At 38.8% G+C, this 144,179-nt stretch overlaps 1 protein-coding gene, 1 long non-coding RNA gene and 1 other non-coding gene across 6 annotated transcripts in view; all 3 read right to left on the reverse strand.

Annotated features, from left to right (window-relative positions):
• Positions 1-1,540, reverse strand: part of LOC142450806 (uncharacterized) — a 1,663-nt gene extending 123 nt beyond the window's left edge. Inside the window, exons 1-3 of one of the 3 annotated variants that reach the window (XR_012784962.1) lie at positions 1,278-1,540; positions 844-950; positions 1-584 (exon numbers count right to left, since the gene is read on the reverse strand). The exon at positions 1-584 is cut by the window's left edge and continues 123 nt beyond it. This is a non-coding gene — a long non-coding RNA (uncharacterized LOC142450806). The other 2 variants (XR_012784960.1, XR_012784961.1) reach the window with 2 other exon arrangements.
• A 4,950-nt stretch (positions 1,541-6,490) lies between these two features.
• On the reverse strand, positions 6,491-102,460 carry ZDHHC17 (zDHHC palmitoyltransferase 17). Of its 2 annotated transcripts, none has more exons than XM_075551252.1 (17): positions 102,283-102,460; positions 69,263-69,366; positions 61,571-61,693; positions 51,742-51,819; positions 50,920-51,064; positions 39,120-39,184; positions 38,350-38,512; positions 30,580-30,705; positions 25,667-25,809; positions 24,254-24,356; positions 18,927-19,049; positions 18,119-18,181; positions 14,212-14,305; positions 13,290-13,373; positions 11,394-11,551; positions 9,946-10,040; positions 6,491-9,426 (listed from the first exon to the last, which is right to left on the reverse strand). In XM_075551252.1, the coding sequence occupies exons 1-17, from the start codon at positions 102,373-102,375 to the stop codon at positions 9,288-9,290; spliced, it is 1,899 nt and encodes a 632-aa protein (XP_075407367.1). In that variant the 5' UTR covers positions 102,376-102,460; the 3' UTR covers positions 6,491-9,287. The 2 variants fall into 2 exon arrangements, with proteins under 2 accessions (XP_075407367.1, XP_075407366.1); XM_075551251.1 differs by having other exon boundaries at positions 69,263-69,369; positions 102,283-102,459.
• Positions 102,461-126,761: 24,301 nt separating this feature from the next.
• On the reverse strand, positions 126,762-126,900 carry LOC142452160 (small nucleolar RNA SNORA8). The gene has a single exon (XR_012785197.1). It is a non-coding gene; the product is annotated as a small nucleolar RNA SNORA8 (small nucleolar RNA).
• Positions 126,901-144,179: the final 17,279 nt, after the last annotated feature.

Genomic DNA, 144,179 nt, shown 5'->3' on the forward strand with positions numbered 1-144,179 from the left:
TTGTTAAGCATGATACCAGACTGCTGAGCAGTCAGTCTCTTGTGCCCCCATTTTTCTTCTCAAAGGAATTCCAAAATTTCTCCATGGGTGCTGCGAGTAAATGACAGTAGAGTGGGCCCTGAGGGTGGAAGGCGGGCAGACTCCTGGTACATCTTTTTCAGGCCTGGAAAGACTCAACAAGCAGTACCATCAGCCCCGTTAGAGCTAAAACAAGCCTGGAAGTCCTGCATACATTCGGGTGGTGGGGGTCAGAGGGTCGTCTAGCAGTAATCCTAGGAGGCAACTGAGGAAATGCAAGCCCAGAGAGGCCTGTGCTTTATCCCAGGGCTCATGGTGGCCAATGAGTCTAGGTGTTAGTCCAGACTCTGCCCAGTATTGTGGTCTCCGCCTCCAAGGAGAACTCAGCTAGGGCACAAGGGCACACTCACCTCTGAGGAGATTCTGTGTCAGAGGCTGATAACCAGCACTTCAGTCACGTTATTGTTTTTGTATTTATTATGGTTACAGCTATTTCTTAGTAAATCCAACCTCTGAGAATCATCAATTGCGGTGTATCATTGAGTCCATTTCGATTAGAAGTGACCCTAAAGGACAGAGAACAACATCATAGAGTTCACTAGGCTGTAATGCTTTCATGGTCAGTGTTATCATTATTATTTTATAGTTCCAGGTCTGTGTGCTGACCCTTATGAGTATTTTCCAATAAGGTCTGATGAGGTGCCAAGACCTGTCCCCTAAAGCAGACGTCTATTTTCAGGATTCCTCAGGAAATTGGTTACTTTGCTCCTGTTTCGCTCCCTTCCCATTTCACCCAGTTGTGCGTGGGACAAACCAGGGACTTACCGCACAGCGTCTCTGGTGCTGCCCCCATTGACTGAGGGAATGTTAATTCTCGTGGTAGGGCGGCCCTACGGGCCTCAGCATTGGCTGTTCTGAGCAGGGATGTCTTCCTGGGGAAGAGGGTTTGGTGGGTCCCTTCTCTTTCTCAGTTCGCACCTGTGTGGTCTTTATATCTACATTACATTCTTCTGGGGAGGGGGTCAACAAAGCTCAGTAATTCATTATTTTTAAAATTAAAAAGCCCTTTTTAATTCGACTTCAGAGGAGGCCTGGGGTGTACAGGAGGGATCCCTCCCCTTGCTCCAGGCTCCTGGGCGCATGGCCAGGCCGGTTGTGGCAGGGTGCTCAGGCCTAGCAGGGTCCCCGGAGGCTGAGGGACCGCTCCAGAAGGAGCTAGAGGACTCCCTTCCCTTTGGGAGAAAGTGCTCTGCACCCACCTTCCACCCAAGGAGGCCAGCTCCCCATAAAGGCTGCCATATGCTGCTGGCCAGAGGTGACCACGCCTGTTTGAGTGAGGAGGGCAGTCCCAACATGCCCCCACCCACCCACCCCCCGCCGTTCAGCTTCCGGGCCAGGGCGCTGGGGAGCGAGCGGAGAAGGCCGCGCTGGGGGCTGAGGAAGGAGGGGTGGCTAAAGGCGTCTCCGCCTCAACCCACGTGCGTGGTGTGGCGAAGTCCCTAAGCGGGACGGGTCGCGCCAGCCATGCACTTCCGCTCCCGACAGCGCGCGGCCGCTCCGGCCGGGGTCTCTTCCGGCCCCCGGGGGCCTGGCCTCAGCTTCCGGTGCCCGCCCGCCGGGCCGGGGACGGAGGCCGAGCGGGCTCAAAGCGCCCCTCGGCGCCCACGGGCTGGAAGCGGGCGTCCTCCTTGGTCGGGACACTAGGGGGCGCCGGCGACCCGCTTGCCGAGCCAGGGCGGCCGCGCCGCACTTCCGTCCCGGGACAGAGGGCGCCGCTGCGGCCTGGGCAGGGAGCCGGTCATCGGCCAGCCCCGGGCCCCGGTGGGAGGCGGCCCCCGCGGTGGTGGCTGTGGAGCGGGCGGCGGGATCAGGAGTGTACTTTTCCATTCCAGCGTTTCCTCTCATCAAGTGCAGGCCCCACGACATGCCGTCACGTATCCTACTCCCTCCCTGTGCTTCCTGTTTCCATCCCCCTCCTCTCCTAACACTTCCGAACTTGGCCTTGTGTAGACGCTGCTGTGATCCCCAAGAGTTGATTATTTTACGGAGGGCTCCTTTCCTGGGATCATCCGGGCCTGGTTATTGCAAGGCTGAAAATAGAGCCACAGGGGCGAGAGTTTGTAGACGTGGGAGGCCCATAGTCGTGGGGTTCCGCCAATCTGTGACCAGTAAACTTAGTCTCTTCAATTTTTGGTTCGTTTCATATTTCTGAATGACTATTCAGGAGCTTCTAATGTGATCCCTTTCAGAGCAGTTGGCAATGGTATCTAGCTCTGGTCTCCGAGTCATGTTTTCAGGTCCACTAGTACATTGGGCTTATTGTTTCCGTGCCTGTCAAGTTCCTTCACTCTTACTTCCTCCTGATAGGGAGATAGGTACCTTATATTTAGGAGTATTTTTTCGTATGTTTGATGGCTGTCTGAATGTCTTCTCAGGTTCTCTGCCCATTTACAGTTGAATTATTTTGTTTCTCATTGAAGTGTTGTTTTTCTATAGAGATTTGCCCCTTTTCTGATGTTTTTGCCAATTTTCTTTCTCCATCGGTGGATTTTTTGTTTTTTGGTGAAATACTTTAATGCACACGTGCCCAATTTTTAGATCCCATCTGTCTTGTTTGTTTTCAGTTATGCTGCCATAAATTAGGGATCCTCTTTCCACTGATGACCTGTGTGTTTCTAGGTTTTACATTTAAGTCTTTGATTTAACTTGAGTTCATTTTTGTATCTTATGTGAGAACACGGGTAGTTTTATTTTTCTGCAAATGAAGAGGCAGTTTTGCCAACACCTTTTGTTAAACAGATGTTTAACATTTGTTATCCCTTCTCCATGTGCTTTAGTTTTTGTCAAGGATAGCTGTCCGTAGATGGGTAGTTGCTTCTGAGTTGGTAATTTTGCTCCATTAGTTGATGTGCTTGTTGCTGGACCAGTAGCAGGCCGTTTCTACTACCAGGGCTGTCAGTGTTGAGATCTGGAAATAGGACCTTCTATTCTTTTGTTCAGTCATGATGTTTCCCTGGGATCTCATTTTCTGGCCTCTTTAGAGGAGCAGATTGTCAGGTCTTCTTCTCCCAGAGCCGCTGTGGTCTAGCTGCTAACTTTAGGGTGAACAGCTCCGTAAGAACTACCAATAATAAGCGCTATAAATTACTAGCTGTACACATGACTAGTTATTTATAAATATAAAAAGGTATATACGTGCACTGATGGTATACTACACTCTTAAAAGAACCACTTCCCCTACACAGGTACAGATAAGAGCTGGGAACACAGGAAATCTAGTTCAGATAAACCCCTCAGGACCAATCATGAGAGTAGTGATACCAGGAGGGGAAGGGGAAGTTGAGGGGAGAAAGGGGGAACTGATCACAATGACCTACGTATCATGTCCATCCTCCCAGGGGGACGGACAACAGAAAAGTGGGTGAAGGGAGACATCGGACAGTGTAGGACATGAGAAAAAAAAAAAAGGTAAAGTATCAAGGGCTCATGGGGGGAGAGGGAAAAAATGAGGAACTGATACCAAGTGCTCAAGTAGAAAATGATGACAACAAATGTACAAATGTGCTTGACACAATGGATGGATGTATAGATTGGAATAAGAGCTGTATGAGTCCCCAGTAAAATGATTTTTACAAAACAAACCACTTCCCCTGAGCTGTTCATAGGCAGGGTGCTCTGAGCAGTGCCAAGAAACAGAATGGGAAGAAATCTCCACATCTAGAGACACATCACAATGAAGGCAGGCTTCTGCTCTCAGGTCATGTCATGTTTGAATCCAATCTCACAAGCAACGATGAGTCTGCCTAGAATCCATGAATCCCATATGAGCTCCCTGTATGTACAGCTAAGAACCACTTTGACATAGGAGACCTCACCTCCGCTGGGGTCAGTTTCTCAAGATGTGGGGAGTGGGGGTTGCTACTATAAACTGTGCTATAGTCAGCCCCTATCAAGTGATAAGTGAGTGAACTTTAAGTCCCGATGGGGGGTGGAGGACATGTATGCCTGAGAGGAGGTTATTACATTTCTGTTGGTTGGTAAGTAGGGATGAACAACCTCCCAGTTGGTAAAAACGCTTAACAATCCTATCTAGAGCCCAAGGGGAATGTGGTAGGTAACTTCCTGTCAATTCTTAAGATATAAAAGTGAAGGGGTGAAGTTTAGCCTGTCAATGAGATCCCATCTTTATGACCTAGAGGTGCTACTGAGATAAATGGCTCTGGAGGCAGGCCACCCACTCTCTGCCTTCAACTTCCTGTTGGTGAGCCACGCAGCTGAGATCTGCGAGTCTTGTAATGTTTCCACTGCCATTGGACTCATGACCCTGTTCATGTACCCACTGGCCCGTGATCTTCCTGTATTCTGCATCATTGCATGTAGTTGCATGAATCTGAAGAAGGATTTATGGACTAGTGTCGGACATACAGACTTGATCTGGACAGGGCTGGGACGTTTTCCTGATATCAAGCTCTCTCACACGAGTCACTGACTTTCTCTAATCAACCCAACCTAACAACGGGAGCCTATGCCAGGCCTGTGGTCCTAATTGGACATTTTTACCCAGTTCCTATTCACCCTTTGAGACCCAGTTCATGTGTTATAGACTACTGGGACTTAAGACACTGTTCTTTTAAGATTCCCATCTCATAGGCCACACCAGGACTTGATGTGGAAACTGTACTATATGAACTGGGATTGACCTCACACTCACCTGTGGTCTTTGGACTTAAGATGGAGACACTAGTGTGAGACCAGCAGATGGCTGCTATCCCAAGGGCATAGAACTGGTGGTCATTGGACTTTGATTTGGTATCTCTTGCTTTGAGGGTACCCAAAGAATGGTGGCGTAGGACCACAATATACCATTGTAATGCCCTCGTTTCATTATGACATTAATCTGGTAGGGAAAGTTCTGCTGATACGAATGTTATTAGAAGTTTGCCCTATTACCCTCCCCCTCATTGTTTGTGAAACTAGTGTCCAGACACTTGAGTTTAATCTATACAAGTCAATAGTTCATGTATTGTGGTTCACAGCTAGCCTATCATTTCCTTTTCCCAACATGGTTTTAAAACGATAACAATGGCTAAACTAATGACACCACCAACAGAATTACCTTATGCTTCATGGGGATGATTGATGATGTTCTCTAACATAAAGCGCTAATGACTCTAAGGTGAATCAGAGATGATATAAATAACCCTAAGATCTATCAATTTGGGGCTCAAACTTGATTCTAGCCCCAATCTAGGCACAATTAGCCCCACTTGCTGCTTGCCCTCATGAAGAGATCACTGAAGATATGGTGCTGTAGTGAAGAGAAGCAAAGAAGCTAGAAGGTGCCCAGTTATTAGAAAGAATGGCATCTGGGGTTCTTTATGGATTCTTTTCAAAATAGCAGCCATCTAAGTGAGGTGTCAACTAAATCCACATGGAAGCAACACACCAGTCTGTGTGATATAAGGATTGTAAATAATAAAATCCAAATCTTTAAAAGTGAATGGTATCAGAGCTTAACTTTTGAACACCTGGTTATCATTAAGATACGGATGACAGTGGACACCCAAAATCCACTTGCAGAGTGCACATATGGATCAGACCTGCAGTGGGTCACCTCTGAGGACAGCCAAAGGACATGAATTGCTACCATGCAGTGCTTTGGAAAGTGGATGATTGCAGATGCAGCTAGTTTAAAATTTAACACCTTATTATTTGATCTCCTTTTGACCCATTTTAAATTTGGCCTAGTTTTTAATTTTTTTGGCTTTCTTTTCTTCTAAGGGTTTTCTCTGTTTTACTTTATTGCTGTGGTTTTCTCTGTTTTTATGTATATAAAATTCAGGATAGGTAAATCTATAGAGTTAGTAACTGGATTAATGGTTTCAGGGGAGGTTGGGGGAAACGAGGAGCTAATAACAATGATTATAAGAAAGAAGAAAAGTTTCTAAAAGCTTCTAAAGGTGATTGTGGCAATGATTGTACAACTCTTAACATGCTTTAGTATTGAATTGTATGATGTGAATTATATGCCAGTGACTGTCTTTATAAAAATTTTAAGAACTGTCTAATAACATTGGGCTAACTTTAACCACGTGAGCACCAGGGAAAGAAAGATTCCTTTATTTTTGCTTTTCCAAGCAAATGAGATCAATACTTGATAGACTTAATGTGTCTCTTCACTGGCTTTCAACATACTCAGATTTAACACTGAGCTTCAGTACATGAGAATTCTGAATCATTTTACACAAATAAAAATTCTTTCATCTTTTAAAAACTGTAACCCCGATCTCCCCCATCATTTATTTTTGCCAACTTAACTAAGAATCTCACGTCACCTTACTCATATTAGGTCAGGCAATACATACATAATCTGAGCTCACAGGCTCCACTACCACAACTGTTCAGTCAAGTTTTCTTAAGTGAAATCACAACACAAGCACATACTTAAGAGTCAATATTTATTCTGATTAATATTTTACAAAATTTTCACAGAATTAATTTATGTAAGGAGAACTAATTTATTAAACACTTTACAGGTTATTCTTTCCACAGAGTAACACAGTAAGTAGTAAAATAATACTTGGCACAGTTATAAAGAAAATATTATTTAAAAGCCATAGTTTAAGATGTAATAATGCTGTTTTACATTTGTTAATATTTTAAATAAGTTCCTGGGGACATGAAAAAATTATGAAGAATAAAAATTCCAAGGAAGAAATTCATGTCTGGGCTGAGACTAAATTAAACTGCTACTTGCTAAATGATCAAATTAAGCTGATGTGAACCGTTCCCCGTGTGTCAACCTTACACACAACGTTAGCAGTGGATTACATTGGTTCCACACACAGGGCCTACGAAGTAATTTAATAGACGGTACACTGCTGCATGGCTGGCTCTGTATCACCTGCCTATTTCTGAGTTACAGATTTCATTTGTACTATGAGATGGTTAGTACGAAAGCATTCACATTGGTAGTATGTCCCATATAATTTTACATCTAAGAGAGCTGTCTTTTTCTCTATTTAACTACAGACATGTCATGTGCACTAAAAAGAATATTGTACCACAAAGAAAGAAAATGGCAACAACACTCTTATCCAAACTTGGAGAAAACTACCACAGTCTTCAGCTATTCATAAAAATGTAGTCGATAAAAATCACAACTGAGTTTTCATGGGAAGTGGCTCAAAATACAAAAATTAAAACAAAATTCTAGTATTGTATAAATAACTTTGAATTCAAAAAATATCTAAAAATTCCCCCAATTAGTAGTCAAAACTAGCAGAGACATTTGTAAAATTAACCAATTTCTTACATTCTATGACAAAAATGGCACAGTGCTATTGCCACCCACACCCTCTCTTTCCTTTTCAAAAATAAAGTACATATGCCAATTTTTCTAATATTAAAACACTCACATACACTAAGGGTAGTCGTTTTTGATGTGTGACTTGAGGTCAAAGGAACAACTATATATATATACATATATAAAAAAATGTACTCGGAAATACTGAACATCAACTATATACATTTTCACTGCTCCTCTTACTAAGGCAAGGGGCGGGTTATACCACGAGATTGCTTTAATACCTGTAATCTGCGTTTTACAGGAAATACTAATTTTACCAAGCATCAGACATGCAGTGAACTTGCAGGGTACAATGCCTATTAACAGCAGTATTAGACAGCACTAGAAGCTCACTAGCTATCTCCCTTTTCTTTTTGGTTGGATAAAATGAAATGACCAGCTTTAAATACACTAACACATATAGACACAAAGAGAAAACTATTTGATAAATTATTTATATACAGATACACATTCTTTACATTGGTCTAGGATCTGTTGTCAGTCTGACCACCCACCCCACCCACCCATCCACCCTCCCTCCCACCTTCCCCGTTCCCTCTCACAAGTTTCCCACAGGTTTCTCGAACCACAGTTTGCTACAGCACGTAAGAGGACTAAACCAAGTCTTACCCTGTAAACAGTATTTACGAAGCAAGTGTCTAGTAGTTCACCTTGAGAGTATGGAAAGGCTGTAACACAAATTGATCAGTGCATCATGTTTATAGTAAAAAATCTTTCTGAACTTTTTACACAGCTTTAATGAATTTAAAAACATTCAATATTGGGAAACTTGAAATAATCTTTGGGATTAAATTTTATGTTCTGATAGGTCATTTTTGAAAAACCACAATATACCATTAGTTTTTCTTTAATTCACATGTGCTATGTACAGAGATCATGCTCCATCTTTAGATAAATGCCATTATTTTTCCTAGTTTATTTTGCATCTTGGAATTTTAAGAAATATCCACTTATATCTAGAACTTAGAGTTTTGCATTAACTTATTTGTTCTGCCTTTCCTGTAAATATCACCTCAACTCTTAAAAATTATGCTGTTTGCACAGTAAATTAAATTCTAATTTATACTCACTGGATAGTGTCTACTAGTATACATCCTATGAAATTTATCATGCACTTAGTAGGGCTTTTAAGTTTGAACAAAATTATGTGACTTATGGTGCTCATGCAAGTGCTTTATTATCAGACCAGAAGACCCCAGAGCAAAGTTACTACAAATTATTTTACTGAACTAGAAACATCAGCCAGGCAACAGCTGATAGAAAATATTTTAGCACATTTTTTAAAAAACATTATTTTCTTGTGCCTTTGAAGAAACATTGCAGTAGATCCCTAATATGACCACATGATTTTTATCACATTACTTAGGTGTACATTCTAAAATGTACACAATATGAATCGGAATCAACTTGAGACGACTCTTCTGGAATGAGATGCAATTACTATCAGTTGTTAGGTGCTATTGAGTTGGTTTTGACTCTGTAGATTGCATCATAAACAGTAGCTTGCATCATAAACTGTAACCATATACTATAAATTTACTTTGAACTAGAATCAAGCATTTCTAATCAGTACATCATATCTGTCAACAGAATAAGTCCACGCTCTTTTCATGGAAAGTATTATGAGAACAAAACCCAAAAGTTGAGTAGGTTGGAAATTTCCACATGAAGAACTATTAAAATCCTACGGTATTTCTTCTTTCCAGTGGTGGCAGCGTGTTCTGTCCACGTTTACTTCTGTTAATAAAAATGTTGTCAAAAATGAAACTGTAAAATTAATTGTTAGCCCTACACACAGCATGCTATTGTTCCAAGGATGTGGATTCGAGAGTGAGAGAGACACGGACAGACACAGTTTTCAGGCACCACTCAGCTATCTTCTTCATTAGAAAAGATGGTGCTACACAAGCTGGTACCCAGATCCTGATATTTGGTCATATTCTATTGTATACTGCCTGGTCCAGTCCACAATAACAGGACGAAAGAGGCCACAGCATCGAAATTCAAAGAAGTCTATGACGTTTCTTATACATCCATGGCTAAAAAACAAATAGAACCCAAAGTAAGTAAACAGAGTCAATTAGAACAATGATTTAATATAACATTCAATATAATTTTGATGTTATTTTTCCTAACTGTAAAAACCCAACTTACATGTCAAATTGTACTTCCTATCTTTTGATCTATCCACCTATGACTTCTTTGTTGCACCCCAGTTTTGCCAACAATGATTTTATTCTATTTTGTTAACTTAATGGGTAATAAAATTCAATTTTAAAGTTATTCACATATGGATTCTTTCATTCCAGTGTCACATGCATTTTAAATAAATTTTAACAATTATTTTATAGATAGATGGATCTTTTGGAAAAAGGAAAATTAATTCCAAAACTGAGAAAATGAAAGAAAAAATAATTATAAGTAATATGGATTTGGGAGTAGACATAAGAACATTGAAATTAAAAATAACAGACAAAGGGATAAAGAGCAGCACCCCAGAAGTATTAGGATTTCAATAACATGATACATTTGGAAATGCAGTAAGCATGTGTACATACTTGAATGGGCTTTCAATAGATGTTGTTGTGACTTTAAAATGCTTGTATCTTCTGGCATTCATCCTTTCATTTGTAGTAATTCCTAAACATGATATCTAACAGGTAAAAGCAAGCAAGCCATTATTCCCTCTGAATGTATCATATTTTAAAAGCTTATTTTCAGGACTAGGATGGAGAGAAAATTATGAGGTCTGAATTTTGGTTTTCCAAGAGAAGATCGTTAAGTTCGTTTGCATGAGGTCATTTTCACTGTGTAGTCAGCTAAATGGGAAATATATTTAAAAACAGGTTGCTTGGCATTGTGCCCATGGACAGATTCTATTATGCACAAAGAAGTTCACCATTACCCTCCTTAAAAAGGAACTTTTTTAAAACCATATTTTAAAATAGTAAACAAATAATTATTTTAGATCATAAAAATTATACCATGAGCATAAAAGCAAAACGAATAGCATTATCAATCTAGCTTCTTATTTTATCTAATTGGATGTATTTGAACCCGGGACAACAGGAATATAAAGCGCTGTCTGAATGTCAAAAGTTCTTAATGTGAAACTAAGATACAACTATTGGTCTCTAGTTATCTGAATTAAAGGTGAATGAAAGAAACTAAAGTCTTAAAGAAGAATTTAATTTACACGAACCATACCTCTTCTAACATGAAACCAAAAGAACTAGATGGTGCCTGACTATCAATACAAACCATTCTAACCAGTGACACAGAGAAGGTCCTGGATAGAATGGGAGAAAAATTTAGAACAAAGTTCAATTTCCAAAAACCAGCAAGACCTATTGAGACCAAAAGAGAAACCCCTAAGATACCCTTTGAACTTGGCACTGAGCCTAACAAGATTGGCTTATAAAATAATATATCCAGGAGTAATGTGCTCCCTTCCACAATTAACTATGAAACTAAAGGATCAACATTTACCCAAAGCAAAGACGAAATAATAAAGCAGGAGAAGGGAAGCTGGATCAATGGGAACAACAAGCAGAATGGAAATGAGAATGCCGATACACTGTAAAAATTGTCCAATATCACAGTATAAAGCTAGATAAGTGAGAACCAAATCTGCTGTGTTCAATTTTATTTAAAATGTAATAGAAATATTTTACAACATTCTTACTATGAGAAAAAGAAGAGGAGGCTACAGATGTAAACTCAGGGCCATCAAGTAAATTTTGACTCACAGCTACCCTACAAGATAGGGGAGACCTCGCCCTGCGGGTTCTGAGACTTTGTGGTATCTCTTTATGGGAATAGAAAGCATCGAGTGGTTTAGAACTGCTGGCCTTTTGGTTAGCAGTCCAACAAGTAACCCACTAAGCCAACAAGAGAAGATAAATCCAAAGATAAAATCAATCACTGAAAGCTGGAATGTTTCAAAAGAGTATGAACTATTATGAACATTTTCAGTTAGCAAGCTGACAAGCACACTTATACATACCTGGTACATCTGACACATGAGAAGTACAGCCACCCACATGAAATGAAAAACACTGTTCAGAAACATCCAAAACATCCAAGGTGAACATGTGGCAATTTGAGTAATATATGTCCAAAATCCATCCTTGGTGTACGTGGTCTCACAGTGGAGTCCCCAGTCTAAACCAGAGCAAAAGTATTCATATGTACTCAATCATTCAAACACCCAATGTATGCATATGTTCTAGGCAATGCTTAGAAAACATGATCAGAGAGTCTAGATTCACTTCATAATTTTCAATAGCAAATGTTTCCTATACTTTTTATAACAATTATATGCTAATAAAATAATTTAATGGAAAAGCAATAACCAATCTTTAAAAATTTACTTTATGTTAGGAATAGTTTCTTGTTTAAATTGGCATTGCATACATATCATACTCAAAAGAACATTTCTTTATACAAAAATAAGAGGATATACCAAGGGCTGCAAAAAGTTTGTAGAAAACCACAATAAAAAGATAATGAAAATTTTCCTTGGCCTTTTTGAAGCTCCCTCATACATAAATGAGATTTTTCTCTGGAAGAGGCTAGAACACATAACCGGGCCACTGTGGTGCGGTGAACTTCTCCCAGCGTAGTCTCCTACTCTTTGAGAGCCGCTGCCATAAAGAGGAGCGGTTGCTGGCAGGGCTGTGTTTGAAAAAGGTCTCTGACTAGAGCCAGTCATCTCTATTTGTCAAAGTGGAGCAGCAGCATCCACTACATGCTTTGTGACAAGAATGTACTTGAAGGATAGTGCGTTTACATCAAGGGATGACCAAATCACCCTTTCCCAAAAGTAGGATATGAGACCAAGTGGAAAACAGCACTCCCAAACCTCTGTTAGATATGTTGATGCCTACACTAATTTCTTCTGCTTCACTAGTGAACAGATGGACAAATTCCTTGATAGTGATCTAAAGATCAGATCATTCTTTTTCAATCTCTGCTCCATGTACCACAGAGCCAGAAAGTAACAGGCTGAGATGTTTACTTCTAATGCCTATGAAATGGCTAAAGAGAATACATCAATCTGATAGAGCCTAACACAGTCAACCAAGGAAATTTTGTTGAAATCTCCTATTTGTTCTTAAAAAATGAAGCAAATTTAATACACTATTCCATAAAATCTCTATTTGAAGAGGTAGCAGCAGTTCCAAGACATTATTCCCAATTACCTATGAGGACAGAAATATGAGGAAAGCATCCCTCTGCCCAGGTTTCTTTTCAAACCAAGATCTAATGCATAATTATGTTGTGGCACCAAATCCTAAAGCACAGTAACTAGCACCTTCATTTAAACTTTTGCCAAAATGTGTTCTCAGCCCAAGAAAAAAAATACCATTTCTACTAAGGTATTAAACCTATATGGCTAAGTGAGTGAAAACTTACTCCGAAAAGGGTACTATCTATTACCTATCAATATTCTTAATAAGCAGTAATACCTTACTTTTCTGGATAACACAAGCCTTGTATAAGTTTAACTTCAAGTATATTTCCCCAAATGTTTAAACAAAGGAACTAGCACAAATACTGTTAAGAACTACTAGAGAAAAGCAAGCACATGATGTGAAAAATGTTGGTGTATTTCTCCCAGAAGCTTTTCAAAGCCTATTAAACCAACACATTTTTCAGTAGACAAGAATTCAAAACAGGGAAGTTGGTCAATAATTCTGTTTTCATATGCTACATGCTGAACATAATTTGATAATACTGAAATAGTTCTGTAGCTATTTTTCTCCTTTATGCTTCATTGTAGTAAGGTGCCCCACACCGTGATTTTTAGTTGAAAACTTTTGTTATTATAATCTGCTAATATGGTATCTGATTACGCAACATTTATGTTTTAATAAGGCAAAAAACTAATTGTACTCACAAGAAATGCAACCATAAATCATCCAGCAGATCATAAAAAGCAAGAAGAATAGGTAGCCCATAAAGTATCTATGGTTGCCTGCACCTGAAGAACAACACAGAGCAATTTTGTTCAGCTAAGAAAAAACAACTGGAAATACACCTTTTGGGGGTATGCCATGAAAGGTGTGATATAACTTTGACAATAATCACATATATTAACTATTTTAAAGAATGTTTTTCAATAAAATAAATGTTTTAATAAAAGTCTTAAAATAAGAATGCGTATAAAGACACATAAAGATGTGATGATTGCAATGATATTCATTCTGACCCAAATAAATCACAACGCCAAGGCTTCAATCTTACTCTTTGCTTCCTGAGATTTACTATGACCTGGTGTTGTCTTTACTTTTGTGAATGTTGTAATACGGGTTTTCAAAGGCTTCTCCCCAGCAGGGTCACAGCATCCCTGTAGTGCTTCCTTCCTGTAACCTCATAAGATATCAATCAGGGTCCTCTCTCAGACCACTTAGTCCATCTCATCAGACTATGTAGTCAACACTAAGGGATGCTGAGTTCTGATTTTGCATTCTGTTCTGCCACTGTACATGAAATTACTTCAAATATCTATACTACTTTATTTCCTTTAATTTAATTAAAGTAGAAAGGTCCTTGTTAACTAATGGGTAAAGTATGAAAGACCAGAAAAGGAAAGATAAATGTTATCAATCTTTTCCATACTTTGACTTTATAACCCCTTCCAACCCAACTAAGATAACTAGTTGGAAACCAGAAAATAAATGACGGTGAAGGGAATGCAGGGTGCCATAAAGCGCAGAAATGAACTTTTCTAATGTCTAATATTGCACTTCATTAGTTATCTAAAATAATTTAAGTACTTTAAATGAACAATATAATTAGAAAGTACTAACATAACTTACCTACACAGTTACCCACCCATGGGCAATGATGATCAAATTTTGCGATGCAGCGGTTGCACACACCACAATGTTTGGACCTCACTGGTTTCCGTATCTGTTAACAGGCATGTTAAAAGGACTATAAAAGGCCATAACCAAGAGAAAAACCGAACATTTACTTTCTCAAAACACAATTATGCAAAAGCAACTAGATTTCTTAGACTAGGAGTGCACCATAATTTCCAAACAAATAAAACCAAACTCTTGCTTTTTGAAATTTTAACTGGTAACAATAAACAGGATAAAGGTACTCCAGTATATAAACTCCCAAGATTGCAATAGAATGATGAATTTATAAAGTAACACAAATATTAAAAACAAAATTACTATTGCTAAGAATGTTTCTCTCCATTCCTTAAATTTCTGAAAAGTAAAAAAAAATTAAGGGTAACTGTGTAGGCAAGTTATATCACACACAAAATATCACAATCCAGGCTCCTAAACGCAGACCAAGTGTGATTAATGGTCATGATACTAATCACTCACTAATGAAATAAAATGGTTCCTTAGTGAAAGGAAGGCCAGACAGGTTTTGAATTAATAATGTTTAAAATATGCCTGTTGCCCAAATTACCAAATAACAGAATGTTGTCATTCGGTGAGCTATCAAGTTGGTTCTGACTCAGTCACCCCATGTGCCACAGAATGAACACCGCCCAGTGTGACAAACTGACAGACATTGAAAATACAGCATACACAAGACATCCGTTTCTCCTAAGCGCCTCTTGAGAACTCAGAATAAGCTATAGCATTTCCCTTGCTGAAATGTATGACCCTGGCTAAGAAAATGCACAGGAAGTTTAAATAACCACTATTTCTTACAGAGACCATAAAACCTAGTATTGAGCTCTTGACAGGCAAGAAAAATGTGTGTTTATCCTGTTTCAGTATTTAAGCCTTCTGAAAGGCTTTTTATTTGGCATTACTCTAAAACAGCCAAGTGAAGTTAACGCACTGGTGATCTTCACAAGTCTGGTAGTCTCAATGCTGGCTTTATAATCAGTTACTAACCCATCCCAGGAACAGTATCTGTAATATCACTCACTGGTGTTTCAACTAGTTTGCATAAGGTTATACACTATCTCCAGGTACCAAGGAAAAGGTATACAAGGACTGTGTAATTCTTTTATCTAGTAAAATAAGGCCAAAACACTTTTTGGTGTGTGAAATGTTAGCCTTGTTTTTGGGTATATTTCACCCATGGATTCCAAAAACGGCACCAGTTTCCCATCAGCTATAGTCTTTGTGATAGATGCCCAAACGTCCTCAAACTGCGGCCCGCGAGGACATTTACCCAGTCCGCCGGGTGTTTTTGCCCCATTTTGTTTTTTTACTTCAAAATAAGATATGTGCAGTGTGCATAGGAGTTTGTTCATAGTTTTTTTTAAAACTACAGTTCGGGCCTCCAACAGGTCTGAGGGACAGTGAACTGGCTCCCTGTTTAAAAAGCTTGAGGACCCCTGTACAAGACACCCTTCACTCTGCTTCCCCATTAAAAAAAAAAAAATCAACAAACAAAACCCCAAGGTATTTCAATGTAGCATTTAAATTATCTTTTAAGCATGTAGGAAACATTAAAAATTAAGGGAAAAGTGTACTATGTGAAAAATCTACATATTTCATACCAAAAGCACAGATTGCTGATAATGCACTTTCCAGTCATTCGACATATAAGAAACCAGAGCAGATATGTTCTAGCAAATGCAATTTCCTGAATCCGTGCCTCAAATAAGCCCAGGAAAAGGCCTAAAGATCAAGGCACGAAGACAAAAGCTTTTTTGTTGGACTGTGTAATCCATGGATAAAAGGAAAGGGTTATTAGCCACAGCTATCAAACGAAATCAAAGGAGGAGAAATCAGTAAGGGCATAAATCTATCTATCCTGACCTGAAATCCTCAGCTACGTAGCCCCTTTGGACAACATTAGTCAATTAAGTCTGAATTAAAGACTGCAAACAGGGCTCCTGAACTTAACAGTCTTGCTGATTCACTTAGAATAAGTCATTTTTATGAAACTGTTATGCACATGTGTTCTCAGGGTATGGAGCATTCTCATATAATGAATACCTCAGCCAATTTTAATAAGTGTATTATAAAACACTGTCTTTATTTTATAGCATAGGCTCCCAAGCTTATTTGGCCTACAACCCCCTTTTCAGGGAAAAAAAAGAAAGAAAAAAATTAGTGCCCCACAAAATTATTATATTTTATTTTATAACACATAATCCAGGAAAATGTATAGGTTTCTGCTTTTGCAACACCCCACTCCCCCTATTGTTCCAGTGGCTCCAGCAGGGTGGTATCACCTGCTTTGGGAAACTGCTTTGCAGCATGATATTATATACCTAGAAGCCTAGTGGCACTAAGGGTTCAGTATTAAACTGCTAAAACAAGGTCAAGAATTCTGACTGACAGTTGAAACCTACTCTGCAGGAGAAGAATGAGGCTGTTTCCATAGTCTCAAAAACCCTACACAGATACACTATGAGTCATAACCAACTCGGTTAATGGCAGTGGGTTTGGCTTTGGTGATTTTATTAACTATCTGCAATATTATTTAGAGGTGCATGATTGAATATAATAAAATTGAATATCATTTTTATGATATTGATAAAAATAGTCTTGCTCTTGCCGCTGGATATTTATTTACAATGAAACTACTGTCTGTATTAAGCAACTACATAACTTGTATGTCATATCGTAAGTACTTCATCAGTGAACATCTGACTATGCAAAAGAGAATATTTCTACAGAAACAGTTGTTTATAAAAACATTCTAGGCACTAAGACAGGAATACCAATCATGTGAATGATTCTTAAGCCTAGAGGAGGCCTGAAAACAAAGGAGAATGTAGCCATCATTCTAAAGCTATTATGAAAGTAGTGAAGTATATTTTGTATACTCTTTGATTGAACAATCATAATTATAAGAATATTAAGTCAAGCAATTTACATCGTATGTATAATGGAGGCTTTAAAAAGTTCATTGAACAATTGAATTAAAGTATGATGGAGTTTTTCCACAAACTTTTTGAAGTCCTCTTATAAAACTAGTGCTAAATTTCAAAACTCATTGTATAACCCTATCAACCATTAATCAATTAGTAATCTAATGTTGATTTTAATGAAATGCAATGTGTAACATAAAGGTATAAATATGCTCTATATTTTAGGTACTATTTGGGTTATTTCCTTTCATTCTGAAAAACGCTGTGGAACAGTTTGACAGTCTACATAATTTTAGGCATATGCGTTATAAGAATTAAGCTGAAAATAATTAACATATAAAACAGTTTTTGATTCTATATAAAATTCAAGTGTCTAGTTAATAAACAATGTCAAAATAACACCTAATTCCATAAACATATTTAACTGCATATACACTTGCATATAGGCATTCACATTAAGCCTGTTTGGAGGATATGTTGTCTTAAAGGCTATGTAATGAATTTTTTCATTTTGACCTTTGAAATACAAGTCCACTTTCTTAAAATGTATTTAGGAAAACAATGTATTAGGAAATTATAGTGAAACTCTGATTTTTAGGTGTTTTACTACTTAGCTTTTAGTTTACTGAGTTACATTTTAAGAGAGAAAAAGAGACTAAAACGTAGTTTGAATGACTGATGCCTCTAAATAAAAGTATGATCAGCTTCTACAAATAAGGGGAATAAGCACATAAGAAATGAGTCACCTTTTCACCATCTTTATTTCTATGGCTTAAAAGCCACTTTGGGGGAGCGGGGGGTGGGGGATAGGAAGGGAAGTGAAAATGTGCTTGCCTAAAGAAATTACTTCCTTGTTTCCCATCCCCCACACCTTCTAAGCTATGCCAATGGGAAGAGGAGGAAAGAATAAAGAATACTACCAAGCAGGTACTGCAGAAAATACTGAGGTCCAGACTTCCTGTCTCTGCAAGTTCAACTATCGTCTGTGAATTTAAAAAATAGCAATATTTTATTCAACATGGAAATCTTCCCCAGTAGACAAAGTTCCCCAACCAGTGAGTCATCAATATTAATCAATAAACAAGATGCTCATCTTTACTTTACCACGATTTTTCAGTTCAAGTAAAATACTTTATTCACTTACTTGTGTTATTTCATTGCAATAAATCAACTGTATTTCTTGGACATACAAAAAGGCAAGCCCAAAGTTAACCTGTACAGGTGTTGATGATATGAACATAATTCTAAATCCAATTAGAGCATAATCTTCGAACTGGGTTATGACTAAGAAAATCTGGCAAACTAATTAACAATAACATCTCAAAATATTGTAATTTAAGAGTAGCAATCTCTATGGAGCCCGGACAAAGGGAACAGACTACGAATGTGCCAGTCTTTTACTCTGCTGTGGATAGGAATAATTGATAAGCCTTGTTTTCAGAGTCAGAATAGAGCAGGCAATTTAGCTCTAGCTGAATTCTCTACTTACATGACGGCATTTAGATTACAAGCTCCATTTCCCTAAGTATCTGGGCTGTAGAACAAGGGGGCACTGGATGCCCAGAAAAGTCTTAGTCACTGCAATGACACATCTGTACCGTCAAGCCATTCATTGTCTGCAGGCCGACAGAGTCATTCCAAAAGACGCTTTTTCCTCTTTTCACTCTAATTAATCTGCTATTTAAACACATATGGTAAATCTGTCAGAGAAACACTGTATCTTGATACCTTTTTCTTTTGCTCTTCTGTGGCTTTAATAATTCCTGGATCTGATTTCCAAGACTTTCCAAAATTGTAGAAAAGTGCAACACTATTGACAAGGAATGGAAGATGGATAAATAAAAAGTTGAGATGTACATAGAGTTAAGGAATTTAAAGAAGCAATGGTAAATTAAAATTACATATAAAAATGTGTAATACATAAAATTATACCATGAAAGCTAATGCCCTACCAATCAACAAGCTGAGTTTTTTTTGCATCAAAATGGCTATATTTCCCATTACATTTATAATTAAATATAAAACATCAAAATGTGACTTCTTCATAAACTATACATCATGTAGGCTTTAACACTTTTTAAAGTCAGTGCAACACATGAAAAATTCAGTAAATACATATTTTCAAATGATCAGTTTTAACTGCATTAAAAATAGACTTTTCATGTTTCAAGTCAATAATACACTATCTATATGCATTACAAAGGTGTGTCTCAAATATCTAATTTCTCTTAACTCTAGGGAATTCAAAAAGGAAATATTTGCCTCCCCTCTAATTTAAAACTTTATATATGTACTGTGTACATTTGCCTAGCCAGAGATCTGAGTAAATGGTTATCATACCTTAATAAAGTTTAATTATCAATTAGGGTAGATGGTAGAATTCAGTGAACACACATTTTAAAGTTTGCCTTTTATGATGAGACTCAAGTTGATCTTAATTGTGGAAGACACACATGTATGGATGTGATGGAAACAGTTTGTTGTTGTTGCATGTTGCAGTACTGATTCTGACTCGGGGACCCTTTGTTCAAGCAGAACTGCCCTACAGGGTTTTCTAGGCTGTAAGACGACTAGATAATCTCTCCTAGAGATTCAGTCTCAAAACTCACAGAGGGAGGTAGTTGGACTCTGTCCTAGAGGGTACCTACAAGTTCAAATCCAAGCAGTAGCATTGAATGGTGAACTCAAGATTCAATATTATGCTGAAAGTCTTAGTTGGCGCTATCAGGCAAGAAAGGTAAATGAAACACATCCAATTGACAAAGTTAAACTAGATTTGCATAAACTATGATCCTATACGTAGAAATTTCTAAAGACTAAGGCAAGAAAATTGTTGGAAGGAGCAAAGTTTGAGCAGAGTTGAAGAGTAGCATACAAACATCAGTCAGATTCTTCTACAGTAACTGAGAGCTCTCTAAAGGAAATCAGAAAAGCAACACCATTTACAACAGCCACCCAAAAGTTGCAAGGGTTAGGAATAAACATAACCACAGAAACAGGAACTGTGCAAAGAAAACTACAAAACACTACCACAGGAGACCTACGTAAGTGGAAGAATATACCATGTTTACAGGCAGGAAGACTTAATATTATTGCAAAATCGTCATCCTGGCCACAGCAAGTCACAAGCATAACTCTGATCCAGATGATAGAAAAATAAATCACCAACCTTATATGGAAAGGAGAGAGAACCCAGATAAGCAAAATACTACTAAAGAAGAACAAAACAAGAGGCCCTCTTCAACGACAGACCTCAAAACCTACCACACAGCCATGGTATTTTAAAAAGCCTACCACAGGCACAATGACAGATGCACAGACCAACCGAATAGAACTGAACCAAGAGGTGAATCCACCGACTACAGATAACTACATTCATTATCAAAAAATACATTTTAATATCTGTTTTGAAGTACAACGCTGTCTGTGATGGATAATATCTGTCTGCATACACAGAAATATAATTAATACAAGTATTATATAATTTTTTTTGCACCAACCACTAAAGCCAGTGATGTAGAAATTGAAGAATTCTATCAACATCTTCCGTGGGAAATTGATCAAACATAAAATCAAGATGCAATGATCATTATCAGTGATTAGAAGATGAAAGTTGGAAAAGCTGAGGAAGGAATTATAGTTGGAAAATATGGTCTTGGTGGTAGAAATGAAGCTGGAGATTGAATGGCAGAATTTTGCAAGACCAATGACTTCATTGCAAATAACATTCATCAACCATACAAAGGATATACAGGATCTTCTCCAGAAAGAATACACATAATTAAAATTGAATTATATCTATGGGAAGAGACAATGGAGAAGCTCAGTATCTGCAACTAAAACTAGGCCAGGGGCTGATTGTGGAACAGACCAACTACTCCTATGTAAGTCCAGGTTGAAGCTGAAGAAAGGTTAAAGAAGTCCACAACAGCCATCAGCCAACAGCCAACCTTGTGCCTATCCCACCTGGATTTCGAAACCCACTCAAGGACAGATTTGATGCACTGAACACAAATGACAGAAGACTTGATGAGTTGTGAGAGGACATAAACAACATCATTCAAGAAGAAAAAGGTCATTAAAAGAAGAAGGAAGAAAGAAAAGTTCAGTGAGGATGTTAGAAGACAATCTAAAACAAGTTCTTAATCGTAGAGTAACAAAGGCAAAGGGAAGAAATAACGAAGTCAAATAGCTGAATAAAAAATTTCAAAGGGCAGCCCAAGACAAAGTATTACAAGGAAAAGTGCAAAGAACGATAGAAACCAAAATGAAAAAACACACTCAGCATATCTTAAACTGAAAGAACTCAAGAAAAAAAAGTGAGGCCTTGACTTTCAATACACAAAGATTCTAAGGGGAAAATATTGAATGATGCAGGAAGCATTGACCCTCACTGACCCAAGACCCTGCGGGGGACAGCACCGGAGACACAGTGTGGGAATTGCGCCCGTACTGATCCCGCCACACCAAGGCAAAGCACTGGGGGAGTGCAGTGGAACAGCAAGGGAATGGAGCGGCAAGGTCCCCAGGGAATGCTGAAAGTGGACTTTGGGGCCAGGGCGTGGTGCCCCAAATGACTGGACTGGAAAATACTCCTAAAGGCCAACAAACGATCCTTGAACTAACTACAAGCTTTTCTTTCTTGTTTTGTTTTGTTCTTTGTCAGTGGTTTGTTGTTGTTGTTTTGCTGTATATTATTGCTTGTTTTTGCTCTGTCTAGTTTTGTGCATGTTATTATCTCCGCAAGTCTGTCTAAATAAGATAGGATTTGATGAACAATCTGGAGGAGAAATCAACGAAAATGACAGTTCCGGGGGGACATGGGATATGGGGAGGTGAGGGGAAAAGGAAGTGGTGTTAACAAACCCAGGGACAGGGAACAACAAGTGACCCAAATTGGTGGTGGGGAGGGTGTGGGAGGCCTGGTAGGTCATGATCAAAGGTAATGTAATCAAAAGGAATCTCTGAAACCCAAGTGGGGGCTGAGCATGATAGTGGGACAGGAAGAAAGTCAAGGGAAATACAGGAAAGAGCTGGGAGGCAAAGGGCATTTAGAGGTCTAGATAAAGACATGTACATATGCAAATATATTTATATATGAGGATGGGGAAATAGTTCTATGTGCCTATATTTATAGGTTTAGTATTAAGGTAGCAGAAGGACATTGGGCCTCCACTCAAGTACTCCCTCAATGCAAGAATACTTTCTTCTATTAAACTGGCATACTATGATGTTCATCTTCCCGACACAACTGATGAAGACAAAGCGGGTGAATAAGCAAATGCAGTGAAGAAAGCTGATGGTGCCCGGCTATCATAAGATATAGCATCTGAGGTCTTAAAAGCTTGAGGGTAAACAAGCAGCCATCTAGCTCAGAAGCAACAAAGCCCACATGGAAGAAGCACACCAGCCTTTGCGATCATGAGGTGTTGAAGGGATCAGGCATCAGGCATCATCAGAACAAAAAAATCTTACCACAGTGAATGATGGGGGAGTGCAGAGTGGAGACCCAAAGCCCATTTGTAGGCCACTGGAGATCCCCTTGCAGAGGGATCTCAGGGAGGAGACAAGCCAGACAGGATGAGATGTAGCAACGATGAAAAATACAATTTTCCTCTAGTTCCTAAGTGCTTCCTGTCCCCCCTCACCCCCCACCGCCCCAGTATCATGATCCCAATTCTACCTTGCAAGTCTGGCTAGACCAGAGGATGGACACTGGTACAGATAGGAACTGGAAACACAGGGAATCCAAGGTGGATGATCCCTTCAGGACCAGTGGTGTGAGTGGCAATACTGGGAAGGTAGAGGGAGAGTGGGTTCGAAAGGGGGAATCAATTACAAGGATCTACATGTGACCTCCTCCCTGAGGGATGGACAACAGGAAAGTGGGTGAAGGAAGAAGTTGGATAGGGCAAGATATGACAAAATAATAATTTATAAATTGTCAAGGGCTCATGAGGGAGGGGGGAATGGGGAAGGAGGGGAAAAATGAGGACCCGATGCCAGGGGCTTAAGTGGAGAGCAAATGTTTTGAGAATGATGAGGGCAATAAATGTACAGATGTGCTTTACACAATTGATGTATGTATGGATTGTGATAAGAGTTGTATGAGCCCCTAATAAAACGATTTAAAAAAAAGAGGATGCAAAAAAAACACATAAAAATAAGATGGGAAGAATACAGTCACTGTACAAAGAAACCTGGTCAACATTCAACTGCTGCAAGAGGTAGTGTGTAAGTATGTAAGAGTCTGGTTTGAAGCCAGTTGTTAATTGTGATTGTTTATAACATTTACAAGCCACCAAACCTGCATACTACCTAAAATGTCCTGTGTATTTTTTGTTTTGTAAAAAGAACAGATGTTGACAGAACACGTGCATTCATTATAGTAAATTAAAATCATCTTACACAATTAATTTCTAAAATTTTTAAGCATTATCACAATTTAAAACTGGCAATATTTCTGTGATTCACACACAAACACACAATTCAAATTATAATCTTAAGAAATATGTAACACTGAAATAATTTACTGAATTTAGCAAAGACTTTTTTTAAAGATACAATGTTACATGCTTTCCATGAACCAAGATGTAATAAGATATCATAAACTGTTACAACTATCACAGGAAAACATAAACTGTGATAATAAAATGGGTGTTACTAAACTAAAACATGAACATCACAATTTAATAAAGAGGTGTAGATTAAGGAAGCCAGCAATTATGTGTTTCAACCCAGGTTTTATAGAGAATAGTTGTGTGACCTGGAGCAAGTATAAGGGTTTAATCTCTCTGTGTCTAAATTTTTCACATATTAAATGGATCTAGGATATAGCTTAAATGTGCAAAGAAAATGTACTTTAAATGGTATTCCCATAAGCATTATTGTTATTAAAGCAGTTTTCCAAGCAACGCAGTAGTATTAAAATTTAAAAACCATATTAGGATTAGTTCACATTTAGAAATAGTTTTACTATAACAAATCAAAATTAGTTCAATCCTAAGAAATAACAAATAAAATTGCTCTTGATATGACCTTTCTAATCAAAGGATATCATTCCAAAACCAGAAAAACCACGTCACATACATCCAGAATTTGGTTGCCAAATATATTCCAAGGGGCAATGCACTATGCATTGAATGATCAAAAAAGGATCTGTAAAACAAAATGTTGTGGTTTGAATTCTCCATTTCATTGGGAAAAAATTATTCACTTAAATTAAAATTAAATGCGTTCTACATGTGCATTCATTGGCTTAAACAGAATCTAGGATGTTTACCTATCGACACTATTTTCATGGTAATAACAAGTAAATTCATTGCTAAGTGACTCAAGAAGACTCTGAAACTCTTTCCAGTTCACTAAAAATTTTAATTATATTCCAAACACTTAGGAATTTCCAAGTACTATTCTCTGAAAATCAAGAATTTACTTTAAACAGTAACTTTACTGCTCATATTATTCACCAAACAGGTACCAAAAATTTGACACATCAAAAGCAACAAATTGTAAAAAACAATCACTGAGTTTCTCTATATTTCATCATTATTAATTTTTCAATACACACTCCCACTATAGTCTTAGGCACATGTTTTCAAATGGAATAAACTAACTTAGTGGAACTGAAAGTCTGTATTTAAAGACCTTAAAATTCACACAAAATACATATTAATAAATTCTATTAACATAAGCAGGATCAACCATGAAAGCTACCCAGGTAATGCCTGCTGATAGCTGAGCTGTAAGGCAGGCTAAATTGGGATTGATTGAACACACCAGACATTTACTAGTCCTCACCCCTTCCAGAAGTACTTTCAGACTTGGTTTTTGAAACTCAAAATCTAATAAAGTGTTAAAGGAATAAAAATTGTGTGGAGAGTTCTGATCTTAGGAAACTAAGTGTGCTGAACAGAGAGGGTTTACGGAAAAAGGCTGAAGGGGAAGAAGGCAAATGGGCATGACAACAATGTTTACAGGAGAAAGAGGGAGAAGAAAATGGAAAAACTGAGCTTACTTCATAATTATGCTTATATGCTGGCCTGTCACTTAAAATCAAAGTTCTTTCTTGCTCTATTGCTTCTGAACAAAGAAAATATCATACACAACAGTTAAGAAAAGGGGAATTCAAGTATTGTATTATAATTACTATGCCTACCAATAAGCTACATATAGAATTCATTAAATCCAAGTTAATGTCTATTAAAACATTTTGAATCTTTCTAAAATGTATTTTATCCTTAAAAACAATGTTAGACATGGACACTATCTTTAAAGAATCACATAAATGATGTTAGGGACTATTAAAGACTTCACATATTAACTAACCAAAAGCTTTAAAAGTAAGAGCAATCATGGCGCATAAAGGCAGTGATCTAAACATAAGAAAAATTAGTTTTCATCTTATCGGGGTAAAATGATGTTCTTTTATATACAGTTAAAAATGTAGGTAGGAACAGCACACTTACTTTGAAAGAGATTGTACTGTAGCCCAAACACCACCATACATTAGCCCTTTAATGAGCCAAGAATCAATATTTAGGTCTGCTATAAACCCAACCAGCCAAATAACTAGGAAAGGAGTTCCTAGCATAACCTTCTGACGAAATTCCTGTAGAGAAACAAAAGATTAATCAGAAAGCCTGCATGTTTAAAGTAACTGTAATGTGAACCACTGCTGCCTTTGTGAAAACATACAAGAGGGTAAAATCCATTCATTCCAATATGCCAACTATGCGCCAGGAACTGTTCGAGGGGCTGGTCCATGCCTTCCAGAGACAGACAATAAACAACTGTGAAAAACGAAAATAGACATTAATGTCTAGGTTTTATATTAACTTTAACATACGGCCTGGCTCGAAAAGATCAAAATACCACACCACTTCTGATTACTAGAAAGGTTAACCCAGAGAATGAGTAATGGTATTTAGAGTATACTTTATAAGTTGCATATAAATAGTAAATAAATATTCATCTTAAAATGAGATAGGGAACAAAATCCATCCGCAGGGTGCCAGAGTATACAGAATAGAGACCTGAACTTTGAACAACTATTAAAGCAGGGTGCTTAATACTCTACGGAGTAGCTCATTTCATTCCTATACTCATCTAGTTGATAAAAAGTTCTATCTTCAGAGTAACAGAAAAGAATCCTCTTGCTTCTTCCATACAACAGCCCTTCACAAACTTGTGCCGTAAGTGATCCAATATTCCAACAAAGCTCAGAGTGGAAATATTACTTTCTCCATTGATCTATTTATCTTCCTGGAAATTAAGATTATATATTTTTAGCACCTCCTTTATATTGTTGGCTTCTAGTGAAATAATGGATCCTGTCTCTCCCAATTTAAGTACTGTGAATCATTTTCTGAAATAACTTTAATTTAGACTAATAAATATGTCCACTTCAGAGCTTAATTTTATCCTGCAGTAAAACAGCAGCACCAGGATTTGCGCAAGGTTTATTAACACCCCGTGAAATGCAGATGGCACAACCTTGCCTGCTGAAAGTGAGGACATCTTTAAGCACTTGCTGATCAAGATCAAGGATTACAGCATTCAGTATGCATTACAACTCAGTGTAAAGACTCAAATCCTCACAACTAGACCAATAATAGGGTGACATCGTGATAAATGGAGAAAAGGTTGAAGTTGTCAAAAGACGTTTTTGTCTTGTTTGGGTCCACAATCAATGCTCACAGAAGCAGCAGTCAGATCAAAAGAAGCAGTGCATTGAGCAAATCTGCTACACAGACCTCTTTAGAATATTTGAAAAACAAGGATGTTACTTTGAGGACTAAGGTCTTCAACCCTGACTTCCTATGTATCTCTGGGTAGGTTGAACCAACTACCTTTCAGCAACTAGAGTCAAGCATTTACACAATATATTTGTCATTAGTCTATGCCATTTTTACGTAGCTTCTTTGTCTTTCACACTGAGTATTCCATTATATGGGTGTAGCAACTTGTTTATCCATTCCCTAGATGTGAGATCAAGGTTCTTTCTAGTTTAGGATAGTTATGAATAAAGTCGTTATAGACACATCTATAAGATTTTATGTGAACAGAAGTTCATTGTACTTAGTGGATGTATCTAAGAGTGCGATTTCTGGGTCAAATTAATTAAAAAAAAACCTGGTGAATCCATTACTAGATTCTGCCATTCAGTAATCGATTTCCTAATTATACTTTTTGCTTTGAATTATGTGCAGATTCACATATAGTTGTAAGAAGTAATACTGCGAGATCCTGAGTAGGTGTGTGTGCTTTATCCACGTTCCTCCAAGGGTAACACCTTGTAAAAGAGTAGTACCACACCAATCCAGGATACCGACATCAATACAAGCAAGGTTCAGAACATTTCCATCCTTACTGTATGTTAACCTTACAGTCCACTTCCTGCCTGCCCCCACCCCTTCCTTCACCACTAAGGACAACTACTGGTATGTTTTCTCCATTTCTTTAATTTTGTCATTTCGAAGAAAATTTGTAACTGAAGTCATATAGTATGTAACCTTAAGGGATTTTTTTCACTCAACATAGTGATAACAGAAAACTTTATAAAGTAACTGCTGTACTGTAGCATTAATTTTAGAAACCAAAAAACGAAACTCACTGCCATCAAGTGGATGTGGACCCACAGCGGCTCGACAGGCCAGAACTGCCCCTGTGCGTTTCCATGACTGGGACCTTTAATGCTAGTCGAAAGCCCCTTCTTTCTCCAGACTGGCCATGTTTCCGACTTCTCATCTTGTAGACTGCAGCCCAACGCATAACCACTACACCACCACATACACACAAAACTGGCAGTCAAGGTGTAATTCCAATCAGCTGTGATTATTAAATGTTAGTAGATACCTTGTCAGTTATTAGATGTATAAAGGAATGGTCCAGTCATTGGCTTTTTCCTTTTATCATGGAAATTTCCTGAAGAATCTACACTGCTCTTTCAGGGAAATGTTTTAGTTCTCAATCATACTACTGGTGTCAAGCCAACTATGTCAATGGTCGCATAGTTTAAAACTGAAAGTATATATAAAATCTACACCACCAGGACTCGGCCAAAACTCATAGGATTGTGTACTACAAAGTGTAAGTCCTAATAAAAACTAGGAACTACTGTGAATAGTTAATAATATATCAATATTAATCAAGTATAATAGAGTACCACACAAAAATAGAATATTAATAATACATGAAACACTGCAGGGGAATGAGAATATATAGGAATCCACATTTTGCACAATTTTTCTATAAATAACTATTCTACAAAAAACATCTATTTGAAAGTTATATTTAAAGTATCTATTAGAGTGAAGATTTTTCACAATTTATTAACAAATTTATTAACAAATGCTTGTTACAGGAAAAACTACATTTTTATTTATTACTTAAACATGTTCAGCTGAATGAAGTAAAATTTCATTTGTAACCTATGAAACTATAATTTCATATATCCCTTTTTTTAAAACCTGAGAAACTGTTGTCTGCATTAATTTTATTATATGCTAAATATAACTTTAAATTATTATAAGGGAACTACAGAGTTCTTGGGAAAATTCCATTATTTATTAATTCAAAACTCTTTGAAGCCACCTCATATCTAATATGTAGATTATAGCCATTTATGGGCATGAAAAATCTGGCAATGGATACAGAAAACAATAAAAAATTTTACTTGGTGTCTTGGTTTTTAAGCCCATTCCTAGAGTTATTTGGGGAGCTGATGCAGAACACTGCATTTGATAGAGTGAATCGCCCTAGTTTCTTAGATATGGACAATTTATATTACATGTCTCAGAGGTGAGGTTGATGACAAGCTTTTTTATAAGAAAAATTCTAAATTTTAAGGGTTTCTGTGCACAGGTAGAAAATTTGTAACATTTTATAACAATCCTAGAACATTTTCATTTTAGGAAAGGAGTTTCAACTCTGATAGACCCATTTTTGGCATCAGCACATTTGAATCTCTATTGATTCTATCAAACTCACTACCATACCAGTCAGCCAATAACAGAACAGAGTGGAACTTCTGTAGGTTTCTGCGGTTATAAATCTTTATACGAGCAGAAAGTCTCATTTTTCTGTTGCTGAGCAGCTGGTAGGCTCGAATAGAGGACCTTGTGGTTAGCAGTCAAGCATATAATTTCCTATGCCATAAGGGCTCCTTTATTGTACAGAAACTCTTATTTCTGACCCCTTTTTTAAGATGTCAAATTGGATATGCCTGCTATTCAGTTCCTATTAAGAATTAAATGATTCTTGGGGGAAATTCTAAATTCATGTAATATGTACTGTTCAAATATATCTTCGGATCAAAGACACCATGTAAAGTATAACTTGACCTAAAAATTTAGTGCAATATAAACTACTTGAAATAAAGCCAGCATGTACTTCCTCTATCTCGGGTCAGCTAATACTACATTAAACTATACTAATTGTTTATGGGCAAAGAAGAATGAAAAGTGGTATACAGAGTGGTATATATTCTATATCTCAAAATCTGGAGTTAATGGGGGAAAACTGGGGCCATTTTTGGAATTACCGGTAAAATGTATCTAGGCAACAAACGTCTGAGGCACTAAAATGTGTCCTGGACAGCGATACTGATGATGGTTGTAAAACATGACAAATTTAATTGGCGTCACTCAATTATAAACACAAAAAAAATGCTAACTTGGCAAATGCTGTGGTGTATATAGTGCATGCAATTTTTATAGTTAATTTTTTAATGGTTATACTGCCAGTCTCTGGATCATAAAGATGATCTGCTCGTAATTGCATCTTTAAGAATTTTCCAGGGCTTTGGACCAGTTCTTCCTGGTTTAGTCAAGGTGAAGGAAGTGGTACTGAAACCAGGCACATATTTTTAAAGTTACGTTAAGTTAGAAATACTTTTAATGAGAAAAATTATGGATAGAAGCCTTGATTAAAACTTAATCACTCTCTTACAAAAGGGCAGTGTATGTGTTGCACAACAACCAGATCTCTGACCCATGGATTCTAAGACTAAACAGACTGAAGCAGAGCTGTCTTACTTAGATAATCGCCTCTCTCCACTCACAGATGGTGGCCAATCACACAATTTTGAATATATGTTGCTCTCCTACTGGTCCTGCTAAAAATCCAATCTCACACATCAGGCTCCTGAAAGTGTTCACTATGCTTCTTCCTACTATCCTGTTCCAGGGCTTCAAGCCCTCATTTTCCCCAGCTGGGAATCCTGGTGAATCTGCTAAATTATAAAACCTGAGTCAGTCCTTGTTCTGCTTTGTTGGCTGTAACAAAACCAGTTTAAAAGAGAAGTAGGAGCTGTCATTAAGCTGGACATTGGCAACTCAGGAACTGCTTGCATATTGAAAATCTTGAGTTATGGATTTACCTTATCAGCTTTTAGCTTTCTAAGGAAAGATGGATTGTCATATCCTTTTGCTTGCCTTGCCTCTTGTAAATGGTTCATCATCCATATATTTTTTCTCTGCTTTGCTAAATCAAGTGCTGATTCACCCTGAGAATATAAGTAGTAGAAACTCACACTTAACACAAAAGAAAATGCAGAATATTGTACTTAAAAAAGCACTTCTACAAAATAAAATTAAGACCGCAGAATTAGTTTACTGATATTACTCTTTTGACATTGAACAGGGATCAGCTCCTCTAATATAAATTACATACTACTTATAATTTTCCATTCAAAAAATCAAAATATACTTTACTCCTATTGTATATATTCTACTTTTGTTTAAAATTTTGAATCATACTAGATAGCAAATCAAAAAGTAGGTATTTTAGTACTTGCTGGATCAGAGGCTATCACTAAAGTTATCTTCAGGTATACTCTGTACAGATTTAAGAAATAGTAATTGCTATAAAACACTGTGCTATAATACTAAACTGCTAGAAATGTTTGATTTCAGTGAGGACAAGAGTCTTAAGAAGAAAAGAAGAAGACAGAGCCATAAGAGACTAGAGCAGACAAAGAAAAGTCAACCTCTATTTCTACCACTTCCAGACTGGCACTCTTGACCTATATCATATTTATTCACCCTTTCAGCAATTTCCACAGAAATAGAAGAAGTAATAGAAAATAGTGAAGCTCAAGTTATGAAACTCTCTTTAGGCCTGAGGAAAAAATGACAAGGACGTCAAATCAGTGAACAGCACTAAAATAGATGAAAAGAAGTGACAAATAAAATAATTACCTACAAGTCTAGATTTTTATTTCTTTTTGCCTTTACTGATTTAAGATCGTCTTTCCTTTTGCAAATTGGCCAGACACCTACATTTCTATCGGTGTTCTCCACAATTTATATACTTCTTTAAATTTAAAAAAAAGCGTAATTTATTGTTTGCCAAAATTTCAGGAATGTAAATACATTATTAAAATTATTTTAAATAGAAAATATAGAAATTTTAGTTTCCAAGATTTCGTTAAAAACGAGTAATGAGCCTTCGGTGACTTACTTAGGAGGGATGATTCTTTATTAAAGATAAAGTACATTTTATATTAAAATAAAGTTTAAAAGTAAAAACAGATAAATAAAAACATACCATTACCAACAGCAACAGCTATAACAAAACAAAAAGCCCAAGAAATCCTTTTATTAAAATATCAATGATATTTAATAGGGAATATGTTAATTTAGCAGAGTCTGCCAAAAACAGGGATGTGCACTATAACATAGCACCTTTCCTATCAAAAATTCCAGACCTAAGTCATCAGAACGAGCTAATTAATCCAAACTATAAAAATTACCTGAATAAAAGCAATCCCTTTTGGTAATAGCTCCCCGAGAATATCCTGAAGTTGCCTCGGTCCAGCTGAGCATCCCTTCCACTAGAGGGCCATGTGACACCTAAGGATAGCCTAGATAAAAAGATTGAGGGAGCTTTAAGAAATCTTTCAACTACTTTTCTAGTCATCTGACTATTTTTGTATAGTTCTTCCATTCATCTGGCAAAATAAACAAACAATCAATTTGAAGAAATAGACTAAAACCAGAGTTTCAAGTCAAGCCCGTATTTGGTCATGCTCCATGTGTCAGCCTAAACAACAAGAATGACAACAGGAATCAACATGGAGCATTTCTTGACTATGTAACTGGTAATAAAATATATTCCCTAAGAGTTTTGGCAGATAAACACTGTGACAGTGGTAATAAATTTAACTGAAGTTTTGCCGAAGTGAAGCTGAATCTCACTACCCCAACTGAGGAAAAGTCTTCGTGGAAGAGCATCTAGGTCAGGCACTTAAAAGAGGTAACAAAAACTATGTCCTGAAATCAGTTTCGTAACTTCATATCAAGAAACCATATCCATCTACTTAGATATGTTAATAAAAGAACTCAGTCATGTTTTATTCTGCACAAGTTAAATTTATTCATTGATAATATTACAAAGAAAAGGCCATAAATATACTACAGGTAGCACTTTTAGAAATTATTTGTGCTCTTAAAACTCAATCATTTAAAAAAGGGAAAAAAACTCAATCACCATGAATTTTTAAAAATAGGTTTTTATTCAATTTCTTACTACTCCAAATCACTATTTTTTTCTGCCCCTATTGCTTACTTAAAAAAAAGGAAAGATATTTTAATTTACTATGTACACTTATTAGATAGGACAGGGACTTCAATTCATTTGAGACATAGCTGATAAGTCACTAATCTCCCATAGAAAATTGTCAAAATATGCAAATTGTAAGAAAACAAAACAATGTCACAGGTTTATGGACCCACCCCACAATCAATACATATCCACCAGAAGGCTCCACTTTAAAAACTTCTAAGTTCTGCTAACATATGACCGTTCTAATCAGACACATACAGGGTGCCATGAGTTAGTCACAGAGACAACTGCTTTGAATGCTTCCAAAGATCAAGAGCTAACTTCAAGCTACCTATTATTGAATATCAACTGTCTTTAAGAGCTCCCAATAAAATGATTACCAAAAAAAGTTCTACCTTACACTGATCAAAAGAATCATTTGTATTTACAAAATAAAAGTATCACTCTTCATTTGAATAACTAATTTACAAGGGCGAATCCCTACTTAATATGAAAAGATAGACTTCCAGGAAACAAGTTTAATCTGATGCAGAAAATGGCTATTTTAGGAAAATAGGAAACCAGTCCTGGAGATCACAGCTTTAAAAACCCCAGGGAGTTCTATTTTATCGATGGAGGGTTGCTATGAATTAGAATCAACTTTAGGGTAACTAACAAAAACAATTTAGTGGCCAAACCAATGAACCCAATGGGTTGTCACAAATTAGAATCTCGTTTTTGTGATTTATCTTTCCCAAGATTTAATTTTTTTTTTAAAAATTGGAGAACTGTACAGGTATATTGAGCTTTATTGATCAAAATTTCTGGACAAAGAATCTAGTTTGGTTTTTTCCCCCCATGAATTTTTCCGTTTGAAAATTTTCAGTTAATTTGTTTACTTAACTATTGATAGGCCACATGAATAAAAAGCACCAATTCAGATTAAATATGATCAAAACAAAGCCATTCCTGTCATCTCCCCCCCACCCCACTCTGTGGTAGTTATAAAATTGTCTATTTGAGAGGATTCAGAGTGAAGGGGTAGAGTTTAGCCTGTCAATCAGGTGATAGCCAATGAGGTCTCTGTGTGGGCATGACCTTCTCCTGAGAATTCTGGGAACTCCTGTATTCCTCCTTGGAAGTGGGAGACACTCTCTGTCTGCTTGGACTCCCTGTGAGAAATCCCTGAGAAGTCATAGAGACCTACTCTGATGCAGTTAAAGGCTCAGAGCTGAAGCAGCTATGTGGAGACCCCTACCAGTGTTGAGATGCTTACACCACTGGAACCACAAGACCTCCCACCCACTGGCCTGTGATCTTTCTGCATTCAGTGTCAAATTTCATGTGTTTCTTAAGTCTGAAGAGAACTTTATAGATTGGTATCGGACATATGGGCTAATATTGGACTTAAGGACTTGATCTGGACTGAGCTGGGTTGTTTTCTCAATGTTCAATTGCTCTTGTATATAAAGCTCTTTCTCATACATGAGTTTCTATGGATTTATTTTTCTAATTTACCCAGGCTAAAAACCCCACGCCCCCACACCAAAGTCTTTCTTCTTCTGTATTCACAATCTCTTGTATGGTTATCACAAGCTAGACAGTTACTCAAACAAAAACCGTAAGTCCCTTCCCTCCCATATCTAACCTAACTATTCCTTTCTACTCTAAGATGCCACCTCCAGATCTGTTTATTTCTGTCCATATTTATTCATAATATTTTAGCAAAAATCATCAAGAACTTGCCTGATTTTTTGCAACAGCTTAATGATCTGTTTCCTTATATTTTTTCATTGTAGTTTCCATACAGAAAACAAAGTAATATTTCAAAAATATGTAAAACAGAAAGCAGATCAGAGGCAGCTTATATAAATGTTTCCATCTACTTCCCACAAATAAGAGAACAATCAAAGTTCCTTATCATGGTCTTACAGGATCTGGCACCTGACTCTCTTAGTGACTCAGTATCTTTGCTTACCGAACTCCAGGGACCTTATTTCTGTGCCTGAAGCCCGACAAACTTATTCATGCCTAGGGTTTTGTATTTATACCCCATAGAAAAACTTCTCTCACATATCTTTATATGCAAAAGCCCTGGTAGCATAGTGGTTATACATTGGGCTGCGAGCCACATGGTCAGCAGTTTGAAACCACCAGCAGCTCCATGGGAGAAAGACTGGGCTTTCTACTCCCATAAACAATTACAGTCTCGGAAACCCACAGAAGATTGCTAAGAGTCAGCTCTGATTGGACAGCAGTGAGAGAGAGAGAGATCTTTGTATAAATGATTTCTATTAGACAAGTTTTGAAGCAAATGCCATGCCCTTAGAGAGGCATTCCCCAAATCACTCTCACCTGGCCCTCGTCATTCTATCATATTTCTGTATGAATTTCTGGTTTGGTTTTCATTTACTTATACGTCTGCTTTCTCAATAGAATATAAATTCTAAGAGAATACAAAATTTTTCTGTCTTGAGTACTGCTAACTCCTTTGCCCTGAATAAACTTTTTTTAAATGAATGAATGATTTCCATTAGGTTACTAAATTTAAGGATGGGGGGGGGGTGCAGGTTGTTTCCAAAGAGTTCATGGAAAATTTCTATTATTTTTCAATCATTCCATTTTTGTCCAAACTTTGTGACGCCCCCTTATATTAGGAATACCAGATTCCAGGGGAAAATACACTTGACACTTATTTCACTCTTTAATCTCTTTTAAAGGTACTTTAAAACAAACAAACCAACAATAAAGGATTTCATTTTCAGGAATGGACAGAAAGGGTAGCTCTGGTGGCAGTGACAGCTGGTAACTGAAAAGTTGGAGGTTTGCAGCCACCAGCCACACCTAGGGAGGAATATACGACAGCTTGCTTCCATAAACAGCCTCGGAAACCCCATGAGTACATGAAAAGATAATCTATCTCCATCCCCAAACAAGTTGCCTACAAAGCGGACACTTCCTTAGACTTCATTTTCTTTCAATTTAATGTTAAACTATCATTCCAGAATCTACTAGGGAGTTAAATTTAAAATAACTTGTCATTTGCCAATCATGAGCATGTATGTAAATCTGAGGAAGTAGACAGATAAAATGATAAAATAAAAAAGAATGTAACTAGGAAAAACCAACCTAAATTTAAATAAAAGTTGTACTGGCATGATAATAAGCTTGGTTTTTAGACATTCTATAGATTCTGGCGCGTCTACAGAAGATGAACTACAATCTAGACTATAGTTGTTTGATACCAGAACTGAAAACCAAAAAACAAGATTCAAAATCATTTCAAACATCTCTTTTCTAACCTTTATTTTTCTGTTGAAATATCTTATAATTTCTTCTATTAAAACTAATGAGATGTTCATGAAATGGTTAGTGGGATTAAGTTTGTAAACCTTAATTTACAAACCACACACCAAATCCTCAAAAGCACAACTAAAGAGAAGGTATCTAAGGCTTTTATAAACATAAGTATAAAAAGATGTTTGAAAAGTTCTAAAAATACACACCTAGTTTCCCAATTCCAGAAGTAGGTAGTCACTTTGTCCTAATTCTCTGAAACATGTTGCCCTCTCAACATATCTGGTAGAAAAATCTACTGACGCTCAATATTTGCAAGAGTGAAATCAACTCTATTTTTTTCATTGATATAACTCTAACGAGGAAATTTATTCCTGGTGCAATGATTACTTCAGGATTGGCTCTCGAGAAGCAAAAACATATAGAAAATAACACTCCAAAGCAGTTTAGGTAAGCATGAGGCAATCTCACTAACTTTTTCTTAAGAGATTATTGTACAGTTTTAGCAAAATTGTTCCTTTCTTACCACACCCTTTAGGCTCTTAAGATTAGCCGAATTTACTAATTCAAGCATTATGAAAATTTTGAAAGTCTTCTTTAAAACCTTTGTTAAAGCAAAATCTGCCATCCACAATTTCCCCAAGTGGCACACACAGGTATAGAAACTAGTTCCGCTGAAGTTCAAACTATAAAACTTTTCATTCTCTCCATAAATATTTATATAGTCAGGCACGATGGTATGCTCTATTTCTCTGTTTACTGGAAAATATTCTGATCACTTTGAGTAGGGACAAGAAAACTTAAAATTTAAAATATAAAAAACACTAAGATTTTATCAAATTCCTAAAGTCTCTAATATGAGCTATTGCATTTATAATTATTCAATCCTACAGATTATAATCTTAAATAAATTACCCTCTGTGTAACTAGCCTAACTTATCATAATGTAGTAGTTTAACTTTCTCTTCTTAAAATATCCAAATAGAAAAAAGAGTGCACATTGAAAAATAAGAGATGCCCTGATCCAGCAGGCGATAACGTACTTTTTGATTAGCCATTTCAGATTAGTATATGACTTGAACATCCTTCATATTTATTTAGCACATATACCTTAGATCTTTAATAAACATGACTTAGAAATGTGTTATATGGATTATAGCCAAGATTAAAGAATACTTTCCAATGGGTAAAAAGTTATGTTATAAATGCAACTTATTAAAAGATGTTTACAAGTCTGTCATTGCCCAAAGATTTTTTTATAAACTGCATCTGTATCCTGAAGCTTTAAAAATGGGAACAGTTAACCAAAATCTGAAACTAATCTTACAGGTACAGTTGACCTTCCATAGGTTCTGCATCGACAGATTCAATCAAGTGTGAATGGAAATAATTTTGGAGTGGAGGTGTGGGGAGGGAGCAGGCTCCTTAAAAGCCCTAAACGATCAAAGCAATCCCTCAAAAACTAAGAAGAAATACAGAATACTATTAAACGAGCATTTACATTTCACTAGGTACAATAAGAAATCTAGAGATGATTTAAAGTATATAGGAAGCTGTATATAAGTTATACGTAAAACCTATGACATTCTACATAAAGGACTTGAGCATCCACAATTCCGGTATCCACGGGGGTTCCTGGAACCAACTTGGACAACTGTACTCATGTCTATGCAAATTCCTAAATGTGCAGAATGTAAATACTAGTAATGCTTTTTTTAACAGAAAATTTGATATACTTTTCCTGGATTAGTCCAGTATTTAGGGGAGAGGAGTTCTTCTATAAAATCATAGGTGTTTGTCAAATTTAAAGATCTTAAAAAAAAAAAGATCTTGGCCTTTAAAAATATAGACAATAAATGGAAGGATGTATGGATTGTGATAAGAATTGTACAAGTCCTCAATAAAATTATTTTAAAAAATAAGAAACTCAAAAATATATATATATAGACAATAAAATGACCAAGTCAAAGAAGTACTAAAATGTATTATGCAAAATGTGTCTTAACTACAAGTTCGACTTTCAATTCTCTATAAAAATTTTTTGAATAAATCAGAAAACTATTCCCAACATCTACAAAAATACAGTTTATACAATTTAACTTACAAAAACCAGTAAGAATTCACTAAAATCTGAAAAATGCTCTCTGCTGCAAGATAAAGACAAATCTAGTCTTTCAAAATAAATTTTTGCACGAGCACAAATAGCTGACACATAAGAAGTTTTAGCCAACTCTGAAAATTTATGATATATGTTTTACTGAAGAATTCACTTCCTACATTTTCCAAAATCAAAGTGGGATATTTTTACCTTGACATTCTGGGCATCCACATTAGCTCCAGCTTCCAAAAGAAGACTAATGACTGTGGTATTCCCTGCTAGCACTGCCCAGTGCAGAGCAGTGTTTTTGTGATACTTGTCACCAAGGTTAACTGAAACATTGAATGTTAAAAGCAATCTAGTTGGATCCACACTGAAAAGGAAAAAAACAACAACAACAACAACAACCCTAATTTCAATTATGGAAATCATTACAGATACTAAACCAATGTGGCTACTCTCACATTCCATCTTGGAATACTTCTAACCTACTCGACAACATTAAACTCAATAATGAGATAATAACCTAAGATGAAATATTAAGAATGTGCAACATCATTCATATGAACATAAGTTCTCCAAGGGAGACACTTGGCATTGACAGGCTATTTTCATTGAGAGATCAATGTAATGTATCCCTATTTATATTTAAATCTAGCATGTTGGAAGCAATTTACTAACTAAATATATTAAACTTTCCAATATGCAAAACATATAAAAATTAATTTTATCTTTTAAAATTAAGATAACCTTGCCTTCCATTCTTATAAATTATTGAAAGAGGAATAGATTAAAGACAAGGTGAAATTATTACCAAGGCACAGACACTAGAACGGTCACATGGAATTTATGTTACATACTAAATATGCATAACAAAATTTATAAATATTAATATAACACTAATTACTTTTATTCAGCACTTACTTTGCATTTAAAGGTGAAAATTATCTGGAAAAAAGTAGTCTTCAATGGTTACATACCTATGTGTTCTATAAGCTGCCCACATCAAAGGTGTCATTCCATTCTGATCCATCATGTCTACATCCTAGTAAAATACAAAGATGTCAGATAGTAAAAATGTCTAAGGTTCTAACAAATATATTTCAAAATATAAATCTAATTTACATATCATAGGAGAGCCACTATATCATTACTCAATTTACATGTCAATCAATGGAATTTTATTATTACACATTTTCTTCTTTATATTGAACTATTTTATCACTAATTACTTTAATTGATTTTCATATATTATTTGGTTTCCTTTTAATAAAGTTTTGAACATAAGATCTTGACCTATTTTAGTCTTTATTTTTGGTGTGGTTCGGGTGAAAGTTTCTAGAACATTCACATTTGATTTAGTGGCATAGATTGCAATACCCCAAATGTAACTGTAGTCATCTCACTTCTCCCCTTTGTTTCCTTTTCCAGCATCTTAGGAACTCTGTCCTTGGGCAAATGCTGCTCTTTTGATCTCATAGGGTTGGTTGTTCTATGGAGCGTGTACCTCTCTGGTGCTACGGTTCACCGTACAGATCTACAGTTTGGTTGAAAATTGAGCCATGAGGGGAAGTTCAGTTCCAGGTTTGAAGAATGTCTATGGGTCACTCTCAGGGGTTCCAACTAGTAAAAATGGTCTTTTCCTATGATTTTCAGGCGTATTCTACATTTTCCTCCAATTCTCCCCAACGACCTTCCACAATAAGCCCTTTCAAAGCAGTCAGCAGTGGTAGCTGGGGACCAGCGATTACTTTTTTGGGGGTTGTGGAGACTGAGGTTTTACATGACCATCCAGTCCTTTGGACTAATTGCTGCCATGTCTCTGGTTTCTTCACTAGTCTTTGCTCCAAATGAGGAAACCATTAAGTGCACCTTTGATGGCTCTCAATCAACTTTTAAGACCTAATTATGACAGTAGGATATAATACCATGTTAGGGACTGTATTATGCCAATTGACCTTGATCTCCCTACAAACTATGGTCCTGAGCTGCCAGGTCCAGTGAATCGTTCCCTCAAGGTATATGGTTATGACTAAGAAGTTTTCATAACTTTGTCCCCTATAGGGTCCACATTCATGGATACATTTACAGCACATATAAATATACATATAGAAATATCTTGACTAAGCTATATATCAATGATTGCATCATTCACCTTCCCACATTTGCTCAGCTTACACATGTATGTACCTACTCAAAGATTATTGTTATTGCAAGATTGTGTATGTTACAGTATTCACCTCTGTTGCCTTGATCATTTTTTGCTTTCTCCTTATTGTATATTGTCTTTCCCTTCACTCAACTACAAAGGAGGGGTTAAATGATTAAAATAACGAAATAATTATCTATACTAATTCATGTTAGAAAATAACAAAACCTTGTTTATTTCTAGATATTTCAAAATAAAACAAAGAGGGCTGTATTTTAGTTAACAAAAAGGTAATTTTTATACATGCCTAAGAGTTGATTTGTTCTGTAAACTTGTAGGTGAAAGAAGCAGTTCTGTCTTATTCATCAACCTTTGTCCATGCTCAGATCCAACTAGCTTTACCTGTTAACAAACCCATGATTTTGACTTTTGTGTCTCTAAATAAATGCTTTGTAGTGCTCCTTCATAGTTTTTCAGCATTTTATATTTATATTATCAATATGTATGAATACTATTCCATGCTAAACCATCTAGTAAATCATGATTACTTTTCTTCTATCCTACCTTTTTCTTTTGAGAAATTTTCTCTTTAGCTTAGTGTTTTTAATCTAATTAGAATTAGACTACCACCTAGTCCACTCAAAACTCTTCCCTAATTATCTGTCTGTTCAAGGCATTCTGATGTATCAGGGATTCTATCAATTTTATTTCCTGAAAATTACCTCTCCTAACTCAACCCCAAAATGACTGGTTGAACTCTGTGCCTCGTCTCATTAAATAAAACAGGAGCTCCTCGAAGAGAGATATTAGTTCAGCTTTATATTCTTAGTGCCCAGTTAAATAAATAAATAAAAATATTTACTAGATGAAATGGCTCTTTATAAAGTAAAAGGCATATGCTTTGGACTAAGACCAACATGGTTTTGAATGGGCAGTTTCACTATACAACAGCAATGTGACCCTGAGAAACATTCCTTTACTGCGGCTTTGTTCCCTATCTAAAAATGTGAATGCTAATAATGGAAGACACCCTGCGATAATAAAACGGAACCTCCTCCACAGCATGGAACACCAGATACGCAGCGAATATTTCTTTTTTCTTTCCTTCCCAACTCTTGCTCCTGAAATCTTTCATAAAAGCAGTTTTGCTTGCACCTCATTTTTTGTGATGGCTGATTTAAGATAACAGCATGCAGCTGTGAAATTTTGTTTCCTGCTCAGAAAAAATGCCTCAGAAACTGCTGTGATGTTGAACACTGCTTATAAAGACAGCACTATGGGGAAAAACTCAAGTGTATGAGTGGTTTTTGCATTTCAAAAAAGGTGAAATGTCGATTGATGACAAACTTCATTCTGGATGTCTGTTAACTTCCTGAATGGGCAATGTCAACAAAATTTGCGCACTATGCTCGAAGACTAATGAAGTACCACTGACGATATGGGGAATTTACCAGGACTATCTGGGAGCTCGGTTCAGTAACTGAAGACTTGGGAATGAGAAAGATTACTGTCAAATTTGTGCCTCAGGTTCTCACTGACCAGGAAAAAAGAGCTTCAAATGGAAACAGCTCCAAAGGAACTCAGACGTTTTCCCCAAGGTCATTACTGGTGAGGAGACAAGGTGCTATTCTTATGACCTCGAAAACAAACATCAGTCAAGCCAGTGGAAGACGCCATCATCACCACACCCAAAAAAACTCATCAAGTGAATTCAAAGATCAAAACGAATGTCCATTTGCTTTTTTAATGCGAGAGGGGATAGTGCATTTGGAGTTGGTTCCATCAGGTCAGACTGTTAATCCAGCTTTCTATTTAGAACTTCTGAAAAGACTAACAGTGTGCAACAAAAAAGGTCTGATTTACGGCAGACAGGTGGGGGGACTGGTTCTGCCATCACCACAATGCACCTGCTCACACAGCCATCTCAGTGCACCAGTTTTGGGCAAAAAACATGTCTCTGTGGCCCACACACTTTACCTTGCTCCATGTGACTTATTTTTGTTTCTGAGAATGAAGAGGTACATAAAAAGACAACAATTTGACCACATAGAAGAGGTGAAGAAAAAAAAATGAGGGAGGTTCTGTCAGCCATCCAAACAGATGAGTTCACAAAATGTTTCCAAGAATGGTATCGCAAATTGGACAAATGTCTTCAGTGTAATGGAGACTACTTTGAAGCTGATAGGTTTGTTTTGTAAAAAAATTTAAATATATAGTTTTGAAAGATAATTCCATCATTTTGGGGGGTACCCCCCACATACCAATCAGTGCAAAGACAGAGTTATAGTAAACATACTGCATGCGCTGAATTCTGCGTGATACACCATTTTTGATGGGTCTATGTCCAAATATGAAAATTAACTAAATATACTAAAATGAAAAAAAAGCTGAGAATCACATTAGAGGATGAAAACAAATATGCTTAAATATTAGTTTTTCATAATGTCTCCTAAGTTGTAATAGAATGCTATGCCCTATTTTTAAAAATTCATTTGGGAGCTAATTTAACCTTACTCAATATTTCTAATATAGGTTGACATTTTGATAAATAATTATGTAACTTAAAAGAAATTATCTTTGAAGGAATCAAGGCTTTAATTTTAATGAAAGATCTAATTGTACTTCCTTCATTGTCCTCATCTCAAGAAAACTCAAAACTAAATTTGATATGTAAAGTAAGCATGTAAATACTTGTTTCTTCTTTCTTTAGTTTTGAGTTCTTTCGTATCTTTTAAAAAGTAATCTTTAAACCTAATAAATAAAATGTAACCTTATATCATAGAGTACTAATAGAAAAATAAAATTCTTTCTTTCTTTGGGTATTGATTTCAAACCTCGTACTTCTTTTCCAAGTTCTGCCTGGAGGTAAAGGTATTCTCTATTATAAAAAATTAATATGCTCAGATCAAAATTTCGAGAAGTACATGAGCCACAGGGCTCTATGATTTAGTATTTTCCCTTTTTTTCTCCTGAAAAACTATCCAAAAGAATTGGTGGTGAACAGTGAATATACTTAACAGTATAACTAAAACAACTGTAGATAATGGAGTAACACAATTGAGTGGGAATGTTACATAATCTAACCAATATCAATCTCACTGCGGTGACTCAATTCTAACAGAAGAACTCAGTAAAACAGAGGGCTGCCCTCAGGGAGTTGCAGATCCAGATGGTTACATCTGTCTTCCACAGGAAAGCTGCTAAATTCAAGCCATCAACCTTTTCAGTAATAATCTGGTGCCTAACTATTGTGTTGCCAGGGATGCTTCTGTTGTATTCCTAACAATGTAACATGTGTAAGACAAACAATAATTGTAAAGAAATAGGAGAAGAAAGTTGGAAAGAAGATACATTGAGTGCCTCATCTCTAATGATTACTAGTCAAAAGATATTATTGAAAGCTGAACAATCAGGTAACAGAAATGCAGTCCTATTTATCAGAACCAAAATAACACTAAGAAAAACAGTATCATTGATTTAAGTCAGATAATGAAAGATTGGAAAGAGAAAAAGAAAAAAACACTAATATTAATAACTGCCTATAATTGGGAATAGGAATTATTACAATTTGAAGAGACCTGACTAAAATAAAAGAAAAAATGTTGTATGACTATCTGATCAAAGAAAATTGCAGAGAGAAAAGTCGTGAGCAAAAAGGCTCAGACAATAGCATGTCTAACTCATTGAAGAAACTGCAAGCAGATCACTAGACTGATTAATGAGCTTATGAGGTATGTGGAGACTAGAACACAGCCAGATAAACACTCTGAACTCTATTCAAAGTATCTTATGATTAATGAAGAACTATCTTTATAACATGTTAATGTACATTAGAAAAATCGAGAAAAGTATACATTAAAAAGATGTTATTTTGGGAGTGGGGGAAGAAGTGAGATTTCTTTTTCTATGTGTTATCTTTCGGATAAGTTTGTACACTTTATAATAAGCAGGTGGTGGCACAGTGGCTACGCATGGGGCTCCTAACTTCAAGGTCAGAAGTATGAAACCACCAGGCAGCTGCTCCAGAGGAGAATGGAAAACTTTACTGTGTCCAGACACTTGCCCCCATGCATGTTTTGTATAAAAGGTATTGAGACAGGTAGAAACCTCTTCTCTTTGAGAACTGTATAGCTTAGGTACTACCTGAAAAGTTTACAGAGATCATCTGAACTCCATGACCAGTCCAATAACAACTAAACATTAAAAATCAGAATTACATGGTTTTCTCAGATGAGAGAGAAAAAAGTGACTGTGTACAAGAGGACTTCAAAAAGTTGGTGGAAAATTCCATTATTTTTAACTTTATTTTTCTATGAACTATTTGAAATCGTTATAAAAGTTTATCTGTGATATAGAGGCCTCTAGGGACACTGTTATGTGCTAGAGCACCATCTACTACTTTAATTTGATGTCACAAAAGAATAGCAATTTAAAAAAAGTTCAGCCATTCAAGTCACGCAAGTTTTACACATTTCTTACAATAAGTTAATTTTATCTATGTAAGCTGAGGTCAAGTGAAATTGCCTGGTACATAGTCTCCATAGTCTGCATGCACACATGTGGTAAAGGACTCTAACTTAAGGACTGGTTATTTCTGCTATTCCTCTGGATATAAGGAAGCCATCTCAGAAGCAAGAACAGAGAATTGCAGGATCATCATCAATAAGTCGAGCATGGGCGAGACCCCTGCCTAAAGTTACTGACGCAGCAGAGGCAGCAGAGGCTGTGGCACACTAACATCTAGCGAAAAGGAAGAAGAGCAGTACTGAGCCATGAGGCAGAGCAGAGGCATAACGCTGAGATCACCAGGCAGAGTGATGTGCTTCCCAGCCCATGTCAACTTCCCTATGAACCCCATAATTGTGAGCATTTTCTGTGTAGCTGTAGAGGAGTACAGACTCCAGCAGAGAAAGAGAAGCTGTGGTAAGAACAGTTGATGTCAGAATAGGATTAAAGAAGGATGGAGGGTGGAGGCATGTCTGACTTATACTTTGTGGTGATCATCCTTGAGCTTGGAGTTAAATTCTTCTCATTTGTATGTTGTTAGGTGCCATCGAGTTGGTTCCTACCTATAGTGACTCTATGCACAACAGAATGCAACACTGCATGATCCTGTACCATCCTCACAATCGTTCCTATCCCTGAGCCCATTGCTGCAGCCACTGTCAACCCACCTCCTTGAAGGCCTTCCTCTTTTTTCTGCCTTGTCACTTTACCAGGCATGATGTAACTGTCCAGGGACTGGTCTTTCCTGACAGTATATCCAAAATACCTAGGACGAAGTTTTGCCATCTTTGCCTCTAAGCAGCTGTCTGGCCGTATTTCTCCCAAGACCGATTTGTTTGTCCTTTTGGCAGTCCACGGCGCTTTCAATAGTCTTCACCAGCACAATTCAAATGCATTGATCTTCTTTGGTCTTCTTTATCTAATGTCCACCTCTCAAATGCATATGAGGTAACTGAAAATACCACATTTGGGTCAGGTGCACCTTATTTCTCTAAGTAACATTCTTGCATTTCAGCACTTTAAAAATGTCCTATGCAAAATAGGTGTATAAGCAAATGTGGTGAAGAAAGCTGATGGTGCCCAGCTATCAAAAGATATAGCATCTGGGGTCTTAAGGCTTGAAGATAAACAACTGCCCATCTAGCTGAGAAGCAACAAAGCCTACATGGAAGAAGCATACCAGCCTGTGTGACCATGAGCTACAGGTGGGATCAGATATCAGGCATCTAAGACCCAGAATAAAACCATACCCAAGGTGAATTGGGGGCAGGGGGCTGGAGTGGAGACCCAATGCCCATCTGTAGACAATTGAACATCCCTTCTCAGAGGATTCACAGGGAAGATATAAGCCACTCAGGGGGCAAGATAGCACCAATGAAACACACAACTTTGCTCTAGTTCTTTGGTGCTTCCTTCACCCCACTATCATGACCTCAATTCTACTATACAAATCAGATTAGACCAGAGCACGCACACTGCTACAGAAAAGAGCCTGCAACACAGGGAATCCTGGATAGATAAACTTCTCAGGGCCAACAATGAGAATAGAGAAACCAGGATGATTAGGGGAGGGTGGAGGGAGAAAGGGGGAACCAATAACAAGGATCAACCTAGAACCCCTTCAAGGGGGCTGCATAACAGAAAAGTGGGTGAGAGGCGATGGAGGACGATGTAAGATATGGAAAAAATAATCTATAACTTATCAAGGGTTCATGAGGGAGAATGGTAGGGGAGGGAGGATGAAGACATGGGGAACAGATATCAGAGGCTCAAGTGGGAAGAGAATGTTTTGAAAATGGTGATGGCGGCATATGTGCACACTGGAGGAATGCATGGATTGTGGTAAGAGATGTAAGGACCTCCAATAAAAGTATTTAAAATAAATAAATATGTCCTACGCAGCAGATTCAGCCAATGCAATGCGTCTTTTGAACTCCCAAGTGCTACTTCCATGAACATTGAATGTGGAGTCAAGCAAGACAAAATCCTTCACAACTTCAGCTTTTCTCCCACTTACCATGCTATTACCATAATAAACGGTATTATACTATTACTATTACCATTATCATGATATTACCTATGGGCCCAGTGATGAGGATTTTGGTCTTCTTTACATCAGTTATAATCCTTACTAAAGGCTAAATTCCTTGTCTTCAACATCAAGTGCTGTAAGTCCTCCTCATTGTAAGCATGCAAGAATGTATCTACTACATTATCACAGGTTGTTAATAAGCTTTCTTCCAATCCTGATACCACATTCTTCAAACTTCTTTGATTATTTGCTCTGTATACACATTGAAGAAGTATGGTCAAAGGATAAAAACTGATGCACATCTTCCCTGATTTTTAAACCATGCAGTATTTTCTTGTTCTGTTTATCTAAGTGCCTCTTGGTTCATATATAAGTTCTGCATAAGCATAATGAAGCATTATGTCATTCCCATTCTTCTCACGGTTATCCATAGTGTGTTATGATCCACATAGTCGATTGTCTTTGCAGAGTCAATGAAACACATGTAAACATCTTTCTGGTATTCTCTGCTTTAAGCCCAAATCCATGTGACATCAGCAATGATATCCCCTGGCCTGAACCTCTGGTAGCTTCATATCAATGTAGTGGGCCAACTATTGTTGAATGATCTTCAGCAAAATTTTACTTGAATGTGATGTCAATGATATTGATCTATAATTTGAGCATCATATTAGGTCACCTTTTTTTGGAATAGGTACAAATCTGGATCTTTCCAATCATTCATCAGCCTGTTGAAACACTTCAATTAGTATTGCATCAATTCCTGATAACTTTGTGTGGACAGAAGAAGTCAGACCTGGCCTCCATGCCAATTCCTCAGGAGCTCATTTCAGTCTACCTCTCACTTACTTGACAAGGATCCCTGGTGGCATAGTGGTTATGTGTCAGGCAGCTAACAGCAAGGTCAGCAATTTGAAACCAGCCGCCACTGCAAAGGAGAAGGACGGGCTTCCTACTACCATAAAAACCGTCTCGGAAATGGACAATGACAGTTCTACCCTAACCTGTGAGATTGCTATGAGTCGGCTCTGACTTGAAGGCAGTGTGTGGGAATCAAAGATTTCGCCCAGATTGTCTCCCCCAAAGATATCCCAAAATTAGGTGCTTGCTACACAAGGCAGTTTAACTATACACTTGGAAGGCAACAGAAGTAGGTCAGGGGTTATTATCCCTAAGGGTTGTCAGCCATTCAGAGCAAGCAGTCACCACTCTTTATCCCACAAGTAGGGCCCACTCCCCTCTGATAAAGATAGTAGTAAATTGTTTCCCTGAGGAGAGGCCAGGGAGGTCTAGGCCACCCAAGAGTAGGAAGCATCCAGCTGATCAAGGTGTTTACTAATGGGTGACTATTTAGTCCCCTGTGCCTCTGTGTCTCTGCAGACAAAAGCATTGCAAAATGACTGTTGTGACTTTGCTGCTAAAAGCATTGAGGGATAACTCAGTTATTTAAGATCTCTTTGAGGCTCTCTTGAATCTTGCATATCCGTGTGATTGTCTTTGAACCTAGTGCTTTTATTATTCTAAGGTTAAGAAAATGTGACTAGTTGAGTAACATTTGCATAGATAAGAGTTTAGGAATGTTTAAGTTCTTTGATGTTTGTTTTGTAACCAATCCCCTTGTGTAAGAAGAGTATAAAAACCAAGCTTCAAATATACTAGAGACTTCAGTCCATCAGATTGGAGTCCTCCCAATCCCATGCTTTGTACACAGCTCTTTCTTTTCCTTTCATCCGCAAGCCTCAGTTTGAACCCAGCTTAATGCGGGATAGCTGGTCTAATCCCCCGCACCCAAGGGTGACCAAGGTTAGGCCACCTTCATGAATCTAGAGTCCGCCCATCTTGTCACATGTATACCTCTAGTTCCACCCCTTCCTATCAGGTGCACACCTCTAGCTCATTCCCTTCCTGTCACACTTATGCCTATTGTATATCCCCTTCCTATGATGTGTACTTCTATTGTACTGCCCTTCCTGTGACCTGTGGGTATCTGTAATCACGCCCCCTCCTTAGGCTGATATAAGCCTTGGTTAGCAATAATCGGAGGTCTCCACCCCACCTCACCTCCTGCCCTCTCAGCCCACACTGTGCATGTACCGGGCTGGTAAGATCATGGACGTCCAGGAGGTGAGCAAGAGACCATGAAAATGTGTCTGACTCCATTATTTCACTCTCCCTTCTATCTCTCATGCTCTCTATGACTTTACTATAATCTTTATATACATTAACCATACAATTACACGTATCAAACCCGTGATTAGTTGTGGGGGGCTGGCCCTTCCCCCACAGCAGTGAATTGAGTTTTGGGTCTCATTTGACAGATTCCTTCTCTTAAACTTCATATACTGAACAAAAAAAAACAACATTACAAAAGTACACCTTTAGCAGGAAGGACCTTAGGAAACTAAGGGAGGGGAGAGATCCTATTAAACTGAAGATAATGGTGGGAAGGGAGAGGATGAAATCTAAAACAATTTTATAAAAAACCTAATTAAGTCCCTAGCAAATTTGATCAAGTAAAAAGAAAGAAAAACACAAATTATAAATATCAGGAATAAAAGACACAATATCCACTGAGCTCTTAGGGACACAAAAGGATACTAAAGAAATATACATATTTTAAAGTTATACCAATAAATTTCACAATCTAGACTAAGCAAATATCTTGAAACAATACAAATGAACAGAACTGACACAGAGGAAATAGAAAATGTTCCCACAGCTTTGGAGACATCTAGGTTTATTTGCACAACAGTCCACTATGACAATATTCTACATCCTACTTTGAGTAGTAGGAACTGGGATTCTAAAAGCTTGTGCGCAGCGATCTAAGATGCAATTACTGGGCTCATCCTGTCCAGGGCAAAGAGGAGCTAAAAGAGTCAGAGATACAACTGGACAATTAGTCCAGAGGACTAATGGGCCATATGAACCAGTCTTCACTACCCTGCTTCCAAAAGAACAATATGGTACTTGGTTGATTGTGATCACAATAGAAGGTTCTGGACAGAGTGGGAAGAAAAAATGCAGAACAAAATTCAAAATCATCCAAAATAGACCCGATTACTGGTCTGATAGAGATTAGTGGAACCCTGAGACTGTGCCCTTTGACACCCTGACCAATCCGCAGGTATCAACTTTCAGCCAAACACAGACAGGCCTACAGAGTGGATATAACTTCAGTGCAGTAAATCATATAAAACCATAGGAGTAGCAATTACTTTTAAAGGGGTGGGGGAGAGAAAGGAGAAGGAAAGAAGCGACAGATTGGGAGTCAAGAAACCCAGGGATAACATGGAAAGAGGGAACTAAAACCAGTATCACAAAACCCTGGACAGAAACCTAACTTCAAAGACTCTTGGCTGATGATGATATATACTGTTCTTGTCATCCCAGTCCTGTTTGTTCTGTGTGTAACAAATACTGCTGACCATGTCATTAAAACAATGTCCGTTCTGTGTTCTGCTCCAAATGGTCCTCAGTTCACTGCAGCCAGAAAATAAATGTTTTAAATATAGTAGGCTATATGGCCTACAACTAACAATTCTGAAGCATAAAAATAGCAACAGATACTATATAAACCAATTGGTATGGCTGTGTTACAATACAATTTTATTTTAAAACACAAAGCTGGAGTTGGCCTTTGGGTCAGTTTGCTGATTCTAGTCTAGATGAAACCATAAAGGAAAGGGTGATTTTTTTAAACAGTCTCCAAAGATAGCCCTAATGAACTATGTGCTTCTTCGTATTCACAGTCTTGTGATGTCCCTTCCCACACTGAATATGACTTGGCCCTGTTACCTTCTTTAGTTGATAAAATTGGACAAGGTAGAACTGTCCCTGTGAGTTTCCTAGACTATACCTCTTTACAGGAGTAGAATGCCTCATCTTTCTCCCCGCAGCCACTCACGGTTTTGAGCTGTCTACCACATAACCACTATGCCACCAGGGCTCATTTTTTAAATTTTCATGGCATTAAAAAGTACCATTTAAATATCTCTAGATTACTCCTCGTGTATTGATTGTTACCAATGAATTCAGAATTTAAACCATGAAAATTATTTAACTGAAATCCACGCTAATTGTGATATTTTACCTGTCCTTTTGCTATGAGGTAAGCAACAATAGAGGTATGTCCAAACTGAGCAGCCAGATGAATACAGCTACATCCTTCTCCATCAATTAATGAAGGGTCGGCACCATATTTCATTAGTTGCACAACCATGGATAGGTGACCTTGTCTAAAACACAGAAGAAGGAACACTTAGATAATATAAAGTTATTTCAAATAGGAAAATCTAGAAATAAAATTAGGATAATGACAGAAAAAATTACAAACATTTTTAAAAGGACCATGTCAAGACATATTTAGGACTTACTGGCTCTCAAAATGTCTTAACCAGGATAACATATTTGAGGGGTAATTTATAGAAATATCCTAACTTCTTTAAATGTAACAATAAAAATTATTAATAATAATTTAATATGACAATAGCTCATGAATGGGGTGGGGTTAGCTTTTAATTATAAATATATCTAATGCTGTACTACATTTACAAATTCCTATTGAACTCATTCTTTTATCTAACTGGATCAATATCTGCACGATATTGATAAAGACACTTTGAAAAATAAATTGTGCTTTCAGCACAGGTAACACTGGATTACAGTATATACTCCTGTATAAGCTGAGATTTTAGCACATTTTTAATGCAGTTTTTGTGGTAAAATTAGGAGACTTGGCTGATATTCTGGCAGCTTATAAGCGAGTATATATGGTAATACGTTAGCATATTAATGACATTAATTAACATCATAAATTCTCCTACTCATTTTATCAAATTATTAAGGTAGGGTAGTTGTTCGCTGCAGACTAAAATGAAACCAGAGGGAAAAAGTTCCATAAGTAAATGTAAACCTTGTGGCCCAGTGCAATGGAGTTGAATTTAGGTCGCCTCCAAGTTGATCCACTATAGCACCTTTCGAAATATAGTATCTATAAGACAAAATTTAAAGCAATTTAGATAAAATCTGTTTTCTAGAAATTATATGTAAAATAAAAAGAAAATACTTCCCATTTTAGATAATATTCTAGATAGTGCTTTTGAAGACAGAATAATCTTTAATGGTATATTTCACATAATATTTTGCTAAATACATTTTCATGTGTTCTAAAAGTAAAATGAAAATAATATTTAATTACAAATAAAATAACAATGCTAAATAGTAATCACACCTTTTTACTTTTTTCAAAAGGTAGAAAAAAGCAAAGATATGGATCAGACTGTAGCAGCATACAGAATTTTAGAATAAGCCATACACTAGAATTGTTTGGGTAGCATAGTCTTTTAAGCTTTACTTTACTCACAGTATTACACAGACTACATCACACAGAATATATGAAAAATGTTATACACTATAATGAGCAAACAAAATTTCTAATAGTTTGTAATTTGTCAGAGGTATGTTGCTTAAAAAAATCTCTCTCAGAAATGCTTACTGAATAATGTAATGTAAAAACATCTTACTATCCTCTGAAATTGAAAGCATGACCAATACAATGAGTATTGAATATAAATATAAATTGAGGGAGAGGAGGAAAGTGATCATTAAACAGAGTGCATTGGTGAGTGCAGAATCGAGAGTCAGACTTATGCCTGATTTTTATGCAATTGTGGACCGAGGGAGTTCGCCAAAGGTGTTATTTCCTGTATAGTTCCACCAATGAATCTTGGATTCCCACTGTATTCCATAGACTTTCAGATTCTCGGGGATGATGTCAAGATATCCAGGAAGAAATAGGATGTTTGGGAACTGATTATGGAAGGAATGGTACAATTTTGCTTGATGAGACTGAATGATGCAATGATGTGATATTTGGGTTAATTCTCAATAAATCGAAAGACCAAAACAAAAATAGAACCAGAAATGATTTGGGGGCTCACACTAAATTCTAGTTCCACCTTAAGAACAATTAGTTTTTACATCACAGCCCTGTTCAATACTCTCCTCCAGGGAGGGAGCACAGAGGAGACCGGTGCTATAACAAATTGTGGTGAAGAAATTAGTTGTGCCCGGCTTTCAGATAAAATAGCAAATGGTGTCTTAAAGGCTTGTCTCAGAACAAGCAGCCATGTAAGTGAGATGTCATCTAAATCCACGTGGAAGAAGCACACCATCATCAGTTACTGACAGATTGTGAAGCACATAATCCAAAATAGAAGGGAGGGGTTAGTATCAGAGCCTAAAGCCTGAGAATGCCTTTACTCTTAATGTGATAACTTTATTTAATATACTCATGGTGCTTGATTAAAAACTGGTTTACCTCATAAAAATATTTGTTGAAATGGTGCTTTTAAAGCATTATCTGACACAGGTCACAACTTTACACTATCATAACAAACAGTTCAAGTATCCTAACAAAGTATGCCTAAAATATTAAAGTATTATAAAAACAACATCAAGCTATTGCTGAATTACGTAAGGTACCTAGCAGACATTATGTAACGGTAGAAACTATTTAGAGCGGTTAGGCTGGCCCTGAAAAGAATAGCTCAGCCAAACTATTGTTGAATGATCTTCAGCAAAATTTTACTTGAATGTGATGTCAATGATATTGTTCTATAATTTGAGCATATTAGGTCACCTTTTTTTGGAATAGGTACAAATCTGGATCTTTCCAATCATTCATCGATCAAAAAGGAAAAAATAGGGGGCAAATTTTAAATTCTCAAGGAATTCAGACTTTCTAAAGCCATTGAGGCTGGATGACTCCCAAAACCACTGCTCTTAAAACTTTAATCTTTAAACCTTAAACTAAAACTATCCCCTGAAGTCATCTTTAAACCAAACAAGAGTTTTTCATTGAGTATTATGCTTTCAAAAAATGATGTTATTGTTAGGTGCCATCAAGTGGATCACAATTCACAGCAACAGAATGTTGCTATGTACAAAAGAATGAAATACTGCCCAGTCTTGCTCCGTGCTCACAATTGCTCTTAAGTCTGAGCTCACTGCCTGAGGCACTATGTCAATTTATCTTGCAGGGGACTGTCCTCATCCTTGCTGCCCTTCTTCTAATTTACCAAGCATGAAGTTCAAATTCCCTAGGGACCAGTCTCTCCTGACATCTTCATAGTACAAGACATGAAGTCTAAGGAGCATTCTGGTTGTATTTCATCCAAGACAGATTTGTTTGCTCTTTTGACAGTCTATGGGTAGCACTTTCAAAGAATTATATGTGATCCCATTGACAAGAGTTCAAAGTTAGATGAGAAGCACAGGGGACGGTGAGCTTGTATTAATGGTGGTAAAATAATTTGGAAAAGGATAGCAAGAATGGCTATACAACCTGAAAACATAACCTAAGTCACTGACTGTACCTGGAATAACTGATGATTTGGTTTGCTTTGTTGTGTACATTTTCACCTAATCAATAAATTAGACCAATTCACTACTTTTTAAAAATAGAGTTAGAATCAGGTTTAAAAGTTATGTTCTCAGCAAAATTAAATACAGAGAACTTGATTCTATATATTGGTGTCTTCATTTTTTGTTCAAGTTCATATATTAGATTTCTTAGTAACTTTTCCTTTGAAACTTGGCTATCAATTTAGTGATACTAACTTAGTAATGGTTACTTTTCTTTTTTAATTATATAAGTAATAATGGCATATTTACAACTAAATAAAAATAAGATATAAATTATAGCTACATTTTCGACTGGAAAGAAAAATAATTAAAATTGGTTCTAATTTAAATTGTTCATTTTCTGTATGTGTGTATGCATGGCAATATAATAAAATGACCAAAGAAAAATTTTAAAAGTGTAACAATTCACTGACATTCACATGCTGAACAAGAACTCCAGGCCCCTTTCCTTGTTCAATTCCATGAGCAGCCAGATATTTTTACAGAGTCGGCAGATCCTTCCCTAAGACACACTTAAGAATCCTAAGGAAAACCTCTCCAAACTGATATTTGAGGATTTCCTGTTATGGAACTTTACAAGACCCAGGGTCTCAAATTAGCCTGATCATATCTCTCTCCTAAATATGAGTGGTCAAACACAAGCAGATCATTGAGGAAAGCTTCAAATATGCAAGACGGAGAGCAACAAGAACAGAAGTAGCACAAAACACATAAAATAATATGTAGATAAGAAAACTTTAAAAACACAACATACAATTTATATACCTCAAGAGCTAGGAGAAGATAATACATACATTCATGTTACAAGAAAAGAATGATATTTTTTAAAAAGGTCAAAAAGAAAGCTTGGAAATTAAAAATGCTGCAACTTTCGCACCATTTGTATTTTGTACCCTTTGTAGGACATCATTTTTATACTATGAAAGAATCATAGGAAAAATAAGGTATTTCATATATTTTGTACTCTTTGCTAAATGATTATAATTCCAGAAATGTTATGGTACATCATACTTTCATTTGGAACACTTTACAACTTTATTCCCAAATAAAGTAATGATACTTATGAAAAACTAAAATTTTAAAAAGCCATAGGTAAAATCATAAATTCAATAGAAGGATTAAGAGATAAATTAAGAAAATCCTCTCCAAAGTAGAATAAAATTTAGCTTCCTAAAAAGCTATGGTAAGAAAATAAGATAATCAACCTAGTGGATTCCATTATCTGACAAATCGCTGAGAGAATCGCAGGGAGGCCATGCTGTAGGCACCGCACAAGAAAAGTCCCATGATCTAAAGATAAAACCTTCCACATTAAAAGTGGTCATTCAGAGCCAATATAATGAATTTTAAAATAAAATAAAAACAAATGCTACTCAAAGCCAGAAATAAAAAAATCTGTAAAGCTCTCAAGAATGGGGAATAAACCATGTACTTAGTGGTCTCTCGGGAAATCATAATCTCCATGTTCTTTGATAAAGCTTGACATGAAATCAGAGAGAACACGTATCATTAGGAGTTCTCAAAAAAGGGATCCTGAGATAAAAGACTTTTAAAGACAAGATGTTCTCCTAATCATTTTTATTTTACTGTGATTTTTGTGTTTTTGAATCTATTCTGATGGAGAGCTACCATAAGGGACTGAGTAGAATTATCTAATAGGCTTTCCTAGGTTGTAATCTTTACAGGGAGTAGATAGATCACTAGGTCTGTTCTCCTGCAGAACAGCTGTTGGATTTGAACCATCAAGCTTTGGGTTAGCAGTCAAGCTCTTAACAATTGCACCATCAGGAATCCCTTTTATTTCATTTCCATATACTACGGATATGAACTTAATCCAGGCTAGAGTCATGGGCTTTTCATCTAGGAAATACATTATATGTTATCTTGGCGAATGTAGTAGCCTAGATGCTCTGCTTGTAGTGAGTCATTTAATACATCTGTTTGTTTGTTCTTTAATACATCTTGGTGCATTTCCTATGAAACATATCTGTTAGAAGAGGTAGTTTCCCAGGAGGCTCTTACGCTCCCCTATATTTTGTGGGATGTGCAACAGCACAATGCTCTGACCACTCTTTACAAAGAACTTTGTCCGAGCTGTGTTTGCCTTAAAAGATGATAAAATGTTTCCCTTTGGGCAAGGAGCAAACATACTTATGACTATAAAACAGTGAATTCTCCAAGTTCAAAGTTTTTCAGTTATAAGGAAACCCAGTATATGTGCATCATCCATCTGGATTATATCAAGTCACTCCCATGGGAGGCAAGAGGAAAAACTTATGCAAATACAATATTCATATAGTAAATAAATAAGGTCCCCTTTCTCGGATACAAGTCTTGTGTGCTTTGCCAGTGTCCATAACATAGTGACAGGTTAAAGCTTTTAAGAAGGTAAAATCCTAGACCCCAAAATAGCTATGCTATCTTCAAGCCTTGAGTAGTAGTTGTGTTATTGAGAATTGTATTTGCATTTGTTTGCTTCAGGAAAATAATTTGTTATATTATATTTATTGTAGAAAATAAAATTTGCTATCCAAAGATATAACATGATTTTATTACTTATGACTTTATCATTTCACTAGACTATAAATCTGAGAAACAGAGATGAGAAATAAAGATTAAAAATATTGATGTTTTCTATGTTTAATGTAGAAAGTCCCAATACTTTTTATCTATAGTTCTCATTTTATACTTTGTTTAAAAAATACAAAATAACAAATGTTAATTTTTCATCAATAGAAATGGGATTGAACATTTTAACTCTAACACTTGAAGCCAACAAACAAAAAATATTCGAAATTCTGTATATTCGGCCAAACAACTAATAAGGTTTGAGGGCAAAAGAAATACGAGGAGCTACTCCTAAAACAGACTAGATTTTTTTCAAAGCTATGTATTTAAATATTCTTACAAAACAAACATATCAGTTTCAAAGTAGTCTCCATTACACTGAAGACATTTGTCAAAGTAGCAATTCCATTCTTGGAAACATTTTGCAAACTAATGTTTGGATGGCTGACAGTACCATCCTCGTTATTTTTCTTCACCTCTTCTACATCATCAAATAATTGTCCTTTCATGTCCCTCTTCATGTGAAAAAATAAAAAGAAGTCGCAAGGAGCGAAATCAGGTGAGTAAGGCACATGGGCAAGAGTTTTTTTGCCAAAAACGAGTACACGGAGATGGCTGTGTGAGCAGGTGCATTGTTGTGGTGGCAAAACCAGACCCACATCTGCCACAAATCCAGCCATTTTTGCTGCACACTGTTATGCAATCTTTTCAGAACCTCTAAATAGAAAGCTTGAGTAACAGTCTGACCTGTTGGAACCAACTCCAAATGCACTGTCCCCCTCACTTCAAAAACACAAATGAACATCTTAACGAGCTTTTTGGGGGGATGATGGCGTCTTCCACCGGCTGGATTGATGTTTGTTTTCGGGGTCGTAAGTATAGCACCAAGTCTTCAATGACCTTGCAAAAAGGGCCTGGGTAGCTTCGGAGGAGCTATTCTTTCAGAGCCTGGCCTCTTTCCACTTGAAGGTCTATTTCCGAGTCCGTAAGAACAACCGAGGCACACATTTTGCAGAAATCCTTCTCATACCCAAGTCTTTAGTTAAGATTTGCTGAACCAACCTCCAAGACAGTCCAGATAACTTACCCATTTCTTTAACTGTCTGTTGTTAGTCTTCAAGCACTTACATGAATTTTGACAACATTTTTCCCATTCAGAAGATTGACAGACATCCACAACAAGGTTTGTCATCAATCAACATTTCACCTTTTTTGAAATAAGATAGCCACTCATAAACTTGAATTGTTCCCATAGCACTGTCTTTGTAAGCTGTGTTCAACATCACAACAGTTTATGCGACATTTTTCCTGAGCAGAAAACAAAATTCCATAGCCGCATGCTGTTCTCTTAAACTGGCCGTCAAATAAAACGATGTTTGAGCAAAAATTCACTGTGACCAGAGAGAACATTCTCAGGAGATGCCACTGGGTGGCCCCAGAGTGAGTTGCTTGATGCCTGCATAGTGGGAAAAATACATACTACGAAAGCTCAACCCAGCGAAGTCTTTTTAATGTTTTTGGAGGGGCTCTTCACATGTTCAAACCTACAAAATTTCCAAACATTCCTTCAAAGTCACTCTTTCTCAGAAAGCTCTCATAAAATGTGCTCTACCAAAATCAGGAAGCAAATCAAAGAAGAAGAAAAGCTAAGACCCAGCAAGCAAGGACCAACAATGAGAGTTTTCCCAGATGCTGGCAAAGGAAAATCTGAAAACAAAGGTTTTAATAGACCTAAAGAACAAATAGCGGGGTAGAAAAAAAAAAAGAGCAAATAGCAGAAAGTTAAGAAACCAGGAATGATTCCATCCACTCAACTGAAAAGGGAATTAAAGAATTATCTTGTACAATTTACACAAGGGTATTATTAGTTTCCTAGGGTTGCCATAACAAAATATTGTGTGTGACTAGCTGATAAGAAAGGAAATCTACTTTCTCACAATTTTGAACGCAGTAGTCCAAATTCACACTCATCATCTCTTCAAAGACGGGACAGACAGAGCCTAAGTTTCATGTTCTCTAACTTCTGATAGTCCAGCCATTCTTTGGCGTATCGCTGCAGCATCACATAGCCACCTTTCCTCCCTGCCTTCTGGTATCTACTCTATTCTAATACAGTCACTCCGATTGAATTAGAACCTACTATCATCCACAATGACCTTATATTAACTGGTAATATATTCAAAGATCCTATTTTCAAGTAAAGTCACCTTTATAAGCACTAATGAGTCAGTAGGACGACAACACAAATTTTAAGGTACATAAGGAGGAGAAGGATTTACAGTTATGTCTAAGCGTCGGAGAAGAATTTGTGATAATACATAAAAAGCTAAATAATTTTAACAAATGAAGCAACTGCTACATCAGAAAATAATTCAAAAGGCTGAACAGATAATCATAGAACACTTTTGAGGTGGTTTGTGGTTTTTTTGTATTTTGGGGTGCCATCAGGTTTACAACTCACAGTGACCCTATTTACGCCCAGCAGTATAAAACACTGCCAGTCCTGAGTTGTTGTTTTCGCCGTCATCGAGTAGCTTCTGACGCATCGCCTGACGCACCACAGAAACAAACAATGCCAGGTCCTGTGCTAGCCTCACAGTCTTTGTTCTCTTTGAGCCTAATGTTGTAGCCATGTGTCTGCCTAGCTTTTTGGTAAGAATGCCCTTATTTTTTTTTATGCCCCTCTACTTTAACAAGTATGATTGTCCTTCTTCAGGAGCTGGTCCCTCCTGAAAACATGTCCAAAGTACATGCAGCAAAATCTGGTCATCTATGTTAGGCAAGGTTGTTTAGAGCAGTGGTTCTCAACCTCCCTAATGCCGCAACCCTTTAATACAGTTCCTCATGTTGTGGTGATCCCCCCCCCCCAACCATAAAACTATTTTCCTTGCTACTTCATAACTATAATTTTGCTACTGTTGTGAATTGGGCGACCCCTGTGAAAGGGTCATTCGATTCCCAAAGGGGTCGTGACTCACAGGTTGAGAACTGCTAGTCTAGAGACAAACTCAGTAATACTTATATAGGTATAAGTAAGAGCTTTATATCAAGAAGGCATCCTAGCCCATACCACAATCCAAGTCCATAAGTCCCAGTTCAGACTCACATATAGAAAGCCAGTGATGAAGAATGGTAAATCAGGACGCAGAAGGATCAGACTGGTGGGTGGGGTTCAATGGAAGGAAATGCAGCAGGGTGTCAACATCTCCCAGTTAGGAAGGTTAAGCCGGCAGAGAGTCAGGCAGTTCAAAGAGTCCCTCACTCTCATATGAAAGGCCACAGATGATAGACAGGTTTATTCCACCCTGAGCCAAGAGTGTCTAGTTGACCAAAAATTATCCAACTACCACACCATCTTTGCCTCTCGGGAGCATTCTGGCTGTACTTTTTCCAAGACAAGTTTGTTTGTCCTGCTGCAGTCCACAACACTTTCCATATTCTTCACCAGCACCATAATTCAAATTCATCGTTTCTTCTTTGGCTTCCTTACTCCTGTCCGACTTTCACATGGATATGAAGCAATGAAAAGATCATAAGTCAGGTGTGGTTTACTTGTTTGTTTGTTTGTTTGTTTCTCCCTTTATTTTGAGGCAGGTGTACTTTAATCCTTAAAGTACTATCACTGGCTTTTTTACTTTCAAAAGAGGTCTAATGAAGCCAATTTCCCCCATGTGACGTGCCCTTTGTTCTCTTGACTGCTGCTTCCATGAGCGCGGATTGTGGATCTGAGCAAGATCTCCGTGAAAACTTTAATCCTTTCTCCATTTAATTATGAACTTACTTGTTGATCCAGTTATGAGAATTCTGGTGTTCTTCATATTGAGTTGTAATCCATACCAGAGTCTACAATCCTTAATCCTCATCAGCAAATGTGACTCCTGGTTAATCTTTCTTTAGTGCTCTATGGGCAAGTCCTCTTTCATGGTATTATCATCCCGTTTGCCTGTACTCTGTATGGCGCACTGAACTGCACATCTGCCAGGAGTCTATGAGATTATATCCAAAGTGTTTACTAAGAAAGACTCCCGGTCATCCTGACCTTGCTTAGCTATTTCTTACTAATACTAACAAGCAGACAATTAATGATGGGTAACAATTTTACCCTTAGTAGATACATATTCATCCTAAGTTAAATAAGATTATTACCTGTTCTCTTTACTAGGTCCCTGAGTGACACAAATGGTTTTCCCATTTATGTCAACGCTCATTATGTTGGCAGTTCAAATCTACAAAGCACTGCTGTAGAAAGCCTGGCATCCTGTCAGTAATGACAGCCAAGAAAACCTTAGGAACAGTTCTTCACTGAAGCACATGGTGTCCCCTACGTCACTATCAACCCAATAACAGCAAGTTTGGGGGTATCTTGGGCTTTATTATTTTTTTAACCCCTCTTTCCTTCTGTTACTTTTCTCCACAGAATCTATGTTTAGCAAGCAAACTTCATATCAAACTTCTTGAGTTGGTAGTCTAGCTTTAATTCTAGCTATTTACAGATTATAAAATGGCAATAATTATATTTCACATAAATTCTCCCATGAATGAAGAGTAATTTAAATATACATGGAAAAGCATTTAGTACCATACCTAGTACATAAGAGGCATTGAGTATTTATTAAAAACAATTCTTCCCAAGGAAAGATACAAAATCTACATTTTAAAAGCATCAACCTTTAGAAATTAGTATACTTTTCTAATACTTTTGTAATAAAAATTATCAGTAAGTACTTAAAAATACAGAAAACACATACTTGACTAAGTCGATTCTGTTATTAATGGCAGCCCAATGGAGGAGTGTAACATTTTCTTTGTCTGGTTGCCGAACATCATAACCTGCTTCCACCAATTCTCGGCAGCGTTCATATATTCCATATCTTGAAAAGAATAGGGAAAAAATGACATTCTTACTACTACTTAACGAAAAAGTATAAAAATTAAAGTCAACATTTTCAGAAGAAATAATATTTCACTTTGATGCCTGGAAATTAAAATTGATTTCTCAAAATAAAATGTTATTTGTAAAATTGCAACATAGCAACCAGTTTTACTATTTTAAGGTTACAAAATAGCTTATTTATAAGAATGTAATACTATAATAGGTGAAAAAGAAAAGAATATGAGAAACAAAACCTATCAGATGCTTGTTTTATTTGTTTATAGTGCCATAAACCTCACTCCATAAACCACTTGAAGCAATTTACCAAAAAAACCAACAAACAATTCAGTTATAAAATGTTCAATACATTAAAAACATAAACAAGGAACAGAGTTAAAAAGACGCATACACACATCACAAATAATTCAACTGAAAATTTAGACATTCCTGAAGGCTACAATAAAAAGGTGTGTGGAGGTCAAAAGCAGGATAGAGGAAGACTCTTATAAACTATTAGAAGGTAGTAAGAGAGTATCTGCAGTGGTAGTTCTAGGGCAAATTTTCAAGTGTGAAAAAAAGGATTTATGGAGAGTGCGATTCCCTTTTTCACTGACCACCTGTACTTTTAAAAAGCACCATGTCTTTCTCCAAGGAGGGACTAATCTCTCCAGCTAATCTGTCCCAAAATAGGTGACATGAAGTCTTGTTATCCTTCCTTAAGGAGCATTCTGGTTGTACTTATTAGACAGATTTGTTCATTCATTTGGCAGTCGATGTTATATCCAATATTATTCACCAACACCACAATTCACCGGTACCAATTCTTTCTATCCACTGTACAGCTTTCACATACATCTGAGGCAATGGAAAATACCATGGTTTAGGTAAAGTATACTTAATCCTCAACGTGCTAACTTTCCTTTTTGACAATTTAAAGCAGTGTTTTACAGCAGATTTCCCCAATAAATATGCCATTTGATTTCTTGGCTACTGCTACTACAGGCATTGATTGTGGATTCAAGTAAAATGAAATTAAATCCTTGACTTCAATATTTTTTCCATTTATCATGTTGTTGCCTTAGTGGTGGTTATGAAAAGTTTTTTAAGTTGCACTGTAGTTCATACAGAAGGCAGGAGTCTTTTATTTTCATTAGTATGTGCTTCGAGTCTTCCTCACTTTCAACAAGTTCTATCATCTGCATCTCTCAGACTGCTAGTGTGGCTTCTTCCAGTCGGATGCCATGTTCTTCAGATAGTCTAGCATCTCAGATTACTTGTTCAGCATAAGGATCAAGTAATTACAGTGAAAAGATACAACACTAAAACTAACTGTTCCTAATTTTAAGCCAGGCAGCATATCCCTTTCTATTCAGACATTTACCTCTTGGTCTACATGCAGGTTGCACATGAGCATAATGAAGTATTTTGTAACGCCTATTCTTCGTAATGTTATTGATAGTTTGTTATAATCTGAGTCAAATTCCTTTGCATCTCCTTCCAAGAAAACAGAGGCAAGCATCTTTCCAGTATTCTCTGCAGCGAAGATCTAACCCTCTTAACAATGATATTCCTTATTCCATGTTCTCTTCGGACTACAATTTGGACTTGATAGTTCCCTGTCCACATACTGCTATAATTCATCTATTAATTTGTTACATTGTAGTAGGATGTGTGTGGCTTTGATGCTGGAAGCTACTGCCTCTGTATTTCAAATAATAGCAAAGTAATCCACGATGAATAAGTTTTGAAGCGATTCCAAGCCAAGACAGAGTAGGAAGCAAGACTAGGAACCTGCTTCTAAAAATACAGTAAAAATACTGGCCACTTAAAACTTTGTGTATGAGTGTAACATTATCTGGCACATTGCTAGGAAATGAACCCATCAGTTTGGAAAGCACATAAAATAATGATGAGAAGATGCTTCCTTGAATTAAGAGTTGATCTTAATGAGATAAATGGGGTAAAACTTTCAAGCTTCATTTGTTGATGTGCCAAGACTCATTTGTTGATGTGCCAAGACTCAAAATGAGGGGGAAAATACACAAGAATAATCAAAACATGGAATTTACAAAGTATGAATCTAAGAAAAATGGAAGTCAGCAAAAGTGAAATAGATAGGTGTCCCAGGCACAAGGTAGCTAAAATGAACGGGTATTGGCCATTCTGAATCAAACATTCATATGAACGACTAAGCAGAGAATGAAAAGGAGCAGTGTCTCATTCACTGTTAAAATCAACATTTCGAATCACTTAGAAATACACACCCACAACCCAAACACCACGGCCAGTGGGTCAATTCTGATACAGAGCCGAGAAACAGAACTTGATCAGAGAACACTGCCACACCTCTCTCCTGCGGAGCAGTTGGTGACTCAACCTGCTGCCTTTGTAGCTGGCAGCCAAGTGCTTTAACCACCGCACCACCAGGGCTCCTCTAAAATCAACATTTCAAGGTCTATTCTAAAGTACAAAGATCAGTTAATAAGACATTACTCAAAGTTATGCACCAATCACTAATGCCAGGGACAAAGAACTTGATTTTTTTTTTTTTTACCAACTTCTGCACTCTGAAATTGATGAAACACACAATCAAGATTCACTGACAATTACTAGTGACTGGATATCAAAGGTGAAAACAAAAAGGAAGGATCAGTAATTAGTAAATATGGTCTTGATGAAAGAATCAATGTTGGAGATCCCAAGATAGAATTTTTCAGGGCAACAATTTTATTTATTGCAAATACTTTTTTCACAAACATAAATAATGCTTACATATATGGATCTCTTATCAAATCAACTATATCTGTATAGGCTGAGAGGCTGGAGAAACAGAGAATATCATCTGCTTAAGAAAAAGAGCATCTGCTGATTGCTGGACAGACCAATAATTGCTGACATGCAAGTTCAAGCTGGAGTTGAAAAACTAAATTCATGAGAACTATAGTACTTACTATCTTGAATATATTCTACTTGAATTTAGAAGCCATCTTGAGAATACATAAAATGTATTGAACACTAATGTCCGATGACCATATGAGCTGTAGGGTGACATTAAAGATTATCATACATGAAGAAAATAAAAGGTCATTAAAAAGACAGGGAACAAAGCAAAGCACTAAATGGATGTCATGAGAGATTCTAAACGTTGTTCTTGAGCAGAAAAGCAGCTAAAGCAACTGGATGAAATGAGGTAAAAGAGCTGAACAAAAATGTTAAAGGTGCTCTCCCTCTTGACGAGATCACTGAAAAGATGGGTGCAATAGTAAAGTGTGGTGAAGAAACTTGGTGCCCAGCTATCCTAAAGAATAGCATTCAGAGTCTTAAAGGCTTGTTTTCAAATAAGCAGTCAACTAAGTAAGGTGTGAACTAAGTATATATGATAGAAGCATACCAGCCTAGGTGATTTCAAGGAGTGGAAATAATATAATGCTAATGTGAAGAAGGGAATGGTATCAGGGTTTGAACTGTGAACACCTGCATTGCAGAAGTCTATGGATGAGAGTGGAAACCCAAAATCTATATTTTGTTTTCTTTTCAATTGAGGTTTTACATATGTTTTATTTTATTTTTTTATGTTGTCCTGTATATGAAATCCATGACAGGTAAATCTATAGAGCTAATAACTGGATTCGTGGTTCCTTGGGGGTATAGCATGGAGGCTGGGGAAGAGGGTGTGGAGACGGGGATTAAGTATGTGAAATTCCTTGCCTAATTAGAAGATAAGACCAGAAAGTCATCACTGGAATTCAGTAAATATAACTACATACATTACACTTCTTCCTTTTGAGAATTATTTTTATAATGTATCTTTTTATCAGCAAATAAAATCATTAAAATAATCAAATAAATTAAGATTTTATATCAATGTATCATACTCAAACAAGATTTAAAATAAAGCATATTTAATTACACTACTTTAATTGTTAATAATAATAAAACCAACCAAACTCACTGCCATCGAGTTGGTTCCGACTCACAATGACCCTATAGGATAAGACAGAACTTCCCCTGTGGGTTTCTAACACTACAACTCTTTTTGGGAGATGAAAACTCTATCCTTCTTCCATGGGGTAGATGGTAGTTTCAAAATGCCAGACAAGAAAAAAGCTTTCCCCTGAGCCAGTCAGCGTGCAGTGTAGCAACAATGAAACATACAACTTAACTCTAACTCTTAAATGCTTCCTCCCACCACTATCATGATCCCAATTCTACCTTACAAATATGGTTAGACCAGAGGATGTACACTGGTATAGATAGGAATTGGAAACACAGAGAATCCAGGACAGATGGTCCCTTCAGGACCAGTGGTGAGAGTGGTGATACTGGGAAGGTAGAGGGAAGCTGGGGTAGAAAGGGGGAACCGATTACAGGGATCTACATATAACCTCCTCCCTGGGGGGCAGACAACAGAAAAGTGGGTGAAGGGGACAGTGTAAGACATGACAAAATAATAATTTATACGTTATTAAGGATTCATGAGGGAGGGGGTAACCGAACGGGAAGGGGGAAAATGAGCTGATACAAAGGGCTTAAGTGAAGAGCAAGTAATTTGAGGATGAGGGCAACAAATGTACAAATGTGCTTGACACAATTGAGGTATGTATGGATAGTGATAAGAGTTGTATGCGCCCTCAATAAAATGATTTAAGAAAAAAAAAGGATATGCACTTGGTTTAAAAAAAAAAGCAAAAGCTTTCCCCAAGAGCTAGCACTGTAAATTTACATTTCTAACCTCTTGTTGTTGGTATTACTGTTAGGTGCCATCATGTCAGCACCAACCCATAGCAACCCTATGAACAGCAAAATGAAATGAAATATCACAACAGTCCTGTGCCATCTTCACAACCATTTCTATGCCTGAGCCCAGTGATGCAGCCACTGTGTCAATCCATCTTGTTGAGGGCCTTCCTCTTTTTCACTGCCCTTCCACTTTACCAAACATGATGTCCTTCTCCGGGGACTCGTCTCTCCTGACAATGTGTCCAGAGTATGTAAGACGAAGTACTGGCATCATTGCCTCTAAGGAATACTCTGGCCTCCCTTCTTCCAAGATACATTAATTTGTCCTTTTGGCAGTCCATGGTACTTTCAATATTCTTCTCCAGCACCACAGCTCAAATGCATCGATTCTTCTACGGTCTTCCTTATCAAATGTCCAACTTTCACAGCATATGATGCAATGGAGAAAACTATGGCTTGGGTCAGGTGCACCTTAATCTTGAAAGCCACATCCTTGCTTAGTAATACTCTAAAGAAGTTGTATGCAGCATCTTTACCTAATACATCTTTTGATCTCTTGACTGATGCTTCCATGAGCATTGATTGTGGATCCAAGTAAGACAAAATCCTTGACAACTTCAACCTTTTCTCCATTTATCATGATGTTACCTATTGGTTCAGTTTTAAGAATTTTGATCTTCCTTACAATGAGTTATAATCCATATTGAAGGCTACAATCCTTGATCTTCATCATCAAGTGCTTCATTGTCAAGGGTGCATCATCTGCATATCGTACATTGTTAATAAGCCTTCCTGCAATCCTAATGCCACATTCTTCATATAATCCAGCTTCTCTGATCTCTAGTGTCCTAAACTATAAGTTTTCTACTTGATAAGATGGAACTGTGTTTTGTTCCGTTATACGTAAGTCTGCTATGAGTTGGACCTGACCTGACAGCACCGCACAAGTGGCATGTCTGTTATAGCAGCACTGGATAAATTAAAGATCAGAGATTCCTTTGAAAATGTAATGAAGGTCTTAACTTGCTTCCTGGAAAAAGAAAATCTTCCTACACACAAGAATTCATATAATTCCAAGGCATTCAATGAAATTCTGAACATTTTCCTAAAGATGCTATGTAATTTCTTCTGTTCTCAAGCATGAAAATGATTGTGAGGATGGTGAAAGGCTGGGCAGTGTTTCCTTCTGTTACAGATATGGTCACTGGCCTGAACAACAAGCAAGGTTTAATTAGACCCATCTTATTCTGAAATATGGTTTACATTGGGTAGTGTTATGGATTCCAGAATTCTAGTCTCCATAATGAATATTAAAATGACTAAAGCATGCTGTTGTTAGTGTTATTAGTTGTCATGCTCACAGTGGTTTCTAAGTTGATGAGAAACACATCACCAGGCCTGTCTTCTGAAAAGCATCTTAAATTCTTTATATTAAAAATTATTTATAGTTCCACAAGACAAAAAACACTGTTTATACTAATTGCAGTATTCCTGCATGCTTTCTTCTTGAAGTAGATAGAAGAACCAAAAAAGATTCTAAGTAATGGCATTGTGAGCGTTAACCATGGGTGATGCAATTGCTACTGGAGTTTAGGCTCTTGTCTTCCCAAAATATTTCCTTTGAGAGGCACAGAATAGATTTCCCCCAAGAGAATTTTACTGAAAGATTCCTAGGAGGGTGAAAAGACTCTCAAGCATTCCCACACAAGAAATTCTAGGGAATTCCTCAGGTGATTGGGGAACTTCCCTCAAGGACAACAAGGGGTTTTGGAAAATGTAGCCTCAATATATTTCAAAGACTCTGAATGCTTTGCCCAAATGTCCACCTTTGTTCCCAGGATCTGTCTCATGATGAAAAGACAATCCTTAAAGCTGAAAGAACCTATGAACCAAATACATTATTTTCTTTCTTTCTAGTTGCAAATATTACAAATTCCAAATAATTTGTATTCTAATAGCCTAAAAATTACCCAGTCCCTTGACCTACTGCAAAAACTGTTAAAATCTGGCATTTTGAAGATTATATTACATAACAGTTCTGGGATATCTCAGTATGGGGTGGGGGAAGGGGATTTAGGACATTAACTATACTATATTAGAATCTGCAATATTGGGTGTGTTAAGCTATCTGTGTATGAGAAATAATTCTATATCAAGAAATAATTCTATATCAACATGGCATTACAGCCCAGTCCAACTCAAGCCTATAGACTGGATGCTGGTTCATAAATCCCTCTTCAGATTCGCATAGCTGCATGCTGGTGATGCAGAATGGTGAACTGTGAAGTAGAAAGATCACAGGCTGGTGGGTGCACAGTTGTCTGGTTCCAAAGACAGTAGAAACACAGCATGGCACTGGCAGGTCTCTTCAGATTGAGTGGCCCACATGGAGGCAGACAGAGTCCCAGTAAGGAGGAAGGGAAAGTGGCAGAGAGAAGCAGTTCCCAGTGTCCCTCACTCTCATACCAAAAGCCATACCCCCCAAGGGGATGTCATCAAGTTATCACTTGATTGACAGGTTTGACTCCACCCCTAGCCAGGAGTGTCTACATGAAAAAAATCATCCAGCTTCCACACTGGGTGTACATATATTTTCAAGTGATTGAATATTCTTTAGGGCAAATTAACGAATTTCTAAAAATATGAGCAAGTACAAAATGCAAATTGAAAGAGATGTTAATTTGTAAAAAAGGAACTAATTTATTTAAGTGATATATTTACTTTTTTCCATTAAGACATATTTATTCAGGAGGAAAAAATATGTTCATATTTCACTTGGCATAGACAGAGATCTCTAAGGAGAAAACAACCATAACAAAAACCTTACTGTGTAGCCTTGACTATGTCCCATGTGCTGTAATCATCAATGTGAGTTTTTCGTCCAAGAGGTTCACCATATCCATGGTTATAATGGCTTTGGGGTTTGATTTCCTGCTAAAGAGAAAATCCCAGATAAGAAGGAGAAAAGAGGCGCATAAATATTTAAATATTTTATAACAGGGTATTAGGTAAAATCGGAAGAATGTCCATTACTGAAATAAGACTTACCCTATTTTCAAGTTTGTAGTCTTTTAGAGAAAAGAATGTTCAAATAACTCTACCCTGTATACAGACTATCCAAATAGAAAAGACTAGAAACAAGTGAAAAACTAGTAAATGGAATTCGTGTTTACCCCCATAAAATTCTCTTATCTTTTCATTAAATAAAGGCTCACTCTGATTAGACCTTTCTTTGTATGGTTTTTGCATAGCCCCTAGTTCTACCACTCTTTCAAAACCTTCATCACATGCACTGACTTTCCAGTTCCAACTGATGTCAAGCCAATCCCAAATCATGGTGACACTATCTATGTGTCAGTGTAGAACATTCAGTGAGTGGTTTTGTAAAAGTAGATTGACACGTCTTTCTTTAAAGGTACTTCCTTCTTGGCAGACTCAAACCTCCAACCTTTTGGTTAGCAGTCAAGTGTCTTAATCATTTGTATAACACATACTCCTTACATCACCCCAACTCACTGCTACTGTGTTGATTGATAGTGACCCTAGAGGACACAGTTGAACTAGCCTTGTGGGTGTCTGAGACGGTAAACCTTTTTTAAAAAATCATTTTATTGGGAGCTCTTACAGATATTAACAATCTATAATTCAAATAGATCAACAATAATTGTACAAATCCTGCCACCATCACTTTCAAAACATTTTCTTTCTTCTTGAACTCTTTGATATCAGCTTCTCTTTATCCCTTCCCTCCCCTACCTAACCCCCCAGGAACCTTTTACACACACACACACACACACACACACACACACACACACACACACACATTTATTTATTTGGTCATATTGTGCCCCATCCAACATATCCATTCAACTACAATTCTGTTATTCGTTCCCCTCAAGTAGGGTTATAGGCATCATTGCTATCGGTCTCTTACCCCCCCCCCACCCTTTCACCCACCTCTCTTCCCTTACTCTCCGGGAATAACTACTATTTCTGAAGGGTTTATCAATCTTGGATTTCATGCATTGAATGGTCTTAATTATATAAATGAACATATGCAGGTCTAACAAAATGAATGAGGTAAAACTAAAAACATACTAATAAGGGGAGGTAATATTAAAGAACTAGAGGATGGGGGGGATAAAAAAAGAGCTGATACCAAGGATTCAATGGAAAGTAAACATACAGAAAAGAATGAAGGCAACATACGTACAAACATGCCTGATTCAACTGATGTATGGATTGAGATAAGAGTTGTATGAGCCCCCAATAAAACTATCTTTTAAAAAATAGAAAAAGATTTCATTTACTAGGAAAATGTATGATTGCTACATTCATGTTGAGGACCCATTTAATGTTAATCAGGAGTTTTCAGTGATATCATCTATTCAAATGTGTGATTTTTCCCCCTATGGAGTTTAAGTTCAATTAAATTCTAATAAAAAGTTTGTGTTTACTGTTAAAAAAGAAAAAGAGAACTAGAAGATAGGTATGTGTTTCATCAGTGCTGTTCTGCACCCAGAATATACCATCCCTTCCATGTGGCCCTTCTCTGAGGGACTATATAATTAAATTACAGGTGGGTTTTGGGTCTCCACTTTGTCTCTGCGCTTCACGACAATTTGATTGTTTGTTTCTGAACCTCTGAAATCTATTCCTATTGACACCTCATGATCACACAGGCTGGTGTGCTTCTTCCATGTGGGCTTTGTTGCTTCCCTGCTAGAGGACAGCTTGTTAAAAACTTCAGGCTTTTAAGACCCCAGACACTATATCATTTAACACACAGGCGCCATCAGCTTTCTTCACATTTGCTTATGTACCCCTTCTGTCTTCGGCAACTGTGTCAGGGTTATCACACATTGCCACATTATTAAAACAAGCCGTTTTGAATGGAGCTAAGATTTAAGTAGAGGTCCAAAGAGACTGTAAATCTTCAAGGTAGTAAAGCCTCATCTTTTTCCCAAGGAGCAGCTGGTAGTTTTGAAATGCTGACCTTACACTTAGTAGTTCAATGCATCATAGTTCCCAAATAAACAGTACAATTCTTATTATAAACTGAATTGTGACTCAAAAAATATGTACTGAAGTCCTAACCTCCATAAAATTTGGGAATATAATCCTATTTGGAAATAGAGTTTTTATTTTTCTTAGGTTAATTAAAGTATGGTGCGTCTTAAATCAAACCACTTCTGCATAAAAAGATGAATCGACAGATACATAGCATATGAAGGTAAACAATACGGCAGCCACATCTACAAGCTTGGAACCCTCATGATTGCTGGCAGCTGCTAATAGAAGCAGAGCTAGGCAAAGAAGGGCCTCCCTAACCTGAACTGGAATTTCTAATGTCCTAAAGTTTAAGAAGCTAAATTATTGTTCTTTGTTCTTTCAAGTTGCCCATTTGTGGTATTTTTGTGTCAGCAGCACCAATAGGAATCCTAAAAGAAACCATGAGTATCATTCTTTTTAAAATTGTATTCTCTTATTCTTAAATTCCTTCATATGGAGAGCTTTGAAGCAAGAGGTTAATAAGAGACAGCGAGGCAGCTCTGCTAAATGTTGTTGCTGTTAGCTGCAGTTAAGTCAGCCCAATTCAAGGTATCCTCAGAGACAGACAAAAACAAAACACATCATCCCAATGGTTGGCTACAGATTAGTCCATGGTTAATACACAAGGTTTCACTGGCTATTTTTGGAAGTAGATCACCAGTGTGATCTATGACACCATCTTTCTTTTCCTTGAAGGTATGGTGTACCATAGTATTTTCAATTGCCTCATCTGCAAGTGAAGGTTGGATATAAAATAAGGAAGACCAAAGAAGCATCCATGACCGTGGATTGCAGGGCTGACAAACACTGAGAGTACCATGGCCTGCGAGAAGGACAAACTGCTCTGTCTTGGAATGAGGATGGCCAGAATGCTTGGAACACTGAGAGTACCATGGCCTGCGAGAAGGACAAACTGCTCTGTCTTGGAAGAAGGATGGCCAGAATGCTCCCTAGAGGTAAGGATGGCAAGACTTCATCTTACATATACTTTGGACATGTTGTCAGGTAAGATCAGTCTTAGAGAAGGATAAGAAGCTTGTGAAAGTAGAGGGACAGCAAAAAAGGAAGGTCCTCAACAAGATGGAATGACACAGTGTCTTCAACAATGGGCTCAAGCACAGGAACAATTGTGAAGATGGTGCTGGACTGGGCAGTGTTTGTTCTGTTGTGTGTAGGACTGCCATGAGTTGGAAGCGATTCAATGGCACCTAACAGTAATACAGTAATAAACAGCAAGGTCCAAATTTGGAAACCTCCAGCTGCTTCTTGGGAGAAAACTGGAGCTTTGTATTCCCATAAAGAGTTCAGAATCTCTACGGTTGGAGTCGGTTGGAGTCGGCACTGACTCCATGGGAGGGAGTGAAACGAGAAACTATTCCTAAGTGTTTAAGAATCGACTGAGATACCACAGAGCCACATGAAGAGCATGCCCAAGAGCTCCTGGCAGAACATACCAAGACCAGATATGGCTGGCTTCTTGGACCATGGAGGTAAAAGTCAGGGATCATGTGGCTGAGAGCTGAGGACAGGAGAGAGACATGGCTCTATTAGCTGAGGTGTTACTATGGACCAACAATGATATCCCTACTGTTCGCTGATCCTGACTAAGATTAACGTATTAACTTTTCAAATAAATCCCTTTAATTGTGAGTACTGTCTGTGGGTTCTATGTGGTTACTGCAATGAATTCGTGAACCAGCATTAAAAAGAGTGCCGTGGGAAGAACAGTTGGTGTCAGAATAGGTAAAAAAAAGTATGGAACGTAGAGGAATGCTTGACCCTTGCCTTGTGGACACAGAGAAGACAGAGGAGATCAGCTTCTCTAATATAACATTGCACTGAGACACAACCTTTCCTTTTACGTGAAACAGAAAAACCAAGCTATGTTCAACTCGATTCTCCCATGCAAATTATTATGTTATTATTGCTATACATGCAAACATGAGTAAAAATATAAAAGAAAAGGTTACTTGGAGAAATAACAAGATTATTTGGAGAAAATAAAATTGTTAAAAAGTATATGCTCTTTTGTCTTTGATCACAACACCTAGCACTCATGTTTAATAATAGGGTTAAAAGGTATTTTGTTTCCCAAATTATATTGGAAATCCCAAATGATTTAAGCCAAAAGGTTTAGAAGACTCTATCAATCTAAATGTTTCAACAACTTGGAATTAAATGTTTCAGAAATGTAAATTCTGCGTAGCCATGTGCAGTGTAGTGAATTACTTAATATGGCTCTCCTAGTCTCAGCCTTCGTAACTTCTACCAAATGACTTTTTCTTGATAGGTCTGTGTAGGAGAAGGTGGGAAAAGACACTGAAAGGTGCTCTATGTGATTCAGTTTTAATTGTTAACAAGACTAATTGTGATTGCCATCCTGCTGGGTACAAAATAAGCTCTCTGAAACAGGAAGAGGGCCTCTCTACCGGAGAGGGAGAGGGAGAGGGAGAGGGAGAGGGAGAGGGAGAGGGAGAGGGAGAGGGAGAGGGAGAGGGAGAGGGAGAGGGAGAGGGAGAGGGAGAGGGAGAGGGAGAAACACACACACTCTCTCTCTCTCTCTCTCTCTCTCTCTCTCTCTCTCTCTCTCTCTCTCTCTCTCTGGAGTGGAGCATGTCCATTTGATCTAGAGATTCCTACACATTGAATTTCCTTGATGCTGGAGATAGCTGTGATACCAGGGGAGTAATAAGCAGCAGAGGTGCAGCTGAATCAAAATTAAAACCCAGAAAATGAGACAGAGCAGTAGACTTAGTCCACAGAGCAAGTTAAGCTGAGTGCCTTTCGCAGGAAGCTGGTTAGAGAGTGAGGTGCCTCCAGGCGCTAGGTCTGCTGATCCACAAAGCCAGAGCTGGAGCACTGACAGTGGAGTGGTATATACTTTGTGCATTTACTGGCTGCCCTAAAAAGCTTCACAACATTGTAAAAGCAGGGCAGAGGTCAGTGGGCCTGTAGCTGAGAGGCCAAAGACCAGAGAGAGGCTGCCTACAGGGCAAAGCTGAGAAGAGGCTGTCTTAACAGAATAAGCATATCCAGAGCATTTGTAAATACTTGGTTAAGTAAAGAGGTAGTGAAAAAGATAAAGTTCTTCAATGAGATGGAGTTACACAGTGGCTGCAAAAATGGGCTTCAGCACAAGAACAATTGTGAGGAGGCACAGGACCAGGCAGTTTCGTTCTGTTGTATACAGGGTTGCTATGGGCCAGAAGCTATTCAAGAGCACCCAGCTAGCTAGAGCATTTACAACCTGTAACTTCTGGAATAAGACCCACAACACAGACAATGAGTATTGTCTGTGAGCTTTATGTGGCCAGTACAGTGAAACCCAGTTTAAAAAGTGGAACTGTGGGAGGAGCCGTTGGTGTCAGAATTGTGGTGGGAAGGATGGATGGGGGGGGTGGGGCATGTCCAACCCCAGTCTCATAGAAATGGGCACAACTCGGGGGGCGTTTCCTCTCCTCATGTAGCAAAAAGAAGTCAGGCATAGCATCCACGTTATTTTTTACATCCAACCATTTCACAGAACTAAGGCACATGCTTAATTCCTTTTAAAAACACTACAGTTAAGAGTAACATACCACAGACATAACTATAAATTCACAATTAGTCTAAAAACAAGTCTTACATATATCAGTTTTACACCGAGATTCCTAAGATATTGCAGGCAGTTATAAAAATTATTTTTAAGTGTTCTCAACTCCACTAAAACAGAACTGGTTAAATTTGAGTATGACAAGGTATAGTATTTTGATAATTGCAATATTTTAAAGAATCAATTAAGGAAACTACTCATGGTTTGTTTGTTTTTTTCTTTTCTATACTCCAGACTCACTGGAGTATGGTGAAGAAAGGCAGTTCACAAACCAGGAAAAGGTCCTCTTTCTAAATTTAATTTTTCTTAAACCAAACTCACTGTCATGGAGTCAATACCGACTCATAGCACAGAGTAGATCTGCCCCTGTGAGTTCACAGGACTGTACGTCTTTACAGGAGTTGAAAGCCCCAACCTTTCGTCCCAAGAGTGGCTGGTGGTTTCGAACCACTGACTGTCTTGTGGTCAGGAGTCCAGCACATAACCACTGTGCCACAGGGCTCCAACCTTCCTTAATAAAGATCGACTAAAGCTTTCAACTCTGACTAGGGCTATAAACTTGTGAACCAAGTTGACACATAGAACAGAATAATATGTGCAACAAAGCATGAATTTACAGTCTGTTTTATGTAGGGTATTTACTGTACATACCCATGTATAAGTCGGCCCAAATATCAGCCGAGGCACCTAATTTTACCACAGAAATTACATTTAAAGTATGCTGAAAAAACTTGGCTTATTCACGAGTGTGTATGGTATTTACTGAGTAATGGGATGTTAGACCCAGAGAAGGAAAGTTTAAGGAAGTTTCTCAAGGATCAAAATTTTTAAGTATGTTTCCAAACAAAATTCCAAGATGAGCATAACATCAGTGTATCACAAAGCCATAAGGGCTCCAGGGGGAATCATAATAAAACAAGTATTTGAATTCAAGGAGCAGTTCAGCTGTTCCATGAAGAAAATGGAAGTGGACGGTAGTGGGGAAGAGAGGCTACAAAATGATTGTGGTAGTAGCTTCAGGAATGTTTCCTGAGCAGTTCTGTGGCATTTGCTGTTGATTTCTTTTGTCTCTACCAAAGGACCTCACCTTGATAGAGAAAGAAGAATGACTATGTTTTAAATTAAACTGGATTTGAAAAACAACCTTCTAAGTTAGGACCTGTGAAAAGACAAGACAGGTACAAAAAGTAATAATATAAGTATAAAAACTTCTCCTTTAAAATGTGCTAAGACAAACCATTACTCTTCAACTAAGAACAAGGATGTAACTTTCAAATGCAAATAAATATATTTATAAATATGTATATATATTTAAAGTGACTTTAATTTCATTTTTGTTCAAAGAACTCACTCATTATACATAACAATTAAATTATATTCTAATTTCTCCAAAGTCCATTGTCACTGATGTAGCTAAATGGGAATCTTATAGATGTTACTGGAAATTAGACATTTCTCTGACTAAATTAAACCTCACTGAATATCAGTTTCTAGTCTGTCTGACCTAAATGCAACGTGGAGTTCTGGTAGTGTAGAGGGTTACGTGCTGCACTACAAACCGCAAGATCAGCAGTTCAACTCCTCCAGTATCTCCATAGAAGAAAACTAAAGCTTTCTGCTCCTGTAAAGATGTACAGCCTCAGGAACCCACCGGGGTAGTCCTACTCTGTCCTATAGGGTCTTCATGAATTGAACAGACTCACTGGGAGTTAGTCATACGTTTGGTGGGTCAAATCAAACAGCTACTCCTTGGAAGAAAGATGAAGTTTTCTGGAGCCATACATTAGATCAGTGGTTCTCAACCTTCCTGATGCCGCGACCCTTAAATACAGTTCCTGATGTTGTGGTGACCCTAACCATAAAATTATTTTCATTGCTACTTCATAACTGTAATTTTGCTACTGTTATGAATCAGGTGACCCCTGTGAAAGGGTCGTTTGACCCCCAAAGGGGTCGCCACCCACAGGTTGAGAACCGCTGCATTAGGTTTATAGTCTCGGAAACCTAAAGGGCAGTTCTATTCTATCAGATAGGAACTGGCTTTCTGGCACTGGGATAGGATTGTTGATTGGGCATACTGGTGACCATGAAGATGGCACACAAGCCAGCAACATTGCACTCTGCTCTGCCTGGGGCAGTCATGAATGGGAGGCAGATAACAGCAAAATCAACCCAATGACAATAAGCTTAGTATAGAGAATTTGGCCACTAGGAAAATTTTTTATTATACCTAACCGACAGTCATGGAGAAACATGAGATTTTCCACTCCCATAAAAAGTTACAATAATAAAAAAAGTTACAATCACTGAAGCCCATAGGTGCAATTCTACCCTGACTTATAGGGTCACTATGAATTGAAATAGACTTTACTTTATGGCAGTGAATTTGAGCTAGAACTGACAGATAAAAGTTTTTATAGTCCTGGCCTCTGGAAGTTATTGAAGAGAATTAGAGGAGAGAAAATACCTCCAAAAGCAAATAGGTTGCTGAGAAAGAAGACAGAAACGAGAAGAGCTGGGATATGGTCAGCTGCTATTCAACTGAAGCTAACAGAAATCGCATGACAGGAAGTGTTGACGTGCATGTCAAGATGATAAACACTTCCAGAACAGTGAGTATCTCTTATTAATTCTACTAAAGTTACATGATGAAATCAGAGCACTATAAAGGGTTGCTGACCAGATGGAAAAGACATGTCTCCATGATCACAAGTCCTAGCTACTATCTTGAAACCAAATGTGGGACCTTCTGAAAAAAATAAAGAAAAGAAAAAGAGTACACCATATGGAGCTATTTAGGGACAAACTCGCTTCAAGTCAAGGTATGGCACAAGCCATACAAATCTACTAAAATTTTGGCAAGGAACTTGTAATAATGAACTTAACTTGAAGAATACCACAAGGATTTTTAAAACTGGTTTTATATAATTTTTTTAAATATGGCCTAAGAAGAAAACATGTATAAAAAGCAAACAATGGCAAGGAAAACAATGAAATTATGTACCAATTTTCTTTGAAATTGTAATTAATCAATAGTGACAGCAGATGGCACTACATTCAACACAGAATCATTTACTAACCCATTGGATGCTCTGCCTTTATGGGAAGGTTAGAAAAAAATTATTGGTTGATTAGGGAAGAATAGAAAGATTTCAATTGTTTTCCCCCCAGTAAGCATCAAATACCTTAAAGAACACGTGTTTTGCTGTGGTATCAATTGCTTGTTTAAATCAAAAGAATCCAAGTTGACACTAGGGTTTTCGTATGCTGCAGAAAACTATCATTAATAACACTATGTTTCCAATACGAAATTTGGCATAATGACACCAAAGGAAAAACTTTAAGAGTATAAATATGTTCATCAATGTTTCTCTATTGTATCTCCCATTGTAAGTCCACAGTTAACTTTTGAAATTTTACAGTATAATTAAATTGACCTCTGAATCTCTTTTTATCTTCTGATTATAATATCCACATCAGATTCCTGGTCAGCAGTTCTAAAATATCAGCTTTCTACTCCCATAAAGAGTTAGTCTCAGAAACCCATGAGAAGTTCTATCCTGTCCTATAGGGTGGCTACATGTCAGAATCAACTCAGTGGCAATTAGGTTTTGTTTTTTAATTTTTAATAACACCCCATAGCTAACGACTCCAGTTTCTGGCATAGAACTTGAGATAATATTAGTTCCCTTAAATAAAAGAAAAGAATAAAATAGATGTATGGGCTTTTTCCCCTAACAACTAAAAAGTTAATAACTACCGGTACCTAGTAATGGTTCTTGATACAATATCTAAATAAACCAAAACCAAACTCACTGACATTGAGTCAATTCTGATCATAGCAACCATAGCTTCTGAGATTAACTCTTCATGGGAGTAAAAAGTCTCATCTTTTTCCCACAATATCCACATAGTCTTGCAAAAACATCACATTTCCGATACCACCACCACCACCCACTGTCATAGAGTTGATTACAACTCATAGGGACTCAGCAGGACAGAGGACAGCTGCTCCATAGGGTTCTGAGGCTATAAATCCTTATGGACGCAAGCTGCCTTACTTTTCTCTCTTGGAGCAGAGCTGACCTTGCTCTGTTAGCAGCCCAATGCTAAACCACCAAACTCAAACTGATTGCCATTTAGTCCATTCCAATGCACAGCGACCCTATAGGACAGAACTTCCTCTGTGCATTTCTGAGACTGTAACTCTTTTTGGAGTAGGAGCCCTGGTGGCGTAGTGGTTACGTGTTGGGCTGTAACTACACATGGACAGCAGTTCAAAACCACCAACTGTTCCAAAGGAGATGGGTGGAGCTTTCTGTAGGATAGAGTGGATCTGCTCCATAAGGTTTCAAAGGCTACAATTCTTTATGGAAGCACAATGTCATGTCTTTCTCCCATAGTGTGGCTTGAACTACCATTGCACCACCAGGAATCTCAACCATCACAGTACATATAAAAATCAAAAAGAAAGCCAAAGGATGAATGTATATTGCCATAAAGAGTATATTCTGTTAAATATATTGAAAATGTAAAGAACTCTAAAAACGGAACAAATCAACTCAACAGCAGTGGTTTTTTTTTTAAGGTTGACAATCATTAGTACTATTAATCAAGTATTTGTAGTTCTCGTCCAAGGCACAGTCTTCGGTATAATTTATCTATAATTCCTAGATTTGTAAAAGAAAATTTAAGTTTTCTGGGATTGTATTTCCTTGAAATAAGGTATATTCATCCAAGTAATTAAACTTTCTTTTTAACCCATGCAATATGAATTAAAAAGACATACCCCATTTTCAGGTAACAAGATTTAGGCATCAGGATACAATTTCCCCCTCTCTTTCCCACTGCCTTAGCCCTGGCAAAAGTCCATAAGATAGTGCTACTCACTCAGACTGAGTCTCAGAGTAGCCACTGTGTAACACACGGGATGCACCACATGAACCAGTCACGTGGCAGCCACGACGATTTTAAAGCTGCTGTTGTAGCAAATCCTAGCCCATCCTTACTAACATAATTCAGAGTTGCTTATTTTGGGAAGAAAAAATTAAAGCCAATTCTATACATCAATTCCAGAAAACAGAGGCATAAGAACACATCCCAGGGGTGGGAGGAGAGAGAGGGAAAAAATGAGAAGCTGATACCAGGGGCTCAAGTAGAAAGCAAATGTTTTGAGAATGATAAGGGAAACATGTACGAAAGTGTTTGACACAATGGATGTATGTGTGGATTTAATTATTAAAAAAACAAAGAACACATCCCAATTCTTTTTATGAAGTTACATTTTCCTGATACCAAAGCCATACAAAGATAGTATAAAAAAATAAAGTCACATAATTTCCCTCATATATCCCAAAACCCAAGCAAACCCACTGCCTTCAAATCAATTCCAACTCACAGCAGCCCATGTTTCCCAGACTGTAAATCTTGATGTGAGAAGCTAGCTTCATTCTTCTCCAGAGAAGCTGGTGAGTTTATGCTACCTGGTTAGCAGTCCAGCTCTTCCCCACCACCACCACCAGTGTTCCTTGTCTCATGAATAGCAACAAGCTTACAAAATATCAGCTAACATAAAAAGAATGATACAACATGACCAAGTGAGATTTTACCCCAGGTATGCATGCTGGTTCAGTATTTCACTATCAATAATATAATTTACTATTAAACTAAAAAATTCACTGCAACTGAGTTGATTCCTACTCATCGTGACCCTTTAGGGCAGGGTAGAATTGTGGGTTTCCAAGACGGTGAAGAATAGCGGACGGTTGCAACTGCGAGGTTAGCGGCCCAATGCTAATCACTACGCTACTGGGGGCCCTTGTAACTCACCATAAAACAAGCTAAAGAAGAAAGTTACACACGACTACCATCAACTTTTTATGAAAAAGGATTTCAGAAAATTCAACTATTCATTGATAACTCAAAAAACAAAACGAGAACATAGGGATAATACTGATTCAATGTGATAAAGAGCATCTACAAAAGCTTACAACATTACCCCGGGAGTTCTCCTGGTACAGTGGTTAAGCACTTGCCTGTTAACTGAAGGGTCCCAGTTTGAAAGATGTAACAGTCTGTTTCCTTAAGATTTACATCTGTGGAAGCTTTATAGGAAGTTCTACTGTGTTGTACGTGGTGCTGAGTCTGAATCATTTGAAAGCAATGAGCTTTTAGCAATAGTACACTAACTATGAAAGACTGAATGGTTCCCCTCATATAAAAAGGATGCCTTCTCTCATTGTGCATATTCTACATAGTTCTGGCAGATCTAGCAAATGCAGTAAGATAAGAAACAAATTAAATAATATTGATTACAAAGGATAATATGAAAGTCTCTACTTGCAGAAAGTAAGATTATTTACAAAGAAAATATCAGAAAATCTGCACTCTCCCCCAAAAATCTAAAGTTCAACAAGGTCATAGACTAACATAGAAACATTAAAACAAACTATTGTGCTTCTACATACTAGTAATGAATTCGTAGATAACAGTCAAAAATACAATATCACAATTGCTGACACACACCACAAAAATCTTTTTTAAGTTAACCAAATATATACAGTATTTTTATACTGAAAACTACAAAATGCTGAAAGAAATCAATGAAGCTCTATATAAATGGACAAACAATATTTGTAGATTTAAAGACTAATCACTGTAAAGACTCAATTCTCCAGTCTGCTATAGAAAATAAAATCCCTCAAAATCCCAGTAAAACTTTTCTTTAGAGTCAGAAAGATTATTCTAAACATGTACGGAAAAACAAAAGAACTAGAATAGCTAAAGCAACTTTGAAAAGACAAAATGCGGAAAGCAAGTCTTCAACTACAAGACCGATGATGCAGCCGTAGCAATGAAGACTGTGCTTTCAGCATAGGTTTAGGCACGCACATCTATGGAAGGGTAGTGAGAATCCAGAAACAGAACGACACAAGTATGTCCAACTGGTTTTCTTAACACAGTGTAAAGCAGTAACTAGCAGTACTGGTGGAGTAGTAGTTAAGTGCTTGACTGCTAAATGCAAGATCAACAGTTCAAAACCACCAGCCAGCTCCACAAGAAAAAGATGGGCTTTCTATCCCATAAATTGTGACAGTCTCAGAAACTCACAGGAAAAGTTCTATTTTGCTCTATAGGGTAGCTACGATTTAGAATTTACTCTATGTCAGTGAGTTTAGCTTTTTGGTAAAAGCAGTAACTTGTATAATAGAAAAGAAAATAATAAATTAAACAGCAAAATTAAAAGCTGCTACCCTGACAAAGACCCTATGATAAAAATGAAAGAAGAACTATATAGAGTGGAAGAAAATATTTGCAACCCACATATCCAACTATGGAAGTTAAGACTTTATGTCAACTTAATGGTACCTGAATGGGGGGGGGGGGAGTTTTCCAACCTGTCAATCAAATCAGGTGGTGGTTGTTGACATCTCCTTGGAGGTGTGACCTTTTGAGTAAGAGCCAGCAAAGATCATGCCTCTTTTGCCTCCTTCACCTTCCTTACTGGGACTTTATGCCTACCTCCAGGTGCAGTCCCATTTAATTCACTGACCCTGGGAGCCAACCTCTGAGCAGTCTGTGCCCTGCTATGTCCCCACCAACCTTGGATCTATGTGACTGCACCCACCAGCCTGTGATTTACCTGCATTTCACTTCACCTACCAGCATCATTAGCCTGCAGCTGGGTAAGTCTGAAGAGGGCCCCGGCTAGCACTGAATTGAACCTATGCACTTGAGTTGGACTGGACTGCCTTCTACAAAAATTACTTCTTTACATAAAGTTCTTCCATAGATGAGTGTCACTAATTTGTTTCTCTGTACCAGTGGTTCTCAACCTTCCTAATGCCGTGACCCTTTCACACAGTTCCTCACATTGTGGTGACCCCCCAACCATAAAATTATCTTCATTGCTACTTCATCACTGTAACTTTGCTACTGTTATGAATCAGGTGACCCCTGTGAAAGGGTTGTGCGATCCTCAAAGGATTGAGAACCGCTGCTGTAGACAATATAGCCTAATTCCAGACAAACCAAACTCACAGCAGTCAAATCAATTCCAACCTATAGCTACCCTACAGGACAGAACAGAACTGACCCTGTGAGTTTCAAAGACCACAATTTTTTTTAAAAAGTAAGTCCCATCTCTCTCCTGATGAGTCACTGGTGGTTTTTAACTGTCCAGCTTGTGGTTAGCAGCCCAAGGCATAACCTCTACACCAGCAGAGCTCCCAGACTAACACACCAACTCTTGAAACACAATAGTATTAAAAAAAATAGAATAGTGGAAGAAAGACATCGAGTCATTTCGTTAATGAGGCTGTATATTTTGACATATAAATATATTAAAATAATTCAACATAATTAGCCATTAGGAATATACCACAATAATTTATCATCCTAACACCTAGATTTCCCAAGGTTATAAATCTTTATGAGAGAAACAGCCTCATCTTTTTGCCACAGAGTAGCTGATAAGAGTCACACTGTGGACCGTGCAGTTAGCAGCCTAAGTCACTATGCTACCAGGGCTCCATTTATACACCTAATATACCTGACTCACTGCCAGTGAATCAAATCCAACTCATAGTGACCCAAGGGAACAGGGTAGAACTACTCCAGGGGGCTTCCAAGACTGTCACTCTTTATGAGAGTAAAAAGCCTCGTCTTTTCTCCCAAGGAGTGACTAGTAGTTTTTAACTGGCTAAAATTAAAAATAATGACACTCCAAATGCTGACAAGGATGTAAAGGAATCATTTTGCTTACACATTGCTGTCTAGAATGTGAAATGCATACCTAGACTGGCGAACAGTTTGGTCATTTCTTTAAAAAAGAAACTCACGTGACCTAGTAGTCGCACTCTTGGCATTCACAGTAGTGACATAAAACAGGTTTACACAAGGGGAGGTGCAGAGAAAGGTGGTGGTGTTAACAAACCCAGGGACAAGGGAACAAAAAGTGATCCAGATAGTGGAGAGGTGGGTATAGAAAGCCTGATAGGGCATGATCAAGGGTAATGTAACCAAGAGGAATTACTGAAACCCAAATGAAGACTGAACATGATAGTGGGACAAGAGGAAAGTCAAAGGAAATAGAGGAAAGAGCTAGGAGGCAGAGGGCATTTATAGAGGTCTAAATAAAGGCATGTGCATATGCAAATATATTTATATATGAAGATGAGGAAATAGATCTATGTGCATATATTTATAGGTTTAGTATTAAGGTAGCAGAAGGACATTGGGCCTCCACTCAAGTACTCCCTCAATGCAAGAATATTTTCTTCTATTAAATTAGCATTCTATGATACTCACCTTCCTGACACAACCACTGAAGACAAAGAGGGTGAATAAGCAAATGTGAAGAAAGCTGATGGTGCCCAGCTATCAAAAGATATAGCTAGCATCTGGGGTCTTAAAGGCTTGAAGGTAAACAAGTGGCCATCTAGCTCAGAAGCAACAAAGCCCACATGGAAGAAGCACACCAGCCTGTGCAATCACGAGGTGTTGAAGGGATCAGGTATTAGGCATCATCAGAACAAAAAATCATATCACAGTGAATGAGAGGGGAGTGAGGACTGGAGACCCAAAGCCCATTTGTAGGCCACTGGATATCCCTTTACAAAGGTGTCGGGGGTTGGGGCAGCCAGTCAGGGTGCGATGTAGCAACAATGAAACACAACTTTCCTCTAGTTCCTTGGACCCTTCCTCACCACCTCACCCCACCCACCACCATCATCACGATCCCAATTCTACCTTGAACGTCTGGCTGGGCCAGAGAATGTACTGTTACCAATGGGAACTGGAGGCACAGGGAATCAGGGGCGGATGATCCCTTCAGGACCAGTGCTATGTTCAGAGGGTGGAGGGAGGGTGGGCTGGAAAGGGGGAACCGATTACAAGGATCTATATGTGACCTCCTCCCGGGGGTATGGACAGCAGAGAGGTGGGTGGGGGTAAACGTCGGACAGGGTAAGATATGACAAAGTAATGATTTATAGATTATCAAGGGTACATGAGGGACAGGGGAGCAGGGAGGGAGGGGACAAAATGAGGGACGCTTAGGTTGTTTTCAGAATGATGGGGGCAATGAATGTGCAGGTGTGCTTAACACAATTGATGTGTGTGTAGATTGTGATAAGAGTTGTATGAGGCCCTAATAAAACAATTAATAAAAAACTAAAAACTTAGGTTCACACAAATATCTGTACATGTACTTATAGTTTTATTCATAAGTCAAAACCCAGATATAATACAAATGCAACGAGTGAATCATTAAACAAATTCAAACCATTGAATACTACTCAACAAAACAGGAATGAATTGACACACAACTTGTATGAATCTCTAGAAAATTATGCTGAATTAAAAAATCAAACCCATAAAGTTACTTGTAATAGAATCAATAGTGCACCCTCAAAAATATGTATTGTAAATCCTGCCCAGTTGGGTCTCTATGATTCAACTTATAATAATAAGTTTAGAGCTGTGGTTATAATTCTAATTGGGTATGGTTTTCTTTTTCACATAATGAGAAAAGACAAAGGTGACTTAAAAATTCATGGGAAAAATTCTGTTATCATTTAATTCTATTTTCCGACGAACTTTTTGAAGTTCCCTCATGTTAATGTAAGGTATGTCTTAAATATATCTCTTTTTGAATACAACAGAGCAGATTAGGCAAGCAATATTATGGTGTTTCTATTAGTCAAGCAAGAAAGAACAGATGGAGGAAAATAATGATGTCACACCAATATGATCTGTAAGGAACCAAGGAACAGAACTTGAAGAGATGAGGATGAGGACTTCCCCTCAAAACAGTACCCTGAATTTGAACACTAGTCTCCCAAAGAATGAGAAAATAAATGTCTGTTTAGGCCAAATCACAAAGGATCCTTTTGGTGATGGAGAGTCTGCATCTGGTTTGCACTAATGTTATAACACCCTGGTTATTATATTATCCTGTAATTATTATTTCTTACAATTGTATGCAAATTATTACAAAATAGTATAAAGAGTTTAAATAAACAATTTGAACACTTAAAATGTATGTGTTTATCATAAAAATACAGAGTGTCCTGATAGTATAGTGGGTTATATGTCAAGCTGCTAACCACGAGGTCAACAGTCTGAAACCACTAGCTGCTCAGCAGAAGAAAGATGAGGCTCTCTACTCCTATAAAGAGTTACAGTCTCAAAAGCCATGGGGCAGTTCTATATTGTTCTATAGGGTCACTATGTCGGCATGGACTCGATGGCACTGAGTTTTGGGGAGGGGGTTCCTCTGTTAAACCAGATTTACTAGAGGGTATGACTCAAGTTAACACCCTGGTTTTCTTGGCAGTATGGTCTAATGAAAGACAAAAACTATACCTTCATCAAAGTTATGTGGATCTCAACAGGAGAGGGAGAGAATTAAAAAACAACATCAAGGAAGAAGATGCCTGCCTGAAGCTGTGGAAGCAGCATGGCCATGCCACCCACACTGCCATCAGAGACCAAGGCAAGGAGACCATGAGCTAGAGCAGACGAGCAGCAAGGGGATTACAAGACTGTGATGCAGAACAGTAGGCAGGCTTATTGGCACACAGAACCTGAAGCCAACGGACCCAGTGACTGAAAGGCTGAGGACCAGAGGGAGAGATCTGGCTGCTGAAGGAGAAGAGATGCCACTGTGGACCAAACACTGTATCCTGACTTGTGGTGACCTATTAACTTCCTTAATTAACTCCCATAATTGTGAGTATTGTCACAAAATTATTGAACCGAGAGAAAAACAGATGTCCTAGAAGGAGAAGTTGCTGTTAGAGTACAGGTCAAAGAAGGATGGAGAGTGGAGGCATGTCTAATCTCTCCTCCTTGTGGCATTGGCCTTGGGCTGCTATAAAGCCATAACCAAACTCATGCCGATTCATAGCAACCTGTAGGACAGAGTAGCACTGCCCCTATGAGTTTCCAAGACTGTAACTCTTTATAAGAGTAGAAAACCCCATCTTTTTCCCAGCAGTGGTTGGTGGTATGATGGTCTGGGTAGACTACAGAAACAAATCCGGGAGACCCTAGGCAAAACACTAAGGGCGTAAACAGAACAGCAAGGTGAACAGAGGAACGAAGTCCCCAGAGAATATCAAAAATAGACTTTGGGGCTCTTGGCACCCCATCAGACTCAACCAGAAACCACTCCTAAAGGCCAACAAACAGTCCTTGAACTAACTACAAGCTTTTCTTTTTTGTTGTTGTGTTTTGTCATTGGCTTTTTGTTGTTTTGTTTTCTTTTGTTGCTTGGTTTTGCTCTGTCTTGTTTTTGTGCATGCTAATATCTGCGCAGGTCTGTCTAAATAAGATAGGCTGGATGAACAATCTAGAGGAGAAAACAATGAGACCTAGAGGGACATGGGAGAGTGGGAAAGGAAGTGGTGTTAACAAACCCAGGGACAGGGGAACAACAAGTGATCCAAATCAGTGGTGAGGATAGTGTAGGAGGCCTGGTAGGGTGTGATCAAGGGAAATGTAACCAAGAGGAATTACTGAAACCCAAATGACGACTGAGCATGATAATGGGTCAAGAAGAAAGTCCAAGGAAATAGAGTAAAGAACTAGGAGGCAAAGGGCATTTATAGAGGTCTAAATAAAGACATGTACATATGCAAATATATTTTTATATGAGGATGGGGAAATAAATTTATGTGTATATATTTATAGGTTTAGTATTAAGGTAGCAAATGGACATTGGACCTCCACTCAAGTACTGCCTCAATGAAAGAATACTTTGTTCTATTAAGCTGGCATTCCATGATGTTCACCTTCCCAACACAATCACTGAAGACAAAGCAGGTGCATAAGCAAATGTGGTGAAAAAGCTGATGGAGCCCAGCTATAAAAAGATATAGGGTCTAGGGTCTTAAAGACTTGAGGGTAAACAAGCGGCCATCTAGCTCAGAACCAACAAAGCCCACATGGAAGAAGCACACCAGCTGAAGGGATATTATCAAGCATCAAAGAACAAAACATCATTCACAATCATATCATTGTGAATCAGGGGGAGTGCAGAGTGGAGATCCAAAGCCCATCTCTAGGCAACTGGACATCCCCTTACAAAAGGGTCATGGGAAGGAGATGAGCACGTCAGGGTGCAGTGTAGCAACAATGAAACACATAACTTTCCTCTAGTTCTTAAATTCTGCCCTCCCCCAACCCTCCACTATCATGATCCCAATTCTACCTTACAAATCTGGATGGACAAATCTTACATTGGTAGATAGGAACTGGAAACGCAGGGACTCCAGGACAGATGATCCCTTTAAGACCAGTGCTGAGTGGCGATACCAGGAAGGTGGAGGCAGGGTGGGGTAGAGAGGGGGAACCAATTACAACAAGGATCTACATATAACCTCCTCCCTGGGGAATGGACAACAGGAAAGTGGGTAAAGGGAGACATCAGACACTGCAAGATATGACAAAATAAGAATTATAAATTATCAAGGGTTCCTGACGGAGAGGGGAGTGGGGAGGAAGGAGCAAAAAATGAGGAGCTGTCGCCAGGGGCTTATGTAGAGAGCAAATATTTTAAGAATGATGAGGGTAACGAATGTACAAATGTGCTTTGTACAATTGATGTATGTATGGATTGTGATAAGAGTTGATGGAGCCCCCAATAAAATGATTTAAAAAAAAAAAAGAAATCATCCCAGTCCAGTTAAAGTCCATTATTAGCCCAAATGTCTGACAGCAGTCTCTAAATTCCTCTTTAGGCTCACGAAACACATTAAATGACACTGAATGCAGGAAGATCACAGGCCAGTGGGTGGAAAGTCTTGTGGATTCAGTGGTGGTGGAAATATCTCAATGCTGGCAGGAGTCCCCATGGGGCTCCTCCAACTCCAGGGCTCTAGCATAGCTCCACACATCTTGTCAGAAGGAATGTCTCACAGGGAGTGAGCCTCCAACTCCAGGGCTCTAGCATAGCTCCATACATCTTGTCAGAAGGAATGTCTCACAGGGAATGTCTCCCACCTCCAACCAGCTATTTATCTCCTTAGCGCCTCCACATGAGGTCATCAGGTTGTAACCTGATTGACAGGCTAAACTCCACCCCTTCACTCTTTAGTCTGAAATTGACAATAGATTATGTAACAACCGTAGACCACCCCTTGGCCTTGACACTTTCACAACTCTACCCATATATAATTTTCAAACAAATAATAATAAAATCATATCTGTACCTAACAGGATAAAACTAAAATGCATGCAATTCAATATGTGCCACCCTCATTTAAATATAACATGCTATAAGTGAACAAAACAAAAATATTCTATACTTATATGAGCACCTGTACCTTAATCCTATAAGCCTATGAATATATTCCCTCACCTATGAAAATTTGTAAGCCAGCCAATTCATGCCTTTATCGCTCCATTTTGGGTATCCAATTTCTATACTGCACACTTATATCAACCCAGTGCTTTGAGGAGATACTCATATGCTTTGATGTTAAGAGTCTTCATTCCAGTTGGAACCTTGTGAGTCTGCATCCATAAGCAAAGTCAAATCAGGACAGGCTATCCAATAAAGTCTGTAGCAATATGCAACATTTCACATGATCTATAAATCTTCTCTTTATCTGGTTGGGTTCTAGTCAAGTCAGTGTGGGCTGCCTCACTTAACCTCACCAGAGTGCCCATTGGCTGCCTTGCTTTTAGACCATGGGTCCCCATCACAAATTCTCAACAACCCTAGACCCCTTGGGCTAGGTCATGAACTTCAGTCAACCAGCTCTTGTCTTCTCCTCTAGTTCCTATAAACCAAGTCTACGGGTGTCAGTGGCCAGATTCAACCTGTCTCTCTATTGCTACTTTTCTCCCACTTCAACTCAACAAGTAGATCCAGGTGATCAACTAGCAAGCATTTCAGCTTGCCCACAGGCTTCCTTTAACGTTCAGTCCTAGAGAGGAGTTTTCTTCATGGTTCCAGAATTTTTCCAGCCTCAAGTGCAAACCACTAGGTCAAAATTTAAAAATCAAAAGAGTTCCCTTTTTTTCAATCTGGTAAGACCCCTAGACAAGTCTCTTGGAATGCAAATGTCCTGAGTATTCCAAAACACTGGGTAGGGCTTATCTTTTCAGAACCTTCTCTGCAGGTGTGTCCTAACCCATTTAAAGATTCAAATTTAATAGCTCAAGACAAGTGGACTTACAAGCTCTCTATTTTCATACTTCCCAATAATCATTTCTATCAATCATTATATCAACAATAATAAGCAGAAGAATCAGTATAAACAAAGTAGAATCAGATACTAATATCAATTCTTAAAAACAGTCAAGTTCAGCTTATTTTGCTTATCTTAATCCCTATATAAACTATTCAATTGATACAAAATATGGGATTAGGCCTCAGACAGCGTCAAACCAGAGGCGGCTTTCTGTCAGCCATTTTCCCTAAGCAGCTCTGAGAAATTCAAGGGGTGATTTTGTCCCTTGAACTCACATTAATCACATCCATTTTCTCCATTTCACACAGGAATAACCGAAGACTACAACCAAACAAAATAATCAAAACTTTAAGTTTCCATATTCTTTCCATGAAACAACACAGTCAACTGCATGGACATACCTGACCTCTGGCTAGCCAAAGAAGAAAATTACCACGAGGCAGAGGTCAAACAAGCATCCACTTTCCATCTTTGATTTGTTTCTCTAGTACCCCACTCCAAAACGTGTTAGTCTGGATTCATCTGAAGACACACTCAGAGATGTATATAAGAAAAAGCTTTATATACAAGAGCAAATGAATATTGAGAAAACATCCCAGCACAGTCCAGATCAAGTCCATAAATTCATTATTAGACCTTATGTCTGATACCAATCTATAAAGTCCTCTTCAGACTCATGAAACACATGAAATGACGCTGAATCCAGGAAGATCACTAGCCAGTTTGTGGGAAGGCTTGTGGATCCAGTGGCAGTGTAAGCATCTCAGCGCTGGCAGGGGTCTCCACCTGGCTCCTCCAGCTCAGGGCACTAGCTGTAGCTCCACGTGTCTTCTCAGCTGGAATGTCTCCCAGGGAGAGTCAGCCTATGTCCCACCTTGAGCAAGCTATTTATCTCCTTAGTGCCTCTAAATAAGGTGATCACGCTATGACTTGATTGACAGGCTAACCTCCACCCCTTCACTCTTCAGTCTCAAACTGACAACAGATTATATAACTACCACAGGTGATTTCAAACCTCTGACTTTACAGATGACAGCCCAACAAGTAACCACTATGCCACCAAGGCTCCACTGGGCTACTACAGAGGGGGAGTTTCTTCCTCTCTTGTATAGACCTAAGAAGTTGGATGTGACCCTCTCCTCTGCCTTTTTTAAAGCAGTCCAGTACTTTTGAGCGAGTCAGGGTCTCTACACTAATGTCAAACATTTCTTAAAAGAATATGTCACCCACTCTGCAAGTTTTGATGTCAGCAATTTCTTGGTCTTAATAGAAGGTACCTGCAGAGTATGCAGAAAATAACCAGGCATCATATTCCTTCAACAGTTTGGCTGAAATGGGAGTTGCTGTACCCAGGCCATCAAAAATAACCACAAAAATTACACATACATCAAGAACATCAAGTTGATCTGAACTCATAGTGGCCCTATAGAACAGAATAGAACTGTCTCTTTGGATTTCTGTGGTTGCAAATGTTTACAGGACAAACAGCCTCATCTTGGCCAAAAGCAAAGATTTTTAAGCCTAAATTAAACATCCCTAAATATAAGAAAAATTAAGATATAAAATATAAACATGTTAAAATCCACAAAACAGTAGACTAGCTCATTTAGGGAGCACTGGTGGCATAGTAGTTATGTGGTTCAAATTCACCAGCTGCTCCACAGGAGAAAAATAGGCTTTCTATTCCCCTAAAGAATTAGGGAGAAACCCACTAGGGCAGTTCTATCTGTCCTATATTGTCACAATAAGTCGGATTTTACTCTATGGCAGTGGGTAAGCTCATTTAACCCCCAAGAACTAATAGTGCTGTTATATACTGTCTAAAGGTCATCGCTACAAACTGCTGCACATGGCATTTCAACTACATAAAAAAAATAACAAAAACACCCACTGCCATCAAGTCTATTCCAACTCATAGATACTCTATTTAGGACTTCCAAATAAGTAAATCTTTATGAGGCAGAAAGCCTGAGGAGCTGCTGAGGGATTTGAACCTTGAACCTTCAGGTTAGCAGCCCACAGAGCTATAATTATATTATCCTCCCTAAAATATAACCCCTAAAATGCTATTAACTATGAAATTATGAACCAGAAATTTAGAAACATAAAATGATAGCAGGATGAGTGCTCTTCAAAAGGTTTAAGCCTAACATACCTACAATCAGTAACACCAGTCCTGGCATCAATCATAACAGTTTTAAAAAATTAAAAAGGCATAGCATTGCTTACAAAAATACCTCTCTAGAGGAGGGAGAAATTAGCAAACACATGTGGAAGACTCATGTTGTCTGCATAAAATACAGTAATTAAAGCTATCTCTCATTTCTTTACCTCCACTTAGAATTATTTTTCAACAAGTCACCTCCTTGCAAGATATTTTAATGGAAGTATATTTTACTAAGATTTGGACTAATATATAAGAATAGTTTGAATAAAAGAAAATTTCAAACACAGGATTTTTAAAGAAGGTATAGTTCTATTGTTTCCAGTCAAAGATTCACTTAAAGTGCTTTTAAAGAATCTACTGAAAACAAGTCCTTCTCTAACTCCTTTAACAGGAGTTGACAGTAATTCCTAAGCTCTCAAGTACACAGCAACCACAACCAAAGACAAAACCTATTTTTTGCTTATTAATTTTTATGGGAGCATATACATGAGGACTGTGGGTTTAGGAATCAGAGTGTTTATGTTTTTATTTAAACCCTGCCAACCACTAATGCAAATTTATACAAATTATTTCACCTTTCTTTTATCTGTAAACAAGAGTTCAATAATACCTTGTTTGTAGAACTTGAAAGAGCAAAGAGACTTTTGCAGCCACACCCAGTGACAGGCAAATAATATTCAATACTACATATAACCTCTACAATTCTGCACTGTACTAGAAAAATATGGGTGATGGGCTCTTTATGCCTCAAGATCCTCATTTGTGAAATAGGTGTAATAGGCTATGAGAATTAATGAATACATGTCAGGGGAACCACATGCAAAAGTTATTACAATAGTGCAGAGCTCATAAGTATAATTTGATGTTATCATTTGATAAACGTTAGCATTAGCTATTATTACATTATTCTCAAATTGAAGATATAATATGAAAAGAACTCAGTACAGTGCCTCATACATTAATGTCAAATTAGCTCCTCTCTCCATAATTAAGCTTGTCCTACATATCAAGTGGCGAAGTAAGGAGTGTGTGATAAATGTAGAAGGATTTCTCCAAATTACCATGGAAATTTTTTTCGAAGTATACATACTATAAACCTATACACTGAACTAGAAGTCTGGGGGGGTGGAGGTTTAGAACATGTTTATCTGTCTTCACCTGATTGATCCATCTCTCACATAAACAAGTTTTGAAGAAATTACACACCAGTAATTAATAGAATTCAAAGTGCTGAGACTAGCACAGTGACAACAATGGGCTAAAACATAAGAACAATTGTGAGGATGGATCCAAGACAGTATTTCATTCTGTTTTACATGAGATCTCTATGTGTCAGAAATTACTCAATGGCACTAACAACAATGTACTGAACATCAATATAATTCAACAAATATTTCTTGGAGATTTTTTTAATTGTCATGTTTTCATTCATTTTTGTATATGTACAATATTGTAGTTGTAAAAGGCTAACATATATTATTTCAGATATTAATATTAGGATATATTTTTCCAGTTTTTATTGGGATTTAATCCACATCATACAATTTAGTTTAATCATTATCAAGAATTGTACAAACCACAATCAATTTTAGAACATTTTCTTCATTCTTGTACTTATTGTTTTTTGCTCCCCATTTCCTCGCACCCTCCACTGCCATATCCTCAGAAATTCATTAATCTGGTTACTGACTCTCCAGATTTCCCTATATTGGATTTCATATGCAGAAAAACATACTCAAAAACACCCCCTAATAACAATAACAAAGTAAAACAGATTGAACAGAAAGCAAAAAATATTAAAACCTTGAACAAATTTAAAATGGATCAAAAGGGAGATCAAAATTTTAACCTAATTTCATTTGCAGTACGTGTTGGCTAAATCAGGAATTGGCATACTATAGCCTATGGACCAAATCAAATAAAGTTTTAGTGGAAACATGGCCAAATCTATTCATTAGCATAATGATTGCTTTCATAACAACTGCAGAGTAAACTAATAGTTATTAAGGTGACCAGAAGGACCCAAGCTAAAATATACAATCTGACCCTTTACAGAAAAATTTGCATTATTTAGATTACTGGTTTAGATTATTTGTACAGAATAACATTCAGTATCCCAACTACAACTTTCATTGTGAAAAATAATTGAGTTCAATTAATTTATTGAACATATTTTTAAGTGTGTCAGGCATTAGAAGGCTGAAGGAAAAAAAAGCTAACCATTTGTCACATATATGTGGGGGACAGAAATAGTTTTGCTTGTTCATTATCCCTCCTCCTGCCAAGTGATCCTAAATCATGACAGTTCTAGCCTTTCCCTGGTATTTTTTCAATATGTCAATATGGCATAAAAGAAGATATATGAATGAGTACAGTACTTCTATAGAGGTTAGTTGAGATTTACATTGAGCAAACACCAGCATCAATGTCCCCATGAATGTCTTATTAAGGGGGCAAAAAAAAACTAAGAGGCAGAGAAAAGGAGAGGAGATAATGTTTTGGTAGTACTCAATTCAGGTTCCAATTGTGCTTGAGCCCAACTACCATCCTGAGTTTGGGTTTTATGTATCAGTGAATTCCCCTTTTTGCCCAAAGAAGTTTCAACAGAATAATAGCACAACAAACAACTTCTGTCTTCAGCTCACAGAGGTGGTTGAATTTTTCTTTTGTTTAGTTCCATGAGCGTAAGGGCAGTACAGGGCAATTCTACCCTTTCCCTATAAGGTCGATATGCGTCGGAATCAACTTGATCGAGAGCAGTGAATTGAAAGCTGGGGGCCAATTTGGGTCACTAACAGTTTTGTTCACCACTTACTAGACATAGATTAGCAAGTGATCATAATTTTTAAAGTTGTTTTTAAAAAACTAATTACGGGGATCTAATACAGTAACATCACTCTGAGGTGGTTATATTGTACTTGATCTTTCCTAGCATGCAGCAACTGACAAAAACACAAGTTATATAACATCTACAAAAGAGACTTCAAAAGGCTTATGGAAAAACGCAATTAAAAGATAATGGAATTTTTTGAAGCCCCCTCCTACACACACACACACACACACGTTCAAGCACATTTAGCTCAATAATCTGCATCTCCTGAACAATAATCATTGAAAACCAAAACCATGATTCTGACACAATTTTTTTGCCCCTTCTATCTTAAGGAATCTGCAGGCCTACTGTTAATCTTGTGCTATTTTACAATGCTTTTATTGTGTATTCTTCATCAACTGTATGGCCTAGCAAAGGGTCAAACTATCTTGATTCAGGTCAACCGTACAGGACACAGTAAAATTGCCGCATGCTGTTTGTGACTGTCATTCTTAAGAAAACAGAATGCCGCATCCTGTCCCAGTGGGGCAGCTACTGGGTTTGAACTACTGCCTGTATCAGCTGAGCGGTTTAACCACTGTGCAACAGGGCTCCTTTCTTCAACACCCCCAACCAACCAATTTGAACAGTTTTAGCTTCTCAAGTGTCTCTATATGGTTGATTTTTTTTAAATCAGTTCCAGAGAAATCCTTCCACAATACTGATAGCTGCCTTTAGTCTGTTTACTGTGTCACACATAGAAATTCACATGAATTATTTAAACTTCGCAACAACCTCACACAAGGAACTACTAAGTCCCTTTTAGTGAAAACTGTATTATGTCGTATGATTCACTCTAAGTCATAGGAAGCCTGTAAGACAGAGCAGAACTGTGTTTCCAAGGCTGCTCTATCTTTGTCCTGTACGATGGCTAGCAGGGTTGAACCTCTGGCTTCTTGGTTAGTAAGCCTAGCACTTAGCCACTGGGCAACCAAGACTCCTTGAAAATCTGAGGCCCAGAAAGTTAAATAATCTGACTTAAGTAACAAACCTAAGAAGCTGCAAAACTGAGATTTAAATGTAAGCAGCCTAACATCAGAGCTCATACTTTCGACCTGTAAATTCTTATAGCCATCCACCCACCCACTCCATATTCCATTCTTAAATGTTTGGGTTAGCTCTCCCAAATAAATTAAAAATCGAAAAACAAAACAAAGGAACCAAAAAAAAACCCAGAAATTGCTTTTCTCAAAAGCAAATAATTTTTTGGTTCTATAAGTAAGTAATTAGCAAACTATGCTTTTCCATAAATCATAAACTCACAAATTTAGTCAGTAGTCACTATGCTTAAGGAATTATATGTTTATATCCAAATTATCATATGACCTATTACATTTATGCTGAATTTTTAAAAATGGTATAAGCTCCTAGAGACTGCAAGAGATTGTTCTCAAAGAAAAGAGTGTGCTGGCAATCTTTCAAAGAAAAAAGGACAATTTTCAAAGTAACTCTGCTTTCTGGGAGGGAAAAAAAGTTAATTTACGTATATGTACACATATATATCTCCAAACACAAAATGTGGCAAAATAATGAGAGGGCACACTCACTTTCACTAAGGAAAAGCTTCAGAAAGTAAATTTTATGAAATCTGTGAGGAGAATAGACCTGGTAATATTTTAGTTTAATAATCTAAGCCTAAGAAATATAAGTAACTAGAGATAAAAGCAGTTGCAGAAGTTCTGAAATTAAGGGGGGGGGAAAAGGAAGCAGGGAAGACAGATGAAAGCCCTAGATAATTAGGCAATCCAGTTCAAAGCTCTGAGTCAGAGCTATAACCTTGGAAGAAGAGGGTAGTGTGGTCTTAGTGTAGGAAAGAGCAGAGGTGGCTCACTGAGGATGTACTGACGGATGAGACATGACTGCTGATAGCAAGCTGCAGCACCTACAGACATACATAGGTATGACTTCCACTCCTCTACTGAAACTGTTCTTGTAACCATACTAGATGGCAGCGATCTACATAGCTGAAAGGCTACACTACTCACTTCAGCACGTATTTGAATTCTTCTGTTATATATATAGAGCTTCCCAAGTAGTTCATTTATCTCTTAGGGAGCTAAAGCTGTCCTATTTACTGTACTTCACCTATATAGCCTGGCACAGAGCTTTGCATGGAGTGTATGATCAGAAGACTGGTCTTGAAAAATTACAACATGCTATCAGATCACTCGAAAAAAAGCAAACTCGCCATCAAGTCTGATTCATAGCTGACCTGCAGGGCAGAACGGAACTGCCCTTGAGGGTTCCTGAGACTGTGGCTCTTCAGGAGTCGAAGCAGCCTTTTTTCCTTTGGAGCAGGGTTGGTTTGGGACTGCTACACTGGAGTTAGCATCACAATGTATAACCCCTGCACCATCAGAAATCTTAAAGAACAGCTTCTCTGCAATGAAACTGGAAGTGGTTAAATTACCACTAGCTCAAATTCACAGAGCTGGGACTATCCCTCTAAAACACAGATTTGCAGTTTTTACAATGTAACAACCTCTCCTTTTTTTCCATTACAACATCATGAAAGAAATAATGGCAGCTTCTTTCAGTTTGTGCGGTATGTCAAGGCCCTCAGATTAGATTTCCTTGATGTCCTATGTGTTTAGGTCCTTGATGACTGCTTTATAAACATTCCAGCGTTAATACATAACAACTCTTAGTAGTAGATATTACTAATCCAAATTTACAATAAGGAAAATGCACCGTAATTTGGCAATGATGACAGCAGAAAATAGATTAAAACCAAAGCCAGTCTGCCACCTGAGTCTTGCCTTATAACTTGTATCCTACATTGCCTCTCAATGGGTTGATTTACCATAAAGACCATCAAGCTTTGTACGGAGCCCAGGGCAGTAACTGATCAATGTAAAACCCAATGCCAGAGTTGAATCTGACTCACAATGGCCTCACAGAGCAAAGTCGAATTACCCCAGAGTTCCCAAGCTGCAATATTTTCAGAAAGAGACTGCTACATCTTTCTCCATCACAGGGGCAGCTGGTAGGTTGGAACCAAGATAATTTGGAGAGTCATCAAGAGCTACAAGGGCTCCTCTGGTCTAATGCAAGCCGAACAAATCATGTGAACCACAGCTAAATATATAAATGATTTAACTAGTCCCAAAGCAAGGCTCACTTTTAGCATAAGAAACAAGTAATAACATAATCCACTAAGATTCTAACCATGAAGAATTTGCATATTAAAAGCTATAGCTAATTTTTTTCCTACAAATAATCTATTCATCAAATATTTGGTGACCATCACAGGGTTAAATATGAAGAGAAGATAAAACACATTCCTGGTTATCCCTCCTTCCTTTATAGAGGGAAAGAAAATAGCATATTTCTACAATTACCATTCTCACACTTCAGCATCCAATCTCTCCTAGTCACTTAGTGCCCAGGAAACTGGGCAACATCTCCATATTCTAATGAACAAATTGAGACTTAAAAGTGATTAGGTATTTGCCTCTGGTCATGTAAATCACTACTACAAACCCAGAAATGAAGCCCAAGTATATTTGGCCCAAATTCTATGTTCTCTCTTAAAAAGGAGGGTATTATTTCATTTGCTTATCACAAAATGAATGCTCCTCCACCCCCAAGGGCACTGAAAGCATTGATTAAAAAAACAAAAACTCTTCTTGAACCCTTGCAACAGCTTATTACCTAAGTGCACTCTTATGCGCGCACTCTCTGGGTTGATCAAATGGTTGTTTGTTGGTACACTGGAAGTCATCGGAAGGTGGATAGTTTGAACCTGGAGACACTTCGCTAGAAATGCCTGGGTTCAGTTCCCGAAAGGTCATAGCCCTGAGAACACTATGGCATGTAACACTATTCTCCAACACGTAGGTTCCCAGTAGAAGAAACTGACTCCACGGGCAACTGTTTGGTTTTTATAACTGTTAACCCTTTATAACTTGGCTGCTAACAGAAATGTCAGAGGGTCAATAGTACAGGCGTCTCTACAGGGAAAAAAAAGATGCAGCAATCTGCTCCTGTAAACATTTCAACTTTTGAAATACTACAGGGCAGTTCTACTCTGTCCTACATGGTGCAGATAATTCACAACTGACTAGATAGCTAAAGGACGTGAAGATCTTACAAAGAAGCTAGAACTCAGAATTAGCTTGCCCAAGAGCAGACACCTAGAAATTAGCAAAACTACCGTATATACTCATGTATAAGCCGAGTTTTTCAGCACAAAAAAATGGGGCTTTTTGTGCTGAAAAACTGGGGTTCAGCTTAAATACGGGTCAGTGGCATGAATGGATGTCATCTGGTCAAGCCCGACTAAGAAAAGGAGTAAGTCTCATGAAGCCTGACAAAGTAGAGTTAATAGCAAAGTGGGTTCGAGATGCATGGGAAGACATCCCAGAAGACATGGTGTGACGTGCCTTCCAGAAATGTAGTACTAGTCATGCTACAGATGGCAGTGAAGACTGCGCTTTGTATGAAAATGACAGCAGTGATGGTGATGACGGCGATCTCAGTGAGGACAGCGTCTATGATGACCTCACACCAGCTGAAGCTCTGCATTGGGATATGGATGATGATGAGGAATCCAGTTTCGAAGGATTTTAACTCTTTGCATTTTAACTTGGTTGCTGATTGAGCTCAGGGAATAGTAAGTACTCTTAAGGTATCATTGTTGATACCTTAATGTTTTTGTTGAACCTATTTTCCACTTACTGTGCTGGTTTACTAATGTTAAATGACTTTTTGTCCTTTTATTTGTTTTTTATTTAAAATAAATATTTAAATACATTACCCCACTGATGTCTCAATTTTTTGTAATTTTATTTTCATTTGTTTTGATTATTGAAACTCACCAAAAGCTTCTGCATTTTCCACCCTAGGCTTATACTCGAGTCAATCAGTTTTTCTGGTTTCCCAGGTAATAATTAGGTACCTTGGCTTATACTCGGGTCAGCTTATATTCGAGTCAGCTTATATTCGAGTATATACGGTATATTAGATCTGAGCTGTGTTTCAGATGGTTTGTTTTGAGTTAAAAAAAATAGATGCTATCATGTACTTGAGCTCCCACTTTCACTGTTGTTCGGTTCCAAAGAATTGACTCCTAGCAACCCTATCAGCAGACAGAACCACCCCAAAGCATTTTCTAGTCTCTAATATTTCCAGGGGTAGATCACCAAGTCTCTTCTACTGCAGCACCACTGGGGTTAGAGCTTTCATTAACAACCTAAGGTTTACTACTGAGCCACCAGGGCTCGCTCTTTCCTAGAAATGTCTCTCAGCTGGTAACTTGAAAATGAGACCTCTCAACTTCAAGCCCAGGGGCCGTTCCATTACACTATGGATTTGTTGCAAGTTAAAATGACTCTAAAAGTACCAAAGCAAGCTTTCAAGAACATGTTAAAGCACATACTAGAAACACTGAAACACTTTCTCAGCAACAGATGAACAGAAGTACATCACAGCAACATTTTCCAGGGATATTGTAGGAAACCAGCTTGTCTCTTTCTCAAGACAGGCTAAAGCCCTCCACCCCCAGTACTTTATCAATTAGTATAGCCTTTTGAAAAGATCCCAGGTTGTCCAAACGCACAAGCTGGTCCTTAGGGCAATGATGTGGTAGCCTTGCAAACCCTATGGGTGCTTCTACTCTGTCCTAGAAGGTCAATGGGTTGAAATCAACTGGATGGCCACTGGTCAGGTCTGGTGGTTGCTGTTTTAAGTATGAACCAAAAGATGTCTCCCAGACCAGCTCAGACATTACTGCCTCGGTCAAAACATAAAGTTTGGTATTACTATACAGTTCTGTTTGTCATAAACGAAGTACAGCCCTTTCTATTAAGACAGGGAAAGGCATAATTCAAAGGAATCGTCTCGTCTGTTTTTTATATGTCAAAATGATGTATTAACACGCAGAATGGATGTGTTTGTCTTTCTTTACATGATATATTTTGACACGTACTAAAATCCAGCAACAAACAGAATTATTCTAAAGAATGACCAACCACCGCCTGATAGAGGCACTTCCATGTTGTTTTCTCACCCATTCACACCGATTGTCTTATCTTTCAACCTCATTAAAAACTACCGTAGCGCCCAGGAATCGGTAATCACTGCTCTTGGGTACATCTCTGTGGACCACTGAGAATCGGAATTGGCTCCAAGTCTAAACTAGCCCTGGTCTCTGCTACAACTCATATGTAAACAAGCACAGAGCAGGCTGCTCCTGGAGTCGGGCACCGTTTCCTTACAAGGGGAGATAGTCGTGTTGTGATGAGAAACGTGTTGCATTTTCGTCCTGAGCCCTTAATATCTATCTCTGTTGTTATATATACATATGTAGATCGTTTTTAATACCTTGGCAAACTAATGCGAGAGAGGGGCTAGAATCCCCCAAAGTTTTTGACCTCTCTTTGTAATCGCTTAAGGGCAAACGCTCCAATGAGGGCATCCGACACAAGGTGCCCCCCGAGGTGCGGCGTTATGACAACCTGGAGGGATGTCACTCCGTCCAAGGAACTGTCCTCTGACCCTACCCTCGCCCACGGCGGGCTAAGCGGGAGAGCTGGGCACCGTCGGGGGCCCTGAGGAGGAAACCCACTGGGAAAGAAATCAGAACCAGACGCGCTCCTTTCCAGTCCCAAGAGGTCTGGTCAAGCCTAGGGGTCTAGGCTGCGGTTGCAAACCAACTCGAGGCCCCGCCGCCTCTGCTCCGGCGAGCAGGACAAGAGAGCAGGCCCGCAGCCCCCTCCAACCCCGCCACCTCCGGCCTCGGGGCGCAGCCCGCGGACTCCGTCCAGATCCCGCCCCGGCCGCCCGGCGCGCCCGCTATCTCCTCCCCCGTTATCCGCCCGCGCCGCACTCGGGCCTGAGCCGGCCGCCCCGACCCTCCCGGCTTCGGCCCGCTCCTCACACAAGGCGGCGCCCCCCGCGAGTCTGAGGGAGAAAGGTCGCGGGGCACGGGGCGAGGAAGGCGCTCGGCGCAGCTCCTCACCTCGGGATGGAGAAGGGGCACACAGCCCGGCTCGGTATCGTACTCATCCGGGCCGTCCGCCATCTTGGTGTTAAATCCCTCCCCGCGCTGCATGCCGGGAGAAAGCGTTTCCCCCTCGCGCGGCGAGCGCCAGGCGGATGGCGAGCGCGAGCCCCGCCGGAGGCTACGCGGCCGCCTGCTTCGCCTTCCCCTCCCCCGGCGACGCCCCCACTGGCCTCGCTCGCCGGCGAGGGCGCGGGTCCCTGCCTGCGCGCGTGCGCGGCCGGCTCCGGGCGGGAGCGCGCTCTGCGGCACTGCGCCGGGCGGGCGCGCCGCTCAGGGCGTGGGCGGCGCGGCTCCGGGGCGGGTCTCCGGCCGAGGGCGGGCGCGCGCATCCGGTCGCTCAGGGCCGGAGTGAGGACCGAGCGGCGGACACTGGTCCCCGAGGTCCGGGGCTTCGGCCGGGGGAAGCGGCCACGGCCGCCCGCGCTCTGCGGTCCCGTCCTGGAGCCCCTTCTCGAGCGCCGGGGAACCTCCTCCCGTGCCGGGGGCTCGTGCCGGGGGACGGGAGAAGCACTCCGGGGCCGCGTTGGAAAAAGACCACCGGCGGCCCCCGCCCCCGCTGGAGGGCCGGGGGAGGGAAAGCGGAGAACGCGTGGGCCTCCCGCTGGGGCAGTCGGTTTCATTTAAATGATGGCAACCTGCCCCCCTTGATCTTCAATCGACAGTAACCACTTTTTTTTTTTCTTTTTGCAGAACCCACACCATCCGCTACATTTTCATTTAAAGCGGGAGCTCGGAACTGGAGCCATTTAATCCGAATCCGCGGAAAGGCTGTTTTTAAAAAAAAAAAAAAAAACGGTATTAGGACTCTGAGTAGGGGCGCAATTGCATCCTAGATAGGGGCTGACAGGACCATTTTAGGAAGCATTTGAGTTCGCTCTGAGCCCTTACAAACTGGGACGCTCACTGCTCAGAGAAATACTTAGCAGAGATCATGAAACACAGCCTATGAACATATCCTGACACTAGGCACTAACCAGTCTCGTGTTATAGCATCCAAAAACCCATCAGCAACAAGCCTGTAGTTCGACATCAGGCTTACTTAGTAATCAGGAGGAAGAGCAATCTAGAAGCATCATTGGGGGAGAAAGAGGAGAGAAGTATCTTTTGAAACGTTTGGGTTCCCGCCAAAAGACTGTGAGGGGCGTCCGGGAAAGGGGAGATCAGTTCCTGATTGGACACAGTTTCTGAGGCGGGATTAGGAGAAACAGGGATTAACTAGGGATTGGGTGTTGTCACGTGGGGAGGGCGGTTTAGGAATTGGGTATCCCCAGAAAGAGATGAAAATAGCAAAATAGACCCGGCGTGCTGTTAATTGTCCACTATAATCCCTCAAAGGAGGGGTCAGACAACAGCTGCATGACCTTGGGAAAAACAAGATTCTGTTTTCATCTTCCAACTTGTTTCTCTGCATCTGCCTCCCAGCATCGCTGCTTTAAATCTTTTCAGCCCCTTAGGATTTTCATTTTCTTGAATCAGGACACAGTTTAGCTAATTAACCCAGAGCCAGGGTTGTACCTTTGGGGCACCAAACGACTTTCAAACACATGTTAACATACACAGAAATAATTTTTACTTTGGTGCATGTTCATGTTGCTCCTCTATCCTGTCATCCATTGACGATGAGTAGACAGGAGTGTAAGGACAGGGAATAGTGAAAAGGTTGGGAGGCAGTATAAAGAAGATCCTGAATCCAAAACCAAACTCGTTACCATGGAAGTAATTTCCACTTACAGTGACCCTATGGGTCAGGGTAGAACTGCCCCCTGAAGATTTCCAAGAATTACTGTTTATAGGAGTAGAAAACCCTGTCTTTCTGCCGTGGAGTGGCTGGGGATTTTGAACTGCTGGCCCTGAGTTTAGCAACCCTACCATAAGCACTATGCCACAGGGCGCCTCCTGAATTGGAAAGTAGTGGAGAAACTAGACATGGAGGAGAGAAACTATTTCACAGGTGCCCATATAAGAGGAGCACTGGAGAGAGGGCATAATATTTAAAAAATTATGATGTGATTCAGCCCCTAGAGTGATTGAAATTCCTAAAGGGATAAATAGTCTAACTGAGCCCCCCAAAGGTTTCTTTTTACACATTTAGTACTTTTTAAAAATACTTTCAAATTAAGATGACAATTCAATAAATGATTTTTCACTCTAAAATCTAGATTTCTAGTTTATTTGGATAACAGGGTAGGGGTACATAGAGGGCTTAAAGGAGATGGGGGGAGCTCTACTAGACCTATGTCATGCCATATATTTTTATTTGTAACCTCAGAATTTTACAATTTAAAGAGAAAGAAGTAAAAGTAGTTGAAAAGAAGGTAGATAGAGATAAGTTAACCAGCAGAGGTTATGTTTGCCTTGCTCACTGCTGGAAGATTAAAGTTAGTAAGGAAAAACTGAGTGAAAAGAAGAAAGAAAGCAAGAGCATCGCTTTGGGGAAAGCATGTTGGACGGAGTCCACTGGGAACTGAAGTGTATTCCAGTGTCCATCTTGGCAATTAAGAGTTCTTACTGGGCTATGCCAGGATATTTGGAAGAGAGCTACTTGGCCAACTGGCTGAAAAGGAATCTTATCAGAGAAGAGGGCGGTGGGGAGACATCGGACAGTGTAACATGACAAAATAATAGTTTATGAATTATGAAGGGTTCATGGGGCGGGGGAAATGAGCAGCTGATATTAAGGGCTCAAGTAAAAGGCAAGTGTTTTGAGAATGATGATGGCAACAAATGTACGCATGTGCTTGACACGATGGATGTGTGGATTGTGATAAGAATTGTACGAGCCTCCAATAAAATTATTTAAAAGAATTTATTTTCGCATTCCACAGAAAAGTGATTCAACAGAATGCTCAATCAGTAGAATAAAATCACTGGTATCACACACAAGTGAAGTTTGGCTGAAGCTCATCCAACAATGGTTGCAGGTATACATTGACCAGGAGCTGCCAGAGATCCAGGTTGAATTTAGAAGAAGACATGAAACAAGAGATATTGTACCAGAAATATGTTTACTTGTGTTTTGTTGACTATACCAAGGCTTTTGACTGTGTGAATCATAACAAACTATGGACAGCCTTGAAAGAATGGGAATTCCAGAACACTGCATGGTGCTTATGTGGAATTTATACATGGATCAAGAGGCAGTAGTGCAAACAGAACAAGGGAATACTGCATGGTTTAAAATCAGGAAAGGTGTGTGCAGGGTTGTATTCTTTCACCATGCCTATTCCGTCTGTCTGCTGAGTAAATCCTCAGAGCAGCTGGATTACATGAAGAAGACTGTGGCATCAGGATTAGAGGAAGGCTTATTAACAAGCTAAGATACGCAAATTACACAACCTTGCTTGTTGAAAGTGAGGAGAAATTGAAGCCCTTGCTGATGAAAGTCAACAATTGTAGTCTTAGGTATGGATTATAAATGTACAGAAGACCAAAATCCTCACAACTGGATCAATAATTTACATCATGATAAATGGATAAAAGATTGAAGTCAGCGTGTTTGTCTGCTTGAATCCGTAATCAATGCTAATGGGAGCTGAAGTCAAGAAATAAAAAGATGTGTTGCCCCCCAACTACCATGATCCGAATTCTACCTTGCAGGACTGGATAGGGCAGAGATTGTACAGTGGTGCATATGGGAGCTGGAGGCACAGGGAATCCAGGGTGGACGATACCTTCAGGACCAGAGGTGTGAGGGGCGATGCTGGGAGAGTGGAGGGTGAGTGGGTTGGAAAGGGGGAACTGATTACAAGGATCCACATGTGACCTCTTCCCTGGGAGATGGACAACAGAGAAGGGGGGGAAGGGAGACTCAGGATAGGGCAAGATATGACAAAATAACAATCTATAAATTATCAAGGGCTCATAAGGGAAGGGGGAGCGGGGAGGGAGGGGAAAAAAAAAGAGGACCTGATGCAAAGAGCTTAAGTGGAGAGCAAATGCTTTGAAAATGATTAGGGCAAAGAATGTACAGATGTGCTTTATACAATTGATATATGTATATGTATGGATTGTGATAAGAGTTGTATGAGCCCCTAATAAAATGTTTTTTTTTAAAATAAAAAGATGTGTTGCATTAGGTCAATCTGACGCATAAGACCTCTTTCAAGTACTGAAAAGCAAGGATGTTACTTTGAAGACTTAAATGCACCTGACCCAAGCCTTGGTGTTTTCAATTGGCTCGTGTGCATGTGAAAGTTGGACATTGAATAAAGAAGACTGAAGAAGAATAGATGCATTTGAATTGTAGTACTGGAGAAGAATATTGAAAGTACCATTGACCGCTTTAAAAAAAAAACCAACTGATCTGCGTTGGAAGAAGTATGCCCCCAAATGCTCTTTGGATCCAATAATGGTGAGATTTCATCTTTAGACATGTTGTCAGGAGAGACCTCTTTCCTGGAGAAGGACATCATGTTTGGTAAAGCAGAAGGGCAGTGAAAAGGAGAAAGGCCCTCAAAGAGGTGGATTGACGTCATGGCTGCAAAAAGGAGCCCAAGAATCACAACAGTTGTGAGGATGGCTTAAGACCAGGCAGTGTTTCATTCTGCTGTGGATAAGGGCACCATGGGTCTACCTAACAACAAAAACCCGTCCCAGATTCGAGACAATATGATGGAGCTTCAAAAACTTCATGGAAATTTTGCATTATTTTTTAAGTTCCACTCCACAAACTTTTTGAAACCCACTCATATAGTCATGGGACAGCTGAGAAAGTGAACTTGCCAAAGAAGGTTGCATTGGCAAAAGGGTGGGATAGAACTAGGAGAAATGCAGCATAGTGTTTGAAAGAGAATGCTATACTAACAAAAATAGACCTTACTGGATAACTGTGGATGGAAACAGATTGGAATGAGACATTATGGTATAAAGGTGGTCCCATATATAAATTTACATACTGCTGTAGAATAACATTACCGATCATCTACTTTGAGGTTAACTCCACCATTTCACAGCTAGGGAAAGTCGCTTGAAGTCACACCGTAGAAAGCAGAATCATGCATGTCTGCAAGCCTACTGACTGACCTATCTCTTGTTTCTACATTCTTATATAGTTATCCTCATTAAATTATATGGTCCTTGAAGTAATTTATTAAACATATTTCAGTAAACATTAGAACCAGCTATTACAACACAGGTAATTTTTAAGGTGCCACTCAGATTATTTGACCTCCCTATTAATAAGGTCCAAGAGTTGCAGCTGACTGGATGACATCTAACCATAAATGCTGTGCAGTAACTATGCTGTTGTTAGGGACTATTGTTGTTGGGTTCTGACCAACAGCACCCCTGTGCACCACAAAATGAAACATTACCCATCCTATACTATCCTCACAATTGTCCCTATGTTTAAGTCCTATTGTTGCAGCCACAATGTCACTCCATCTCCTTGAGGCCGTCTTTTTTGCTATGCCTCTACTTGAGCAAGCATGATGTCCTTTTCCAGGGACTGGATCTCCTGGTAATATATCCAAAGTACTTGAGATGAAATCTCACCATCCTTGCCTCTAAGGAGCATCCTAGCTGCATTTTTTCCAGGACAGATTTATTTCTTCGTTTGACATTCTGGTGCTGTCGATATGCTTCTCCAGAACCACACTTCAAATGCATCCATTCTTCCATCTTCCTTACTCAGTATACAACTCTCTCATTCATCTGAGGCAATGGAAAGTGTCATGGTTTGGGTCAGGTTCACCTTCGTTCTCAACGTAACATCCTTGCTCTTCAACACTTTAGAGATCGCTTGTGCAGCAGAGTTACCCAGTGCAATGCATCATTTGACCTCTTGACTGCTGCTTCCATCAGCATTGCCTGTGGATCCGAGCAATAAAACATCCTGAACAATTTCAATCTTTTCTATGTTTATCTTGGTCCAGTTGTGAGGATTGGGATTTTCTTACACTGAGTGTGTAAGCCATCCTGCAGGCTACAATCCTTGATCTTCATCAGCAAGTGCTTCGAGCCCTCCCTCCTTATGTTCAGCAAGCAAGGTTGTATCATTTGCATATCTCAGGTTGTTAATAAGCCTTCCTCCAATCCTGATGCCACACTCTTTTTCATATAACCCAGATTCTCTGATGATTTGTTCAGCATACAGATTTTAAAAGTCTGGTGAGAGGATACAACCCTGATGCACACCTTTCCTGATTTCAAGCCATGCAGTATTCCCTTGTTCTATTGGTACAACTGCCTCTTGATCCATGTATAAGTTCCTCAATAGCACAACAAAGTACTCTGGTATTCTCATTATTTCCAAGTCTATCATAATTTGTTATGACCCACGCAGATGATTAGCCTTTACTTAGGCAATAAAACCAAGCCTTTGCTTAAGTCAATAAATCACAAATAAACATCTTTCTGGATTCCCTGCTTTGAGCCAAGATCATCAGCAATGATATCCTTTGTTCCACGTCCTATTCTGAATCTGGCCTGAACCTCTGGCAGCTCCCTGTGAATGGACTGCTTCAACCATTATTGGATCATCTTAAGCAAAATATTACTTATCTGTGATATCAATGATAGTATTCTCTAACTTGAGCACCTTTCTTTGGAATAGGTACAAATATGGATCTCTTCTAGACAGGTGGCCAAGTAGCTGTCTTCCAAATTTTCTGGCATAGACAAATGAGTGCTTCCTGTGCTTCATCGGCTTGTTGAAATATTCCCATTGGTCGTCCATCAAAGCCTGAAGCCTTCTTTTGGCGAATGCTTTCACTGCATCTTGCACTTCTTCCTTCAGTACCATTGATACTTGTTCATATGCTACTTCTTGAAATGGTTGAATGTTTGCTAGTTCTTTCTGTTACAGTGACTCTGTGTATTCTTCCCATCTTTTTCATCAACAGTTTTACTGGCATATATAATTCACATATCATACCACCCAATAGTTCAGTTACATCAAGAAGAGTTGTAGAAGCATCCCCACAAAGCAGCTTCAGAACATTTTCTTCTTTCTTGTAGTCATTATAAGCACTCTATTTCCCCAACCTCCCCTGTCATACCCCCAAGGAACAATTAATCTAGTTGCTCTCTCTATAGATTTACCTATCATGGGTTTCATACACAAAAAACAGGAACAAACAAAATTAACAAGAATAATGAAGTAAAACAGATAAGCACCTCAGTAGAAAAGAAAGCAGAAAATATTAAAAAGTAAAACAAATTTCAAGGAAGCATAAGAGAGGTCAAATGACAGGGTGCTGAAGGTTAACTCAATTGTATCAATCCACTTTCCAATGCATTCTGCATGACAACAAGGTTATTCACTCCTTGGCATATGGTCAGAGGCAATGCACCAGGGGCTTAATCCGTGTGTCTTTCCTCTTTTTAAATTTAAACAGCTTTCAAATGGGTAAAAAGGAGATCAAATGATAAGATATTGCATTTTGACTTAACCAAATCTGCCATAATTGACTTCACAATCCTCTCTGTCTGATAACAGAGTTATTCACATCCCTCAACTATGATCAGAGGGGATTTGCTGGAGGCTTACTCCACATGAGGATTTAATCCACAGATGGATTTTGGGCTTCACTATCATTCATAGCCTTCTGCAAACCTGGTATTTACAAGTTAAACTCTGATACCAGTCCTTCCTTTAGATTTGGATTATATTATTTACAATCCTTGAATCACATAGGCTGGTGTGCTTCTTCCATACGGACTTAGTTGATGTCTCATTTAGATGGCTGCTTATTTGAAAACAAGCCTTAAAGACTCCAGATGCTATTCGTTCTGACAGTCAGGTGCCAGCTGGAATCTTCACTACAGTTTGCTATAGCATCCATATTCAGTGAGGTTGCTTGATCATCAAGCAGAGGCATGCCACAAGAACTAATTGTTCTTAGATAGGGGCTGGACTTAAATGCAAGCCCACTCACCTTAGAGACTGTGGAGGTTACATAATCTGGTGTCAATTTGAGGATTGGGAGTGAAGGGGTGGAGTCTAGCCTGTCAATCATTATATAGCCAACGAGGTCTCTTTGTGGGCATGGCCTTCTCCTGAGAATTCTGGGAACTCCTGCATTTCCTCCTGGGAGGCAAGAGACTCTCAGCTCACTCCCTTGGAGAAATTCTAATGACAAGGCTCATATCCTGCGAGACCTCCCTGAGGAGAAGCCACATGGACCTACCCTGATGCAGCCCTGGAAGCTACAGAAGCCAGTGGAGACCCCTGACAACGCTGAGATGCTTACTGGATCCAAAGACTTTCTACCCACTGGCCTGTGAGCATCCTGCATTCGGTGTCACTGCAGGTGTTTTGTGAATCTGAAGAGGGCTTTATACATTGGTATCGGGCATATGGGCTAATATGGGCTTGGACTGGACTTATAGGCTTGGACTGGACTGGGTTGGAATGTTTTCTTAATGTACAATTACCCTTTACATAAAACTCTCCTATACACATATGCGTGTTTATGAATTTGTTTCTCTAGTCTACCCGGACTAACACAAAGACATTATTGTCATTTATGCTAGAGAACATTATCAGTCAACTACTGGGGCATCACTTCCACAGCCATCAACTCAATGCTGATTCACAGTGACCCTAAAGGGGAGGGCATAACTGCTCCTGTGAGACTCTAAGTCTTCAAATCTCCCCAGGCATAGAGAGCCTCATCCTTCCTCCTCAGAGCTGCCTGGTAGTTTTGAACTGCTGCCTGAAATTCGAAATGCCCAATGTAAAACCACTATGTATTGAAAGTGTCATTAGTTCATCCAATGGTATATAACTAAAAAGACTGCTGACAAAAGGAAATTACATGAGTATAGTCCACCTATGAGCTGCAATACATGAATTACTGACTTGTACAGATTAAATTCTTAAGTCATTGGACAGTATTTACACAAATAATGGGGGTTGGCTTTGGGGTACATCTTCCCATAATATTCAGTCATAAGAGTAGAGTCATAACTACTAGATTAATATGGGTCATGATGAATCAAGGAGGGCATTAAGACAGTAAATATACAGTAGTTAAAGACTATCAGTCACCTGGCACTGTCAAGGCAAGAATCAACCCAAAATGCAAAGTCTGCCAGTTCTATGCTATTGGCTTGGTAGTCATCTGCTTCTTCTGAAACCAAGGCATTTCAGCCTTACGTCCAATGACTGCAGGTCAGTGTGAGGTAAAACCCAGATTATTTGGGGGGTTTCCACATCGAGTCCTGGTGTGCCCTGTGGAGGATGTTGTGAGCCTCAAAGAGCAGCGTCTAAAGTCCTAGAAGTCTATAGCAGTGACTGGGTCATCAAGGGCTACATAGAAATTAGGTCAAAAGTGTCAACTCAAGATGGGAGGAGGGGAAATATATATCTCACAGAAGGCAATTATATCTCTGTTGGTAGTAAAATGGGGAGGAGCAACCTCCCAACAGAAAAACAAACAACCTTTAAAATACATATATGGAAACCAAGGTGAGAATGTATCTGGTACTAGGTTCCTAATTTTGACAGCTTCCCAAGTTCCTAGACTCATACTGCATACATTCAAAGTTCCAAATATATATTTTATTTTTATTTTAATAAATCATTTTATTGGGGGACTCTTACAACTCATAATAATCTATACATTCATTGTGTCATGCACATTTGGACATAAGTTGCCATCATCCTTTTCAAAAAAAATTTCTTTCTACTTGAGCCCTTGATATCAGCTCCTTATTTTTTCCCTTGAATCCTTGATAATTTATATATTATTATTGTTTTCATATCTTACACCGACCACTGTCTCCCTTCACCTATGTTTCTGTTGTTCATCCCCCTGTGAGGGGGTGGAGGTCAGTTATACATCCATCATTGTGGTCAGTTCCTCCTTTCTCCCCCCGCCTTTCCCCTACCCTCGTGGTATCACTACTCCCATTATTGATCCTGAGGGGTTTATCTGTCTTAGCTCTTATCTGTACCTGTGTACATACTCTGATCTAGCCAGATTTGTAAGGTAGAACTGAGGTCATAATAGTGGGGAGAGGAAGTGTTAAAGAACTAGAGGAATGTTGTGTGTTTTGTTGGTGCTATACTGCACCCTGGCTGACTCGTCCCTTCCTTGTGACCCTTCTGTAAGGGGATGTCCAATTGGACAGATGGACTTTGGGTATTTACTCTGCCCCCTGCCTGATTCGCATCGATATGATTTTTTTGTTCTGGGTCTTCTGATACCTGATCCCTGATGCTATTGACACCTCGTGATCACACAGGCTGGTGTGCTTCTTCCATGTGGGCTTTGTTGCTTCCCGGCTAGATGGCCACTTATTTATCTTCAAGCCTTTAAGACCCTAGATGCTATATCTTTCGATACCTGGCACCTCAGCTCTCTTCACCATATTTGCTTATGCACCCATTTTGTCTTCAGCGATCGTGTCAGGAAGGTAGACATTACAGAATGCCAGGTTATGAAAACAAAGTGTTCTGGCATTGAGGAGAACTTGAGTAGAGGCTGAATATCCATTTGCTACCTTAATATTCAACATATAATATATGCACATAGATCTATGTCCCTATAATTATATTAAAATATATTTAAATATTTACATGCCTGTATTTAGAACTCTATAAATGTCCTTTGCCTCCCAGTGCTTTCCTCTATTTCCTTTTATTTTCCCCTAGCCCCACTATCATGCTCGACCTACATTCAGCTTCTAGTAATTCCTTTCGGCTACATTGCACTTGATCAAGTCCCACCAGGCATTCTATGCCCTCTTCACCATCAATTTTAGATCACTTGTTCTTCCCTTGTTCCTGGATTTGTTGTCTCTCCCCTTCCTTTCCCTTACCACCCTGTCATGTACCCCCAGAAAGATCGGTCCATTGTTTTCTCAGGATTGTTTTACCTTGCCTATCTTATATAGGTAGACATCAAAGTTCCAAGTGTTAATTGATGTTTACAGTCATTTCTTCTGATTTTGAGTCATGCTCCAAAGTCAGCAAATGAAGGTGCTGAAGGCTGTGTAATCCCCAGGCTGTACTCCATTCCTGTCGTATGGTCAACCCTCTTTTGAGAAGGAAGCTCTTCTTCTGTCCTAATTTGAGTGCCTTCCTACCTGAGGGGCTCGTGTCCTGTCACGATCTGGGGCAATGTTCGGCTTATATTTGTGAGGTGCTGGAATCTGACAACATTTGGAAACTATCCACAAGACGTTCAGTGGCTGTCCTCTGAGTGGACAGCCTATTCCTTCTCCAGAGTTGGTTCTGAGTCTGAAATTGCTGCTGAAACCTGTTCACTTTGGATCACTCTGTTGATATATATATATATATATATATATATATATATATATATATATATATATATATATATATATATATATATATATATATATTCACACACACTGTTGCTCATCCTATTTTAAGTGAAATGAGGACAAACTTTACATTCATTCTGTATGAATAATTAATATAAATTAAGCTGGAGAATTAAAAGAAATGTGGAATACAGTGTATGTCCCGTCTCCACTCTGACCATGTATATGTTCCGCTATCCCACACTGAACACTGAATGGGGACTGATGGGGGCTTTTTAAAGTTGATGGAAAAATCCCACTAACTCTGAATTCCATTTTTCTATGCACTTTTTGATGCTCCCTCATATAACTTATAAAAACAAAAGCAAAAACAAATTCACTGCCCTCAAGTTGATGCTGACTCATAGCCTCCCTATGGAACAGGGTAGAACTGTCTTTGTGAGTTTCCGAGACTGTAACTCTTCAGAGGAGCACAAAGTCCCTTCTCTCTCCCACAGTGTGGGTGATTTCAAACTGCTGACTTTTAGGACTGCAGTCCAACTCGTAACCACTATTCCAGCAGGGCTCCTAGGATCCTTTAAAATGCCATGACCATTTCATACAGTTCCTCATGTTATAGTGACCCCCAGCCATAAATTATTTTCATTGCTACTTCATCACTGTAATTTTGCTATTGTTATGAATCGGACAACCCCAGTGAAAGCATCATTGGACCCCCCAAAAGAGTTGCGACCACAAGTTGAGAACCGCTGTTTTAAAATAATGAAATGTTACTTTCAAGGCAGATCATAAAAAAGTATTATGGTTCCTGCCTTGTTCCCTCTTGGATCACTGACTGTTGCAGAAGTCAATTGCCTTATTCTAAAAACAACCTGGCAGCTGAGTGTGGAAGACCACATGCCACGGAACCGAAGTTTCCAGCCACTAATCAGCACCAATTTGACAAGCATGTAAGGGAGCCATATTCAACATCAATCTGCCTCTCCAGTAAAGGCTTCAAGTAACTACAAATCCACTTAATGGCTTGGGAAAAAACGGGTTTTTGACATATAATTACTGTATCATACAACTAAATGGTTTAATTTTGTTATAGAGGGTTGTGCATCCACTTAACATCTTAATTGCAGTCTCATGAAAGACTGTAAGCTAGACCCTCTCAGGAAAACCACTTCCTCATTTTTAACTCACTAAAATTGTGTGAAATAATGTCTGGTTCTCTAAGCTGCTACATTTCAGAATAATATGTTACACAAACCCTAGAGGCCAGCTGCTTTCTAGTTGTTTCTGGCTCGTTGCAATGCCTGTGTTCTGAGTGAGGCGGTGCATCACGGGTTTTCGTGACTGTCACCTTTCAGAGCAGGTGGTCACAGATTTCTTCCGAGGCACCTCCAGGAGCCAACCTATTGTAGGCCAGCACTTAAAAGCATTTCCACCCCCTTGCGCTCCTCTGTGTAGACCAACAGGTAACCAATGCCTTGTGAACAGCCTGAAACTCCTGGAAACAGGATAACGACATCCACCCTGATTCAATAAAATAAGTTATCCTTTCCCTGTAGTTTGCCTCAGAACAAAATTGTAACCTATTTAGTTGGTGTCGGGAGAAAAGGAGATACAGTATAGAAATATTTGCCCTCCTCTCCTGGGAATATTAGAAGACTGAACTACCTCCGATCCACATCATTTGTGATGTTGTTTGGTGCCATAAAGTTGGCTCTGACTCATACTGACCCTGTGCACAACAGAACCAAACACTGCACAGGTGTGTGCCGTCCTCGTAATTATTCCTGTGCTTGAACCATTGATGCGACCACTGTGTCAATCCATCTGGTTGAGGGCCTTCCTCCTTTTCACTGCCCCTGCACTTTACCAATCATGATGTCCTTCTCCTGATGATAGATCCAAAGTATTTAACATGAAGTCGTCCCATCCTTGCCTCCAAGAAGCACACTGGCCTTACTTCTCCCAGAACAGATCAGTTTGTCCTTTTAGCAGTCCCTGGGACTTTCAAGATTCTTCTCCGGCACCACATTCAAATGCATCATTTTTCTATGGTCTTCCTTACTCAATGTCCAACTTTCACAGGTATCGGATACAATGGAGAACACCATCACTAGGGTCAAGCACACCTCAGTCTTCAAAGTAGTATCCTTGCTCCTCAATACTCTACAGAGGTCTTATTTAGCAGATTTTACCTAATACAGTACGTCTTTTGATCTCTTGACTGCTGCTTCCATGAGCATTGAGTGTAAATCCAGCAAGATGAAATACTGGACAATTTCAATATTTTCTCCATTGATCATGATGTTACCTATTGGTCCAATTGTGAGGATTTTGGTCTTCCTTACATTGAGCTGTGATCCATCCTGAAGGGCTTCAATTTGTCCTCACGTTCAGCAAGTCAATGTACTGCCAGATAATTTGGGATCAGCCTAAACAGGTCATCATCATCTTTTGTGAAACAAAAGATTTTGTGTTGAGAAATAATGAAGAGTCGCAAGAACAATGTATGTATTGGATGGGTGAATGAGAAAGATTATGTAGCAAGATCTGAACTAGTCTAGAGAAACTATCCTAGTGGCAGGAAATGTGGTGTGAATCCACCCACTGAAGGTCTCCCGTGCGGATCTCAGGTATCACAAACTGCCAGAGCCTGCTTCATGCTCTTTGCGCGAGCAAATTTTCTTGTTAAACTCCCACAGCACATCACTGTACTCCTTATTGGGAATAACGAGGTGGGGCCAGGCCAGGCCATGAACCCTCTGCAGTGTTCCAAGAGGAGCCCCTGAGCACTGTGTATAGATAAAAAGGAGTATTTAGGAGACTTCAGTGAGCACATTGAAGACCGACCCGACCCTCCTCCCAAGAGAACCAGCGAACAATGAAAGCTCGACTCGATAACTACAAAATAATTGATTTGGGATGAAAGCCGTAGACTTTCTTTGCAGGGAGAAGAAAGTACATATGCGCTTCTAAAGAGCTTGGTTGCTGCTGCTTTGTACCATCAGGTCTTAGGATTCATAGTGGCCCTGTGCAGACAGAATGAAACACTGCCGGGTCTGCGCCATCTTCACAGTGTGGCTATCTTTGAATCCCTTGTTGCAGCCATTGTGTCAATCCAGCCACTGTGTCAGTCCATCTTATTGAAGGTCTTCCTCTTTTTCTCTGACCTCTACCATACCAAGCACATTATCCTTCTCTAGGGACTGGTCCCTCCGGACAATCAAAGTATGTTGAGTGATGTCTTGCCATCCTTGCTTCTAAGGAACATTCCCCTATACTTCTTCCAAGACAGATTGGTTTGGTCTCCTGGCAGTTCGTGGTATATTCAACATTCTTTGCCAATACCACTATCCAAAGGCCTAGTTTTCTTCAATTTTCACTAGCAACACATAGTCTATCTTTGGCATGCATATGAGGCTGTTGAAAATACCATAGCAGGGGCCAGGCACACCTTAGTCCTCAAGGTGAAAGCTTTGTGTTTTAATGCTTTAAAGAGGTCTTTGCAACGTACCCAGGAAGGCTTAACCATTATAACACTCACATATTTAAACGTACTTCTCCTTTGGGCATAGATGAAATTTTACATGGGGAGTTCTTACTATGTTAGTGTTTAAATTAATGATATTAAGTTAATTTATATTAATTGATACAGTTGATATATATAAATTATCATTCCCTAAGGACAATACTAGTCTTATACATAATAAGATTAATAGTATATTACTTCCAAAAGAAGCTATTCCATTTTTTTAAAGGAACAAAAGAGGTGAGGAAAAAATGAAAACATGTGTGAGCTTATGTAATGGAAAAATTTTTATATAACTTATTTCCCCTGAGGACAAAAGAAAAAGTCATACCAAGATTGTTAGGATTCAGATGGTGTGTTTTGGTTATAATATAAAATGAATCATATTGCACTGATTATATTTCCATCTCCTTGCCCAAATCTATTTTGGGCTCTTTTCTGCTCTTTACTCTAGCAAAGCGAACACCGAGTACTGCATCTCCTGGAATACCGTGCAAAGTTGGCTGCTGTTTGGATTTGATCAATAGAAGGCACTGCCAGGAGATGGGAGAGCAGGACAAGACTGAGGTCAGACTAATCCTAACCAATCCGACCCCACTACCTGTTCTGACAGGCATCTCGATGAGTAGCTTCAACCTTCTTAGACTAGAGTCTCCCTACTAGTCCCCCGTCTACAGTAGGGCTCTCAGCTAGCTTCTGTAACACCGTCCGCTCTGTATGCCCTGCACTGGAAGAGGGTTGCTTGACATTGAATGCTTATTGTCTCTCGCTTCTCCCGACCCACATCACCATATCGTATACCTTTGGAAGGAATTTTATCTTCTGTGGAAGTCCCAAGTAAATACACATTTTGTATCAATGAAGCTTGTGTTGTTAGGGGCCCTCAAGTCAGTGCCAACTCCTTGGGACCTTATGTACAACAGAGTGAAAGACTACCCATTCCTGTGAGAGTCTCACAATTGTTCTTATGTTTGACTTCACTGATGCAGCCACGGAGTCAATCCATCTTGTCAAAGGTCTTTACATAATCTCCTGTCAACTTGCAAAGGGGTAGAGTTTAGCCTGTCAACCAGGCTCTAGCCAATGAGGCCTCTGTGGGAATGGCCTTTTTCTGAGGATTCTGGGATCTCCTGCATTCCTCCCTTGAGGGGGAGATGCTCTCTGCTTCATATTCTTGATGACAAGACACATGGAGCTATGCTAGAGCCATGAAGCTGGAGGAGCCACATAGAGACCACTGCCAGCGCTGAGATGCTTATACTGCTACTGAATCCACAAGACTTTTCACTCACTGGCCTGTGATCTTCCTGCATTCGGCATCATTGCATGTGTCCATGAGTCTGAAGAGGAATTTGTAGATTGGTATCGGACATATGGGCATATTGGACATATGGGCACATTGGACATAATGAATTTATGAACTTGATCTGGACTGGGCCAGGATATTTTCTCAATATACAATTGCTCTTGTCTATAAAGCTCTTTCTCATACATATATGAGTGTCTATGAATGTTTCTTTGGTCAGCCAGACTAACACAGTCTTCCTAGTTTGTGCTACTCCTCCACTGTACCAAGCATGAAGTCTTTATCCAGAGATTGGCCTCTTCTAATTACATGTTCAAACTACATGAGATGAAGTCTCACCATTGTTACTCCTAAGGAGAATTCTGGCTGCATTTCTTTTATTATTATTATTATTCGATAAAGCATTTTATTGGGGTTCTTACAGCTCTCATAACAATCCATTCATCAATTGTATCAAGCATATTTCCAAGACGGATTTATTGTTCCGTATGACAAACTGACAGACAAGTGGAGGATAAAGCCTAGGAAGTAGGTGTTATTATCTCTCCTTGAGAGATTATCCTTGGCAGATACATTCTAAGAGAGAGACGTGGCAGCCTGCTACTGTAGACATTCAAAATCTTGGATTTGCAGTTCTGCTCTGTCTATACTACAGACAGACATATATAAACTCTATATATGTAGAAAATATATATATATATATATATATATATATATATATATATATATAGAGAGAGAGAGAGAGAGAGAGAGAGAGAGAGAGAGAGAGAGAGAGAGAGAGAGAGAGAGAGAGAGAGAGAGAGAGACTCTGTAGGGTCATTATGCATCAGAATTTTCCAGAAGCTTTATTTTTGTTTTGGGTGAGTTAAAACTGAGTGAATTTATGTAACTTTTCCAAAGCCACAGAATCAAGCTGATTTGAGTTCAAATATGGCAGGGAAGTCAGGATAAAAGAATGTCTTGACTTATGAAACTTGTCTTCTCAGTAAAACTGAACACTTAGGTTAACTCACATGCAAATAGGCTGATAAGAGAAGAATCCTTGGTTTCTGCTGTAATCCCCTTTGAGGGCACAAACCAATCAAGTTCTGTCCCTCCACTGATGAACCAGGAGCTCGAGGAAGGTGTGTGCTCAGAGAGCTGTGTTGGGAAATGCTACAAAAGATACTCGATCAAAGGCCAGGCCTACAACAGTTTCCACACATCCCTACTATCAAAAGGAAGCCTTAATGCTGAGACTTATTCTGTAAATGACCTTTTGAATAGAAGCCTTGGCAGAAGTTCAAAAGCTGAGTCAAGGTCCAGAAGGTACCAGTAGCATAACTATTGCCTGTCTGTCCAACCCTACACTTAGCAGGCTGGAACCATGAGTTTCCTACCCTGGAATGAGGAGTGACATCAGGTAGTTGGGACCACTTCTTTCTTCTTTCATAGCAGCCAAATCAAGGCTTCCCCCACCCCCGCCCCAAGCCTTTGCTAGGAACAAAATATAAAGAAGAGCCAATTTGTTCCCACCTTGGGTTGGATCATGAATATAGGCATATTTAGTCTGGTAGTCATTCTAAAGACAATAAATGATCTTAAATATCTATCAGCCTTCCTGGAGCAAGGAGAAGACGGGGAGAAACATGGAAAAGAAACGGAAGGCAAACAAAGTTTGATTTTTCACATTTTCAGTGGAAAACAAAGATTGACTTTTTTTTTACCTTTTCCCCAGGTCTAATCTTAGTCAGAAGGCACAAAGTTTCTCTTAAGTGTTTTCATTATCTAAGCATATCAATGTAAAAGATTTATTTTTAATAAGAATTTTTTCTTAACATTGTGGCTTAATTATAGAGAACCAATTATAAAAGCAATGTTCTGAGCTTGTTAAATTTTCACAGCAATGTTAGTAAACCATATGTATATTCAACACATTTTTAGAGAGATAATGTGTCGTAGAAAATACTACGCCTTCCTGTCCAGTCACTGACATATAATCAATGAATACATATCAACCTCCTGTCCTGTTAGCTCTTGTCCATGTATTTCATTTCAGTAATTTCCGATGCAGCATAATGTTTGCAGACCACCTAATGTGCAGAGGTCTACAGACATTCCGGTGCAATCCCATCATATGACTGATGAATTTATTTTGGAAACAATATCATAAAAAATTAATAACATTGCTTTGTTAATAATATATTTCCCTCTCTTATAGCACCTTTACCATTAGAAGCTTAGGGAACTCTAATCTTTCTTAATAAAGGAGGTAGACTAATTTTCCACACAAAAAAATGTATGACATGGTTTTGGTCAGGAAAAATATAGACTATTGGTCCATAACCTAGAAGCCAATATTTCATCATTGATATTTTATATCAGATTATAAAATTAATACATGTTAAGTATAGAAATTTTAAAGTTGTGGAAAGGTTTAAAAAGGAGATAGAAATAACTTATAAATTCACCTACCAAAGGTAATAACCCCTAAAATTTAATGTAGGAGGGTATGTTAGACAAGATTCTCTGGAGAAACAAAACCAGGAAACTAATGATCTTTATATATATTTAGATAGATAATGAGATAACATAAGAAATAAACAGTTAATTAATCTACAAAGCAATATAAATGGTTCAGTGCAACTCACTTCCATGAGACAGCTAATACACTGGCAGCCCTTGAAGTCTTGGGGGCCGCCTGATGGTCCTCTGGAGAGGAATTCAGGCTGTCCGGCCACAGGCAGCAAACAGAAAGGCAGGTCACCAACAATCAGCCAGATGACAGGGCCCAACAGTCCCCAGCTCAAGCGATGTATACTCCAGTAGTGTGGGGAAGCAGGTTTTGAAGGAACCTCAAACTACAGCGACACAGTTTATTGGTTAGGTGTCCCCCAGGTAGTGTAGCTTGCAAATAGAGGCACAGAACAAGCTAAGGCAGCCACACACTGGTTCAATCATCAAAGAGCAAGAGACAAGAGAGGGGAGGCTCACCGAGCCATTTATCTCTCCGCCCTTCAATTAATCCCACATTGTTCATTAGCCAGGTTGGCACAATAAACCTACGTATCACAGAGGGTAAGTCACAAAGCAGTGCTACAAAATAATAGAAAGCTTTATCAAAGAAAAATACCAAGATCTGAAGCTACCGTTTTTTGAAATGTGCTCCATCTATACACTGCTGAAGGCAGTGCTTCTATCTCTCTGAACCTTCCTCCTAAAATCTCTGTGCTCAAATGGCAGTTTTGGAATACACGAAAACCGAGTTCCTTTTAAACAATCTTTTGATTTTTGAAACAAAAATAAGGCTGAAGTAGCAATATGATAGATGGGGTAAGGTTTCCTTAAGGCTTGGTACCCTCGCTCTCTGCTTTAGCGCCGAACCATGGGAGTCGAGTGGAGGCAGAAGAGAATGAGCAGACTGAAGCGAAGAGGGGGCAGAAGTCAAAGTGAACTAGCATGTGCAGTGCCTGGGCCGGGACACTGGCACAAGTTGTTGACTGTACCACACTGCCTAGAATTTCTAGGAATCCAACTTGCATCGCCATTCAATTGCCTTGAGCACCTGGGAGGCCCAGCCTGCTCCTACCTAACCAGTCCAATTTTGATCCTTTGTCTACGATGTTCTGGGCTAGATCGGTTCTCAGTTGTGATTCAATGTTACATGCACCATAAACCTCTTCTGCTGTTTTGGCTGAGGAAGTGAAAAAAGAAAAAATAATTGACACCCTCAAAATGAGCAGATACACTGTGATGGGAAAAATTCCTTGCTGCCATTTTCCTTGCCTTTTTCTTCCCAATGCAGTTTTCAATTTTCGTAAAACTTCTTAATAAGTCCCTGTGGTTGTCCTATATCTTTCCAAAAAAAATCTATCAAGGTTACTCCTGTGGAATCTCAAAATACAGATACCAAGCCCTTCTGAGCTGATCTCTGTCTTGAATTGGACTGGCCAGGAAAATCCCCTCCTTCTCAGAAGCTGGTCATTTGATTGGAGTTTATTATTTAAAGTCACCCTGGTGAGACTAGACAGAAAGACAAGCCTTCAACTCTTGTGAAGTTACAGTCTCAGACAGCTCCCAGAGCAGTCCCACCCTGTCCTATAGGGTCACCATGAGTTGGAATCAACTCGATGGCAGTGATTTTTGACGTGAGACTAAGTCGAGTGTGTAACTGAAACAAACTTGTCCGAAGCCATCACTGATTACAGACAGGCTTAAATGCCTTTTGACTGCAACCTGCGCAGCAGTGCTTTTTGACTTAGTAAGTCTAATTCTATAGTTATAGTTACCCTCAGATGACTGACAGTCTTTTTTTACTCTTAGGTTTTAAACAAAAACAAAATTATACTGCTTATTTTCTTTTTAAAAGTAAAGATATATTATGGAATTTTCTAATTTCATTAAATATTTATGGCATAATTTTAATAATTCTATAATAAACTTAATGTAGCTAGCCAAACATTTATTTAGCCTGTTTCATATGAATAGATGTTCCAACAACATCTAAGTTTTTTTCCAAAGTTATGCTTATTAAAACTTTCTTTATAAACAGCTTTGGAAGTAAATCTGCATTTCAACCAGATTTAATAAGAGCCAGTTCTTTACTATAAGTCAAGCATAATTCATTATATTCTAGTACTTTTTACTTTCCATTATTTCCTCAATACGAGGGGTTAGCCCCTAAAACCCGGAATTTTAGTTTCAAAACAACCTTATCACATTTGAAGTACTCTCCATTACACTTAATACATTTATCAAGTCTGCGATTCCATTCTTGGAAACATTTTTCAAATTCATCTGTTTGGATAGCTGACAGCACCTCCTTTGTTTTGTGCTCAAATCACTATCCTTTCATGTCCCTGTTCTTTCATGGAAACAAAACGAAGTTGCATGGTGCAAGGTCAAGTGAGTAAGGTATGTGGGGCAAGACAGGCATGCTGTTTTGTTGCCAAAAGCTAGCATACTTGAGGTGGCCGTGTGAGCAGGTACATTGTCATGGTGGCAAAGCCAGTCATGTTTGCCAAAAATCAGGCCTTTTTTTATTGCACACTGTTACGTTATCTTTTCAGCACCTCCAAATAGAAAGTTTGATGAAAAGTCTGACCAAGTGGAGTGAACTCCAAGTGCACTAAGAGTTTCATCCATTTGGGAAGTTGATGGACGTCCAGAATGAGGTTTGTCATCAATCAATCATTTTATTGGGGGCTCATACAACTCTTATCACAATCCATACATACCTCCATGTGTCAAGCACATTTGTGCATTTGTTGCCATCATCATTCAACATTTCACCATTTTTGAAACAAGAAAGTCACTCGTACACTTGAGTTTTTCCTATAGCGCTGTCCTTGTAAACTGTGTTCAACATCACAACAGTTTCTGCAGCATTTTTCCCCGAGCAGGAAACAAAATCTCACAGCCGCATGCTGTTTCTTAAATCAGCCATCACAAAAAAATGAGGTTCGAGCAAAAGTGCTTTTAAGAAAAAATTCACTGCGACCAGAGAGAACCTTCCCAGGCTACACTACAGGGGACACGAACTCAGAGCAAGTTGCTCAATGCTTGTCTACTTTAAACGTTCCGCCCAGCTGAACTTTTTACTGTTTTTTGGAGGTACCCCTCGTATATCTATTCCTAAATAAATACTCTTCAATTTTAAGATCTTCTTTTAAATGTAGCTGACCTCTTCCTTAATCCAGTCATATATTTCATTAGTGCCTTTTTATACCGTGCTGATTAATTTTGTTTCACTTAGAGAATGTTTCATCAGACAGAGAAACACAACTGTATCTAGAAAGCCTACGAGCCATTTCATGGTTGAGATCTTTGCTATCAGAGTCTAATCCTCAACTGTTTAGGCCCACACAAGATTGAGAGTACATTAATTTGTTAAGAAAGGTTGTTGTTGTCCGGAGCTGTAGAGTCAGTTCTAACTGTATGTATAACGCAATGAAGCATTATCTAGTCTTGTGCCTTTTTCATGATTGTTGCTATTTTCAAGGCCATTGTTCCTACCACCTTATCAAACCATCTCACCGAGGGTCTGCCTTTTCCTTCCACCACTGACTCTACTTTTCCAAGGAGGGCCTTCCCCAGGAACTGGTCTCTCCTGATAATAGGTCCAAAGTTTTGTCATCCTAGCTTCAAAATAGCATTCTAGTTGGACTTCTTCCAAGACGGCTTTATTCATTCTTCTGGCAGGCCCTGGTACATTCAACATTCTTCACCAGCACTATAATGTAAATGCATCCATTCTTCTTTGGTCTTCCTTATTTGATATCCAGCTTTCCTATGCGTATAAAGTAACTGGGAATACCATGGCTAGGGTCAGGCATATTTAGTCCTAAAAGTGACTTTAACACTTTTGCAAAGATTTGCCCAAATGGATACGTCATTTGATTTCTTGACTGCTTATAAGATGGATTGTGAACACAAGGTCAGCAGTTTGAGACCACCAGGTGTTCTGAGTGGGAAAGACGAAGTCAGTTTGGGAAGCACACAGGGACAGTTCTACTTTGTTGTATAGGTTGCTACAAATAAGATTTGACTCCATGGCAGTGAGTTTAGTTTTTTGTTTTTGTTTTTAGTTCTTCCCCTGAGTGTTGATTGGCGAGCCAAGTAAAATGAAATCCTTGACAACTGTAATACCATCACTACTGCCATATTCTATTGGGCAAAGCAAGCCACAAAGCTGATTCAAATTCAAAGGATCATGTCTTCATTATTTAGTTTTGCTGTAATAGGAATGCAATAAATGGGTAGATTTAAAAAGCAGAGATACAGTTTCTCGCTGTTCAGGAAGCTAAACGTCCAGGTTATAGCTCTAAGGAGCGGTCCTTCCTTGTTTACTTCAGGTACTAGTAGCTGAGGCAAACGCTGGTCTTACAGAACTTGCAGGTTCACTAGTATTCATTATCTGTCTTCCTGAATATCTCTATCTCTATTCTGCTCTCGTTAGAACTCTAAAGTTATTATATATATAGAACCCACTCTACATAGGCATTAACTAATTAACATAACACACAAAACTTTATTTTCTCAAACAAGATCATATTTATAGGCATAAAGGTCAAGATATCAATATACAAAATTTAGGGACACAATTCAACCGATAGCATTTAATTAATTAGATTCTACTCTCCAGTAGGAAGAGTTGCAAAATATGAGGCTGCTTTTTAAAGTTGTTGGAAAACCCTATTTTCTTTTAGTTCCGTTCTTCCATGAACTCTTTGAAAGTCTTTCATATGGCGACCACATTTTTCAAACATGCCAACATCCACTACCTGGTCACAATTTTTACCCTCTTTCTACATGCAAAGTGTATTTACCTAATTCCCAAAAGTTCCATCCTGTTTTGTTATCAATCACAGATAGAGGGGTCAAAATTTCATCAACTAAATCAGGTCAAGATGTAAGTATGGGTCTCAAGTAAAATACTCTATGGGCAGCTCCAAGTGTAGTCTTGGTAAAGAGATGTATGAACTAAAACACACTCAATATATAATAATGAAAAAAAAGGCAAGATAATCACAAGGGAGTTTCACTCAAAGGGGTGTGGGGTGGATACCCATAATAACCACTGGTCCAGTGTAATTTTAAAATCCACCTGGGCTAAAGACAATGCATGATCCTTGATTAGCGAACTAACCCTTTCTGATTCTTGAGAGTCATTTCTTAAATAATGTTCTCTATGATTCTTTGCTCGTTCCTCTCCTCTGAGAGAATCTTCCTTGTTCCAGAAGAAATGGCTCTTGCTTGCTGCTGAAGGTCTTTCTCAGCTGGCTTTCTGACCAAAAAAAGAAAGAACCCATAGGACTCTTCATTTTGAAAATGTCTATCTGAGTCACTTTAGTCCAAGATAGCAGAAGGTTCATCAATAAAATGCTCTTAAGTCTTTGTGAATTTCCTGTGAATCTCATTCAGATTGATAACTCCATTACTCAGAATCATATCCCTCTTCCTTTTTTTCTACATTGTAAAAGTTTTTATTTTATAGATTTTATTTAATGTTAATAAATTTTATTTAAGGAATTTTACCTGTCTTTCATTTGTCATCCAACAGTTACTATTTAGTTCCTCTAAATCTTGTGAAGGTTCATCTTCAAGATAGCCCTTTGTAAGGAGCCTGTGCTAAAATCCACCATTGTCAAGATACTGTCCAATAGGCATTAATCTCAGCTCTGTCATAATTCTTCTGGTCACACCACTTTAACCTCCATTATGGACAAACGCCAAACATTTCATGCCTGAAAATTCTGTTATTCCATTTAGGGTCATCTTGGGATCTGATTCATTCTGCCTTCCTCTCCATTTCATATATCCTAGAAAAAGAAAATAATTAGTTCCTAACATTTTACCAACAAACAGGTTAACATTCAAAGGAATTATGTGAACTGTGTCAATAGAAATACCAGGTTTAACATGCACAGAGCCAAGAAAACCAATGTTGCCAGATACTGAATTTCCATCGCGCTGTCCTTTGAACACCCCAGCAAGTGAGAACTGCTGGATGCAGACGCCATGCAGTGCTGGCCTGTTCCTTAGGAGACTGTCCTCACTATACCTTGGCCCAGATTTGTGGCTAAATGAGATAGTGTGCTTAAAATTTTTACACGTCTCTTCTTTCTTGCTTAGAGAATCTATCTGATACCCTCTTAAATCCATCAGAGGTTTTAACAAGGGTCTTATAGCCTTACCTTTGATCTTATCTTTTCCCCAAGCTTCCTTTAATTTTTTTTAAACCAACTGGACAGACCAAAGTTGAGAAAAACACATTCAAATTCAACAAATCTTGGTCATTGCAATCAGATGTGGGAGAGCATCTGACCCTACCTGACTTCATAAGGGGAAGGAGAATTAAACTCATCAGTTCAAGGCCAATTTCTATGAGGTGTTGTTGTTGTTAGGTCCCATCAAGTAGGCTCCAACCCACGGAGACCTTGTGCCCAACAGAACGAAACACTGCACAGTCCCGAACCGTCCGCACCATTATCCCTGTGCTGCAGCCCACTGATGTGGTCACTGTGTCCATCCATCTTGTTGAAGTCTTCCTCCTTTTCACCACCCCTGCACTTTACCAAGCATGATGTCCTTCTCCAGGGACTGGTCTCTCCTGACAATATGTCCCAGGTATGTAAGACGAAATCTTGCCATCCTTGCCGCTAAGGAGCACTCTGACCTTTCTTCTTCCAATAGAGCTTGTCCTTTCAGTAGTTCATGGTTCTTTCAATATCCTTCTCCAGCGCCACAAGTCAAATACATCCCTTGCTTCATGTCCTCTTCTGAATCTGGCACAAAGTTCTGGCAGTTCACTGGCAATGTACTGCTGCAACCATTGTTGGATGAAGCAAAATTTTACTTGTGTGTGATATCCTATGAGGTAAGGGTCCGATTTGCCTCCACTTTCCAACGTTCTTACTAATTCTAACAGTAACCATCCAGCCAACAGCACTCTGCATCCCTGCTGGGTTTCATAATTCATTGCAATGGCCACACAGAACTCAACGACAATACTCATAATTAAGGGACTTTATTAGGGGAGTTATCAAGTTACCAGGAATTAGGATCAGTAAACAGTCATTGGCCCACAGAACGCTTCTCTCCAGCCAGCAGCCACATCCTCAGGTCCTCAGCCTCTCAGCCATAGGACCGCTTGATCTTGACCTTGGTGGACCACAGAGCTCGCCTCTTGCTCTGTCTCACGGCCCTATATTCTGTTCTGTTTTAGAATCTTATGTGACTTTGTGTGTCTACCAGTTTTCAATTTTAAGTTTTCTTTTTTAACATTAGTTTATACCCCTTTCATTTTCTGCTTGCTGAAGTGTTGAGTTTTCTGAATTTTTTTTTAACAGATATTCAGGGAGTACAAGTCTGTTATGCAATTTTAGTTGGCCACCTGGAAGTCTTAAAATCCTCCAACACATGTGAGCATTCCTCCCCACCCACATAGCTGTTGATGTGCTAAGATAATCAGATGCTCGAGAGAGAACATTTCAGCATCACGGGAAGTCCCTCTACTCTTCTACCCTCTTTATGGAGGTTGACGTCATTCTCCAACCAGTTATCTCATTCTTCGTACCTTCTTTCCTAATTTAATTCTTTAAGAGTCACCTTAAGTTCAGTTTGGGAATGCTTGCTGTTAGGTTGGTTCATCATGGGAAGACACTGGGATTTCCAAACATACACATGTACGTATGCACACACAGCTTTGCATAGGTGCCACAGGGATACCTTGATTATGGTTCCTGGATCCCAGATGAAAACTACAAAACAAAATCCTGATCCTGATAAATTATAGCTGTAGTGATTTCCTTGTTTCTTTCTCTTTATTGTGACAGCAGCATGCTTACCAAAACAAGGGCTCTTGCACCTTTATACTGACGTTCCACTTTTTATGATTTGATACCATGATTTCTATCCTTATTCAAAACATGTCAATTCCATTAACATAAAACCAATGCCCCCCTCTTCTACCCCTTTCTTACCCGCTCCCACCCTTGGAAGCCACTAATAATCTCTGATTTTTAAGTATTTGCTATATATATATGTATGTATATTAGTATTTGTATATTTATTTACTATTTATATAATAATTCATATAATATTTGTCTATCTATATATGATATTTATATATAATAGTATTTTTCCTTTTGAGACTAAAATTTTACTTAGCATAATGCTTTCAATGTTCATAAATATTGTGGCATGAACATTTCATTTTTCTTTATGACTGTTTAATATTTGGGATGACAGTGAAACAAAAACATTTGAAATAAATGGGCAGTGTGAGCAGATTTTTAATTTTGAGGACTAGTCATGAAAAAGGAGCCGTGGTGGTGTAGTGGCTAGGCATTGGGCTGCGATCCCCATGGTCAGCAGTCTGGAACCACCAGCAGCTCTGCAGGAATACTGGGTTTTCTACTCCAGTCGATAGCTACAGAAACCCACTGGTGGATGACAATGAGTCAGCATTGACTCGATGGCAGTGAATTTGGTTTTGATTTTTTTATATATTCATGTCATAAGTTACACTCAACAATAAATAACTCAGCCGGTAAGTCTTGGGAGTGTCTTCACATGGGAAGTTAGTCAGTACAGTAATAACTAAGGGTTTGAAAATGAGTGTCTATTTTCATAGATAATTCAAAGTCACAGAAGAATTCATTAGAATTGCCTCTCTCAGCTGCACTGCCATACCTTTCTACAGTAACAGGTGAGGGCTGCACTTTCTGTACAGCCTCACCACGACTTCGTTTCATTTCATCACTGATGTTCAAAGGGAAGGGAAAGACATTTCATTATGGTTTTGATTTGCCTCTCTGCAAAAGCTATAAAGTCACCATGAGGAAGAATCAACTCAACAGTAACAAGTTTAAAGCCTAATAATGTCGAACTTCTTTTTTATGTGTTATTTGGTAATTTGAGCATTCTCTTTGGTGAACTGTCCGTTCAAATACTTTGCCCATTTTTTGATTGGGTTGTTGGTCTTTTGGTTGTTGAGTTGTAGATGTCATATATATATTTTGGACACTAAGTCTTTATCTGGTATATTATTCCCCCCAAATTTCCTCCCAATCTATAAGTTATTTGTTCACTTTGTTGATATGTCCTTTGATGTAAAATTTGTTTAATTTTATTAGGTCTAATTAATCTATTACAATTTTTATACTTTTGTTATATTTACTAATCTATTACTAAACATTAGGTCTCACAGCCTAGCACTTACATTTTCTTCTAGGAAGTTTATGCCTTTTGTTTTCACATTTAGATTCTTAATCCATTTTGAATAAGCTTTTGTATATAACTATATGTGTGTGTGTACAATACATATTTAACTTTATATATATAAAACTTTAGTTCTTGACTGACATATTTAATATGAATTTTAAGGATGTTAACATGTCATCTAGCTTGTCTTATCTTTAGACAAAATATTTCTTAGTAAATGTGATATAGAAGAAAGGCTATTGGCTTTGCATGTAATTAACTGAATAATTTTTGTCACTTAAACTCTTTCATTTTCAATTTGCCTTCTGAAAAATGAAAGGCTTGGAGTAGGTGATTCCAATGTCTTTTTCATCTCTATGATAACAACAAAGATATCATCCTACAAAGATGAATATTTACTTTTAAACCACCATAATGGGAAAGCCATAGTGTCTACAATTAACCTTTGCTAGGTTCTACCTGGAAGTCTTTACAATCCGAAACATTAAAATTTTCTTTTATGTATTCTAAAATTCTTTTAATATTCCCTTTATCTTTCTAACTTAAATCATTTCAGACAGGCAAAGCATTAGTATAACCTAAGGAAGTACTCCCATTAGTAAGTACCATCTTCTCCACTCCTAAATCATTAATACACATGATAAATGAGATGACATGTAGTACTACGACCCACAGACAATTCATTAGATATTCTGTCTCTCAGAGAGATAAGAGGAGCTAAACTGTGGTCGTGGCAGTATCCGGTACTCCCTGTTCTCCTGTCAAGATGATAGCTTTCCAAGTTTCCATCAGAAAGGCAGTGGCAGGACTAAAGGTCCCACATTAAGAGAATAAAATAAAAGTGAAATAATCTATCTAACTTTAGGGTTTACTTCATTTTAAGCATCAACATTGGTTGTTACAGCCCTAGACTCTCAAAAATTTTATTCAAAATACTTGCATATTTTTCTTTCTTTAAGATTTTTATTTAATTCTAAAAGTATTGCTTGTACATACACTCATAAATGTTTATGTTAAGGCCAGCCAAAATCAAATTCATTGCCATCAAGTCGATTCCAATTCATATCTTTTCCTCTTCTTTGTATGCTACTTCCCAGAATTATTCATGATTAATCATAGACTTCTCAATGGTTAATATCTATCTATCTATCTCTTATACCACTTTGAGGACTAATGTGCATCTGAAACAAAATATGGTATTTTCAGGTGCTACATATCAAGTGAAAACTGGGCAGAATAAGGAAGACCAGAGAAGAATTGATGCATTTGAACTCGGGTCTTGGCAAAGAATATTGAATATTCCATGGACTTCCCAAGAGGAAGCAGATCTACTGGGAAGAAGTACAACCAGAATGCTCCTGCGAAGAGAAGATGGCAAGAGTCCATCTCATGTACTTTGAACATGTTACCAGAAGGGACCAGTTCCTGGAAAAGGCCATCAGGCTTGCTAAAGTAGAGGATTAGCAAAAAAAATAAGGCCCTCCACAAGACGGATGGACTCAGTGGCTGTCATGATGGGCTCGAGCAGGACACCGGCTTGAGGACGGTGCGGGGCCACGCGGGGTTTCATTCTGTTATACACAAAGTTGGAACAATAAGTCTCTTTTAATTCAATTTTTATGAAGTTTTGGAAACCTTCTTGTCTATATATCCTTAAAAGAAGCCATCTCACCATGTAAACTACTTCATACCTTACTTTTTTTTTCATTTAAAAATTTATCTTGAGTCTTTTTCCACTGTAGCATTTATACTTCTGCTTATATAATATTCTCCTGGGTCTTTGTACATCACTTAGTATATTCTTGGCTTTAAGTAACAGAAAAGTTGATTTAAAGAGCCTTATATGAAAGGGACATTTATTATTTCATATAATAAGAAATCTAGAATCTGGTTAATTCAACAGTTCAACAATTTCACAAAGATCTAGTTTTATTTCTTACAAATGTGCAACCTTCTGGTTTCAACATGACCGCAGCAGCTCTAGGCATGATGCACCACCCAGCAGCCTCTAAAGATAATAAAAGAACTGTTCGTTTTCAGGTACCTCTTTTATTAAACCATCGAAAGCTTTCAAAAGCCCTCAAGTCCTTTGGTTAGGATTTAACTATATGTGCATGCTAAAACCAATCTTTGCAAAGGAAACAAGACCACCTTGCTTGGCTTGTATCAGGTGTAAGCAAACTATGGCTTGTGTCCCAAATTCATATTTTTGTCTTAAGCCAAATTCAAACAGACTCTGACTCATAGCAACCGTATAGGGCGGAGTAGAACTGTACCATGGGGTGGCCAAGGCTAAAAATCTTTACTGACACAATCTACCACATCATCTCCAGTGGAGCCTGCCAATTTGGGGATCTAGCCACTGACCTTTTGGTTAGCAGTAAAGTGTTTTAACTGCTGCCACCAACCCACTCCCCAAATGAAACGCATTGCCATCAAGCCAATTCTAACTCACAGTAATGCCATATGGCATTTCCCAGTGGCTGGTGGGTTTGAACCACTGACCTTGCAGTTAGTCATTCCATGCTCACCCAACAGGCCAACCAGGGCTTCTTAGCACACTACCCACCCATTGCTATTCAATGGATTCTGACTCATATTGACATTATAGGCCACAGCAGAATTCCCTAGGGTTCTGAAACAGCACATTTTAATGGGGAAAGAGAGCCTTCTCTTACTTTGAAACCTCTGAACTTGCCATTAGGAGCCCAACATGTAACCCACTACAATACCAGCGGCCCGAACTCCAGGTCACTGCTTATTTTGTACATCCTGTGAGCTATGGGCTTTTCACATTCTTCAACTGTTGGTAGGAAGATTACAAGAAAAATACAGTTGTGAGACACAGGAAAATTATATCAAACTCAAAGTTCAGTATCCATTAAAAAAGTGTATACACTATTCTCAATGGCTGCATGAGACAGTATAACTCACAAAGCCTAAAATATTTAGTATCTGGTCTTTTACAGAAAAGCTTGTTATCCCAGGGCATAGATTATCACCTAAAGCCAAGGTTTCCCCTTTGAACACAAGTCTATATTGTGAATAGGCAGAAGGAAAAAAAAAATCAGAGCTCTTTGGAGGAAGTGGGGAAGGAAAAGGATAGAAGTAATCAGGAATGTCTGCTTTATGTTACCATACGTTACCTAGAATGTTTAATCAGCTTTCAAGCAGATATATAAGTAGCAGCAACTCATGTCTCAGTGTTCGAAAGTAAGGTGGCTTTCACTTTACTTCAGGTTAGGCAGAAGCTTTGGTCGAAGGACCAATACCACTGTTTTCCTGTTGTTTACAAAAAGAAGTCCCAAGGGGCATGGCCCCATCTCTGGATCAGGTGCCTCCTTTCCTCTCTGCACATCCGGCACATTATGGCTCCTTCCATTCTGGGACACTTCAGACTCCCTGATTTGACCAAGTCTCCTTGCTTTGCTTTTGTCCACGCTGTTACTCCTGCCTGGGACGCTCCACCTGGGCAATTTCTGGGGTGAAACTTTCAAATCCAGCCAAGTGTTTTCTGAAAAACTTTATTGGGACTGCATTTGGAGTTCTAATTTACTTTTTTTTTCTACCTTAACTTGGATTCTCTAAAAAGCAGAATCTGGGGGAAAATGAGAGGGAGAGTGGGAAGAGGAACTTTCTCTTGTATCTTGGGAAACGACCTGAGAATGGATGGGAGTATTGATAAAACGGGCAAAAGAAATAACTAATAAAAAGGTGCATTAGTGAACTGACTACCTTTATGAGTAACTGAGACTGAAATTGTATGCAAAAATTAAAGGTTTTTAAAATCTTTTCATCCCATTTTTCCACCACCTTTTTGCCAGCCCTGCCTACCTGTTATCTGCTGTTACAAAGTGGGTGTGCTCAGAGGTAGGAGAGAGTTCACCCCACAGCTTAGTGGTTTTTCTCTTTTGCATGTGACTGCTGCCTCCTGTTTCTTTCATGGGTATACTTGAGATTTGGGCCAATCCCAGCCTTTTTATTTTCTATGGCAAAATCACTTTGTCTCTTACCTCCTTGGTTAGCCTCTGATAAGCTGCTGTCTGTGTTGCTGGCATTGCAGCAAACTAACAAATCGCTTCTCGGCCTTTTGGCTAAGATCAAGTGCAGCAAACCAACATCTACAAGTTTTAGATATTTGAGTCTCAAGGCTGCCATAAACCAAGTTGCTGTGTGACTTTTTAAAGGGGTTCTCATTCTTGGGCAGTAGGAAAGGCAGTGTAGATGTAGGGAGAGTGCTGCTTTACATCATGAAAAGGGGAGGCATATTGGGGACCCTGAGGAACTGGACATCTTTCCTCAGATTAGCAAATGTTACTTCCTTATATATAACCCTGGTATCAATCTAAGTCTAAATTTAATTATATGTTTTAAATAGTTGAGTATAATACTCAAAAGCATATATAGACTTTAAAATTAACTGCCATATAAAAATATCTGCAATATATCCAATCCAGAGAAAAAGAATACAAATGGCTGATAAATATATAATAAGGTGCTACATCTCACTTATGATCAAAGAAATGCACTTTAAAATAGCAGCGCAGTTCCATTGTTCACTGCCAGATTGGCAAACGTTACGGAGATGCTCTCAAACATGCTGTTGGTCAGAGCACAAATTGTGCCAACCACTTCGGATGGCATTTTCGTGATACCTATCTAAATTTCAAATGCATCTACTCTTTTACCCAGCGATTCCATTTCTAGAAATTTACCCTACAGACACCCCACATAAGCATACAGGAATGACTGCAACAATATAGGGCTGCCATGAGTCTGAATTGACATGACAGCAAAGGGGTTGTTTCTGTTTTTCTCTTACACAGTAATTTATCATAGCAGTTGCTATATTATTAAAAACTCTAAAGTGGTTCCAAGTATATTTCTTTCCATTTTTAGGTATGGCACATTTAAAAAAATAATTTTATTGGGGGCTCTTACAACTCTTGTTACAATTCATATATCAATTATATCTAACATATTCGTACATATATACCATCATTCTTTTTTTAAATCATTTTATTGAGGGCTCTTAAAGGTCTTATCACAATCCATACATACATCCATTGTATGTCAAGCACATTTGTACATTTGTTGCCCTCATCATTCTCAAAACATTTGCTTTCTACTTGACCCTATGGTATTGCTCATTTTTACCCCTCTCTTCCCACGGCCCCCTCCCTCATGAACCCTTGATACTTTATAAATTATTATTATTTTGTCATATCTTACACTGTCTGATGTCTCCCTTTACCCACTTTTCTGTTGTCTGTTCCCCAGTGAGGAAGTTATATGTAGATCCTTATAATCAGTTCCCCCTTTCTACCCAACCTTTCCTCCATCGTCCCGGTATTGCCACTCTCACCACTGGTCCTGAGGGGTTCATCTGTCCTGAATTCCCTGTGTTTACAGTTCCTATCTGTACCAGTGTACATCCTCTGGTCTAGCTGGATTTGTAAGGTAGAATTGGGATCATGATAGTGCGGGTGGGTAGGAAGCATTTAAGAACTAGAGGAAAGTTGTACATTTCATCATTGCTACACTGCACCTTGACAGGTTCGTCTCCTCTCTGCGACCCTTCTGTAAGGGATTGTCCAGTTGCCTACAGATGGGCTTTGGGTGCCCAATCTGCACGCCCCCTCATTCACAATGATATGATTTTTTGTTCTTTGTTGCCTGATACCTGGTCCCTTCGACACCTCGTGATCACACAGGCTGGTGTCCTTCTTCCATGTGGGCTTTGTTGCTTCTGAGCTAGATGGGTGCTTGTTTACCTTCAAGCCTTTAAGACTCTGTTAGTTTGGGTACATTAGAGAAAAAAAAATCTACAGAAACTCATATGTATAAGAGAGAGTTTTATATAAAGGGTAACTGCACATAAAGAAACATCCCAACCCAGTGCTGCCCAAGCCCACAAGTCCAACATTAGCCCATATATGTCCAACACCAATCTACAAAGTCCTCTTCCATCTCACAAAACACATGCAATGATGCCGACTGTAGGAGGAAAGCCGAATCAGTGAATGTGTAAGCTTCTCAGCGCTGGCAGGGGTCTCCACACGGGTGCTCCAGCACCCAGGGTTGCATCTAGGTAGGTCCATGTGACTTTTCAGGGATGTCTCACAGGTAGTGAGCCTTGCCAGATGAAGCAGGGAACTGGCTAAGGCAGCTGCATTCTGGTCCGACCATCACAAAGCAAGAGACCTGCGAACTAAAGAGGTGAGGCTCACGGAGCCATTCATCCCTCTACCCTTCAATTAACCCCACGTGTGTTTATTAGCCAGGTTGGCACAATAAACTATCTCAATCTAACTTGGCACCAGTACATAATTCTTTAGCCTCACAATTGCAATTAAGTAACACTCACACCTTAATCCTATAGTCCTGTGATTATGTTCTCCCACCTACGAAAGTTTGTAAGCCAACCACTTCATGTCTTTATCCCCCCAATTTTGGGCATCCAATTTAAAGACCCCAGACACTCTATCTTTTGATAGCCAGACACCATCAGCTTTCTTCACCACAGTTGCTTGATTCCTTTGTTCACGCTCTCTCTAACTTTCTTCGCCTTCTCGTGTGGCTGCATGTCCTCTCCAGCTTTCCCTTTCTTACTTTCCAGTTGTCTCTCTTTCCAGTCTCCTCGCCCTGCCCCCATTACTCTCATTCCATTCTAAACACCCGGGCAGGTCGGTCACTCTGATCAAACCTGGTCATTAAAACCCACACTCTGGGCCTGCTTTCCCTTTTGTCCCGTTCTAACAGAAAACTCTACGGATATAATTCTATCCTGACAAACTTAGGTTGCTATGAGTTAGAGCTGACTTGATTATTATAACTGTTTTTCAATAAAATGATTCAGCAATTAACTCACTTGCCACTATCTACAGTGGGTGAAATTTTAAGATGATAAGGTTGAATAAATATAACTTATAAAGTAGAAATTTTGATGGTTGATCACTTTTACTAATGTAAGTAAACAACATTCTAAATTATATTGAGAGCAATTTGATTGCATGGAATTACATTTTCAATAGCAAGTGAAGTCATTTCTATCCCCTCATGAAGCCTGTATTTCCTATATTAGCCCTTCCATTGCAGTTTTTACAACTTCAGCAGGGTAGTAGGGGTTCCTTTGGCCTGGGGCTGTGCTTTGCCTACAAAGAAAGGCATTGTGCATTACAAAGCCCCAAACCAAACTCACTGCATAGAACCAATCCTGACTCACAGGACAGAGAAGAATTGTCCCATTGGGTTTCCAAGGCTGTAAATCTTTTTTTTTTTTTAAATCATTTTATTGGGAGCAAGGACAACGCTTATCCATACATACATCTGTGTGTCAAGCACATTTGCACATTTGTTGCCCTCATCATTCTCAAAATATTTGTTTTCCACCCAAGCCCCTGGCATCAGCTCCTCATTTTTCCCCTCCTTCCCTGCTCCCTCATGAACCCTTGATAATTTACCAGCCATTATTATGTTGTCATATCTTACACTGTACGATGTCTCCCTTCACCCACTTTTTTGTTGATCGACCTCCAGAGAGGAGGTTATATGTAGATCCTTGTAATCGGTTTCCCCTTTCCACCCCACTCTCCCTCTACTCTCCCGGTATGGCCATTCTCACCACTGGTCCTGAAAGGGTTCATCTGTCCTGGATTCCCTGTGTTTCCAGTTCCTATCTGTACCAATGTACACCCTCCGGTCCAGCTGGATTTGTAAGGCAGAATTGGGATCATGATAATGGGGGGACGAAGCATTTAAGAACTAGAGGAAAGTTGTATGTTTCATTGTTGCTACACTGCTCCCTGACTGGCTCATCTGCTCCCTGAGACCCTGGATGTCCAGTTGCCCACAAATGGCCTTTGGGTCCCCACTCTGCACTTCCCCTCATTCGCAATGATGTGATTTTTGTTCCTTGATGCTTGATACCTGATCACTTCGACACCTCGTGATCACACAGGCTGGTGTGCTTCTTCCAAGTGGGCTTTGGTGCTTCTGTGCTAGATGGCCACTTGTTTATGAGACTGGCCTCTTTCTCCTGTGGCACCCCTGGCAGGTTTGAACCGCTGACCTTTTCTTAAGCACCTGAGTGCTTAATGACTATATCACCATTGCATCTCTTAATGTGTTATTCCACTGTCCGTGAGTCTGTTTTGACTCTTAACAACTTCACAGGACAGAACAAAACTGCCTTTGGACAGCCTCACCATTTTCCTGAGGAGTGGCTGATGGGTACAAACTTTTGATCTTGCAATTAACTACCCACCGAGTGTTCCTCTGCAGGTGTTATGCCAAACAAGCCAAACCAAACCTTCTGTCATTAATGACTCATAAAGACCCCCATTTCTGCTTTCTGAGGCTGGACATCTTGAAGGGAGTAGATAGCCCCATCGTTCTCCCTTAGAGTGCTGTTGGGTTTGAACTGCGGACCTTGTGATTAGCAGTCCAAGCCGTATTGAGAATGGCAAAGTTCAATGCAGGTGCCGGTTGGGAGCTAGATGGCAGCCTCAAAGAACTGAGGCATGCCAGGGGTACAAAAGTCGAGACAAAGATCTTCCCCAAGAACCTTTCGCTGCAGGCAGTCTCCTGAAATTAATTTTCACCCCGCTAAACTGGGAGAAAATAAAATGTCTGTTCTTTGATACCACCCACTTGTGCTATTTTTGTTAGAGCAAATGAAGACAGCTATCTTCTAACCAGGTTAAAAGCTCCTAGGGTGCTCCACGGCAGGTCTCCATTAAGTATTATGTTGTTGTTAGTTCCTGTGGAGACAATGATGAGACATAGCAACCCCTTAAGTGCAGAATGGAAGGCGGGCTTCAAGGCCGTGACCTTTTGGAAACAGAAGAGGTCTTTCTTCTGAATTGCCTCTGAGTGGCTTCAAATCACCAAACTCGGTGCATCATGGAGGGACCCCTCATTAAAATATACATTTGCATAATAGGTCAATGTGTCTAAGTTGTCTTGCGCAGCTGTGACATAAATATCTCACGGGGTTGGCTACCCCACCGCAGAGATGGATTTCCCCGCAGTTTAGGAGGCTAGGAGTCTGATTCAAGGTGTCAGCTCTAGGGGAGTCTTTCTCATCAGTTCTGAAGGAGGCTCGCTGTCACTTCAGCTTTTGCCTGATCAGAAGTCTCTATGTGTCTTGACACAAATTTTATCCTATCTCTGCTTCTTTCACCTCTTTTTAAAATCTCTTTTAAAACTCAACAGAGCCTCATTCTATATTAACATAGTAATTATATTATAACCAAGGCATAACCCAAAGAAATCAAATCTACTGCCATTGAATGGATTCTGATTTATAAGCACCCTATGATAGGGATCCTCAGGTTGTAAATCTTTACTGCAGCAGATAACCTCGTCTTCCTTCCATCTAGTGACGATTGGGCTTGAACCACTGACCTTGTGGTTAGCAGTCCAATGCTTCCCTGATATCACTAAACATAGTCATGTTGCTATTGTTGTAGGTGTTAGGTGCCATTGATTTGGTTCCTACTCATAATGACCCTGTGTACAAAGCGAAACTGCCCAGTTGTGCGCATCCTCACAATTGTTCTTATGTTTAAGCCCATTGATTGCAGTCAGTGTCAGTCCTTTTTTCACTGCCCAGCACTTTTACCAAGGTATTTCCCCCAACCCTGATGCCACATTCTTCTACACATATTACTGTTTCTCTGCTTATTTGCTTTTCATGAAGATTGTGTTAGGTAGCAGGACAGGGACCAGGGTGTCTACCAGGCATACACCAATTCAGGCTCTGAGCCAGGTAGGGCGATATACCTAGGTGGGTGGTACACCTGGATTGGCCAGGTGGGCTTAATTCAGCCAATGGGGTCAACCAGTACTGTCAACTATGCCTCCCAGTGGAAGGCCCTAAACTGAAACTTGGAGACTAGCCCCCCTCCCCCCACCCCCTGCTGCGCTCTGCCTTCCACGCAGTCCTGCTGTGGCGCTCTGCCTTCCACGCAGTCCTGCTGTGGTCTCTTCTCTCTCTCTCTCTCTCTCTCTCTCTCTCTCTCTCTCTCTCTCTCTCTCTCTCCCCTCAGGCCACCACATATGTGGGGTGCAGTCCCATATTCATGACTGTAAAACCTGAAACTTCTTCTATCCTTAATGAAAACTCACTTGGATCACAAGCCAAGCTTTGGCATGAATTTCTTTCTTGTGAGAAGCCAAAATGGATATTTCCCACCCAAGGAATCTAACAATGCAATGAGTATGGTGAGAGGATACAACCCCGACACACACACTTTTCCTAATTATAAAGCATGCAGTTTCCCTTGTTCTGTTTGCACAACTGCCTCTTGACCCACATGCAAGTTCTGCACGAGCACAATGACGTGTTCCGGAATTCCCATTCTTCTCAAGGCTGGCCATAGTTTGTTATGATCCACACAGCCAAATACCTTTGCATAGTCAATAAAACGCAAGTAAACATCTCTCTGGCATTCACTGCTGGGAGCCAAGATTCAGCTGATATCAGCAAGGATATCCCTTGTTCCACATCCTCTTCTAAATCCAGCCTGAACCCCTAACACATATTCTTTAAGAGACACAATTCAATCCAAAGCACAATGAATGCGTTTTCACAACGAAAGAACAAACTCATTTGAGATTAGCACAACCCCCTAAAAGAGATATTCCAGAAGATATTCCAGAAAGAGTTCAAATGGTGACCTTGAGCTGTTTCAAAGATCTGAAACACTTGGAAGGTCTTATCCTTGAGTGACCTAAGGTAACCCAGAGAACACATGCAATTGAAGTTAGATGACTTGAAGTCAAGGTGGGGTGTGTCTAGATTTTCCACCAAACAATGTTCCTAGTAAAGAAGGGATTTGGATAAACTCTAGCCTTTGGTAATGTTCCTTCAGTGTTTTCATAAAATAATTCATACCATTCGCCATTATTCTATACCAGTTATGGCCTCTATCCTATCTACTTCCCAAAGCCACTGTGCCTCACTTCAACTCCAAAGGCAGGGAATATCCAGAAAATCTTTGGCATATCCAGGTCTAATATGACATCCCAGGAGTAGATCTCCTGCTGCTGCTACTATTTTTTTTTCACTTTTATCTTTTTTTAATTTGAGGAAAACATTTGAGTTACTTATTTGTCCATGGATCAGCCAGCCTTAGACCAGGAAGGTGCCACCTTATAATTGGCAGCTCTAGCAAAAATAAATAAATAAATAGATAGATAAAGAAGAAGAAGGGAAAATGTTATTGAAAGAAGAGGGGGGAAATGCTTGCTTCAACAAAATGCGTGCATAAGCGAATGTGGTGAAGAAAGCTAATGGTGCCCAGCTACCAAAAGATATAGCGTCTGGGGTCTTAAAGGCTTTAAGATAAACAAGCGGCCATCTAACTGAGAAGAAACAAAGCCCACATGGAAGAAGCACACCAGCCTGTATGATCATGAGGTGTTGATGGCATCGGGTATCAAGAATCAAAGACCCCAAACAAAAAATCATATCAATATGAATGAGGGGGGTGGGTGGAGTAGAGACCCAAAGCCCATCTGTAGATAATTGGACATCCTCTTACAGAGGGACCACAAGGAAGAAACAAGCCAGTCAGGGTACAATATAGCACCGATGAAACATATAACTTTCCTCTGTTCTTTAATGTGTCCTCCCTCCAACTATCATGACCCAAGTTCTACCTTCAAAATCCAGCTAGATCAGAGCATGTACATTGGTACAGATAAGAGCTCAAAACACAGGGAATCCCAGACAGATAAACCACTCATGACCAATAATGAGAGTAGTGATACCAAAATGAGAGTGAGGATACCAGGAGGGTAAGGCGATGGTTGGGAGAGAATGGGGGAATTGATCACAATGATCTACATATAACCCCCTCCAGGGGAATGGACAACAGAAAAGTGGGTGAAGGGAAGACAGTGGTTGGTGTAAAACATGAAAAAATAATAATTTATAAATTGTCAAGGGTTCAAGAGGGAGGGAGGCTGCAGGAGGGGCGTGGAGGAATGAGCTGATCCCAAGGGCTCAAGTAGAAAGAAAATGTTTTGAAAATGATGATTGCAACATATTTAAAAATGTGCCTGATAAGAGGTGTAAGAGCCCCGAATAAAATTATTTTAAAAAACACCAAAGAAATGCTTGCTTTAACAAAGATAGCTACATGGGAAACTGAGTAAACAACTTATCACCACCATTGCTATCAACAATACAATGCATTGATATCAACACCATCAGTAGTTAAGAGTGAACCATCCAATTGTTGTTGTTAGGTGCCATCGAGTTCGTTCCAGTCCACAGTGAGTGATGCACCACAGAATGAAACACTACTCGAACCTGCACCATCCTCCCAGTTGGTCCTGTGTGTGAGCCCTTTGATGCAGCCACTGAGTCAATCCATCTCCTTAAGGGCTTAGCTCTTTGTTGCTACCCCTCGACATTACCAAACATGACGCCCTTCTCCAGGGACTGGCCTCTCCTGACAACACGTCCAAAGAACGTAAGATGAAGTTTCACTGTCCTTTCCTCTAAGGAGCACTCTGGCCACCCTTCTTCCAGGACAGATGGATTTGTCCTTTCAGGAATCCATCCTACTTTCCATATTCGTCTCCAGCATTCATTCTTCAAATGCATTGGTTCTTCTTCGGTCTTCTTTATTCCATAAAATAATAAACCATCATCCCAATTATGTCCAGGATACTGTCCAATCAGGAGTGAAACATCTCCTTTTTCTTCCATGGGAGGAGCTGGACAGAATGGAGGCTAAATTTTCCCTTTAATGAAACCTATATATCTGTGTGTAGATATGTGATGTATTTAAGATATTTAATTTTTAATTGTAATTTTATGTCTTTAAAGTTTTATTCTTTTTTATTGATTTTTAAAATAAAATTTTATCCATTTTATTAGGAATTAATACAGATACATATCATTCCATAATTCAATCACATCAAACAGTATTGTACAATTGCTGTCCCAATAAGTTTCAAAACAATCTTTCCTTCATCACAGATACTATCCTCAGAATAATGAATTCTTTCTCAGCTTATTATTATTATTTAATTTGAGGGGAACACTTGAGTCACTTACTTATCCTTGGATCAACCTTTATGGCCCAGGTGATGGTTTATTCTGATTGAGTCGGCATATGTTGCACATCCAGCCTCAGACCAGCAAATAGCGTCTTGAGACTGGCAGCTCTATGGGGGATTTTAATTTTTTTTTAAAAAGAAAGAGAAAGAAGATGTTATTGAAAAAAGAGGAAAGAAATGCTTGCTTCAGCAAAGAGAGCTAGCTTGCTATCTGGGAACCTGAGCAATTAAATGACTGCATAGGTGACAGAGAGACATGTTAGCATTCTTTAATGTTCTTTTTAAGGTCTGCTATTTTTCATATGTTGAACCCTGGCGACAGTGTTACTTCTTGGGTTGCTACACACTAGGCCAGCAATTCAGAACCACTGGAATGACAGCGAGTTTGAGTTAAATATTTTTATTATTTTTTTTCCAAAAATTATTTTTGCTATTCTCTTTCATTGTATAAGTGTATTATAATTTTCTTGTCACACACACACAAAGGTGAACCATAAACTTTTTAGAACAGGGATGCTCTGCAAACATTTCAGTTGTTTTGAAGTGGGATGTGCAGTCTCGTTAACTGCAGGAAAATCTCTGCTACTTGATGCAGTCTTTTTCCTCAAGATTATTTTGGGATGGGAAGAGGAAAAATGGAACATGTACTTTGTCCAGCATATGTCAATGTCACAGCAGATAAAATGGAATCGACCCAGATACACGGAGCAGAGAACTAGAATTCAAGGCATGGCAATGAGGGTGGAGGATGAGCCCATTAAATCTGGCACTCAGTTAAAAAAAAAAAATCTGGCACTCAGGATATTCCAGGACAAGGGAACTCCTGCTGTCCTTTAATTGTATTCATGATGACTCCATACTACTCCTACTGTGAATTATTTTGTGCCTTTCCCTCTTTTAAATCAGATCCTATTTTCCATAGTATTTTCCTGCCAGTTTTTGCAGGTTACAGGAATCTATTTGCTTATGTATGTATGTATGAATGAATGAATGAATGTATCTATC

Source organism: Tenrec ecaudatus, chromosome 6 (genome assembly GCF_050624435.1).
Source record: "Tenrec ecaudatus isolate mTenEca1 chromosome 6, mTenEca1.hap1, whole genome shotgun sequence".
Classification (NCBI taxonomy): Eukaryota; Metazoa; Chordata; class Mammalia; order Afrosoricida; family Tenrecidae; genus Tenrec; species Tenrec ecaudatus.

Coding starts and splice junctions, on each gene's coding strand:
- ZDHHC17 (XM_075551251.1), bottom strand. CDS start 102,375: ATGCAGCGCGGGGAGGGATTTAACACCAAGATGGCGGACGGCCCGGAT. Junction 39,185..50,919: donor ACCTCATAGCAAAAGGACAG/GTAAAATATCAC, acceptor GTATTTTACTAG/GATGTAGACATGATGGATCA. Junction 24,357..25,666: donor ACAGTACAATCTCTTTCAAA/GTAAGTGTGCTG, acceptor TTTGTTTTACAG/ATCCTTTTTTGATCATTCAA.